The sequence below is a fragment of the Asterias rubens genome, chromosome 8 (genome assembly GCF_902459465.1).
Source record: "Asterias rubens chromosome 8, eAstRub1.3, whole genome shotgun sequence".
Lineage (NCBI taxonomy): Eukaryota > Metazoa > Echinodermata > Asteroidea > Forcipulatida > Asteriidae > Asterias > Asterias rubens.
In genome coordinates, this window is record NC_047069.1 from 12,426,107 (window position 1) to 12,546,294 (window position 120,188).

At 38.4% G+C, this 120,188-nt stretch overlaps 8 protein-coding genes, 1 long non-coding RNA gene and 2 pseudogenes across 11 annotated transcripts; 4 read left to right on the top strand and 7 right to left on the bottom strand.

Annotated features, from left to right (window-relative positions):
• Nucleotides 1-513: 513 nt before the first annotated feature.
• LOC117293591 (monocarboxylate transporter 12-like) lies at nucleotides 514-10,997 on the top strand. The gene is made up of 4 exons (XM_033775950.1): nucleotides 514-613; nucleotides 1,917-2,060; nucleotides 9,811-10,632; nucleotides 10,870-10,997. Exons 1-4 carry the CDS (start codon nucleotides 514-516, stop codon nucleotides 10,995-10,997), a joined length of 1,194 nt encoding a protein of 397 aa, XP_033631841.1.
• Nucleotides 10,998-13,987: 2,990 nt separating this feature from the next.
• On the top strand, nucleotides 13,988-16,221 carry LOC117293592 (monocarboxylate transporter 13-like). Its single transcript, XM_033775952.1, has 4 exons — nucleotides 13,988-14,180; nucleotides 14,409-14,552; nucleotides 14,742-15,563; nucleotides 16,088-16,221. Exons 1-4 carry the CDS (start codon nucleotides 13,988-13,990, stop codon nucleotides 16,219-16,221), a joined length of 1,293 nt encoding a protein of 430 aa, XP_033631843.1.
• Nucleotides 16,222-18,965: 2,744 nt separating this feature from the next.
• On the top strand, nucleotides 18,966-24,035 carry LOC117293216 (monocarboxylate transporter 9-like). The gene is made up of 4 exons (XM_033775439.1): nucleotides 18,966-19,279; nucleotides 20,056-20,199; nucleotides 20,487-21,308; nucleotides 22,818-24,035. Exons 1-4 carry the CDS (start codon nucleotides 19,090-19,092, stop codon nucleotides 22,949-22,951), a joined length of 1,290 nt encoding a protein of 429 aa, XP_033631330.1. The 5' UTR covers nucleotides 18,966-19,089; the 3' UTR covers nucleotides 22,952-24,035.
• Nucleotides 24,036-24,258: 223 nt separating this feature from the next.
• LOC117293593 lies at nucleotides 24,259-25,275 on the top strand (annotated as a pseudogene).
• Nucleotides 25,276-30,599: 5,324 nt separating this feature from the next.
• Nucleotides 30,600-33,358, bottom strand: LOC117293877 (monocarboxylate transporter 12-like). Its single transcript, XM_033776350.1, has 2 exons — nucleotides 32,354-33,358; nucleotides 30,600-31,683 (listed from the first exon to the last, which is right to left on the bottom strand). Exons 1-2 carry the CDS (start codon nucleotides 33,219-33,221, stop codon nucleotides 31,544-31,546), a joined length of 1,008 nt encoding a protein of 335 aa, XP_033632241.1. The 5' UTR covers nucleotides 33,222-33,358; the 3' UTR covers nucleotides 30,600-31,543.
• Nucleotides 33,359-37,915: 4,557 nt separating this feature from the next.
• On the bottom strand, nucleotides 37,916-41,547 carry LOC117293261. Of its 2 annotated transcripts, none has more exons than XR_004519410.1 (7): nucleotides 41,504-41,547; nucleotides 40,739-40,780; nucleotides 40,557-40,583; nucleotides 40,166-40,248; nucleotides 39,764-39,817; nucleotides 39,267-39,296; nucleotides 37,916-38,288 (listed from the first exon to the last, which is right to left on the bottom strand). It is a non-coding gene; the product is annotated as an uncharacterized LOC117293261 (long non-coding RNA). The 2 variants fall into 2 exon arrangements; XR_004519409.1 differs by lacking the exon at nucleotides 37,916-38,288 and adding an exon at nucleotides 38,989-39,058.
• A 695-nt stretch (nucleotides 41,548-42,242) lies between these two features.
• LOC117293594 lies at nucleotides 42,243-47,581 on the bottom strand. The gene is made up of 7 exons (XM_033775953.1): nucleotides 47,290-47,581; nucleotides 45,653-45,740; nucleotides 45,096-45,246; nucleotides 44,148-44,377; nucleotides 43,791-43,862; nucleotides 43,229-43,398; nucleotides 42,243-42,335 (listed from the first exon to the last, which is right to left on the bottom strand). The coding sequence occupies exons 1-7, from the start codon at nucleotides 47,470-47,472 to the stop codon at nucleotides 42,243-42,245; spliced, it is 987 nt and encodes a 328-aa protein (XP_033631844.1). The 5' UTR covers nucleotides 47,473-47,581.
• Nucleotides 47,582-49,710: 2,129 nt separating this feature from the next.
• LOC117293595 (cell surface glycoprotein 1-like) lies at nucleotides 49,711-62,630 on the bottom strand. Its single transcript, XM_033775954.1, has 4 exons — nucleotides 62,218-62,630; nucleotides 60,486-61,031; nucleotides 51,288-51,335; nucleotides 49,711-50,402 (listed from the first exon to the last, which is right to left on the bottom strand). The coding sequence occupies exons 1-4, from the start codon at nucleotides 62,628-62,630 to the stop codon at nucleotides 49,880-49,882; spliced, it is 1,530 nt and encodes a 509-aa protein (XP_033631845.1). The 3' UTR covers nucleotides 49,711-49,879.
• Nucleotides 62,631-63,424: 794 nt separating this feature from the next.
• LOC117293596 lies at nucleotides 63,425-65,752 on the bottom strand (annotated as a pseudogene).
• A 322-nt stretch (nucleotides 65,753-66,074) lies between these two features.
• Nucleotides 66,075-68,840, bottom strand: LOC117293597. Its single transcript, XM_033775955.1, has 3 exons — nucleotides 68,635-68,840; nucleotides 67,285-67,489; nucleotides 66,075-66,271 (listed from the first exon to the last, which is right to left on the bottom strand). Exons 1-3 carry the CDS (start codon nucleotides 68,815-68,817, stop codon nucleotides 66,075-66,077), a joined length of 585 nt encoding a protein of 194 aa, XP_033631846.1. The 5' UTR covers nucleotides 68,818-68,840.
• A 21,080-nt stretch (nucleotides 68,841-89,920) lies between these two features.
• Nucleotides 89,921-113,885, bottom strand: LOC117293433 (E3 ubiquitin-protein ligase SH3RF1-like; the record flags this gene model as incomplete). 2 transcript variants are annotated; one of them, XM_033775763.1, is given in 10 exon segments in its annotated part: nucleotides 89,921-94,432; nucleotides 95,730-96,079; nucleotides 99,331-100,264; nucleotides 100,604-100,771; nucleotides 101,327-101,457; nucleotides 101,988-102,351; nucleotides 104,690-104,832; nucleotides 109,158-109,253; nucleotides 112,591-112,837; nucleotides 113,824-113,885. In XM_033775763.1, coding segments are annotated over 10 exon segments (2,664 nt in total), but the record flags the coding sequence as incomplete, so codon positions are not given.
• Between the last annotated feature and the right edge of the window lie 6,303 nt (nucleotides 113,886-120,188).

The following is a 120,188-nucleotide window of genomic DNA, read 5'->3' on the forward strand; positions in this document are numbered from 1 at the left end:
CGTATTGTAAATGGTGCTACGAAAGCCTGTGAGATCTACCAATAGTTTGGCCGGATAGATCCGTGTTTTAAGCTCAACTTGCCGGCCTATTCCAACCTGGACTCCGATTAGCTGCTGTCTAGACATTAAATTTGGAACAATTTGAATGTTGTAGAGGTGATTTAATTTCAAACAAGTCTTCAGCAGCGGAGCCTGAGCAAGATCTATAACCTTTCCGGACAGTACTGAATTACAAACGTGTTGACATTATTGAACAAACGTCAGCCGAACTTACTCGATTCTCAAGCAATGTGTTGTGTACGTCAGGCATTCAAGTATCACAAAAGTACCACACAAAGTAAAGACAGATATACAGCGAAGGCCTCCTTAAAAGCGAAGTGACTCAGAAGCGAAGCTTTCTCTTCCATCGGCCAAGAAACTACGATGGGCGCACCACCAGGAGGTCCGTGGCGCTGAGCAATTTTCTTAGTAAAGACGGGCATAAGTTTTCTCTCGTACGGCATCTTCAAGTCCATGGGGGTGTTTATAGATGAGTTTGTTGAGTACTTTGAATGCAGCACACGTGCAGCAGGGCTGGTCGCTACCCTTTCATTCACCGTTGGCACCGTAACAGGTAAGTTGTGAATTAGGTCTCACGGTGGAAGTTTGAAACGACAAGAATTCTAGCCCACAGATTCTAGCCAGCAGGAAACAATAAGTTAGAAGATGAAAGTCATTTTTTAATGGTTTAGTCTTTCCGGGATCTCAACGCTGGTTTTCACGGCATCATTTTATGGTATAGACGCCTTTGAATTGTACGGACATCGTTTTTAGAATAGTATTTATGGTAGATTAAGTCCGGTACGATCTCCGTTGCTTTAAGAACTCTTAAAAAAAATCTAAAAAAAAAAACCCGCTTATCAGCAGCATGCAGCATGACAGTCCTGCTTTTTCCAGAAGACAATTTAAGCACACTGATCGATACGTCGAATTTAAACCTACGATACTTTTCAGAAACATCCCAACTCATTTGAAGATTATCATTACACGGTGGTACCGCAAACCTACTACATGTATAACGTCACCACCATGCAAAGTTTCAAATCCTTACTTTAAAAACGTCTTTTCTCTATTTATCTATAAGACCTTTTTAGATAGCTTATTCTCTTGTCACCCCTTCCCTTCTTTGAGTGTCTACACTGGACACATTGGTAATTGTCAAAGACCAGTCTTCCCACCTGCTGTATCCCAACAAATGCATAAAATATGTTAAACAAACCTGTGAAAATTTGAGCTCGATTGGTCGTCGGAGTTGTGAGATACCTATATAAGAAAAAGAAAAACACCTTTGTCACAAGTTGTGTGCTTTCAGATGCTTGATTTCGAGACCTCAAATTCTAAATCCGAGGTCTCGAAATCAAATTTAAATTCAAGTCACTTCAAAAATGGTTTATTTAAACCTGTCTCGCAGTTAAAAACTTAATTGCACATGTCAACATCATAATATTTGTTAAACAAATCTTGGAAAATGGCTTCTTTCTCGGAAACTACGTTACGTCAGAGGGAGCAGTTTCTCACAATGTTTTATACTATCGACAGCTCCCCATTGCTAGTTCCCATGTAAGAGTTTAAGCTAGTAGCGTTTGTATTGTCTGTCTTGCTGTTTCGTCCCTGTCTGAAAGTTCTGTTGTAACTTGAGATCTGTTAAGATCATAGAGCTATGATATTTGCCTCTATTTTCACTGTGTCTCTTTAAATTATTGTTCTAGTAGTTCTTTATTATTATCCCAGTTCAGTAGACATTCCTATAATTACTTGTATCCGTGTAAAATGTAATAATTGTGGTAATACATTTCGAGTTGATTTGAATTGAATTGAATTACCGTAAACTTTGTGCCTATCGCTGTTATTTCCCCAATTGGTTTTGCCTTTTATAGGAATCTTTGTTGGAGTTTTAGTGAATATATTTGGAGCTAGACGGCTGATGATTGTAAGTGGTGCGTTAATTGCTGTGTCTTTCATCATGGCCGCAGTGGTATCGACGTCACTGGTCCACATTAATCTGTGTTTCCTCGTAGGCAGTAAGTATATTTTAATTAAAAGTCTAATTTATATTATCAACACGCATAATTCGTTCCTCTCTTTCAAATGAGTTGAAGAAAAAAAAGGCCTATTTTTGAGATTTTTTTAACACGAGTCTGATTCAATCCATTTAAAATCTCGAGTTGACAATGCCATCCCAATTCAGATATAAATGTTCTTTAAAATTACCTTATAAATGACACATAACTAAAAGAAGTACTTGAACGAGAACAAAGAAGAAGTAAAATTTTTAGTGAATACAGACATACAGTGCACATCAGAATGCGATATAAAACAAAAATCACTTTGACAACACAACGTGTAGCTATTGCTAACACAAATCTGTGTATGGGAAAACTCAATAATAAATAATAATAATAATAAGACTTGTAATGCGCACATATCCACCCTGCTGGGTGTTCAAGGCGCAGTAAAACCAAAAACAAAACAAAAATAATACACAACACAAAGAAAAAACAGACACAACAAAATTAGTCATTGAAAACCTGTGACATAAGATAAGTTTTGAGAAGAGACTTGAATTTTGCAGTACAAAGACAAGATCGAAGATTAAGTGGTAGAGAGTTCCAGATGCGTGGCGCGGCTGAAGAAAAAGACCTGTCACCCCATGAGTGTCGAGACTTGGGTTCAATGAGGAGAAGCATAGAACTTGATCGAAGATTCCTTGATGGAGTGTAAACTTGAAGCAGTTCAGAAATATAGTGGGGAGCCTTGCCATTAAGAGCTTTGTGGACAATGAGCATCAGCTTGAAGATGATTCGTTGAGAGATAGGGAGCCAGTGTAGTTGTTTCAGAATGGGGGTGATAGAACACGATTTTCTAGACAGTGTCACAATGCGGGCAGCAGTATTTTGGAGCCGTTGAAGTCTGGAAATCTTGTTGTTAGGAAGACTGTAGAGAAGAGCATTGCCGTTGTCAAGACGAGAAGTAACAAATGCGTGAATGACCTTTTCAGTGGCACTTTTGTCCAAGTACTTGCGAATCTTATCTATATTCCTGATGTGATATGATGATAAACGAACAATGTTGTTGATGTGTGGCTGAAGTGTCATTGATGAATCAAAAATAACCCCTAAGTTCCGAGCTTTCAGCGAGGGAGCTATCCGAGCATCACCGATGGAGATGTATGGCACTGAAACCTTAGTTAACTGTTGACGTGACCCAAATAGAAGGAACTCTGTCTTATCATCATTTAACTTCAGGAAGTTTTGTTGTGTCCAACGTCGAATCTCTTGGATGCATTTCTCAAGTCTTGCAATTTCTCAAGTCTCTCTCAAATTAATATTCCTTATCCCCGGTGCAAATGTCTCTCGTTGCGGGATACCCGCTGCCAAAACTTGGGATTCGAACTGCCTCTAGCTACCGGGCAACCTCGGTGTAGTCTAAAGTTGGTAAGACATTGCTCTAGAATTGCAAGGGTCGCGGGTTCGAATCCCACCCGAGTAACATGCCTGTGGTATTTGTTCACGGGACTCGGGGAAGTACTGAGAATACATTGCTAACACACATCGGTGTATATGGGTAAAAAAACAAATTAATATTCTTTATCTCCGATGCAAATGTAACATCTCTTAACGTTGCTTTCGTTGAGTTTCGCAAAAAAGCCCCGTGACGACATCCTTTTCGCATGAATACGTGTGACATCATGTTTGGGTTGTGTACATTGCAATGGAAAGAGCTCTGCTGCTCTTATAGCACAGTCGAAAAGAAAAGCTTCTAAAAGTTTAGCAGTAGACGTTGGATGGTTTTGTAGTCTTCAGTTCAAAAACTAGCATTTGCTTTTACTAGTCTTTTACTTAAATCCTTATAAATAAATGTAAGCCTTAATATTGCTAGTAATTAGTCGAACAAGTAGGTAAAATCAATGCTTGAGGGACTCTTCTTATTGAGATGTAAATAAAACCGACATTTTATTATTACCTGATAGTTTCACAAGATACTGGGCCGTGTAAAGGCCAGCATTAACAAAATGTCGATAAGTTTAAGATCACAGGCATGAGAATTTGCCCAAATCTCTATAAATAACCTTTTACTGGAAAAACACCATTTACTTGAACGGATTAGTAAATGGTCAGAGAAAAGCACAATAGCGGTGTATTCAGGAGTATAACAATGAGGCATGGACTCGCTGATAAATAGCGATTAACTAAAATGCAGGCGGGGCAGTTTCCACTTAGTCAAGTTTTTGATGGCGGCAGTAGCTATTATGAGGAAACAGCCAGCCTCTCTACGCCAGCGCTCCAGAGATTGGTTCTTTTAGAGCAATTAAAGTACACAACAAATTTTATAAGTAACATTTATCGTTGGATCATTAGACCAAGGGAGAAATAACCCTTTAATACTGACCCGATACCGAGCCATATATGCAACAATGTTGTTCAAGTAAAATCTCAAGCTCCTCATGCAGTAGCTTGTAAAAAATACAAGTAATTGCTACAGTATGTTAGTAAAATGTCGTTTTGTATTTATATGTCTATAAGTGAAAGGTAATCCAGCGAGCAAAATGTTCATGCCTGATCTTTGACTTTTCAGTCTTCTTGCTAATGCTGAACCTTTAACTTGATAAGTAATTGCTAGTTTTTATTTATCCGGCCCAAATGTCATTGCTCACTTTGGCTATGTCCCTTGTCTTTGTCCAATGTCGTTCGATACACAATATAGTTTGTTTCTATGTCCGGTCATCAAACGAATTCGAATGAATCACACAATATTGTTATACCTCTATAGAAATTGTGAAGTTTGATTGGTCGAGAACCAATCACGTGCCGTGCAACAAAAATACGCATGTATCATAGACCTTATCGCAAATACCAATGCGCAAGCGCAGACTGTTGAATGAGGTGCATTGTGGGATATATATGGATCAAATTTGGATACCAGCTAGACCACAATAGACCTTATCGCAAATACCAATGCGCAAGCGCAGACTGTTGAATGAGGGGCATTGTGGGATAGATATGGATCAAATTTGGATACCAGCAAGACCACAATGCACCTAATTCCAAGCTTTACGCGCGCGCCCCGGTATTTGCGAAAAGGTCTATGGCATAGATATAGAATAGAACAACTAGATCGGCCGCGCGTACATACGCGGGTTCTGACATGGGGGCCGCCATTGCCTATCTTCCGTGTACATTTTTACCACGTACATAGACCTTATTGCAGATAGCGACTTTGAACAACTGCGCATGTGCGCGCAAAGGACTGTGGGAAAAATTTGGCACCTCGCTCAAAAAAGTAAACAACGTTCAACGTTCGTACACGATCGATCGGTTTGCAAAATGGATGTGGCAGGAGTGAACGAGAAAGAGCTGATTGATAGAATAAATAGTTCTGGCATAGACGAAATAAGGTAATCTTTAGCTAAAGTGAATGTGCCAAGACACAGTAGTTAAAGACAAACTCCAAAGGCGACATTTTTTCGCGATAAAATTACTGTTTTTAGGTTTGCCCGTCTACGTCTGTAGGGCGTCGGAAGACTGACATTGACAAGGTCAATGGCGAAAAGTTGCAACACGGATCAGTGACCCTCCCGCAACCATCAGTCACCCTCGAAGGATCGGAAATAACAACCAAAACTTCCCACCAGTGACTCCGATTTGTGCTGATAAATACTTCGACAAAAGCATGGACGACCTCCATGACAAAAGTAAGACATTTTGTTCTGTTACAAAACAGAGAAACATTGCCAAGGTCATGATGATCGAGGACTGTCATGACTGTTTTACAAAAAATAAAAACATTTCTTATTCCTGGTCTAGATAGAGTCTAGATATAGCTGTGGATATTAAAGCCCATCAATGGTTACATTGTCTTGATTCGATTGTATCTGTAATTGTATGCCACTAATCAGCAATGACGTGGACGTAAATAGAATAGCTTGGTAGTTGTACATTTTTAAAACTTTATGTGGCAGATGATACTTTTTCCTTATTTCTCACACCATCAACTTTTTAGGTCTACCACTGATATGGTTCAAAATTAAAGTGACCAAAAGTGACTAAGTAATTGTGGTTTATACTTATATTTATTAATATAAATCTATTTCTACCTCCATGGTTATACCGTAGATCATGACATGACAAGTACGACAAGGTTCTGGTGTAGGTCCTAGCATACTTCTAGTTTCTAGAACTTAGAAGTAGTCCTAGCATAAACATTTTTTATTCAAGGGTTCAGTTTATACAAGTTTGATGTACACGTATTGTACGAACATGATTCTGTGCATAATATAATTACATACTTTGTGCTTTGTTTTGTGCATGTATTACAAAAATGATACTTTTAGTACACTGTACCATAAAGCATCAAGTTGGAAGCTTTATTGTTAGACCCTACTGGTACTGTAATAATGGTATGTTTGTTATGTCTATAATGTTATCATATGATATGAGACTATGAGTTTTTGTAGGTTTGTAATTTGAAAAGCAAGGACTAGGTCACATGAGCGAAACCCTTCTTAAGGTAGGAATTTGAAAAAAGAATATAACTTCTTTTAAATTTTTGTTTTCAAATAAGTTTGATTTATTCAATAAAAAAAAATAGATTCTGCATTGGGCATACTCAAAAAATAAATCCTTTTGGTTTTACTTGGAAATTGTCACCATTTAACTTTATTATTTTGGGGGCAACTATCCCAATTAATACATTTTTGGTTATGATAGACTAATAAAAAGCCATATTGAGAAGACTATTTATACAGTAACTCGCTTTTATATTCTTTATAAATAATCTATATTTGTACATCTGTTAAACCTGATTCTAAACTTATATACTGATAGGTCTCATTTTGTAGTTTAAGTGGGTGAAAAGTCATTTCAAACCTTGCCATCAAAGAAGAAGTATTGTGAGCACTTAAATGTGATTCTCTGCAAACTCTGCATCTTCAAAATTTGGATTTAAATTAACAAGTAAGTAGACTGGCACTGTGGTCAGGTGGTTCAGGGCCCACTAATAATGGGTTCAGTACTGCCAGAGGCAATTTGTTATGTATTAAGCTGTCTCATGACTTCACAAAGCCATTATTAAAACAATTGATATTTATTAAGCTGCAGCCACCTTTGGCAAACATGTCATGCATGTCAGAGTCCTTGTTCACAAAAAGACTCTAGAAGAGGGGTCAGACTATCTGCTATACCCACAGGTTGGAATGGAATCTAAAGATGACTGTGCCATGATAAAACTGCAGCTATGTATAAAACCTATGACAAACTCTAGTTTGTGAATGCTACATCATGCATGTTGTGAATTTAACTCCTGGGGTTGGTGTGAAAACAATTGTTCACAATCTAACCAGCATCTGTAATTATTTGACCCATTTTATGGTGAGAGTTTAAAGGTTTCATTGATAACTGTGGGTACACATAATTTAACTCTTGCTGAAAATAAATCCAAACCTGTCACACTTTTTGTTCCATATATTTGTTTACAAACAATTTTTTATTTACAATTTCCATCCTTTAATTTTTTTTCTTCAAATATTTAAATTGGTAATATTAACTTTATAACACACTTGGTATTTTCATGGCCCCTTAAAAACACTTACATTGCAGTTTACTTTACTCAATTATTATCTACCCTTGTTTGCCTCAGGTATTGTTCATGTTGACTGTACTGAGGCGGTTAACTACAACCCTCTAGATCTTTGCAATTGCAACCCTTGGTATTATTTAAATCTTTGCATTATAAAGTATTATTGTATGATTTAAGTAACCAGAATAAATGAAGCTTTAAACTCTTCAAGACAGTGGAAATGGACGTTTGGACAGTGTTATTGTTTGTATTGTATTGTATTATTCTACTTTCTCTGAGAATTGTAGCCTACAACCGCAGGACGCCACGCACAGGCATATTAAGAAGCACTTGCGATACCTTTAGGTGTTTTCAAAGCCCAACAGCCGACAGAACGCTTGCGTCACAGTTCACTCTGCAATTAACATTTATCTTTTCATCGCCAATTTACGTGTCATCAGTCAAAAATGGCCTCAAGAGCATGAAGACACACATACACACACACAGCCTTTAGTCAATTCAGAAGATGGTCAATGAGCTCTCCTGCAGCAAAAGAAGTAGGATGTGGTTGGTCGAGTCCACAAAACAACAGTACAGATCACATCTTTGGAGTGAACACAGAACTGGGAGAATAACTGCTTCCAATATGAGTGCTGTCACGAAGCATGTTGATGCACAAGTAATTATCTGAAAGATAAAGCAGACAAAAACTAAGGGAATAAATGAGTGGTTACAAGTTCTTAAAAAGGCGTTTAAAACAGGCAGGGTCGTGGTCGTTCAGCCCTTGTTCCTCTTTTACCTATCTTACTTGATGACCTGACATGTGTTGCATTTTAATGACTGAGACAATTTTCGGATGCACTGTGTGGTGTGTGCGTAGTTAGTCTTGGTGCAAGCCTTTCTTGTTTTGCTTTCATACCCAGCGCGGCCAACTCACAAACATCGCCCGTATCGGTGAAACATCTAGCACCAAGACCAGCACATATTATGCATAAACATATCCGAAAACAATCGGTTATAAACAGCTCCAGCTGGTCTTTATCACTCGTTAACTTTAAACACCCTGACCCCACGTGAAGCGCTTTCCACCACAACAGGAATGCAGATAGCGAAACTGATTGAGGCATTTATGAATGATCTTTTGCCTTGTAAATCATAACCAAACACTCTGCCCTGAAAGTCAGTCATGACTAATATGACTATGAGCAAATTAATGAGCAGTATCATTATCAGAATATTGATATTATATAACAAAAATATAATATCAATATCTGTTATCTCTAAAAAATGTTGAGGAATATATAATTGAATAGGCCTATGTTTCTTTTTTAGTTTCTACCACCAATCACACATAAATCTAGCCTATACAATACTCAAGCTTGTTGGGTTTGACATGCTTGATGATTTAATCATGACCCGGTCATGATTAAATCATCAACAAGCTTTATTGATATTTTATTAAACTATTTTGTGTTCATTCAAAGTCAAAAGAACATGCATGGACCTACCTACGTATGTACGTACATGTACACTCCCTCGTTCTTCCGTTGTTGAGTCGCAAAGCACACACACTGGTCCGATGGCATTAATTATTGTCGTAGTTTTTTATATTAATAATACACATCTGACATGGCTAAATAAAGCGTGGAGGTACACCCATTCGTGGGTGAAACTGTCTTCCGCCACAGAAGCATGACCGTCCACCACAAACAATGTCAATGTTTACAAACTTATTGTTTACAAAAAAACTTTGTAGAACACGTTACGTGACGACCGTATAACTGGAGGTGCAAAATATTTCCCACAATCCTTTGCGGGACGTCGGATTTTTGCTATCTGCAATAAGGTCTATGGAGAACAAAAACTTTTTCTACATAGGCAATGACGCGTATGTACGCGCGGCCGATCTAGTTATTTTAATTCTATATCTATGGTCTATGGCTAAAGATGCGCGCTACGCGTAATGCACAGCGCGCCGGGTAACATGAAAAGTCATGTACACCGGTGTACATCACCTTGATCGTTCCCACCGTTGGTCGATTTCCAGCGCTGTATGAAACACGCGCGGGTTCGAGGGAACTGTCAGGAATTGTTTCTTGTTCGTCTGCTAATTAAACAACGAATACTCCGTCGTAAATGTTTAAGATTACAACAGAACTTCGAGAAGAGGTGCAACAATTGTATAGTGTTACCTTTTTGTTTTACACAATTCTGCAGGCTTCGGATACTCCGTAATGCAAACTATGTCATCCGCAGAGCTGTTGCAGTATTTCCCAGATAACTTCGCTTCCGTGAGTGGAATCAGCTCGGTAGGGGGCGCTGTTGGTATAATGATTCTCCCTCCCGTGGTGCAGCAATTAATCAAGCTGTATGATTGGCGAGGTGCTCTGGCTCTTCTCGGTGCTATGTCGGCAAATTACTGCGTCTTCGCTGCTCTGGTAAGACCTCTGCGTACCAGAAACTCCTACACACCTATAGCTGATGGTGAGCCGAGCTCTTCAACTAATCCACCTCCCAGCGAGTCACTCTGTGATAATTGGAGACAAAGGTTAGGAGCAATGGGTGAGAAAATTGACATTAAAATGTTCGTTGATAAACCAGGATTCGTCACCACCCAGGCTGTCAATTTCTTATGTGGGGTTTTATACTGTGGTTGGCATATCTATCTCATCCCGAATGGTATTGCACTAGGGTTCAATGAGACAAAGTCGTCATTCCTGGCTACTTTTGGCGGCTTCGGGGCCGTGTTTGGACGCCTTTCATCCGGCATTTTAATCGACTGCGGACTCCTCCAAACACATAATCTCCTCGCTGGGTCGTCTTTCCTGCTGGCCTTGGTGTGTCTCCTTGATCCCATCGCTGCACCATCATATGAGGCAGTAGCTGCCCTCGCAACTCTTGGCGGGTTGTGTTTGGGAGTAATCTTTCCCTTAACGATCGTCTTGTCAGTTCGTTTTCCTGAAGAGAAAAGAGTGTCTGCCCTATCTTGGATGTTGGTATTTTTCGGTACCGGTATGTCAGCTGGAAGTTTCCTTTTCGGTGAGTATTATAAGAACATTTCCAATACATGGCACATAAGCCTATCTCATCGGTCTTGGATGAGACCGGTGGGGCCGAACGATAAACACTTTTTGAAACTTTGGGCGCTAGGTGGCGGCAGCAGACTTACCTGGTGAGTCTGCTGCCACCTAGCGTCCACAACAAATTCCCCATTTCTTTAGTAATATTCACCAGTGTCACCAGTGTTACTTTTTCTATTAATTGTGCTGCATACAGGTTGGATATATGACGTGACGGGTGATTATGGAGTTGCTTTCTGCATGATGGGAGTCATTTCTGCTGTCATGGGTGTGTTGTCTTTGACGTTAGGGTCTACCTGCTTTCCGTGTAAAGCTCGGGAGTAAATATATAACTTTAGGTTAGGACTATTTTCAAAAACATGTCCCCGTCTTCGCCCAAAATAAACTTAAACACGCAAGTCTAAAAGTGTTTAAATGCAGAGAACCGACAATCAGCCCTTATTTAACTTCCTTTTATCAAGTTTAAATTATATTTTGTTTTGTTAATTTGTTGTGTGTGTAAGGTATGATTGTTTTTCTGAATTAGCTTCTTTGTAAGTTAAACAAGTTCTTCTTAATTGTTTTGATTCATTGTTAGCTGTTAAAAATTACCGGATGCATGCAGTTCAAGCAAAGTTGAACGAATGAATTATTCAATGTCACAAAATGTAAACTGTTCACGTTAAAGGGACTGTACACGTAATCAAAATATATAGGCCTATTAGCAGGAGAGCTGTTGATAGTATAAACGTTGTGATAAACGACTCCTCTGAAGTAACGTAGTTTTATAGAAAGAGGTAATTTCTCACTAAAATAATAAAAGACTTCTGGCCAGAAGCCTTTTATTCCTATCTGAAATGAAACTATTTTGTACAGCAAGGGTGTTTTTTCTGTCATCATTTTCTTGCAACTTCAATGACCAATTGAGTCCAAATTTACACAGGCTTGTAATTTTATGCATATATGTTGGGATACACTAAGTGAGAATACTGCCGTCGATTTCACAAAACTCTTCCTAACTTAAGACTAATCGTAGGACTTAAGACGAGTCCCAACCCTGCACTGTAGCATGCAGACCTTAAGATTAATCCTAAGTAAAGACGAGTTACTCGTCCTAACTCGAGATAAGACGAGTCCTAACTGTTTGTGAAATCGACGGCAGGTCTTTGACAATTACCAAACGTGTTCAGTGCCTCGTTCGTGTATTGCACAACGTATTCCCAATTCACCTGACTTAATTTATCACAGCAACAACCTTGGTTGTGCTTTTGTGTGAATCCCATCTCATGTGTGATGTTTTAGCTTTAATTTTAAAAATAAAAACCGTTGCAAATTCCAACAGACGGGTAGTTATACACTAGCCTACAATATTGGTTGGAGAAAATAAACTACTATACACAATATATTTCCAATAAAGAAAGTGAAACGAATAATATTGGAGTCTCCCCGCTGATTGTTGAGGCAACCTTGAATCCACCCCAGGAATGCTTGACTCAGTTAAACATTAGCACATACAACCATACACATAATTGTCTTACAGCGCACGAAGTCATATCATCCACAAAATATAGTTTACCCATATTCAAACACTGCCGTCAAATCGATCCACAAATAACTCGTAATCACTGACTGCATTGTTTGTACTTGTTTTATGCCTCTGAAGAAGGTCCGGATTGGATCGAAAGCTAAGGCCATCTACCCTATTCATTATTTATACATAATAAGAATATTTAGTTAAATAACAGTAAAATTACTCACATTGCATTTGGTTTCAACAATGCTTGTATCTTCAAGCCCGAGATTCCGTGAAAATTTGCTTGTAGCTGGTCAGGCCTCCAACACCCGCCGGGACCGCTACCCGTATACGGGTAAGTACGAGAGTCTAAGAGCTGTCCTCTCTGGTCTGCTGGTTCCCTCAGCCCGAAAGCAGCACTCTCTGCAAAACCCAAAACGAAAATCTCAACCTCTGAAAAGCATTCTTTTGGTTTAGCTTGTATACAAATCCATTTAGAATCGTCACCATTTAGCCAAAATACATGTGACGTAACAACTGGATTTTCAACTTTTGATCCCCAATGTGTGGCTTTGTTTAAAGCCATTGTACACTTTCAGTAAACAGTATTGTCCTAGGCCCACACTTCGTGTATCACAACTTGTGTATAAAATAACAAACCTTTGAAAATTTAGGCTCAATCGGTCATCGGAGTCGGGAGAAAATAACGGGAAACCCACCCTTGTTTCCGCACGTTTCGCAGTGTCATGACATGTGTTTAAAATAAATCCGTAATTCTCGATATATCGAGAATTGATATTGTTTTAATGTTTTCTCAAAAAGTAAAGTATATCATGGAATAATATTTCAAGATAAGTCTTTCACCATTACCTTCTGTAAACCCTGTAAGTTATTTGAAATCCGTGAACTTTTTGTTTCTGTTCCGAAAGTGTCCAATGGCTTTAACAAAAACACAAAACGGAGTTATTCTCCATAACCTCTGTGTATACAGAGGTTATGGAGAATAACTCCGAGAATAACTCTGTTGTATGTAGTTAGTATTTATATTACTATTCTACTAATTTCGAGCAATTGTAACGGCATTGAATTGAAAAGAGCATGACGGAGGGATTAACGGATTAGCCGCAATGCAGTATTCAATTTAGAACGAACATCGAAATAAGCGAAATTAAAAAGATACCCGCATGCAGAAAACAATTAAAGTTACCATAATAAGTCTAATTACTGTGTATGGGTGAATTATTGTAAAAAAAATTCTAAAATACGCGGGGGGATGACGTTACCCGCATAGTAATGTGAAGAAAGGCAACAACCTGTAAGTTGTTGTCCTAGATTGATCCTTTAGGGGTTCTTACCTTAAACTTCTTCTCCCTTGTCAAAATGACAAAAATGCACACCGCTGAGCCCATGTGTCCCTGCAGTTTGTCAGTCATGATGTGACAAAAGGAGAGAGTCTTGAAAAATTCCAGCTTTACGAATCACGGCTGTAGCTCTGTCACTCCAACGTCATAGATAATCCCAATATTCTTTATCCCGGAAGCAATTATAAAGTTGAACTATAACTTAATCCTCGATAAATTGCATGCGCGCTTCTACCAGTGTTGTGCAGGCAAGCTGTTTTGTGTTAATACGTAATTCGAAATCCCAAATATACAGTGAAAACACGACCGGTACCAACATCCAAGAGGAGAAACAGAGGCCAACAACAGAGAAAGATCACTGATTTGAACAAATTGAACGGGCTGGAGGGGCTCAAGACAGCTTAATACCTCAAGAACGAAGCTTCCAGGCTCTTCCAACGGGGCCCGGAAGGACCTTAGCAATGGGCGCGTCACCAGTAGTAGGTCCATGGCGATGGGTGATTCTCCTAGTAAGGACTGGCGTATGTTTCGTGTCCTTTGGCGTCCTGAAGTCCATGGGGTTGTTTATAAATGAGTTTGTTGAGTACTTTGAATGCAGCACACGTGCAGCTGGTCTTGTCGTTAGCCTCCCATTCACCATTGGTAACGTATCAGGTAAGATTTGTTTTTTTGCCTTCTATGAAAGTTTCAAACAAGAAAACAATCCAACATGTTTAAAAGTATCATCATGAAAAATGTAAACATCCAAATTACGCATATATTTTCATCACGATTATCGATTTTAGAGCACACTTTCTTTGGTCTATATTTTGGTGTTCTTATACAAGCTGCAGTTAACAATGAAGGTGTGACCAATCTTAAACATGAATTGTGCCTTTCCAGGGATCTTCACTGGAGTTCTACTGAAATTATTTGGAACGAGACCATTGATGCTGTTCAGTGGTGCTGTAGCTGCAGGATTTATCATCATAGGTGCAGTGGTATCGACGTCACTGGTCCATATTGCTTTGTGTTTCATCGTATGCAGTAAGTATTTACGGTATAACATGCTAACATCACAGAAGATTTGTGGTTTCGAATCCCCAAAAGCATATGTCTTATGATTATTTCGAAGACATAGTTTCCTTTTCTTGTAGGCATAAATTACTCTTCTTTAAATTACTTGTTTGTGAAGGGAAGAGAAAACATATCTTATATTTTTATTAATCTGTGTAGGTTTTGGAAATGCCATGGTGCGAAATGCTTCAGTCGCAGCTCTGTTGAAATATTTCCCGGATAATTTCGCTTCCATGAACGGGGTGAGTTTGATAGGAGGCCCTGTGGGTATGATGATCGTCCCTCCCGTGGTTCAGCAACTGATCCAGCTTTATGATTGGCGAGGTGCTCTGGCTCTTCTCGGTGCAATGACGGCAAATGTTTGCGTCTTCGCTGCTTTGGTAAGACCTCTGCGTACCAGAAACTCCTACACGCCGATAGCTGATGGTGAGCCGAACTCTACAACTAACCCACCTCCCAACGAATCACTTTGGCACAAATTGAGACAAACGTTTGGAATAATCAGTGAGAAAATTGACCTCCAAATGTTTGCTGGTGAACAAGGATTCGTTACCCTCCTGTTCGTTAGTTTCCTCGAGGGCTTATTGTTCTGTGGTTGGCATATATTTCTTATCCCGAATGCCACTGCTCTGGGTTTCAATGAGACAATGTCGTCATTTCTGGCTACTTTTGCCGGCTTGGGAAGCGTATTTGGGCGTCTTTTGTCCGGTTTTTTAATCGACCAAGGACTGCTGCAAGCACATTCCGTCTTGGCTCTCTCAGCTTTCTTGCTGGCCTTGGTTTTTCTCCTTGATCCCATCGCTGCACCATCATACGAGGCAGTTGCTACCCTTGCCACTATTGGCGGGTTTGCCATCGGAGTCGGCTATCCATTACTAATCGTCTTGTCGGTTAATTTTCATGAAGAGAGAAGAGTGTCTGCCCTGTCTTGGATGTTTTTGTTCACTGGTTTCGGTATGTCAACAGGAGGTTTCGCAATCGGTAAGTGTAGAATCGTGCTTTATGATAATACAGCCCAATTCTTCTGTGATATTGCCGCTCCCTATAGACCGTTGTTTCGGTTGCAAACATTGTTGACCAGGACTAGCGTTTCGAACGGGCGGGCCTGTAGTATCACACCCACAATTTGTTTCGGACAAGTTTGACTCGTACACAAAAAAACACGCCGTAAAATCAACTAAAGTCTTCAATGTTCTTAGTGAGTTTTAAAGCACTTGACTCCACCATTTACTATGACTCCCCCATTAATATTTACTATTCCAATGTTCAATTGACCATACTATGACGAATTGCAACGACCCCATCGATCGCTTATAGTATCGAAAGCATGGGCCGTATGAAAGGTCCTGCCTATTACATGAAACCTATTTCCTAAAAAAATGCGTAAAAAAATGAGCAAGATGATAAATATGCTGCCACTTAGTGACCCTAAAAAAACACGTTCTATTTCTAATCACTTCTTTGCCATCGTGTGTTATTCATTGGTTTGTATATGTTGTATGCAGGTTGGATATATGACGTGACTGGTGATTATGGAGTTGCTTTCTGTACGATGGGAGTAACTTCTGCTGTCATGGGGTTGTTGTCATTGAAGTTGAGACCTACTTGCTTCTCATGTAAAACTCAGGATCGGGAGTAGGATTGAATGAACTCAAGGCAATTTTGTTTAACCTTAACACGATTTTAAGGCTTTTGAACATTTTGAGAGTCTCCTTACAGGCAGTGGACACTATTGGTGATTACCAAATTTCTTGGTGACCAGTAATGGGGAGAGGTTGATGGTGTAAAACATTGTGAGAAACGGCTCCCTCTGAAGTGAGGTAGTTTTCGAGAAAGAAGTAATTTTCCACGAATTTGATTTTGAGACCTCAGATTTAGGACTTGAGGTCTCGAAATCAACCATCTAAACGCACACAACTTCGTGTGACATGGGTGTTTTTTCTTTCATTGTTATCTCGCAACTTCGATGACCGATTGAGCTCAAATTTCCACAGGTTAGTTATTTCTTGTATATATTGAGATACACCAACTGTGAAAGCTAGTCTTTGACAATTACCAATACAATTACGCACGACGTGCTTGATTGTACACAGCTACATGAGTTCACTCTTCACTATTTACCCACAAGTAGGTCGGGCTATATTTAAGTTCAGGTTTGGGCTACATAGGTCGGGCTACATTTGGATACAAATTTGGTGTTTAATGTTGTTTGGGCTACATTTAGGTACAGTTTCGTTCTTGGTCCAGCTAAAACTGGGTTCAAATTTTGAGCTACATTCAGGTGTGGGTACATTTGGGTACAAGTTTGGTGCTACAGCTAGGTAGGGGATACATTTAGGTCGGGGAGACATCAAGGATCAAGCTTGGGCTACATTTAGGTTGAGCCACATATTGAAACAGTTATGTGGCTGCAATAAATAAATAGGTCGGGCTACATAAAGGGCTTGGGCTACTACCGGGTGTCTCAAAAAAAAAACCTATACACTTTTGAAATGGCTGCCGAATAAAAAATAAACGATTCTGGGGAAAAAAGTTTGTTTTTGTTTATAGATAGCTTATGGTCTCAACTTTCATATGACACCAACAATTCCGAAAATTATTCATGGCTGGGTGAGCACTGCTCACTTTTTTTGAAGTGTTTAAAACAAGGCTGCGCAGGAATTAGCCTTCCAATTTGAGAGCTTACAAAAGTGAGGGTGATGTAATAAATTCATGCTCAAATCGATCAGTTTTGGTTTGCTGAGTGAAGTTTATGGTTGATTAAACCATTTTTTTTTTATATTCATAAGTGAACAGGAAATGCATTTTTGTTCTTGTAGCATTGTAACTTTCCCTGGTAGACTCAGTGGTGTCTTCATGTGAGTCGCGATGGCGTGATGGTACATGTAGCAATTTCCATGTTACAAACTGTGTTTGTTTTTTAACATCTGTGACTTTTAATAAAAACCTTCATCCCGCATTTCAGTTATTGTAAGATGAGTTGAACATTTCAATGGTTTTTTCTTAATAATCAGATTGGGATTATGTACAAAGATTGTTCAATAATACGTTTTTTATAAAACAGGAATGTCAAAGATGTTGGCTACTTATTCTTCAGGTTACCCATTGACCTGAAGTAGCCGAAATCTTGGATTGAATTGTGTAAGCTACAAAGGACTTACCTCTCATCCAACAGGAAGGCTAATTCCTGCGTAGCCTTACTTTCAACCCTTCACAAAAGTGAGCATTGCTCACACAATCATAAATTATTTTCAGACTTTATGGTGTCATGTGAAAGTTGAGATAATAAGCTATCCATACACCTAAACCTTTTCCTCCAGAATCATATACTTTTCATTCGGCACCCATTTCAAAAGTGTATAGAAATGTTGAGACACACGGTATAAGGTACTACACACTCTTACATGCCCGTATGGTGCACATGTACGACTCGTTATGAAAACAATTTTGCTTTATATTGTTTTATTTTGTTTTGTTTTTTGTATTATCAATTTACAAGGAGGTAGTGACGTTTTCACGCATATTCAATTAGAGCATACAATTGAAGTTAATTTTGTTGAATCAGAACTGGCATGAAAAACGTCACACACTAAAACTACTTTTAACTGTGTAAAAGTCACCGTAATCTATGATTTTGTTCTACTTGGTGCATAGGTAACCTCATCTAGTTTCAACAATTAAGTTTAGTGAATCGTTTGTGTGGTGTGGTATTCGAATGGTTGACCCTAGTTATTCGGATGGACTGTTGCATACTCTGCAGGGCAGACCAAGGCATCCTCGGTAACATTAATTTTCCGTTTTTTTGTTTCCTCTTTTATTTATTCATAGGCCTCTATTTTAATCATGCGAAACTGTATTTTATTGTAGTGTAGGCCTATATATATTTTATGTGAATTCAGTCAAGTGCAGTTTAATTTATTTCATATTTCATTTGCATTTAAATTTTTATGTATTTTTTCCTCTTTTCAGTAATTAATTAATTTAATTGGTTGTGGCGTACTTTGTTGAATTGTGTGTTACTGTTGACATCTTCTTTTTTATTCATTTTAATTTCATGCAAAACTGTTCTGTTCTGTTGTACCCCTTTTAAATTTTTTTTAATTAATAGTTAATTAAAAAGGAGTATTGAATTGAACAAACTAAACGGGCAAGAGGGAACAGAACAACAGTATACCTCCATAGAGAATCTTCCCCATCCATCGGGGCGCTACTAGAAACTACGATGGGCGCACCAGTTGTAGTTCCATGGCGATGGGTGATTCTCCTAGTAAGGATGGGCGTAGATTTCGTGTCCTTTGGCGTCCTGAAATCCATGGGGTTGTTTATAAATGAGTTTGTTGAGTACTTTGAATGCAGCACACGTGCAGCAGGTCTTGTCGTTAGCCATTGGTAGTTAATTAAAAAGGAGTATTGAATTGAACAAACTAAACGGGCAAGAGGGAACAGAACAACAGTATACCTCCATACAGAATCTTCCCCATCCATCGGGGCGCTACTAGAAACTACGATGGGCGCACCAGCTGTAGTTCCATGGCGATGGGTGATTCTCCTAGTAAGGATGGGCGTAAGTTTCGTGTTCTTTGGCGTCCTGAAATCCATGGGGTTGTTTATAAATGAGTTTGTTGAGTACTTTGAATGCAGCACACGTGCAGCAGGTCTTGTCGTTAGCCTCCCATTCACCATTGGTAGTGGAACAGGTAAGCTTTGTATTTCTGTCACCCTGTGGAAATTTAAACAAGAGAACTTACTATAATATGGAAACATAATGTAGCAATTGAAACATAACACCACAACATGCAGTTTTGATGGAAAAAACACACTTTCTTTAAAGTCACCTGGAAGTGGTATTTTTTTCAAAATAAAGCTTTTGTCACTATATATGTGTTGTGATGAGTGAAATGTGAATAAACAGTTAGCTAAGGTTTAAAAAAATTCTTTATGTTATTTACAAGTTTAAGAGTAGACCCCGACCCGAGAGGGCGCTGTTCGTGACGTCAATCGAGGCAGACTTTGCCTGTAATGCGTAGAGTAAACACAATTGCAAAGTACATGTACGGACCAAATCGTGAGTTTGTACGTTTTGGGGTTTTTTTTTCCCGGCAATGCCGACCAGGTGTATTGCTGTTGAACGCAGAAAAACACTTTTTGAAATGTACCAACTCACGACTTGGACGTACATGTACTTTGCACGTGTGTTTACTATACGCATTGCAGGCAAAGTCTGCCTCGATTGACGTCACAAAAGGGGTAGGTGGAGTCAGCCCCCAAACAACTTTATATATTTTTTAAACATATAAATCGTGACAAACAATTACTAAAAAAATTGTTTAATTGTTCGTAAGCATATACTCTAACGTTTGAAAGAAAACAAATTCTATTTCCAGGTGACTTTAATTACGTTTGCTGTTCCGTCACAAAATGCATGAGATAGTGAATATTTGACCTATATTATGCATTAATTTTGCTTTTCCAGGGATCCTCATTGGAGTTCTACTGAAAATATTTGGAGCTAGACCGCTGATGATTATTAGCGGTGCGGTTTTTGCTGTATCTCTGATCATAGCCGCAGTGGTATCGACATCACTAGTCCACATTGCTCTGTGTTTCATCGTAGGCAGTAAGTATTTATGGTATAACATGCTAACATCACAGAAGATTAGTGATCTTGTAATGATTCTATATAGTCCATGTCATGTCCAATTGGTTCGTAATCGATTCAACATTCCCCAAGTTACGATTTCGAATCCCCGAGCATCTGTCGTATGATTATTCCAAAGACATCGTTTCATTTTCTTGCGGAAATTAATTTTACCATTAGTTTTGTCTGCCATTCACGTTCACAAGAGTATGGCACGTTTGTGAAGGGAAGCCAAAACATATTTTATTTTTCATTAATCTGTGTAGGTTTGGGATATGCCATGATGCGAAATGCTTCAGTCGCAGTTGTGTTGAAACACTTCCCGGATAATTTCGCCTCCATGAATGGGTTGAGTTTGATAGGAGGCCCTTTGGGTATGATGGTCGTCCCTCCCGTGGTTCAGCAACTGATCCAGCTGTATGATTGGCGAGGTGCTCTGGCTCTTCTCGGAGCTATGTCGGCAAATGTTTGCGTCCTCGCTGCTCTGGTAAGACCTCTGCGCACCAGAAACTCCTACACACCAATAGCTGATGGTGAGCCGAACTCTACAACTAACCCACCTCCCAACGAGTCACTTTGGCACAAATTGAGACAAACGTTTGGAATAATAAGTGAGAAAATTCACCTCAAAATGTTCGTTGATGCACCTGGATTCGTCACCATCCAGATTGGTAGTTTCCTTGGGGGAGCCGTGTTCGGTGGTTGGCATATCTATCTCATTCCGAATGGTATTGCTCAGGGTTTCAATGAGACAATGTCATCATTCCTGGCTACTTTTGCCGCCTTTGGAAATGTGTTTGGGCGCGTTTTGTCCGGATTTTTAATCGACCACGGACTGGGAAAAGCACACAATCTACTCGCTGGGTCGGCTTTCCTGCTGGCCTTGGTGTGTCTCCTTGATCCTATCGCTGCACCATCATATGAGGCAGTTGCTACCCTCGCCACTCTTGGCGGGTTTTTCTTTGGAATCAGCTTTCCATTAATGTTCGTCTTGTCGGTTAATATTCATGAAGAAAGAAGAGTGTCTGCCATGGCTTGGATGTTGTTCTTCACTGGTTTCGGTATGTCAACAGGAGGTTTCGCAATAGGTAAGTGTAGAATCGTGCTTTATGATAATACAGTCCAGATGACTTTACGGATTGTTCTTTTGAATGTGATACTGCCGCTCCCTATAGACCGTTATTTTGGTTGCAAATACTCTTGACCAGGACCAGCATTTAGAACGGGCAGGCCTAGAGAATCATACCCACATTTTATTTCAGCAAAATTGACTCGTACATAAAAGAACACGTTTCGTACTCGATAACGTTTTCAATGTTCTCAGTTGGTGGGTACTTGACTTAGTGCACTCGGACTCCACTATTTTACACATATACACAGTCATACAGCCGTCGATTTCACAAAGAGTTAGGACTCGTCTTATATCGAGTTAGGACGGGTAACTCGTCCTAACTTAGGGTTAATCTTAAGGTCTGCATGCTACAGTGCAGGGTTGGGACTCGTCCTAAGTCATAATATCAGTCTTAAGTTAGGAAGAGTTTTGTGAAATCGACGGCAGGTGTATTATAACGCATATCGGTTTAAAATGTGATGTAAGAACAGAAATCTGGAAAAGAAAGGAAGTTTTGTAGTTGCTTTTCACGGTTCAATTCAAGAGAGGGCGCTGGAACCAGGCACTATTTTCAAAGACTAATAGTGCCCGCTCGGATACTATTCTCGCCAAACACCGTCGCGCGCGATCATTAAACTATGTTCATATCTTGTGAGCGTGTTCAGACAACCAGTATACAGAACAAGCAAGAGGTGTGTTTAAATATGGAAATATTGACTGGTTTAAGGGGTACAGTTATAATTATAGGCCCAAGGTGATGTCAAAACCACTTCTATGCCCGCAACGAAGCTGAGGGCATAGCCATGATTTTGACATCACCGAGGGCCTATAATTTTTAACTGTGCCCCGATTATTTAAGTAGTCGATATTTCTTTTAATACCGAATAAAGATTATTCTAATCAACAACACTAATTAATTTTGAAACGTCGTCTGAGAACGGAGAAAGGTCGCCCCGTGACACGGAACCTAATAGTCGTACATGTACGCAATGTACTTATCATACAGTACACACGAACGGCATATTATTTGCGACCGTTATTTTCAGGGCGGGCATAGTCGATTGACTATGTCCTGGGCATAGTCAACTATGACCTTTACTTGATAGAAAAAGGGTGCACAGCTTTTTCCACGACTCCATTTTTAACCAATCAGATTATAGAATTCTATGAGGTATATAACAATATTCATCATCCCAACGTTCAATTGACCATAGCCTCTATACTATGACGAATTGAAACGGCCACCAACCGTTCACTAGTATCGAAATCATGGGCTGTAAAGATGACAGTGTAAGGCCGCCAGGGCTAGGGCTGTAGGTAGGATCTGCGTATGTATGAAACCTATTTCCCATATTAAATGCGTAGAAAATGAGCAAGGTAACAATTGTGCTGCCACCTAGCGACCCTAAAATAAAAAAAACTTTCTATTTCTAATCACTTTTATGCCACCGTGTGTTATTCTTTTGTTTGTATATGTTGTATGCAGGTTGGATATATGACGTGACTGGTGATTATGGAGTTGCTTTCTGCACGATGGGAGTAATTTCTGTTGTCATTGGGTTGTTGTCATTGACGTTGAGACCTACTTGCTTCTCATGTAAAACTCAGGATCGGGAGTAGGATTGAATGAACTCAAAGCAAATAATTTTGTTTAAACCTAAAACGATTTTAAGGCTTTTGAAAATTTTGAGTTCCGGTCTTGAGAGTCTCCTTAATGACAAACCCATCTCTAATGCGTTTATACCATCGAATTTTTGTTTGTCACACTGTGGTCTCAACGCATGACGTGCTTGATTGAACACAGCTACATGATTTCACTCATCACTATTTACCCACAAGTAGGTCGGGCAACATTGAGGTTCAGGTTTGGGCAACATTTAGGTCGGGCTACATTTGGATACAAATTTGGTGTTTAAAGTTGTTCGGGCTACATTTAGGGATAAGTTTTGTTCTTGGTTGAGCTAAAACTGGGTTCAAATTTTAACTACATTCAGGTGTGGGTACATTTGGGTACAAGTTTGGTGCTACAGCTAGGTAGGGATACATTTAGGTCGGGCGACATCAAGGATCAAGCTTGGGCTACATTTAGGTTGAGCTACATATTGGTGCAGATATGTGGCTGCAATAAATAAAAAGGTCTGGCTACATCTAGGGCTTGAGCTACCGTAAGGTACCACACACTCTTATATGCCCGTATGGTGCACATGTACGACTCGTTATGAAAACAATTTTGCTTTATATTGTTTTGTTTTTTGTTGTTTGTTTCATCAATATTTATAAGGTAGTGACGTTTTCACGCATAATAAATTAAAGCAGTTAATAAGGCTCGGCAGTGGTGATTGACATATTTTATTGAAGTTAATTTTTTGAATCAGAACTGGCATGAACATCGTCACACACTTAACCTATTTTTATTTTTTAAAGTCACCGTAATATATGGTTTTGTTCGAATGGTTGGTCCTAGTTCGGATGGACTACTGCATACCCTGCAGGGCAGACCAAGGACGTCATCGGGCAATTTGTTTTGTTTGTGTTTTTTTATTTTATTTTTGTTATTAATAATAACAGTATTTATAAAGCGCCAAATTGCAGTGTAACTTCAGTCAACTGCAGTTTAATGTATCTTATTTTTTCTTTTGCATTTATTTCATGGATTTTTACCCTGTTCAAAACTTAACTGACGTGTTTTATTGTTAATTTGTTTTAGTCCATTAAAAAAAATCGAATCGGTTCACAAGGGCTTATTTTATTGATTTCTTCGTTTCCGTTGAATATTTTATATTTTATTTTATGCAAAACTGTTTTGTTTTATTGCACCGTTTTTTATATTTTAACACGATTATTCTTAAAAAGGGAGTATTGAATTAAACAAAGCAAACGGGCCAGAGGAAACAAAACAACAGCATACCTCCAGAAATAATCTCCCTCTTCCAGCAGCGGGGCGCTAGAAACTACGATGGGTGCAGCAGCAGTAGGTCCATGGCGATGGGTGACTCTCCTAGTAAGGACTGGCGTATGTTTCGTGTCCTTTGGCGTCCTGGAGTCCATGGGGGTGTTTATAGATGAGTTTGTTGAGTACTTTGAATGCAGCACACGTGTTGCAGGTCTTGTCGTTAGCCTCCCATTCACCATTGGTAACGTATCAGGTAAGCATATTTCTGCTGCAGTATTTCCCAGATAAGCTCGCTTCCACGAATGGGATGGGTTTGGCAGGAGGCTCTGTGGGTATGATGATCGTCCCTCTCGTGGTTCAGCAACTGCTCCAGCTTTATGGTTGGCGAGGTGCTCTGGCTCTTCTCGGTGCTGTGTCGGCAAATTATTGCGTCCTCGCTGCTCTGATAAGACCTCTGCGTACCAGAAACTCCTACACACCTATAGCTGATGGCGAGCCGAGCTCTTCAACAAACCCACCTCCCAACGAGTCACTCTGGGACAACTGGAGACAAAGGTTTGGAGCAATGTGTGAGAAAATTGACCTAAAAATGTTTTTCGATGAACCGGGATTCGTCACCATCCAGATAATTAGTTTCATAGAGGCTTTCATATTCTTTGGTTGGCATATCTATCTCATCCCGAATGGTATTTCTCTGGGTTTCAATGAGACAAGGGCATCATTCCTGGCTACTTTTGGCGGCTTTGGGAGCATGTTTGGGCGCCTTTTGTTCGGATTCGTAATCGACCATGGACTTGTGCAAGAACAAAATCTCCTCGCTGGGTCGGCTTTCCTTCTGGCCCTCGTGTGTCTTCTTGATCCCATCGCTGCACCATCGTATGAGGCAGTTGCTGCCCTAGCCACTCTTGGAGGGTTGTGCACTGGAGTAATCTATCCTTTAACGATCGTCTTGTCAATTCGTTTTTCTGAAGAGAGAATAGTGTCTGCCCTGTCTTGGATGCTGGTATTTTCCGGTTCTGGTATGTTAGCAGGTTTCTTTTTTGGTGAGTAATATAGGCACATTTTCATTTTAGGTACATAAGCCCACCTCAGCGGTCTCAGATGCGACCAGTGGGGCTAAACTATTGTCAAGTTTGGAACTTCAAACTTTTGGACACTAGGTGGCAGCATACATTCCTGGTGGTGAGTCTGCTGCCACCCAGCGTCTACGAAAGGTTCCCCCCATATATAAGTAAAAGGGAGCTTTCGATTTTGGGACGGTAGACACACAGGGTGGTAGACAATTCTAATCGTATTTTTCTCCCCACGGAAGATGGGGCAACCTAGTATCAATTGGCGTGTTTTTAATACTTTCTCATGTGGTGCATTTCAAACCAAGGATGCACTCGGTTGTGGTGTGAACGAAGACGGAAGGCGGAATGTATTGTGTACAAGAAGAGCGTACTCTAGACACACTTGGTTGGTTGCGCCCATGTGAGAAATAAAGTAAACAACACGCCCATTTATGCTAAGTGGCCTCATCTTTCCTCTGGGGGAGGGGGAATACGCGATAAGGGATTACTGATTATGATCAGTGTAAAGTAGCGAAATAATAGATTGACGCTTAGGCCAAACTGAAGTAGTTTCCGTCTTGGAGAGATTGAGAACGACATTTGGGTGAAACAACGACATCCGGTCTTTACATACGACTGAGTTAACACGTTGGTATGGTTGTTAAGCGTGAGGGGTGTCAGCGTTAGACTTGACTTAGGGCCCGTTCTCGTGCGAGAGGTCCCTTATCATATCCGACGTCAAAATGTGGCTATCGTGATCCCGAGAATGGCAAGGCACAGGAGGTTTGGGGATGCCAGCCGCACAAAAGTTGTCCGATGTTTAGGCGATGGGACTGGGAATAAAAGGACCCTCACGGGACCCTCTACGTCACCATGTGGTTCACAACATACAGGACGGGAGCATTCGATCGTGAACATCCGGACCACCGTGTTAAGCTATCTTCCGTAGTGTGTGCCTACCGTCCCAAATCGAAAGCTCCTTTACATTCAGTGTCATGGTTATTTTTTATTTTGTGCAGGTTGGATATAATATGACGTGACTGGTGATTATGGAGTTAAGGAGTTTTTACTAGAGGCCTTACCCTTTCATAGCCGGGCCCAATTTTATAGAGCTGCTAAGCACCAAAATTTGCTTAGCATGACATATTTTCCTTGATAAAAACAGGATTACCCAACAAATTTTCACGTGATTTTCAGGATGTGCAAACAACAGCTGAATATACCAGTATTAGCAATATGCAACAATGGGAAGTTTGGTTGGTAATCCTGTTTTTATCATGAAGAAATTTCATGCTGAGCAAATTTTTGTGCTTAGCAGCTCTTCAAAATTGGGCCCTGGAGGGGTGTTTTGTTGAAAGGAATAATAATTGAACAATTATATTGTTTGCGTTTTTTTGTATACTTTTCGACTATTTAAAAAAAATGTTTTGTTTGATCGAAAAGGTATCCACCAAGGGATTAAAAATGTGCCTGGCCGGTATTAAACACTCTGTTTAAAACCGGTTGCAGTCTGATTGCTGATAATTACCCTCGCCTCTGGCTCGGGTTATCGCAACCGGTATTAAACAACAGAGTGATAAAAACGGTCAAGCACATTCCCCTTGTGAAAATATTCAAATGTAAAGAGTTAATCACATCAGTAGCACAGGAGTGTTTGAAATGTTCCTGTCATACAACGCAAACTGTTCACGTAATATACGTCCGTCTAACTGCACAACTATTACTTCCCACTTCTCCCGACTTCATCATCGCAATAATCATGAATGTACTTTTGGGGAAATCATTTGTCTTTGGGTTACACAGTGAAGCTCATGCTTTGGGCATCATTTTCAAAACAAAAACCAGTGCACATTCCAATGTTATCTCAACATACAGGTTCATAGTTATACATGTAGCCTACGATATTGATTTGAGAAAATAAACTAAGTGTTTACACCGTGGATTTAACACATAGAAAGTGATAAAGAAACCGGAGTCTTCTCGTTGATTGTTTGGGGCAACCCTGACCCCTCCCTTGGAACGTTTGACCCAGTTTAAGTAACACTACGGGAACTCATGTAAAAGATGCATCTCTTTACTACACATCTTCACATTAATGTCATATACTTGACAAAACGTACGAAATACTCAAAATACTCAAAGTTGTTAAAAACCCTGCCCTTCCTATTGGTTCACTGAGTGCATAATGATAAATATTTTAACAGTAAGATTACTCACAATGCATTTGGCTTCGTCTAAGCTTATCTTAGGTCCGAGATTCTCTGGAGAATTTGCGCTTACAGCTATATGTGGGCCTCCAACATCCATCGGGAAAGATACCCATCATGCTTACTTCGGGTAGACACCATTGACCCACAAGGCTGTTTTATCTCTGTATGTTGGTTCACACCCTATCCGACAGTACGCTTCACAGAACCCACAACGAAAGTCTCAACATTATCAAAGCATTCCTTCGGTTTATCTTATATAGTGCTATACAAATACATGAAGAATCGTCACCCATTAGCCCAAATACATGTGACGTAACAACTGGGTTTTCAACTATTGATCCCGAATGTTTGGCGTTTGTGCAACAAAAGGACAAAACCGGAGTGATTCTCATAACCTCTTTTTTTTTAACGCGAATTGCCTTGGATCGGTCGCGAGTTGGTATTTTGAAAAGTGTTTGCAACCGTTTGTTACAAAAGCATATGGTTAGAAAGATGTTGTAAAAGTAGAATACAATGATCCACACAAAATTTGCTTCGAAATTGCGTGGTTTTCCTTTTACTTTGCGAACTAACACGGTCGGCCATTCATGGGAGTCGTCGGCCATTTATGGGAGTCAAATTTGACTCACATGAATGGCCGACCGTGTTAGTCGACGAGGTAAAAGGAAAACCACGCAATTTTGAGTAATACTTGTGTGAATCATTATCTAATTTTAAAATATCTCTCTAATCCTAAGCATACAAACGGTTTTAAACGCTTTACAAAGACCAACTCAACTGATCCAAGGCAACGTGTTCCTTTAAAGCCATAATACACTTTCGGAACAGAAAAAAAACCACACAGATAACTTACAGGGTTTGCAGAAGGTAATGGTAAAATATTATTCCATGAAATGCTTTACTTTTTGAGAAAACATTAAAACAATATCAATTCTCGACATCGAGAATTACGGATTACAGTAAACACATGCGTGCGGAAACAAGGGTGGGTTTTCCCGTTATTTTCTCCCAACTCCGATGATCGATTGAGCCTAAATTTTCACAGGTTTGTTATTTTATATATAAAAAGTTGTGATACATGAAGTGTGAGCCTTGGCCAACACTGTTTACTGAAAGTGTCCACTGGCTTTAACTTTTCCGCACAACTCATTTACTAAAATAAACAATTCCCGGGTAATATTTGATAAGGACTAAGGATTCACAGGGGGAGGGGGCTCGTAATGGCCTTACATATTGCTTGTTCAGGTTTCTTTTGCTGTCGCCGAGATCACAACCACAACTTCTGGAGAAAAGATATAATTTTTTTTTGAAATTCTGTATAAAAATAAACAGCTTTGAACAAGATTCCTAAAGTTGCCCCAGTTCTCCATTTAGATGTTGTGCCTTTTAATTGGGGACGTAAGGTTGTATTTATACCTCAGATTACATAGTTATCTCGCAACTCCGACGACCAATCGAGCTCAAATGTTCACAGGTTTGTTATTTTATGCATAATGTTGAGATACACCACGTGAGAAGACTGGTCTTTGACAATTACCATTAGTGTCCATCAGTGTCTTTAAATACGGTAAAATAAACAACTACAATTTTTCACAAACCAAAAAATAGGAAACGGTGTTTAAAGCTTTGCATGGTGTGGAGAATAAGAGTACACATATGAATAGTAAACTTGCGGGTACAACCAACCAACAATCTATAAATAAATTGCAAATGAAACATAGAATAAATTAAACTCCACTTTAACGGGATTTCACTGCGATTAAAATTGCATTGTACAGTTTGGCATCATAAAAAAACAGGCCAATGAATAAATGATTAACCAATCCACGCAAGATAATTCGCCGGAAGATGTCCTTGGGCTGTCCCGCAGGGTCTGCAAGAGACCACCCAAAAATAGGACCAACACATTAAACAACACGAGTGATTCACTATAAAATTATAATGATTAAAACTAGAAAAGTGTATCAATGCACCAATTTGTACAAAACCATTGATCATTGTGACTTTGTATACAGTTTAAAACAGTTTTAAGAGTGAACCACACACAAATTGAACTTCAATTTTTTTTTATTCAATCACCATTGCGGAGGGCCTTCTCTTGATAAAGAATAACAAACGTTACTTTGTATTATAGATCAATTATTAATCAAACAATCTTCTAATTTTCTGTCAACAGGATTTATTCGATTATATTTGACTATTTAATTATAGTATACTTATAATGAGCATTGTCTGTCACCGGTAACACTCTTTGTAGAGGAACCCTTGCAAACGTTTCAGAAAGGCGTTCCAAAGTCGCGCCGAACCAAACTCTGAATTAAAGACAGTGGACACTATTGGTAATTGTCAAAGACTAGTCTTCACAGTTGGTGTATCTCAACATATGCATAAAGTAACACACCTGTGAAAATTTGAGCTCAATCGGTCGTCGAAGTTGCGAGATAATAATGAAAGAAAAAACACACTTGTCGTACGTAGTTGTGTGCTTTCTGATGCTTGATTTCGATCGAGGGCTCAAATTCTAAACTTGAGGTCTCGAAATCAAATTCGTGGAAATTTACATCTTTCTTGAAAACTATGTCACTTCAGAGGGAGCTGTTTCTCACAATGTTTTATACTATCAACCTCTCCCCATTACTCGTAATCAAGAAAGGTTTTATGATGATATGTATTTTGAGTAATTACCAATAGTGTCCACTGCCTTTAAGTTATGAAAGTTCGACGTCTGAAACAGTGAGGAGCGACTGGACGCGCTAGAAACCGAAAGGTCGACGACTGTTGCAGTCGTTCAAAACTACGCTAGAGCGCTTTGGTTTCAGACGTCGAACTTGTCATGAGCCGAGCCAATGCAAAGGTTGTGTTAAAGGCAGTGTACACAGAAACAGCTCCCTCTGAAGTGACGTAGTTTTCGAGAAAGAAGTAATTTTCCACGATTTTGATTTCGAGACCTCAGATTTAGAACTTGAGGTCTCGAAATCGACCATCTAAGCGCACACACCTTCGTGTGACAAGGGTGTTTTTCTTTCATTCATATCTCGCAAGTTCGTTGACCGATTGAGCTCAAATTTTCACAGATTTGTTATTTTATGCATATGTTGAGATACACCAACTATGAAGGCTAGTCTTTGACAATTACCAATAGTGTTCACTGCCTTTAAGTTCGCCTGTCGGGAACACATGTTTTTTTTGGTCAACCTAGAGTCGCCCCTAATCTTTTTGGTTCGGCGCGACTCTTAGCGCGCCTGTCTGAAACGGGTGTAACATCTAGGAATTTACAAAAAAAAATTAACAGAAGGAAAAACAGCTGATTAGAGGAGATGGCTTTTGAAATCATTCTAGGAAATGTGGAAAGAAATATCTTTTCTCAGTTTGATGGGGAGCTCGTGATTTCCATAGGGAAGGACCAGAACGAGGAGATGGCTTTTGAATTCATTCTTGGAAGTGTGGAAGGAAATATCTTTTTTCAGTTTGATGGGGAGCTCGTGATTTCCACAGGGAAGCACCAGAACGACAGATTGGTTTCCCAAGGAGTGATGAGAGAGAGAGGGGCACTCGAAGAAGGTTTGTGTCCAAGGAACGGAGGCGTCGGTGCGGTTCATGGCGTTGTAGCAGCTCTTGTAGGTTGGTTAATGCTGTGCCATGGAGAGTGCGAAAAAAAACCAGAGCCAACACCTTGAATACTATCCGTTGATGTACAGGAAGCCAGTGAGGTTCATTGATGACATGGGATATGTGCGAAGATCTTCTGGTAAGTGTAACTAATCTGGCGGCGGAGTTCTGAAGGCGCTGAAGGCGATGGATTTGATAATATGGTAGAGTACATCAGGCTAGAGTTATCAAAGTCCAGTCGAGAAGATATGAGAGAGTGAACCTATCATTCGGTCGTCTTGCGAGTAAGGTACTTGTGGATGTGTGACAGATTAATATACTGAATCAATGACAGTAGCACCCAGATGAAAACGAAAATACATAATGCTATTAAACGCTTCCGTGATAGGTTTTCAATAGGACACTCAATTTTGACCGGAACTGAAATTTCACCTGGCCTTGGGTTCCTTTAATCCAACGCCCGATTCTGAGTTTTACATGGAAAGCAAGTAGGTCTCAACGTCACAGACAACATCCCCATGACAGCAGAAATGACTCCCATCGTGCAGAAAGCAACTCCATAGTCACCAGTCACGTCATATAACCAACCTGCATGCAGCATATACGAAAATATAAAACGCAGTGCATAAATGTGATTAGAAATAAAAATGGGATATTCTTTTTCGGGTGGCGGGGGGGGGGGGGGGGTCGCTAGGTAGCAGCAGACTTATTAGGTAAAACCACTGTAGACTTATTCGTTTTGCGAAAGTAGGGCCATGCAACTCAGACTTAAGACCTGGTGTGACGTTTTGAATCGCAAAGTCCCAATAAATCAGTCGATGCTTGGCCGAAGTCCGACGGGGCATCGCAAACATCAGGCGGATGCCGGGCCAACAGAAGGTTACAGTTTTACACATAGTTTACCACGTATGCAAGGCCATCGTACGGGTGCCTGATGGACACCAAACGGTAAATTGGCCCAGAATTCAACCCCATTTCCGCCATAGCAGCGTGAGGGACACTTTTTATTGTGACTGTGACCGCCCTGTGGCATGATTTTTCGCCGATCTCTACTGGACGCTCAAGTCCTACCCGCTGCCTGGCCTCCGTTTTAATTGTGACTCGGGCATTAATGAAAACTCTCGTCAACAATGTTTGGAAAACAAATTAAAAGTCTAGAGAGCGGCGGTACCACAACTTGGGTTAGGAGGAAAGAAAACAACTGAATTGGGTGCTTATAATATTTTGTTCAAAAGTTTATATGTACTGGAACACTTACCGATAATGAAACCTCCTACTGACGCTCCGAAACCAGTGAATAAAAACATCCAAGATAGGGCAGACACTATTCTCTTTTCAGGAAAATTAACCGACAAGACTATCAATAATGGAAAGATTACTCCAAAGCAAAACCCACCAAGAGTGGCGAGAGCAGCAACTGCCTCATATGATGGTGCAGCGATAGGATCAAGGAGACACACCAAGGCCAGCAGGAAAGATGACACAGCGAGGAGATTATGTGCTTGCAGCAGTCCTTGGTCGATTAAAAATCCGGACAAAACGCGCCCAAGTATGGTTCCAAAGCCGGCAAAAGTAGCAAGGAATGATGACCTTGTCTCATTGAAACCCAGAGCAATAGCATTCGGGATGAGAAAGATATGCCAACCACCAAACAAGATACCATCGAGGAAACTAACGAACAGGAGGGTAACAAATCCCGGTTCATCAACGAACATTTGGAGGCAAAGTTTATCACTTATTATTCCAAACGTTTGTCTCAATTTGTGCCAAAGTGATTCGTTGGGAAGTGGATTAGTTGAAGAGCTCGGCTCACCATCAGCTATCGGTGTGTAGGAGTTTCTGGTACGCAGAGGTCTTACCAGAGCAGCGAAGACGCAATAATTTGCCGTCATAGCACCAAGAAGAGCAAGAGCACCTCGCCAATCATACAGCTGGATCAGTTGCTGAACCACGGGAGGGACGATCATCATACCCACAGGGCCTCCTATCAAACTCACCCCGTTCATGAAAGCGAAATTATCCGGGAAATATTGCAACAGAACTGCGACTGAAACAGTTTGCATAATGGAGGATCCAAAACCTTGGGACACAAATTGAAAAAATAATGAATATTTGACAAACAACATAACATTGACGGTAAAGCATATCTAGTGTGTTTCAATTTGATTTGATTTGTAAATGGCAGGATGATTTTTATTATTGAAAAATTGATGTCCACATTAATTTGAAACACAATGTCTTCGGAATATTTATGGCACAATAATATGGCAGATACTTTTTCCTTGGGGAGGGGGGGGGGGGCGGGAGGAGGGATCAACACACACACACACACAACATATTTAGAATCAATCATTTGTTGTGGTCGTGAAATGGGTTATATCGGATCGTATATAGATCCCTGGAAATGTCTTTAACGAAATGTCCATGATGTTAGCATTTCATATGTCACTTTAAAGTGTTATAGTTTCTTCTCTTTTCCTTTTTTCCATTTTTGTTCCCAAAAGCAAACATAAGAATATCTAAACTAGATTGCATTCGTGCACAAATGCAGAGCTGTTTCGTTTATAACATTTCCAAGTTACTCAACTGAATTTGAAATTCCTTTTGTATTTCAAGCAGTTGTTATGGGACTACTTTCGTATGATGGCGTAGTAATAATATGAATACTAATTAAGTACGGGGTATAGATACTTAGACCAGGGCGCGGCCTATGATCGCCAGTAGCCGTTAGCCTGGTCTGGGAGGTTGGAGTCTCCGTCTTTAATTTACCTAAGTTTCGTAAGTTAAGTTATTAAATAAAGCTATTGTGTTCTCTAATAAGAAGTCTCACAAGCCTGTTTTATTTGAAGTTTGTGTACTAGTATCCCGGTAGGGTGACAAGTCCATAATATATGGTGGAGAATCCGGGTATTCTCCTCACATTAGTATTTTTCGTTTACGAGACACACCCTACCTAGATCAGTCGGACGGCTACTCACAGCGCATTTTAAGGGTAAGCTATTTATTTATGTTACTCTGTTGGTGTAAATCTAGTAACATTATCTATGTATGCATTGTAGACAATACTTTAAATAGTTCGTTTACTGTGTTGAACCCCCTCTAAAACATTGATGTTATTATACATCAGATTGGTGAAGCATGTTTTTTATTTTGATGTAATCATCAACGATACACATAACGAGTGTATGAATGGTTACCTTTGTGACAAGTTATGAAAACAGAACATAGTAACACTGAAACCATAGAGGAAATAGTCACCATGTCCAAATACGACAGGTCCTGCAAAGGTTTAGAGTGTCAAACCTCAAATTAAAACCTCGAAAGTGTACGTTCGGTCAGAATAGGGTACGTTATAATTATTTTTATATGTATTTTGACAATTACCGTCTCTGCTCTGCTGACATTTAAAGCATGATACTGGCAGACATTTTGTAAATACGTTCTATTTTCCTGTGAAATCCTACCAGCTGTTGGATTTGTATGCAAGAGCTCTTCTTATTCGTGTTGTGGGTTTATTTCTAGCAATCAAACAAAATGTCGCCATCTTGGACTTTGGCTGCCATCTTGGATTTCGGCCATCATCTTTGATTCCATGCTTTTAAATGTATGCTTTTGAGTGTATGCAAAGAGCTCTTCAGTGGGTGCGTTCGATTAGCTTCCCTGGGTCGACCCCGATGTGGCGTAAAATAAATTACGTCGCATCGGGGTCGACCCAGGGAAGATACTCGAACCATCTCGAACGCACCAATTATTCTTTATGGATGGGTGCGTTCGTTTAGCTTCCATGGGTCAACCCCGGTGTGTGGAGTTTTTTTTTTCCAGGACGAACGTGGGTAATTATCTGCACACGTTTGTCCTGAAAAAAAAAAAACCGCGCCACACACCAGGGTCGACCCAGGGGAGCTAACCGAACGCACCAATTGTGGGTTTATTTCTAGCAATCAAACAAAATGCCGCCATCTTGGATTTTGGCTGCCATCTTGGATTTCGGCCGCCATCTTTGATACCTGCTTTTGAACCAATGGGTGCGTTCGTGTAGCTTCCCAGGGTCGACCCCGGTGTGTGGCGTGTTTTTTTTCCAGGACAAACGTGTGCAGATTATGACCCACGTTTGTCCTGGGAAAAAAAAACAACCACACACCGAGATCGACTCAGGGAAGCTAAACGAACGCACCCAACATTTTCAACATCTGTTTTCTTCTTGAAGAGGACACTAGTTTCAACAATTTTATGTTATTAACCTTCCCTTCAACCAAGGCTTTATTAGCATTCTCTCATTTCTAGAGGATGTTTTTCCCTTCTACCAGTGCCCAATTTTTGTTTTATTTTCTTTCCTATTTTTACTCTTTGTTTATTAAATCAAATTTGTTTACTATGGCAAAGAAAGTGGTATTTTGAATTGTTAAATCAAGGTCTCCTCTTTAAAAATTGGGGGGGGGGGAGGGTGGGTAGTGTGACAATTGCAATGCGTTCTAGGAAATCACTAGTTAATAAAAACTTTTACACTCAAAAAACGTTTTTTTCGTAGTTAATCAGTTCAAGTAGGTTAATTTTTTTTATGCTGTCGTCCACATCTGAAGTAAAACAATTGCACACAAGGAGAAGGTAATTTCATATCAAAGAAATTTCAAAGTATTATTTCTTCGTTATTGTAATCAAGTTTTACAGATACTGTACATCAAACTTTTAAGATAAAGTGTACAAAAAGAATAAGAAAAAAAAAAAGGAAAAAAAAAAAAAGTGATGCCCACAATCATTGCATCATTGTATGTTAAACCAACACTATGTAGAGACAAATTATTTGAACTAAATAAAAGTTGAGTATGAAAATTCTCACTAATGGCTTTAAAGCGAGGGAAACTCTTTGGTAATTGTCAAAGACTAGCCTTCACAGTTGATGTATCTCAACATATATATGCATAAAATAACAAACATGTAAAAATTTGAGCTCAATCGGTCATCGAAGTTGCGAGATAAATATGAAAAAATGTCCCTTGTCACACGAAGTTGTGTGCGTCTAGATGGTTGATTTCGAGACCTCAAGTTCTAAATCTGAGGTCTTGAAATCAAATTCGTGGGAAATTACTTTTTTATCGAAAACAGTGGCACTTCAGAGGGAACCGTTTCTCACAATGTTTTTTACCATCAACCTCTCCCCATTTTGTCACCAAGAAAGGTTTTATGGCAATAATTATTTTGAGCAATACTATTAGTGTCCACTGTCTTTAACCTACACGGTGGTTAAACCAACACCATGTAGAGACAAATTATTTGAACTAAATAAAAGTTGAATATGAAAATTCTCACTAATGGCTTTAAAGCGAGGGAAACTCTTTGGTAATTGTCAAAGACTAGCCTTCACAGTTGATGTATCTCAACATATATATGCATAAAATAACAAACATGTGAAAATTTGAGCTCAATCGGTCATCGAAGTTGCGAGATAAATATGAAAAAAATGTCCCTTGTCACACGAAGTTGTGTGCGTTTAGATGGTTGATTTCGAGACCTCAAGTTCTAAATCTGAGGTCTCGAAATCAAATCCGTGGGAAATTACTTTTTTATCGAAAACTGTGGCACTTCAGAGGGAACCGTTTCTCACAATGTTTTTTACCATCAACCTCTCCCCATTTTGTCACCAAGAAAGGTTTTATGGCAATAATTATTTTGAGCAATACTATTAGTGTCCACTGTCTTTAACCTACACGGTGGTTAAACCAACACCATGTAGAGACAAATTATTTGAACTAAATAAAAGTTGAATATGAAAATTCTCACTAATGGCTTTAAAGCGAGGGAAACTCTTGGTAATTGTCAAAGACTAGCCTTCACAGTTGATGTATCTCAACATATATATGCATAAAATAACAAACATGTAAAAATTTGAGCTCAATCGGTCATCGAAGTTGCGAGATAAATATGAAAAAAATGTCCCTTGTCACGTTTAGATGGTTGATTTCGAGACCTCAAGTTCTAAATCTGAGGTCTCGAAATCAAATTCGTGGGAAATTACTTTTTTATCGAAAACTGTGGCACTTCAGAGGGAACCGTTTCTCACAATGTTTTTTACCATCAACCTCTCCCCATTTTGTCACCAAGAAAGGTTTTATGGCAATAATTATTTTGAGCAATACTATTAGTGTCCACTGTCTTTAACCTACACGGTGGTTAAACCAACACCATGTAGAGACAAATTATTTGAACTAAATAAAAGTTGAATATGAAAATTCTCACTAATGGCTTTAAAGCGAGGGAAACTCTTTGGTAATTGTCAAAGACTAGCCTTCACAGTTGATGTATCTCAACATATATATGCATAAAATAACAAACATGTGAAAATTTGAGCTCAATCGGTCATCGAAGTTGCGAGATAAATATGAAAAAAATGTCCCTTGTCACACGAAGTTGTGTGCGTTTAGATGGTTGATTTCGAGACCTCAAGTTCTAAATCTGAGGTCTCGAAATCAAATCCATGGGAAATTACTTTTTTATCGAAAACTGTGGCACTTCAGAGGGAACCGTTTCTCACAATGTTTTTTACCATCAACCTCTCCCCATTTTGTCACCAAGAAAGGTTTTATGGCAATAATTATTTTGAGCAATACTATTAGTGTCCACTGTCTTTAACCTACACGGTGGTTAAACCAACACCATGTAGAGACAAATTATTTGAACTAAATAAAAGTTGAATATGAAAATTCTCACTAATGGCTTTAAAGCGAGGGAAACTCTTGGTAATTGTCAAAGACTAGCCTTCACAGTTGATGTATCTCAACATATATATGCATAAAATTACAAACATGTGAAAATTTGAGCTCAATCGGTCATCAAAGTTGCGAGATAAATATGAAAAAAATGTTTGCGAAAAAACTATGAAACAAAAAACACCCTTGTCTAAAAGTGCATGGTTACATCTGTTTCATGATATGAATCTTTAAGTCATTTTATGGTTTCTTTATGCAATCTTTTTCTATTGTCAAGATCAAACTGAAGGAGGACCATGTGTGAAGATGATAATAATCTAAGTAGGGTTCGTTTGTGTCAGAAAAAGATAACCGCCATGCGCTATTATAGCTACCCTCCATCCACTGGACTTCTATAGGTGTTGACGTCTTCTTAACCATAGCAATGAAGAGTCGCCCTTTCTTCTGCTGGAGATATATAGCTACCAAGTCCCCGACTTGAAGTTCAGCCTATTTATACAAATCATAAACATAAATACAAATAAATATACCAGACAATAAATGCACGTAAACACAACCCAATATGCACCAACCTTTTTTTTTGCTCGGGCCTTTCTCGCACAGCCACAACCCTGCCGGTTATTAACGGCTGTTTAAAGCAATCGCACAACTTCGGTCAACAGTATTGTCCAAAGGCCCCCACTCCGCATTTAAAATAACAAACATGAGAATTTAAGCTCAATCGGTCATCGGAGCGATAGAAAATAATTGAAAAACCCACCCTTGTTTCCACACGTTCGCAGTTTCTTGACATGTGTTTAAAATAAATCTGTTATTCTTAATATTGAGAAGTGATAGTAATGTTTGTATGTTTTCTCAAAAAGTATTACTTTGAATAATATTTCAAGTGTCCAATGGCTTTAAAGGCACATGTTGCCTTGGATTGGAGGATTTGGTCTTTGAAAAGCATTTCTCAGTAAATAATATTTTCAGGGACGCTTTCTACTATTATTAACTTCAAGCTGTGTAAGTCTATTGTAAATCTGTGGACATTGTGTTTTGTGTTTAAAACGAACAAACATCATTTGATCAAAAACTTGTTCTTCAGGATTATCACCCCAAAATAGCACAGATCATCCGTTAAACAAAGTAGCACAGTCTCTCCTATAATACACTGCTCTTAAGTCTCTTACTTTGGATTGACTCAATCTGGCTTCGGGGGGGGGGGGGGGGGGGTGACTGGTGGACATGGGTGATTTCATTGTCGTGGTGCCTTGTTCCTGTAATCAAAGATGTAATAAAAATGGTAACATGCATGTTATTTTGTCTTCTATTTTGAAATGTTGTTTCCATGGACCGATGCAGAGGGCCTACAATTTGTAGGGTGGAATTCCTGTCTCTTTTCATAAGTTTCAAGAGATAAACGAAATTTACTCCATGAACTTATTAAGGCTCTTTATATTGTGATGAAATTAAAAATAATCATACCTTTCCCAACTTGCTGTGTGTTGCTCTCCTCTGAAAAATGCAAAGTGAAAGATAAATTTTAAGAAATGCGTTTGTACTTAGATAATTAATAAACAGTCTTTGTATAGCGCTTTTCACACCCGAAGAGCGTCTCGAAGCACTTCCAATATTATTACCCGTGGTCATTGGGCATCACTTCGTTCCATTAACTAGACATCAGCTCCCTGGGAGTAAATATACAGGCTTGAAACTTTGTTTACATGTACAGCTCGGTTTGTTCGTCTGTTAGACACATTTTGCTCTCCTTGTCTGACATTTCTCACTGGATCAAAATTTAGATTGTCAGGATTACCACACAAACAGCACAAAGAAAAAGAGTAACAATAAATGTAACTATGAATGGTGAACTTTCGGCTACAACCGCAAGTTTACTATTCGTATTTATATTTATAGTTCCACACCATGCAAAGCTTCAAACACCATCTAGCACAAAAACAGTTTGCTTCAAATTCACTTACTTTTGACTGCCCCTTTATTCTTTGAGCACCGCTTGGTTTTGATCTGGCGCGGTCCTGAAAAAAAAAAAAAGTACACAAACAATTTAATTTTATTTTGTATTCAATTTTTACTTGTTTACAGAAAGACTTAACGCAGAAAGAGAGCATACATACAATAGGTTACTGTTTTACCCTAAACAATTCGTTTGTTAAAGTTTGTTGATGCCCCGGAAGCTTGCACATGATAAGTATTATTTGAAGCTTTGCATGGTGTGGAGAAATCAGAAGAAACTATAAATAAATAGTTAGTCCAATTGGATTGCAAAGTTTTTCTTCAGGATTATCACCCCAAAATAGCACAGATCATCTGTTAAACAAAGTAGCACAGTCTCTCCTCGAATACAATGCTCTTAAGTCTCTTACTTTGGATTGACTCAATCTGGCTTCGGGGGGGGGGGGGGGTGACTGGTGGACATGGGTGATTTCATTGTCGTGGTGCCTTGTTCCTGTAATCAAAGATGTAATAAAAATGGTAACATGCATGTTATTTTGTCTTCTATTTTGAAATGTTGTTTTCCATGGACCGATGCAGAGGGCCTACAATTTATCAAGAGATAAACAAAATTTACTCCATGAAGATTAACATTTATCAATAATGACAATAATAATTCACAGTGACATGACGTTTAACTTTTCCTACAATGTACTGTGCATCTTTTATATTATACCTTCCCACCATTTCCATTGTAACCAGAAAATGATGATGATAAACAGATAGAAGTGCAGAAGTATTAATCGTTTTTCTCTTACTTACTCTTTGGGGGAAAAGCCTCCTCTGCGCCTGGAGGGAAAGTTAATTTTAACATAGTGAGTTCAACACATACATTCATAAAATTAAATCTTGTTTTGACCCTAACCTAATGCCGATTGCATGTAGCTTAGAGTAGACTGGGTGAAAGATATATATTTAATTTAGGTACAATCAAGAAAACTTACAGCTCTGTGTGATCCTCCAGAGGTCGAGGCACCAGCATTTATCTTAACAGACAAAAAAGGCAATTGCAATGTTTATTTTATTAGATAACCCTACCATGAGTTTGACCAAAAAATTCCTTTTTTTGCATGAGACTATAGTTTACTGGGCTCAGGAAAATCTGAATTTGCCTTTGTAAATAAAGCTTATTGCACCGAGCCCAATATCTTTTGAAGGGTCTATGTATAAGTTGGGAAAAAAACAATCAGAAAAAAAACATTATTTGCTAATAATCTCGGACTTAACCTCTTTTGCACCAAAAAGTCTGCCTTTTGATGATTGATTTACGCACGCTAATAAAAAACCAAAACCTACAATCAAATAGGGGTTGGGTGGAAACGAATGCTTGGATCAGCCAGGCGTTGCTAAAAGAAGCATTGAAACAATTTCCTTCAAAAACACACCAGCATAAAGTTTAATCTTGGTCCACTGCAGTTTATAGCTTCTTTTTGTACACAAAGCAATGGCACAGCCCTGGCCACCATGTGTGGAATCCATCACTACATGACCACCGGTTTAGCATGGCCATTTAACTTGGGCAGTTTGTTTCACAAGGGATGAAGTTGGATTACACGGAAGCCTGATATTTTTCAATTATTATTATTAATTAAGTTAGGCATCAAAATGCAAGTAAGGGCAGTGAAATAAAGTGGCACTGTCTCGGGGGAGGGTTAAAAAGTATAGCATCACAACACTAATAGCATTGACAGTTTTTTGTATCTACTCACACTTTGACCCTGTAAGTCCATTCCCTGTATGAGATCATATGCAGCAAACTGATGACGACGCAGATGAAGCCGCCTTATAGTAGTGGCTCTCGTTGACATCTCATGCTGCATATGACCTGCAAAGAATCGCCTTGTCGCGATCTCCTAACGATGCCCATGACTGAAAGTATAAATGAAATATTGTGAGGCTTGTACAGTGGATTTTTTAATTTAATTGTTAACTGTGTGTTACAGGCACAATAGAACATATATAGCATCTGCATAATCAAGTAATGGGCAGGCCCTTGTTTTTACATTTATTCATCATAGTCTCGGTATTTCTGAGTAAGGCTCTTTAGGTCTCAGAAATCACTTTTTGAATAACAATCTTTCTGAAAGTTTATGTACTCATCTCCTACGAGTACCTGTTGGTAGACACATGTGCTATATAAATAAGACTCAATAATGATTGTTAGTCTCACGTTTTATTGTGCTGGCTGGGTTTGATGGAATTTTTCAAATCGATAGTGGTAGAGTGTAATTAATTATTGAAGATTGATAAGTATAACACTTTCTTGTATAGATATATTACTTTGTCGCAATTGTCTTTCTAATCACAGTGGGCGTCACTTTCCTCCTGACCCAGTGACAAGAACCAATGCCTGCCCAGATCTTGCGCCACCCGAAACAGGTTTAACCCTTACTGGTGACGAAGAACGGGCAGGCTGGCTTGATGGAGTCAGGAGTAGACGGTCGGATTTTATCTGAATAAAGTTGGAGGTGGCCCAGCATTTTCTGCGTTCACCACAACCGGTGCTGGGCCAGCCACGTCCGCCGTCTTGTGTTGTTTGACCTATTGTAATGTGTAAAGTAAACAAACAATAACTAAAAGATTCGCACACATGCAAGATCTTAAAAAATTAAAGTTTTTTTTTTTTTTATATTTACCACATTCCATAACTTTTTGATGCATTGGGTGACATCTGACTCATTTTGTCTATGCTTACACGTGTGTAAAAAATCTGATGTCCTGCCGAATTATAAACTTAAAACATCTTAACAGACAGACACTTGTATTTTAAAGTAACATTGATTTGTACAACATTACATCAAAAACTTCATGTCATGTTAAAGGCAGTGGACACTATTGGTAATTGTCAAAGACTAGCCTTCACAGTTCGTGTATCTCACCATATGCATAAAATAACAAACCTGTGAAAATTTTAGCTCAATCGGTCATCAAACTTGCGAGATAATAATAAAAGAAAAAAACCACCCTTGTCACCAAAGTTGTGTGCGTTTAGATAGTTGATTTTGAGACCTCAAGTTCTAAACTTGAGGTCTCGAAATCAAATTCGTGGAAAGTTACCTCTTTCTCCAAAACTAGGTCACTTCAGAGGGAGCTGTTTCTCACAATGTTTTATACCACCAACCTCTCCCCATTTCTTGTCACCAAGAAAGGTTTCATGCGAATAATTATTTTGAGTAACTACCAATATTGTCCACTGCCTTTAACAATGACAAGAGAAGACTGAAGCAGAAGAAAACAAAAGAACAAAATTAACAAAAATAAAATAAAATAACAAAAACAAACGGCTATTATATTAGCTTACACCAAATAAACCAAGAACAAAAATTAAAGAACTCAACACATTTAAACCATATGATCGCACAGATAACATATCAAACTGTTCACATGTAGAAAGGCAATGTTCAGCTACATAATAATAAGAGAGATGTACTTACAATGATCACCCACCGATTATTTACGGCCTTGGCTGCTTCGAACTCCTGAAACTCCATGTTGGCAACTACTCCTGCCCTACCTGCGTTGGACAGGAGTAGTGCCAACATTAAGTACGTTCTGAAGTACGTTGAATCTTTTTCAGAAAGCACCTTCCCAGCATTTACTTGGTCTGTAAGAAAAGTAATCAGTACCTTCATTCAACCAAAACATTGAACCACATGCAACTTTCTAATTTAAAAAAAAAAATAGAAAATGGCGCATCACACTTAACTTTTGAACAATGTTTTTAAGTTTTCTATGACAGTGTTTTGAAAAGAAACAGAGTAAGCCAACTGAAACTTAAGATCTTATTGAAAAAGAAGATCAGCAACCAAAAGGACCTGTGGCATAATAAACTAAAACAAATTTAGTTGAATTGAGGAGGCTGGTTTGACAACAAGAAATCGGAAACACATAGATTTTGTTATAATTATTGTGTCACCTCGAACTTCAACTAACTATCAAAGAAATACAAATTTCCACAAAGGAGTTTTGCTCCGTTTGTTAATATATTAACCTTACCTAGAATGTTCTGCAAATTGCCTTTGCAAGCTTCATGATACAAATCCAGGTCTTCGTGGCTGAGAATTTCTTCTACAAAAGAAAGTTAAAAATACGGTTGTTTGTGTCACTTCAATATAATGTTGTATTTTCAGTATACTTACCAGGTCCTACTACTTGCCGTCAACTCGCCGTCAACTCAATTAAGCCATCAACTCGCCGTTAACTCCTCCAATATACATTTAAAATCCACAAAAGAAGCATAGAACTGTAAAATTGTTACACAAACAATGCATTGATGTAATCAGATGATTTAAAAAAAAGACAATTTTTATCAATACTATGATGATAACATTAGTACAAATCGAATCAAATTACCTGTTATTTGGGATCTCACAGTTGATTGCCTGCGTTTTACAAGTTTTTTCAAATGCTTGAGCAGGTATTCAATGCATCTCTTTGCATTGCTTAAATACTTTTCTGAGATGGCCAGAGCCCTCCTCGCAGCCGGGTTTAAGTCAAGGTACACTGTGAGTTTAAGCAAGCTTGACCCATAGTGTTTGATTGTCCCCGGCTGCAGGGATGAGGCGCGTAGCCTATCCATGGTCCTATAGGAGAAGAAAACAATAAATATTAATACTCTTATGATCAAGAAATGTGTCTACAAAATAGTTCTTGGTGAAGCGAGAAAACATTGATTATTGTGCACCCGACATCAAGTCATGAATATTCATAAGGGGACGCCATGTTACGCTGTATAAAACAATGATCTTGTGTGCGTGTACATGGTAAATATAAACATGTATAAAGTATGTATGGATTTATATAAGTAAGATCAATTTTCAATCAAAGTACATGTACTATACATTTTGCGACCTTTGAAAACTTTGCATTTTAGACTTATACAGAAGGTGGGAGTATATACTGAGATGAGACTGTCATAAAAGGGCGCCATTAATAGCCCAACAAGGTGGGCTAAACGAAATGCTGCTTGCTAAAATTATTAAGAAGCATCTGAAATATGGACTTACTGAAAGAGTGGACTGGTGAATTGACAAACTACTGACCACGAAAGTTAATGCTTGTTAAGTCACACAACATATTTAAGAACAGTTTAAAAATCGTTTAAAAACTCATTTTCATAGAGAAGCTTTTTGTCAAGTTTATTTTCTTATTTTGTTAATGCTACTCTCATTGCTTATAGTTGTTCTGTTGTGGAGTAGCGCAATGACGCCGCTTGCGGCGCATACCGGCGCTTTGTTAAGTGTCCATTATTATTGTTTTTATTATTATTATTTAAGTGTATGGTTAATGGAGGTTACTTACTCATTCAGGTTTGGTGGCCTTAGAGCCGATCTAAGGGACATCCCACTCATATCAATCCATGTTTGTATTTCCTTAATCACTTGGTTTGCATTTTTGTGGGATGTCCCTTGGATTCCTGTTAGGTGCTTTTTGAACGCAGCCCATAATGGATCTATGTAAAGATAATCAAAGCGTTGCTTAATTATAAGTTAACCAAAACAATGCAGACACCATTTAAAGTAAACCATTAATAAATTCAAAAGAATACTTAGTGTAATAGTTTTTTCCATTCCATTGAGGTGCATTATTTTGTAGTAAGGAGAGCCATGAAATAAAGACACTGGTAATTTCTTCCCTTAAAAACAACTCTTCACAAAATACTTTGCTTGTGATGACCTGTTCGTTTTAAGTCACTGCAACCAATGACAAATGCAGTATTGCAGCAACTGCTGCACAACTTACAATGAAAACCTCTCTTACTGGATAATTCAGAAATGCTCAACCACAATATTTTGCTTCTTCTTATTTTTGCGCAAAGTTAATGAATGAAGAATATGTTCACCAGAAAATATACTTACCATTGTTGAATCGTCTCTTAGCCTTAGACGGCGACTTTTCAGTTGGAGCGGCTGTGTCTAAAAGACTTCGGTATTTTCTTCCCTCTTTCTGTTGAACAAATTTATTTTGAAAGCTTAGTACAAACATCAGGTCATAACAATTGAACCTATTTGCACAATTTTGTTATGCCAATAAATGTATACAAAAAGTCATCATCAGGCATGAAGCCTTTCTCAGCGTCTTAAATCACACATCACAGGGTTCTTTAGCAACAAGGTGTTTTTCTTCCCTAAATATCTGCAACTTCAATGACCAACATTGTCAAAGTTTCTTTGGAATGCATGTGTTGTGATGATACACCAAGTGAACAAACTGGTCTTTGACAACTACCAAAAACGTATCATGCCTTTTACGTCAATGCCATTAAAAATAATGTCAGGCATGGTCACATAACAAGCTAAGAAGCAGCGCTTAGATTTTGTTTAACATAACTTAATTTTTTTTAACATCAAGCTATGTTTCAATTCAATTCAATTCAATTCAACATTTATTTCCCCCAAGGTTAATCTCTTAAGAAAAAAATTAATAGATACAATTAAACTAACATGTGGCGACATAATGGCCGAGTCACACTGCAGCGTTAACGAAAACGATATTGATCACAACGCAAAGAGAACGCATTCTATTGGTTGAATTGCTCGACGCAGAATACGCAATGCTCATTCAACCAATGGAATGCGATGTCTTTGCGTCCTTATTGTTATTGTTCTCGTTATCGCTGCAGTGTGATCATGATGACCGGGCCTTTTCCCAGAAACCATAGCTTTAATCGGAATGCCTTAAACACACAAAAAAAAAATAAACTTAAGTAAACAAGATTGAACAAGAAGACAAAATACAAACAAAACAATGAAACAAAAACAGACAAACAAACAGAGTGGACATAAACTGTAGTAGACATCAGACGGCCATACCCAATATTAATTAAATGATACATTAAACGACATGTTTAATAAATGAGGTACCAAGCAAACTAAAGCACATTTAAAGCAAACGGTAGAAATGTAGGAAAGAAAAACAAGACAGAATACATATAAACTATGCCATATACTGGAAGATAAGATGTTTATTGAAAGCAGTTATAAATCAGACAGAGGACTTTGATTTCACGGACTGCCTGATGAGTCAATACCATAAACGAGGTCCATGAAAACGAAGAGTGTTCATTCAGATCGATGTGGGGCTATAAGGATATAGTAGTTATTAAGTGATCTAGTATGGTAAAAGTGGAAATTGTAATTGAGGTGAAATATGAGGAGAAAGTGTGAGGAAGAAGGTAATTGGTATATTTGTACGATATGCCACATTGAAGTTTATTTGTGTCAGTGATTGTTAGTGTGTGTAACCTGGCAAACAAGGGTGCTTTGTGATCACAAGGATGGGAAAGTGTGCAAATGCTAATAGCCCTTTTCTGTACGACAATAACGCTTGTTTAAGCCCAGACAATGTTGCAAAAGTTCAGATTGGGGAAACTGAGAGTATTTTAAAGATAAAATAGAGTGTTAGATGGGAGAAAGGAGCGGAGCTTAGAGAGTACACCAGTTTCAATAAAAAACTGTCCTAAATTAAAATTGTTGGTATGGGTGTGTTACTATACCTTCAGCTGATGCACTCTTCTTAAATGATGATCAACCCTAAGAAGTCCCACACTTCCACACCCCTTTACTGGACAATCGCGCCTTGCCCGCGTGGCTTTAGATGATGGCAGGCTGTACAATAAAACAATAAGATAATACTTATGCACATTTAGAGGAGGATGTTTACAATTGTGTAAGATCATGAGGAAAGAAGAACCTATTTAGATAAAATAAACTCTCAATGTAGTTATTGAACACAAGTGACATTGACAAACATTTGTGGCAATTTCTTCAGCAAAAACCAATCCCTAATCTGGCAAAAGTAAAACATTATTTGAGCTTAATGGTTTAAAGACTTTGCGTGAGCGAATTTTTAAAGAAAACAATTGTTCAAGAAATTAATCCAACAAATAGCTCAATATTTTTGACACTGGTAGATATGGATAGCACATTATCATGACCGTGTACTTTGTTTGGGTAAATTTGTCTGTAGACTTTTAAACCAAACAATTTATTAACAATACTGGAAGTGTTGTGGCTGAGCGGTATGTAAGAGCACCGAATTCAAACTATAGTGTTTATGATAAGCAGAGGGTGGGTTCAAATCCCCAGCCATGACAAGACACTGGACGCTATTGGTAATTGTCAAAGACTAGTCTGCTCACTTGCTGTATCTCAACATATGCATAAAATAACAAACCTCTGAAAATTTGAGCTCAATTGGTCATCGAAGTTGAGATAAAAATGAGAAAAAGAAGAAAAAAAACACTGTGACACGAAATTGTATGCTTTCAGATGCTTGATTTCAAGACCTCAAATTCCTAATGTTAGTTCTCAAAATTAAATTTGCGGAAAATTAATTCTTTCTCAAAAACTATGTCACTTCAGAGGGAGCCGTTTCTCACAATGTTTTATACTATCAACCTCTCCCCATTACTCATTACCAAGAAAGGTTTTACACTAATAATCATGATGAGAAATTACCAATAGTGTCCACTGCCTTTAAGCAAGACACTTAACCATTGCTTCATCATTTGACGGCCAATTGGTCCTGTGTTTTGTGTAATGCACGAAAAAGAACCAAGTGCGCTTATCAAAAAGAGAAGGTGTTTGCCCTCGTGTTCCTGCCTGAGTTGGCAGCAGCACCACAGGACACTGTAAAACATCACATGGTGCTATGTTTAAGGAGTAGATCTCATTGTTCAAACACAGTTCGTACATACCTTGAAGAAAATACTGTATGATTAAGTGCTTTGAGTTGCCTTTGGATGTATATACTATTCTTACAGTTTCCACCATAAGTAAAAGTAACATACTCCTTACACTCATAAAACATTTCAATTATTAATGACAAAATGTAAGACTGACTTACTTTAGCAAGGACTGTTTGAGGTGCTGCTTTCGCAGAGATTTGTCTGTAACTTTATGCCTCCTCTGCAAATGCTGGCTCATATACACTGTCCACACCCTGCAGAGGGGACATTTGCGCGTTTTTCTTGGCTGAACATGAAAGAAAAAAAAAACAATAAAAAGACAAATGAATGAACAGACGCTAATCTATTTTTCTCAGAAAAAGAGCATGAAAAAGCTTGAGATCTCATCATTGCTAGAATTCGTAGTATCTTCAAATTGAGTTTTAACTCCTTTTTTAAGAAATGAGCATAACAAATCACAGAAAAAAGGTTGTCTCAGTGAGACTTTATTATTTAAAGGCAGTGGACACTATCGGTAATTACTCAAAATAATTATTGGCATAAAACCTCATTTGGTAACGAGTATTGGGGAGAGGTTGATAGTTTTGAGAAAGAAGTTATTTTCCACGAATTTGATTTCGAGACCTCAAGTTCAGAACTTGAGGTCTCGAAATCAGGCATCTGAAAGCAAACAACTTTGTGTCATATGGGTGTTTTTTACTTTCATTATTATCTCGCAACTTTGACGACCAATTGAGCTCAAATTTTCACAGGTTTGTTATTTAATACATATGTTGAGTCACACCAAGTGAGAAGACTGGTCTTTGACATTTACCAATAGTGTCCACTGTCTTCAAGCATTTTAAGCATGCATTTACGCATACCAGTTATTATCGTGACATGGTTTTATTCATCTTTCAATTAATAATGTTTTTATATGTATTATCTTGTACATTTACGGTGGATTTAACCATTTGTACCATTTTGTCAAGTAATCGTTATTATTTTCATATTATTGTATGTTTGTATATTCTCTAAATATTTTTATATGGAGTTGGTCTACTGTTGTAATTGCCTGTAAGGGATGATTAATTCTTTTTTAATTGAATTGAATTGAATAAGTAAATCACCTCAGCAATTAATATTTTAATTATCATTATCTTCAACCCATTTATGATGGGTTGTGTGTCATCAACCAAATCCTTCAAGAGAGGCTCCAATCTTAGTTCCAGTTTGGGTACCAATTAATGTTTTTAGCTAGAGTTCTCATCAAATGAAAAGACAAATTTTAGACCAAGGAGAAGTCTTTAATGTACAGTAAAAAGGAAGGCGAGGTGATTCACGGATTTTCCAGGCTGCTGAGTTTCACTTATGTCACCACCAAATAAAATACAAAATAAATAAAAGTTCAAAATGATTATGTAATATTTACACTTTTTTTGGATCCATCATCATCTTCTTCATCTCTATCCTCACGTCGATCCTCGTTGTCTCCATCATCTTCAAAGTCCTCGTCGTCTGCATCATCCTTGTCATCTGCATCATCTTCATCGTCCTCGTCTGCATCATCTTCATAGTCCTCGTCTGCATCATCTTCATCGTCCTCGTCTGCATCATCTTCATAGTCCTTGTCGGCATCATCTTCATAGTCCTCGCCTGCATCATCTTCATAGTCCTTGTCACGTCGATCCCTGTCGTCTCCATCATCTTCAAAGTCCTCGTCGTCTGCATCATCTTCATCGTCCCTGTCTGCATCATCTTCATAGTCCTTGTCACGTCGATCCCTGATGTCTGCATCATCTTCATAGTCCTCGTCACGTCGATCCCTGTCGTCTGCATCATCTTCATAGTCCTCGTCACGTTGATCTTTGTCGTCCACATCATCATCAACATCTTCCTCTTCCTTATCTACATGATCGTCATCCCCATCTTTCCTGGCACTGGAGAACAAAGGAGAAACTATAGGGTAAAAACGCCCACCTGACATGTTTCTCCCTTAACTAAAAAATTACAAGATGAATTATTGAATGGGATTTATTTCTATTGAGTAGCCCTTGTATAAAAACTAATAATACAAAGGCTATCTCCAATTCCAAAGGAGTCTCTTACCGAAAAAATCGATTTTGTCCCACTTCGGGTAGATCCGGAAGTGGAGGTCAACTTGAGGTCACGTGTTTTCAAAATTAGTCTATAACTACAGTCTAAAAATCGAGTACTTCTTAAGATATGGTCCCACTTCCGGGTGAAAAATCTTGATGGTAGGTCGGAACAGCTAATAAAAATCTAGACGAAAACAAAACCTGTTTGACGGTAGGTCGGAACATCTTATAATAAAGACACTAACAAATCTGGAAGAAAATAACACCTATTCTTATAGTAGGCCAGAACAGTTAAAAAATACTTATTTCGGTTACAGTATTTCCATCTTGGTTTTTTCCAGTCTCCCTTTTAATAATTTTTTTTTTTTCCAAACTTGATATTTTTTAGCAGGTTTGGGGTTTTAATGTGTGATGTGTGTTTGGGCTGCTCAAATAAAACAGACTGCTATTTCAACTGATCAATACAATGATAACCCATATGAGCTCCAGTTTTTTGTTGGTAAACTAACCAAATTCCATTATTGTCTCCAGAAACTCTTTTTCTTTGATTTTTACATTATCATCAAGAAATATTACACACTGATTTATTAGCGAATCACAAAAACGATTATGACAGGAGGGCAACTAATGAAGCATTCAGAACAAACAAATATTAGATGATATTGGTAGTAAACTAATCTGTTGACCAAAAATAAGGTGAAGAAGATCATTCTAAATCTAAATTACCTTTTCTCCTGCTCGTTGTGATCAGTTGCCTCATCAGCAATAGGGGAGCTTAAACAAAATAATGAAAATGCATGTAAGAATTGCTTCCTTAGTAACTTACTATTGGTTTTTAAAGACTCTTGAGGTTGAGCTTTAAAAGGTCTGGATACTTATTGTAGCACAATACACATTGGCCACAGATTTACCTAAACCTTTTTCGGTTTGCAGATAATTATTATAGAAGCTTCCAATAAAGTATTACTTGCTGTGGTGCTGTAGTTTTTTAGAAATTAAAAATTAATATCTGTGAAAAAATAAATCAAACATTACCAGAACTGGTATTGAATAGCAACACAACACCTTTTTGCATGCCGCTTATTTATTGTTCATCTAGCTTAGACAACAATTATTTTTTGACACTATATTTGGGAAACAATTAATTAAATTATTAAGGCCTCCCCTTTCACTTGAAACGAATTATAACCAGAAAGGCTTGATTTTTTGCATTACACAGAAATGAACCACAGAAATGGCCAAATAACAGTGCACCTTCTCGGTGGAATATACAGCTAGATAGTGCGAAGGTTCGCTGGTCCGAAGATTCGTTAGTCCGAAGGTTCCATAGTCCAAATTGAGCATAAGGTTCGATTGTCGGTTCAGACTATCAGACCTTAATTGTCAATTCGGACTATGGAACCTTCTGACATCGAGCCTTTTGGGACTACTGAACCTTCGGACTAACAGACCTTCGGACGTCTATCGGGTGGACACCTTCTTAGTGAACATTGACCTTGACAACAGTGTCCCACAACTGTTATCTTCCACAAATTGTATATCCGGATCAAAATTATTTGTGGATACTTAATTGAAATTTGTATTTTGCCCATTTTTGGTTGCAAACCTGTGTACATTAGGCCAACTTCAACTGATCTCAATGTGTGGTATACAACATTTAATCTGACAATTGAAACACTTTTACTGTAAAATAATGATTTAATCTGATCTTACCACACAAATAACAGATTAAATAATAATTTTATAATAAAATGCTACAAATCGAAATAAATAGAAATACAAAAGTAAATACAACCTGTAGGCTACATGAAGTACAGGCCTATATTTGGAATACATTGCTATGACAATTGAAAATTTGAAAACGGCCCACATTTCAAGTCATTGATGTTTAATATTTTGTGCCTGGAGCAAAATTTGATGGGGCCCTGCAAAAATTGTATAAAATGATTTTGGTTATTATATATACAACTCTTCGACAGTTCTACCAAAACAAGTATCTCAACATATATATGCATAAAATTACAAACATGTGAAAATTTGAGCTCAATCGGTCATCAAAGTTGCGAGATAAATATGAAAAAAATGTTTGCGAAAAAACTATGAAACAAAAAACACCCTTGTCTAAAAGTGCATGGTTACATCTGTTTCATGATATGAATCTTTAAGTAATTTTATGGTTTCTTTATGCAATCTATTTCTATTGTCAAGATTAAACTGAAGGAGGACCATATGTTGAAGATGATAATAATCTAAGTAAGGTTCGTTTGTGTCAGAAACAGATAACTGCCATGCGCTATTATAGCTTCCCTCCATCCACTGGACTTCTATAGGTGTTGACGTCCTCTTAACCATGGCAATGAAGGGTCGCCCTTTCTTCTGCTGGAGATATATAGCTACCAAGTCCCCGACTTGAAGTTCAGCCTATTTATACAAATCATAAAAATAAATACAAATAAATATACCAGACAATAAATGCACGTAAATTCAACCCAATATGCACCAACCTTTTTTTTTGCTCGGGCCTTTCTCGCACAGCCACAACCCTGCCGGTTATTAACGGCTGTTTAAAGCAATCGCACAACTTCGGTCAACAGTATTGTCCAAAGGCCCCCACTCCGCATTTAAAATAACAAACATGAGAATTTAAGCTCAATCGGTCATCGGAGCGATAGAAAATAATTGAAAAACCCACCCTTGTTTCCGCACGTTCGCAGTTTCTTGACATGTGTTTAAAATAAATCTGTTATTCTTAATATTGAGAAGTGATAGTAATGTTTGTATGTTTTCTCAAAAAGTAAAGCATTTCATTGAATAATATTTCAAGTGTCCAATGGCTTTAAAGGCACATGTTGCCTTGGATTGGGGGATTTGGTCTTTGAAAAGCATTTCTCAGTAAATAATATTTTCAGGGACGCTTTCTACTATTATTAACTTCAAGCTGTGTAAGTCTATTGTAAATCTGTGGACATTGTGTTTTGTGTTTAAAACGAACAAACATCATTTGATCAAAAACTTGTTCTTCAGGATTATCACCCCAAAATAGCACAGATCATCTGTTAAACAAAGTAGCACAGTCTCTCCTATAATACAGTGCTCTTAAGTCTCTTACTTTGGATTGACTCGTTCTGGCTTCGGGGGGGGGGGGGGGGGTGACTGGTGGACATGGGTGATTTCATTGTCTTGGTGCCTTGTTCCTGTAATCAAAGATGTAATAAAAATGGTAACATGCGTGTTATTTTGTCTTCTATTTTTAAATGTTGTTTCCATGGACCGATGCAGAGGGCCTACAATTTGTAGGGTGGAATTCCTGTCTCTTTTCATAAGTTTCAAGAGATAAACGAAATTTACTCCATGAACTTATTAAGGCTCTTTATATTGTGATGAAATTAAAAATAATCATACCTTTCCCACCTTGCTGTCTGTTGCTCTCCTCTGAAAAATGCAAAGTGAAAGATAAATTTTAAGAAATGCGTTTGTACTTAGATAATTAATAAACAGTCTTTGTATAGCGCTTTTCATACATACAATAGGTTACTGTTTTACCCTAAACAATTCGTTTGTTAAAGTTTGTTGATGCCCCGGAAGCTTGCACATGATAAGTATTATTTGAAGCTTTGCATGGTGTGGAGAAATCAGAAGAAACTATAAATAAATAGTTAGTCCAATTGGATTGCAAAATTTTTTCTTCAGGATTATCACCCCAAAATAGCACAGATCATCTGTTAAACAAAGTAGCACAGTCTCTCCTATAATACAATGCTCTTAAGTCTCTTACTTTGGATTGACTCGTTCTGGCTTCGGGGGGGGGGGGGGTGACTGGTGGACATGGGTGATTTCGATGGCGATGATGTTGTGGTGCCTTGTTCCTGTAATAAAAGATGCCAAAAGAATGTAATCAAAATGGTAACACGCGTGTTATTTTGTCTTCTATTTTGATATGTTGTTTCCATGGATTGATGCAGAGGGCCTACAATTTGTAGGGTGGAATTCCTGTCTCTTTTCATAAGTTTCAAGAGATAAACGAAATTGACTCCATGAACTTATTAAGGCTTTTTACATTGTGATGAAATTAAAAATAATCATACCTTTCCCAACTTGCTGTGTGTTGCTCTCTAAACTGATGTAGGTTTTATTAAGAGCTCTGCTTTGTGGTTTATTCCTGTACATATGTAGCAAAGAAGTTGGAATAAATATTGATCATTAGAGAGAATCAGATTTGTTTTGCGGATACTACTTTTGGGATGTTTGTCGTTTGCAATTCAATTTTTTCTCATGGAGGACAATGTTATGGTGTTCAAAGTTCAACCTATTTACAGTATGCCTTCTGTGGTTTTACAAGGCATCCACCCTATTTTATAAGCATTCTAAGACCATTAGGCTCCCCCAAAAAATAAATAAATAAAAGCACATACAAAAATTAAATAAAAAATCTGTTCAAACTTTGATCCCGTGGCAATAACCATGTACAATTAAGATTTATTTCTTCCTTTTTTGGAAGGGGGGTGTCATCTAGAGGGACATTCTCTCCTGCTTTACCTCTACAGTTGCCCCTCTTTGAGGCCTTGGCACAACTTGATGCGACATAAAGCGCATGCATATTGTGCCCAAACTGTGACACCTTTGGGTTTTCACATCCCCCCCCCCCCCCCCGAAAAAAAAAAAAATAAATAAATAAATAAATGGGTCAATTCGGTTTGTATACTCACATGAAGTAGTAGTGCGCAGTTGTTTGTGTTTTCCTCCGTTCGTTTCACAGTTCTTTCCTCCAGTTATGTATCGTGGCTGTGATCAGGCTAAGCAGCAAAAGACATTGTACACAAGGGGATTATCTCGGTCGTAAAACAGGGAAGCACAGTTAGGGCCACTGATTTTCCGTTTCAGAAAAGTGCAAATTCCGTTTGGCAAAAACATGAATTCCGTTTCAGGCACAAAAAATTCCGTTTCATGTTTTTTTAATTAGATAAAAGGTTGTTTAATACCCAGAGACACACTTATAAAAATCAATTTGAGATAAGTTGCACTGTTGACTTCGTAAAATGTTCATTTGAACTGACAAATTTCAAAAAAATACTTTTGTTTATAATTGTGGATTATTTTGTATACTGCTGAGTGCTGTTCTAAAAAGGTTGCACTGTGACTGCAGTATCAATGCACATGATGTGATAGACTTGATTCCAAGTCTAAAACTGCAGTTGATTCTCTGCATCAGCCACTTTGTAGGCTAATGACAGGAGTGTATCCACAAGAGGGCGCTGTTTCAGCATGATCAAAGACTTGGGAACAAGTCTATGGACGTGACCATTCTCCATCCACAAACAAAATGTCAGCCATTTTGTTTTCGCTTTGGCGACAGAATGTTGACAGTTTACGGTTTTATTTTAGACCTTTCCGAGATGAAAAAACATTGTATGTGTTCTTATAGATCATAGGTAAGCTAGTTTGTGTATTATTGTTGGTAAAAGAGAGGGAGAAAATGCAATTTGGGTGAACAAAAAATGTTTAAAACGTGCCGCGAATAATGCCCTTCGCTTAACCATGTTAACAACGTGTGTACATCATGTGTGTAAACATTGAGGATGGTGTGAAGTAGAACAGAATGATCCACGGTTACGATCTCGTACTTTTTAATGGTCTGATTTCTGATGCCTTTTTAGTTTAACAAAAAGAATCTTAATAAAGAATGCAATTTCAATAGTTTTGGCGTCAAGAAAAAAAAAAAAAAAAAAAAAAAAATCAAATTTTCTGAAATCCCGTTTTCCGTTTCAAAGGGCGGATTCCGCGAATTCCGTCCGTTTTCCGCGATCGCGGAAAATCAGTGGCCCTACACAGTGGAGGTGCTAATTGGTTATGAGATAAGAGGCTGGGTGATGTGACTCCTTCTATTTTCTTCCTCCATGATAAGGTGGTCTTTCACACTCAGCTTAGGATGTCGCTTTGTCAAGCCCACAACCTGAGACTTTCCAAAGTCTATAATCAGGGGGCGGTAGTTCAATTCCCTACGAAGGACGACATTGTCATCTGTCGTAACCAAAGAAAGAAAAAGATCCATTTAAACAAATAATAAAGTTTTAACAGATGAAACTATGTGTAATAACACAGTTATTCAAATTGCAGAAAGATTGGTCTATACTGTTTGAATAGGCCTATTGTTTTTAACCTGTGCGCCTGCCGCTAAATTCACAACAGATCGGTGTACACAGTGTGGACATCTTTTGTTTTGGGGTCAACATTTTGTAACTTTAGAAAACACATTTTTGTTTTGTGTCATCTTGCAAAAACCGCAGTTTCTTTTGTTTCACTTGGAGTGCAATTAAGTTTTCAGCACAAGGTCCCATTTAGACAGTGGTTTTCAACACAGGATCCCATTGAGGCAGCGGTGTAGCTGACCGAATGCTTTAAATAAATAAATTATGCTAACAATCAATCTTTAAAACAAAAGCAAAGGGGGGAGGGTGTCGCTATAAACAAATTGCTTTAAGAATACTGACTTACCCTTTAGGTCATTGTGTACCACACGACTTTTGTGAATTGCAGATAGACCCTCCACTACCTGCTTGATAATGTTAACCCAGGGGATACAACCGATTAATCTCTTCTCTCTAACTGGTTGCCAAATGGTTATACTCCCCCAGTACTGGGTAATTAACGCAAAAGGCTGTTTTTGGAGACTTATGCCGATCAAAAGGGGAAGATAGGGGCAAGCTTCCAACATCAGTATAGTGTTTGCTTCCTTTTCAGCAGTTCTACGGAGCTCTCCAACGCTCAGCTGCTCTGGATTTAAAAAACTTTTTACGGCAACCGATATCCCTTTGTAGGTTGACAGTTTGCATGAGCCAAATGTCCCCTTACCTACCAGTCTACCGTCGGGAAGATCGCTAGCTTCCATGTACATACATTTAGGAAATCTATTTGTCGAACTTTCGTTATTAAGAGTCATTATCATCCGCCGGTTCATTTCTCTTTCCTTGAGTAGTTGCTGAATTGTCCCCTTCAGCTCTAGATTATCTTCTTTTGAGGCGGCTCAACTCTGGAGGTGCTGCTTCAGGTTCCTTGATTGGTTCGTCCACTTTGTCTTGTTTTGAACTTTTCGAGTCAAAGCCGCTGGAATTTCCAAAATCATGTGGGCGTCTATTTGAATCGGCAAGCTGTATTCCGTAGTACAACCATACTGGCCGTGGGTTCGCTTTGATGTTCCCTGGCTTTCCTAGTCTGATTTTGTCTCCAAATATTGACTTCAGATATCTTCCTATCTTACATGATGTTAATGACGGATATATTTCGCGCACTTTCTCAATGTCAAGTTGTACTCGAATACTTGCATTTGTCTTTACTTCAAAAATATCAAGGATTGCTTTTTTTTTTTAGACTTCATTTTACCATTGCAGTATAACGAAATGATGAAACAAAATGCTGAACGAATACCGTGTTGTTACTCTCAGCAGTAACGTTAAGTTCTGTATTGGGCAAAGACAAAAGAATGGAACTGGATTGAGTATGGTCTTAACACTTTGCCAACATATATGAAAGTGGTTTATTTAACACAATAAACACAAAATAATAACAATATAAGTTAACCGATAACAAAGCACCAAAATAGTATAGCCAATACTGATAAACTATTGGAGCAACATAACTTTAAAACTCATGGCCAACTACAATGCTCTAATTACACTAAAGGAGAACCATAACTTTATAATCTCATGGCCACAACCACTGTAAGAACACACTCCAGTGCCCAGCTAATTATAGATAAGACTCTTGTTGCAATAAACAACACACTCTCCACTGTAGGACTTAACCCAAGTTTCTACCTCCACCCACAGTGGTATCTCCCAACTCTTGCATGTGATTTCTGCATGCTAGGCACATGCCTACAAACACACAAGCAAGCCCTTTGTTCTAGCTTACCTAATTTCTGTATACCCAACTACAGTGGCAATTTACCTACATACAAGCATATGGCTTTAGTAGTGTACAGAGAAATCAAAGCTAAACAACTTTATAAATCTTAACCAACTTGCATACTTGTTTCTCACTTCTAGGAAACTTTGTAAAACTTGCCATGGATTTTAGAAACAACTATAACTAATAAAAAACCAAATCATCTAAACTAAACATCAGAATATCCTTTCAGAATATAGTTTAACAACACACAGTAAAAAATGTTGTTAAAGGCATTGGACACCTTTTGGCAATGGTCAAAATCAGTCGTCTCACTTGTTGTATCTCAACATGTGCATAAAATAACAAGCACGCAAAAATTTGAACTTAATTTTGTCGTCGAAGTAGCGAGAGGGAATGTGTATCTCCAATGGTGTGTGGTTTACAAAAGAAAAAGTAATCTTTACGCCATTCCAAAACCTGAATTATTGAGGATGCCAAATTCCATATTTTCCTGAGTCTGAGTATGTTTTGTTGATGACTGGGAGTTCAAGTTTGTTGCCACAGGTTTTCCCGCGTGGATATTTGCTATCATCGCGGCGAAGGATATAGACGGTTGAGGCTGGAAGCCTACAGCTGGAACAGCATCACTGCCAGTGGAAAATAGATTAAAGATTAAATGCCTCTTTGGCGTTCCATGAAGCTGCACTGTTGGTGACTGTGCATGCTTTCATTGGCCACACAGGTTTGTGCACGAACCACCATACCATTAGCACGTGCACAAAATACCGTCTGCACGAACCACTGGTACCGATGGTTCCTGCACAAACAGTTAAATGCCACTTTTATCGAGAGTGTCCGACTAATGTAGGCAATTTACAAAAAATAATGTCTTTTTAAAATTCAATTTCCTACGAGCGGACGGAAAACACCAAACCTGACTTTATCTTCATTTCGTCGAACAACAAAGATGCTTCTCGCTTGTGGGGTGAACTATATAACTTAAAATCAGCTACAACATGCTCCAACATTGTAGCACTAAACCCTGAGGCTGGATCTGCAAAGTGGCTGTAGGGATGAAGTGTGGGGGCGGGGCAATCTCAGGAAATTGGACTCACGGAGAATGTTGCAGGCTGATGCAGACTTGGATTGCAGCGCAATACACTATCTGATAATGGCGGGGTGCCATCGCATCTGTTTCCCCTTCTTTAAGGCAACTTTCTGCTGTTCCCACAGGAGCCTGGATGCTGAACCACTAGGGAGAGCATCCGTAATTTAGTCATTGGAGTCCTCCATTGTTTTCTCTAGGAAGGCAGATGTCATTGGAGGTATGCGCGCACTTTCTTCTTTGATCAATGCAGACACCTTGTCTGACAAATTCCCACTATGACCCTTTAGCTTTTGCTGTTCTGCCAGAAAGGAACAGTTGTCGATCAATGTATTGACGCCAAAATGATTTGTGACAGCCATACATGTCATATTTGTATATGAGGTTGCACTTTTTGCACTTTAAGTTAAGCCTTTTACCCGAATTGATACCTTCAAAGGTGAAAATGTTCACTACAACTACATTAACATTTTAACAGGTGGCGCAAAGGCCAAATTCGGTTCAATGTACCATGGAGCAGTGTACAGAGTTAAAAGAAATGGTTTTGCATTAAAGCATTACAAAGTTGCAATTACATAAACACAACACTATTAAACCATTCTTGTACAGCACATTAAAATCACAATCACAGAGAAGTCTCTATGGGCTTTGACATGAAAACAAAATAGTATTAACAAACTGTTCAATTAAGACGACGGCTTTTGCTGGAGTACTTGAGCGACATCAAATATATATTGTTTCACTTCTCCTGTTTTCTGGTTCACTGTGTCGCCTTGTTCCTTCGACACCAGGCTGATTTTTGCAGAAAAATGGCGGGATTGCTAGTGGGCAATGTCGACTATTTTTGTCTTAAGTTGTTGTTCAAGTTTGTTGATTCGTTCGTTTGCGGCAGCAGCAATTCCTTTATTTCTCGAATTAATTGTTCCGACGGGTACAATGGAGGAGTTAGTCGTTTGGATGGCAGGGGTCCATCCTCCTGTGGCGGAGTGGTATACTGTTTGAGTGCGGTTGTCTGATAAGCACTTGGGGTCCATCCTCCTGTGGCGGAGTGGTATACTGTTTGAGTGCGGTTGTCAGATAAGCACTTGGAGTCCATCCTCCTGTGGCGGAGTGGTATACTGTTTGAGTGCGGTTGTCGGATAAGCACTTGGGCGGGGGCAACGGGTGAGGTCTCCTCTGTAGCACACGGTGTCGGAGGGGGTGTCAATATCTTCGTTGATGGAATTGCTATCTGAGAAGGTGGCTCGTCGGGGAGTTCGTCCTGTACAGGGGTGCAACACCCAGACAAGCTGGCAAAGGGTATGATAGGGCGGCTGCATTCTTGTATCTTTAAATCGTCCGTGCTGAAGAACTCCTGGCCTGATTTATGTTGAAGCGCTACTGTTGGGAGGGTGGCGCTGGTGCGCTGGCGGGAAAGCCTAAAGTATACCGTCTGAAGTGGCAACAGTGAAGAGCCCTGAGCCTCAACAAGCTGGACAATCCTGTGTGTTTAATTGTATGTCATTGGTAAAGAGAAAAAAATACATGTTCAACATATTCAAGTATTCAACATAATTCACTACATTAAAAATTTGCTTGTCGCAGCCGGCAGGCTACATGTGAAATAAAAATTAAAATAAAATTCACAAGAAAAATATAGTACAGCAAAATATTAAGGCCTATAGTATCATTAAGGGGCGAATCGGTAACTCGGGGTAAATCTTCATTTTCCCCCGGGGTATTACGAGGCAAAAGGAAGTCGGGCCATAATGAGCTCATTATCTACAGGTCAATGAACATAACTCTTGGGGCCACAGAGAGCCAAGTTTACTTCTTGGATATCGCCGCTGGCCGCGCTGCGGTTTGGCAGAGGCTCGGTTAATCCGTAATTGATACTGTTCAACAATAGACTAGTGGAGTTTGCGGTCCATTGGTTTCTTTAGAAACATTGAGTACCTGAAGGAGGCCAAGACTTGCCCACTGAGAAATTATACAGAAACTGATATTTCACAAAAAATATAAAGTTTTGTATTTCCCCCCCCGCAAAAAAATTAAAATTTACAAGATGTTAAGGTTTACAGCATTTTCAATGAAGAAAAACGAGCCAGGATGAGTCAAATTGCATGCTTATGTTTGTTTGGTTGTTTTATTTTCAAAATGCTAAACCTCCAACACTTAAATACATGTAGTTAACCAAAACATGTTCTGTTACTCATGAACTGTAAATAAATACATCACTATGGTCTGTGTATTACAACTAATAAACTAGTTCTTTAGTTCTTACAAACAGATTGACACTTTTTCATCACTGTTTATTAAACATTTTAAACAATCGGCTCCTTACGATCAGACATCCTTACTTGTTTTGAAAAGTAAACAATTTTGTGTGTTTATAAAAAATAGTTTACAATTGCTTGTTCACGTCCTCTAGTAGTTTGTGATAGTTGGTTTAATTAACGACTATGTTGACACTTGTCATTTACAACGGAACAAATTTTGACAAATGATTTCCCCTTTACCTCTCCTGGAAATTCCCGCTCTACTACATCTAACATTGACATCAATAATCGTCTATCTAATCTGTCTTTAGTAATTTGTCCTTCCTTACTTAAAACAGTGGTACCGTCAAAATTTGACTTTTTCATAATGTTTGCGGAGAAGAAAAAAGGCATCAAACCCCGCACAAACGATGATGCTTTGGTCCACTTCTGACGGAGGGAATCAAATTGATGGGCGTTGATTAAAACTGGATCGTATATTTGGTCCAGGTTAAATTCTTCATGGCGGAATGGAACGACAACGTTGCCGCCAGTCACTACGGCTGGTCCTCGAGGTTGGGCGATTGGTGCTTGCACAGGTAGGCCTAAAGGTGGGAGGATGTTTTCATTGGCGGGTGCGGGGATGGTTGGTTCGGGGGGAATGGGTTGATCGGCAAGTTCAGGGATAGGTTGATCGGCGGGTTCAGGGATAGGTTGTTCGGCGGGTTCCGGGATTGGTTGATCGGCGGGTTCAGGGATAGGTTGTTCGGCGGGTTCCGGGATAGGTGGATCGGCGGGGATAGGTGGATCGGCGGGGATAGGTGGATCGGCAGGTTCCGGCATAACAGAAACGACTAAAACAAATTCGTCCGTCTTAGCATTGTGAATTCAGAGAGTAAAATATCCCAAGTATGGTATATTCAGTTTGGAGGAATCGGAACGTGTTTATGAACCGTCTCTTCAACGACGCAACGATGGTCACGAACACGACGACCTGCAATAAAATATTGTTAGGTATATCGTTTTAAAAGCTAAATTTGCTGTTCAGTGGCCGATTTTGCCCGATCAAAAAATGAATTATAGAATACTTTGGTAGACTTATCCCAAGAAGGAGGGTAAAAAGGAGCGGTTGTGAAAACCCAGACAAGTTTTTGAAAATAGATGATAAATTAACTTGTAACTTGCAAGCTAGACAAATCTACATAAACTTGCACATCTATTTGCGACATATTCTCAAATCAATTCCCAAAAATGCGGCTGTAAGTCTTCATGAATTAATGCTGAATGTTTTTATTCATATTACTTATTTTATGTTTTAGGTTCCTAAAAGCACTGGACACTTTTAGTAATAACTCAAAACAACTATTTGCATAACAATTTACTCGATAACATAAATGGAGAGCTGTCAATGGTATTTGTGTTCATTATTCTCTTGCAAATTTGATGACCAATTTCTGTCCAAATATTTGTTTTTTGTTTTATGCATGTTGGGATACACCAAGTGAGAATAATAGTCTATGACATTTTCCAAGGGTGTCCAGTGCCTTTAATCTGTGTATATGTTTCCAATACATACTCTATACACACAGAAGATGCTATATATCCACTTGAATTCTAATTTGCCTATTATTCTTCATCTTCACTATCGGACTCATCACTGTCATTAGTCGTAGTTTTTTTGACATTTTCACAGTTAGTGCACTGCATAAACTGTGCAAGGAAGCCCTTTGTCCAAGCAACTACACTTGCCTTGACTACATTTGCTTTTTTTGCATGAACAATGTACAAACTCTAAAACACTGTCAGGGGCTGGGGGTAGGTCCATCCAATGGACACTGATGTCACCATCCTCAACTTTCCAACCTCTGTCGTGGGTAGATGGTACTTCCGGGAACTGTTCACAGGCACGCTTGTAGATTGCAGCTTGATAGTTTGCACGCTGAATATGCTTTGAAAGTGCGTCTTTGTTCGGTGGCATCGCCGTCTCATCTAATGTTCCCATTCTGAAGAGGTTATATCTGTAAATTAAAAAGAAGAAAAAAACAACAATGTAAAACACTAGTTGTTTTAAAATTTGTTCAAACTATTATTTTGCCGAAGTTGTGACAGTTGATTGTTTAATCGATTCTGAGTTAGTTTTTCAACTTTTCAATAGTTTTTCAGCTACTTGATAATCGTGCTGTCAAGACTACTAGCCACGACTACCTGCTTGGTGAACCAAATTTTTTGTAAAACTCACAACTTTTCACGACAATATAATTTACTTACAAATCACAATCAGTGACACAATTCTTAACGTCTTTCAGCATGAAAAGGAAATTTATGTGAGCACTGTATACTCAGTACTTACCGTGATCAGAAATTGAGGTAAAAAAAACAAAACTACACATGCAAGAAAAGGAAATTTATGTGAGCACTGTGTACTCAGTACTTGATTCTGTGAAAAGAAGTTACAGGCATGTCTATTCCCAATGCAAATTTAAAATAAGCAACATAACATACTGCACATTTAAATCTGGATTGAATTATTCAATGTACATGTATGCCTACCTTGATGCTTCCGTTTCTTCTCATTCCTTTTCTCAGCCCTTGAAATCTGGGTAATGTCACAAAAACGCTTGTAGCACTCTGAGTGGTAACCATACATCTGTAAATCAAATAAAACCATAGCAATTGAAAAAACTAAAGCTTTGTTTATGAGTATCGGCTAAGTATCCGAGTTGTCTTGCATACATGCAGTCAAGAACTTTTATAAAAATCAGCATTCACTTAGTTATATTGGGCATTTTTAGTTAAGCCACACTATTGGTCGATCATGATATTGGATTACTATCACAAAAAAATGTTGTATCAAACCACATTAAGCCAGGTGACAGCGGCTCTGGCTGCATCTTTCATGAACGGAGACTGAACCCTCAGAAATTTCATGTCTGAAGCGTTTACCAGATGAAATAATTTTACAGGATGCCTTCTATTCCATTTCAATAATTATAATTCCGTAGGCTTCAAATAAAATAAAAAACATAGGGGGTCTAACAAAAAATCCTGAGTTCAAACGAAGTCTCAGGATAAGTTATACACAAACAAGAAAAGTAACAAATAGAACTAAAAAGTTCAACTTACGTAAAAGTATTTACAACATGTTTATTTTTGTCAGATGAAAATGACAGGCCAGTACCAATTGAAAACAACATTTTTCACAATTTTGAAAAGAATATATTAAAATATTGAAAGATGTTTTATAGATGGCTACCATACCACAGGTCACAGTAGAGTAGTTGCTGATGACATGACCAAGACAAAACTGACAAATGTTGTTAACAGTCACCACGAAATAATTGTTGTGATTCATAGGCCTAAATAAATTTTAAAAACTTCCTGTGAAAATTCTCATCTGAAAAATATCACAAGGATCTATTTTTGTATGCATGGCAAGAAGGAGTCAGTGCCATCTGTTTTTTATTTTATGATTCATTTTACAATGTATACACACCAAATTTTCTCTGGGAAAAAAAATTAAAAATATATAGATTGGAAAGCTTGTAATAAATGTAAACAAATCGCCACGTACATGACTTATGATTTATTTAGGAAGCCAAGAAAATTATTCAAGACTAAAAATAAAACTATAATGACTATGTAGGTTCCTATGTTTTAAAAGTTAAGTTAAAAAAGGGTATTGTTGGACATTACCTGACGAGAGAGATCCCGTGAAAGTGTTTCATCTTCGTCACTAGTGTCGACGTCGCTATCCCTGAGCTCGAGCTCAAGACGTGTGGCTGCTTTGATGACCAAGTCACGCTCGACTGTGTCACTAATGTCTAGCTCCATCTTCTGGCACATACACGGAACTTTCTCCAACTCTTTTCCGAGAAAGGTAACACTTTTGTATCGACGCTGGATAAATGTATAATACATTGTTTTTGCGACATTTTTTCCGCAGCCGGGCCCAGAAGGGCAGCCATGATGTATTTTGTTGTGTGTCGTTATGTGCAGAGGTCATGACCTCGTGATGAACGTAACAGCTATAGCTATTGGTTTACCTACTGCAACTGCTGCCGCGCGGTCTTGTAAAGCTAACGTTGATTGGTCATTGATGAGGTCATACTTTTCTCAGTCTCGCACTTTGCTTCGAAAAAATGGCAGTTAAATGTGCCCATTACAAGCAAACTGGCTAAAAGATCGATTGTGGATTTATGATACGTTGATTTCTATATTTTTCTTCCCAATTCAAGATAATAAAAATGCTCATCTTTGATATGCGTCGCGAAACTGCACGATAATGGGCTACGCCCGCTGGTCTATGACCTGCCATGATTCAAGAAATCTACAATACAGTTTGGCGACAGGATTTTTCTGTTTTCTGAACTTTTTTAACAACGCATACGGTACATACCCAGCAACATATCTTAATACTCTCTCTTCCTCTTTATCCATTTTTTCTTCATTACTTGTTATATCCTTGACTTCAGTGGCATTACGAGCTTTAAGTAAAAGTAAGAAAACATCCAGTAGTAATTTCTGAAATACTATTAAAACATGTTTCCCCGTACTATGTATGTCTGACAAGCTCAAGAAAATGTCCCATTCAGTAGTCAACTGCGTTTTCAGTTTGTGATAGTTCATCCACATGCCCTCATACACTTCAGGTTTCAACTTTGAATTATTCTCAACCTCAAAGACTGTCCATAATGCTGTCATACAGGTGCAACAAAACTCCTCAAAATAAGGAGTGTTTATGCACAATAAAATTTGCACAATCAAAGCTAGCACCTGTGCGGATGTTTCATTATCCATGTTGAAGATTGGATTCTGGTGCATGATGCCGACACTTTAGATCAAAGGTCTCTAACCAGAAGTTTTCAATAGCTGTTCCTGGATTCAACGCGCAACTTTGTTGTTTAATCAGAGATGAAACTGGCAAGCACATATACTAATTTGTACAATAGTTTTTAGTTTGATATTATGAGGTTCTGCCCTCTCATAAAATGTTGATGAAAAAAGTAATCAAGGGCAGAAATTATGGGACAAGATTGCCCAAAATGTTTTGTTCATTTATAATTTTTTGTATTTAACTGATTTCTGATTTTTAGTTATTTCTTTTGAGCCACACACCCAAAATTTCGACAAAATATGGAAATTCCTTAACATTGAGTATGACATGCAGTCATTGGGAGGAGTACATGTATATACTCAGACGTTCAATTGTTTAGAATTTCTGTTGAAACGTTTTAGCCACAGCCCGCCATTGTTTTTATTTTGCTTTGAGGCTGATGTAAGAAGAATCGTAAAATCTACCTTTGTAGCAAGCAATCAACAATTCTGACTCTGCGTTTTCATGGTAGATAGGTGTATTAAGGAATTAAAAACATGTTTTAAAAATAGACTTTATATCATGGCCCACTCTCTTTAACTTCTGACAAGAAAAACCTGGTGGCAGATTGACTAGTCATTTGGATTGTCTGTCAAACATCAAAATTGCAACCTATCTACTTACTAACTATGGCCTCAATCGACTTGCCATCAAGCGACTCCTTTGTTTTGGCTGGGTTGTCATCTGTTCCTGATTTGCTGCCAGTCAGAGAGTGGGTGGCAAGATGTTCCTCGTCCCAGAGACAGGTCATTAGGTCGTTGGTAAGTTTTTGAGGGTCTTTTGTGTTAGACCTCAACAACATGTCTCTGGTGATGAGGCCAGTGGGCATCTGTCATTTGAAAATGGATAACCATTAGAATAAATTGTTGAATGCCAATGAAAGAAAGACTTAAAGTGGCAAGTTTGAGGAACATGATGTTCATATGATTCATCAAAGGTTGACGATAGAGTGACGTCACAGAAATAGTTTAAAGCAAGGGGAAGGCAGCCAATGCATTTAGTCAAACTCAAGGAATCATGATCCTCAAAGTCTGTGTGGGCCGAACCCAACAAAACAGTGAGGCTAACGAGAACAGAGATAGTTGGTGTTAAAAGTTGGGCCACATAACTTCTGTAAAGAAGTGTAGGGAAATCCAAATATGCATTCTGCTGACATTTTGTGTTCATTATGTCAATCAAATCCATTCAAATGAAGTATTAATTAAACTTTCAGAAAAGTTGCAAGTAGCGCCCCCTACGTCTCCTTGTTCAGGACGACTTCTTTGCCACCTCTGTGGCAATTAATGAATTAAAAAACGATTCATGGCGGCGACGTTCATGGATAACTTTGGCTGAACTTGTTCCTTGGGCCCTTTCTTTTGCCTTTTGTCTGTCTGTCCACTGCAAGTTGGTGGTTTTCACTTGTGGCATGGGCCTTTACAGAATCAGTCTTAAAGTTATCTGTGCCCTTTAAGAAAACATTTCCTAGTTTTATTTGCCAACGCTGGTAACTGCACTTGATCTATATGTCTTGCAGAACATCAGGCCCTTGGCTGACACAGCCACTTGTATTCGGCTGCCCATTCCTTCTGGTACGATCCCCGTCATTTTACTTTATCGTACGTGTTGTCACCTTCACATTTTGAGGTTGACTTGGCCATCGTCACATTTGGGTCCAAAACGGACGGCAAAAATCGCCATCAAATTATTGAGATATTTTAGGTGAAAGGTTTGCAGCTCATAACCATAAAGAAAAATTTGCCCAAGCCGAAGTGTAAACTTGAATGGGGGGGAAAACAAAATGTAAATAACAAACCCCTTTTGGGGTTTCAAAGGATCTTAGGAATATGTATGACCGTCTTCGGTTGGTTGTGTGTGAAGAAAGGTAATTAGACATTTCAGTTTGTGTGTAGGTTTTTTATTAACAGAGGAAATTCAACACACAAGATGAATAGTGAATGTTTAAAACTAAACTACTGTTATTGATTTGCTTACTTTGCTATTGATGAACTTTTCCCTTGGTGAGTCAACTAACTCGCAAACATCTTGCCTTGTACTCTCGATGGTGCAGTTTGAGTTACTCACATTGTTTGTTCCAACCGAAATGACAACAACTGATGATTCAGGCTTCGTTGTGTTGGATTTGAGTTCCTGCAAAACCAAATTGATTATCAGCATCACGTCATACAACAATAAGTCCATAAAAAGCATTCAACACTTTTGTTATTTTTACAAACCTTATAATCAGAACCTCAAACTTGCTAGTGGAAAAATTTATGATTGAAAAACTATTGCCATTTTTTATAAAGAGTAAAAGTTTGTAAATCTATTGTTCTTTACTAACAAATACAAAGAAGAAAATGTAAACCCCTTTATTTGCATAATTAAACAAATGAAAAACAATCCAACTTGCTTTATGGACGTCTTTCACCACTGCACCTGGCGTACAGTTGACTGCCATTCGGTAGCCTCGACCTTCCAGCTTCACATGGCTCTCTACACCTTAGATCTCCATTGCGAGTCCGCATATACAGTCACAATCTGTGAAAACAAATAATTTGTTGCTAAGAAAAATAAATATACAAATAAAAATATTTTTTAAATTTAAATAAGCGCAACTGTTCTTACAATATTTCATTACATATACAAGACCACTTAAAATCACTCTAGAGTCTTTTCTAATTACATAAGAACGGACCCCCCCCCCCCACTTGGCTCGTTGTGCGCGACATATTTTTCTTATGACAACTAAATTATGTTGTCTCCATGCAATAGCTTTTTCGAACAGTGGACTACAATTGGATCATGTACAAACCAGTAGGGCTGCTGACTACCCCAGTCAGATTAACTGTTCGGCCATGATAATTAATGACCTAAAGTAGTTTAAGATAAACATGTGAGAAGAATGTACATTTTCCGAGTTTTCTTGGCCACAAATTAAAATTCTTTGAATTCAGCTTTCATGTACACTATATTGAAATATTGAAGTCTAAAAGTGCATGAATGCATCTGTTTCATGATATGCCTCCTTTAGTAATTTTATTGTTTCTTTATGCAATCTTCTCATATTGTCAAGATTAAAACGAAGAAGAACCATATGTTCGAGGTGATAATAGTCTAAGTAGGGTTCGTTGGTATCAGAAACAGATAACCGCCAAGCACTATTGTAGCTTCCCTCCATCCACTGGACTTCTATAGGTGTGTCCATCCTCCGAACGATAGCAATGAACGGTCTCCCTTTCTTCTGCTCAAGATAGATTGCTACTAAGTCCCCGACTTCAAGGTCACCCTATTTATACAAATCATTAAAATAAATTCAAATAAATATACCAGACAGTAAATGCACGTAAACACAACCCAATATGCACCAACCTTTTTTTTTTTGCTCGGGCCTTTCTCGCATAATTTGTTGCTAAGAAAAATAAATATACAAATAAAAATATTTTTTAAATTTGAATAAGCGCAATTGTTCTTACAATATTTCATTACATATACAAGACCACTTAAAATCACTCTAGAGTCTTTTCTAATTACATAAGAACGGACCCCCCCCCCCCCCCACTTGGCTCGTTGTGCACGAGTATTCCATGGCTGTCATTTGCTTGGCAATATCGGCATAAATTTGTTTGTTGCTTGTGGGGAATTGAATCTTGTCGTCCTTCATCATTACATGTAGTGCGGATGGAGCTATATGAAGAAGGTCATGGATATAGGGCAGGTTGCAGGCATCCCCAAAAACTCTCCAAACCTCAATCCTACTCAACCAGTGGTTGTGTGCTGCTAATGTACATGTATGATTCTCGAACGAATTGTTGTTAGTCTGTGCCCAAATTGGCCTCTAGGTTGCTCCTAGAATACTTCAGCGCAAATATGTTGGTCATCCAGACTTCTTTTGGTGAATGCCACTTGACCCCATTCAATGCTTGCTCGTTGTTGATACAAGTGATGGCTAAAATTGTTGTGGATCCAGGATAGTCTTACAATGATTTCCTACGAAGCAATGCGGGTGATAAGCTTGCTTCTTGACTTTCAACTTGTTTTCTATAATGTCTCCAAGTTTCTTATCCCCTGGACCCATTTATGCCACGACCTCCTTGTATATCTTGTCTAACTCAGCTTTCGTACTATCTATATTATTATTATTGTAGGTCTATTACCATTTCTTTATGTCTGGTTACAATTGATTCCTGTTGCTGCGCAATGTCTGCAACATTCTGAACTTCGCCTTTACAAACCGGACATTCATATCTTTCATTTGTAAAATCTACACCCTTCATTTCTACACAATCTTTATGGAACCATCCACTATTATCATCCTCACCACCACACACATCACTCTGAACCCATATATTATTGTGACCTATCATAAAAGGCAGTGGACACTATTTGTTCTGCATGGCACTTTCGTTCCTATATATCTCCTCAATCTTATGCTCAAAATATACTTTAAGGGCACATCCTTCTTTTTTCTATTTTACTTTTTTTTCCCAACTACTATACAGTTGTTAGTACACAATGACCAACATCCTGTCTTTCTTATAGTTCCCATAACAATATTTTCATCTAACTCCTCGAGATTCTTTGCAAGAGCATTGAGTTTATGACCTAGCCTTGCCTTCTATTGACTCAGAGCTCAAGTGCTCTCTATTAAGTTGACCTGTCTTGTAATGGTTTCATGGTAATCCATGGTTTTGTCCTCAAGAAAATCTCAAGTAAAATACAAATTAATGATCAGGTGCAGTTACACTCCGCAATATTTATAATAACATCTTCAATCCTGAAGAAAAAAAGTGCAATGGAATATAAAATGTTATGAAAAAAGTAGAATCGTACTTGGCAAAACTGTTGGTATATTTCAGGTTGGATGGCCATGATGTTTGCGAAAGGAATTGCGTGCACTAGAGTGGTTGTTTGACTGTTAAGCAGAGACTGAAAGATTTCAATTTGCAGTTTTATTCAAAACTGTTTGTGTATACTAAACAATGTCCAGTGCATAAAGCAATCCCATTCCCTTATACATGATTCAAATCATGCAATGATGCCATCTCTCATAATGCCAACTCTCATCTCTCTGGTGGCATACACCACCAATACACAGAGAGAGTGGCAGGAGAGGGGGGTAAATGAAACTTTGTTTGGTCGATTGGGAAGTATTAAAATTATGTTAAGTCCTTGCTAGACATACACTGGCTGAAAACAAATCAAAAAGTGTTTTTGTGTATCTGTATGACAGGTAGTACATTACAGTGCATGATAGGCGATGCACAGATGAAACAAAAAGAAAAGACTTGAACAATTAGAAGAAAAGAAAATAACAATGAAATAGAGTGATGTGGAGCAGGTAAACACTGAATTTGTTTATACGGCCCGTTTTTGCACTATTTTTGGCATAAGAATGAACCACTTTAAAAACTTCAATTTGCTGTGAGATTGTAAGATTATAATGAGGACCCAGGGTAATCCAAATAATTCTCTTACTTTTTTCAATCGTTTGAAAATGGGAAGAAAAAATGAAGTAGATTTAAGATTTTTTAAATGTGAGTGCAACAACAAAGAAACAAATGTTATCCTTGCAATCAGAACTAGGAAGAAAACTTTTTGAAAGTTCTGAGTGAACATTGGAAATGCCTAAAGATGAACGAGAAGGAGCAAAGGTTATTCTTTCTGTTAATAACTAGGTAGAAAATTATGAACATCTTTCTCAGCAAAGTTTTGAGATGCAAAGATGAACAAGTAAAAGTAACAAAGGTTATCCTTGCTGTTAATACCGGAAAGAAAACTTTGAAAATCTTGAGTGAACATTAGAAAAGTACAAAAGTGGAAATGACATTCTGCCTTACAGTGACGTGAGTTGCTCTTACTGAATTATCAAATGAGAGTGTTTGATGGATTTGGCTGCAACATAATGGACTGAACAAACTGCTTTTTACAAGCTCTAATATCTCAAATGAGATTGCAGATTAAGTTACCTGAATGCCTCTGGTCCTCCATGATGAGCTACTGCTAGAACACAACAAATCACTGCTTATCAAATCCTAGGATGACCAAATCTTACTGTGAAGAGTATCTGCTTGATACTTGTTGCAGTATAGCTGAGTCATCTGTAACAATTGTCACAAGAAAGACTAAGAGTTAGACATTGAACGATCCGCCAAGCTGAGACACTATGTTCAGATACCGCCAGAACGCCACAAATCACTGCACATCAAATCCTACCATGACCAAATCTTACTGTGAAGAGTATCTACTTGATACTTGTTGCAGTATTAGCTGAGTCATCCAAACCAATTGTCACAGGAAAGACTAAGAGTTAGACATTGAAGGGTCCTCGAGCATCTATCAGCTACCAGCAGGACACCACAAATCACTGCACATCAAATCCTACAATGACCAAATCTTACTGTGAAGAGTATCTGCTTGATACTTGTTGCAGTATAGCTGAGTCATCTGTAACAATTGTCACAGGACATGTCACTATGTCAAGTTACAACCATCAGCTACTGACAGAACACCACAAAATCACTGCATGAGTGTGTAAAACACTTTGGCTGGAGTGTGCAGTTGGAAAGACTAAGAGTTATGATGACACTCACTATATTCAGCTCAGCCAGAACACTACAAATCACTGCACAATAAATCCTACGATGACCAAATCTTACTGTGAAGAAGACCTCATTGATACTTGTTGCAGTAAAAGCAGAGTCATCCAAACCAATTGTCACAGACATTGAACGGTCCTTTAAGCTGAGACACTATGTTCAGCTACCGGCAGAACGCCACAAATCACTGCACATCAAATCCTACCATGACCAAATCTTACTGTGAAGAGTATCTGCTTGATGATACTTGTTGCAGTATAGCTGAGTCATCTGTGCCAGTTGTCACAGGATTGAAAGTGCTGTTGCAGTTTTTCATCCATGGAGTTGCAGTATCAATATGCAGCCTTGCCAACATTGTGCTACGTACACTTCCAACAGCAAAGAAAACTTGGTTAAGATGCTCAGAGATTGAAGCCGAATTCTGGATAATAACACAGCAAGGATAACCCAGTTCTTGATTACTGCTCCCAATTTAGTCCGATGCAATTTACTAAACAAATGCATTTGATCTTAATATAAGATAAAAAAAGTGTAGGTCCCTACCACAAATTTAAAATGAATGTGCTACACATCACATAGCAAAGAAAACCTATTTAAGCTTAACAGAGATTGAAATGCAAATCCTGGATAATAACACAACAAGGATAACTAACCCTGTTCTTGATTGGCAGCCTAATTTAATCTTTACTTTCTTTACTTGGGGGGGGGGGGCAATTATGTATAAGAACCATGCGTTACGTGCAAGGCCATTGGAACACAAACTCTATTAAAATTGCAACTGCAGCAATCAGTTTCAGATGTGGAAATTACCTGCTATATGTTCAGTTACAATACATGTTATGAATATAACATATCAACTACAATAATTAAAACAATGCACCTATCATTAAACAAAATACAAATCAAGAATCTGATAACAACAGCATTAAAGCAATGCAAATAACAACAAAATACAAATCAAGAATCAGAAAACTGCTGAAAATCGAACTTATTTCCTATTCCACGAGCGAATCGCAAATGAAAACAAAATCCCCTATGGATGAGTTGCAGAGTGCCTGGCGGTGTATACTGCTCAAGAGGCTTCCTCTCCGTCATCCAGAATGCAGTTGAAAATTCTCCAATCCCAGCCTTCTCCTAGCAAGCCATTGAAATCTGCAGGTGTTTTCAGTTCGAAGGCAGGACAGTTCCTCGAACAGGGTCTTGGGAATAGGAAGTTCTATGTCAACCTTACTGTCTATTTTGCGTTGTCTGTGAAGGCTTTCTTTGATGGCAGTTTTTAATTGTTCAAAAAACTGTGTTTTCAGTTCATCGGTGAATTGTAAATAGCAATCAGGAATGTTAATTACATCTGTGGCATCCCGCCATGAGTCGTAACATGGGGCGCTCCACTCATCATCCGTATAGTGGACTTTGACCAAAAGTTTGTTGTCTACAAACTTCGAGTCGATGACTTCAAGTTCATAAAGTTTGGTTGTAGACCACGTTTTGGACACTAACTTTTCTGTTGGCGCTGCTGGTCCGCTGTTGAGTTTCCGATAGTCGTGTTGCTTTCGTTTGCGTTGACTCATTCTTAGTAGGTGGTTTGCCTCATCAGCCATCAAAAAAGCCTGTCATGAAAATTACAAATACAAAAAATAATTGTTACTTATACAGTTCATCAATCAGCATTTGTACTCTTGATGGTTAAAGACAAAAATGCATGTCGTGTGTATTGCTAACTCACGCCGACAGGAATGTGCACTGATGATTTCCGAAATGTTGAGGTCAAAATTAAGTTTAATGTCAAATCAGCTATTTAAAAAAAAAAAAAAACAACTATAATTGCACAAACTTCAACTAACAATACAATACATTTAGTCGTTAACGAAACTGTTTTGTATCTTTGTAAAATTGTTTTTCACTGTGCATTTACATCTGCCTACCATGTTAATTTAGACCCTTACAAAAGTATAATCATGCATCAGAAACAAATAATTTAATATTATTTATTACTGATGGCTGATGAGTAAACAATAGTTGTTTTCTTGATGATTGAATGAATGATTGGGTTGGCTTGTCAAAATTGATATTTTATAATATAATAAATAAGCAATTAAAATTTGTAAAACTAAGAGGGAAGACCCATCATGTCATGTTTGTAATCTACTACCTAAAAGTAATGACATGCTAAGCAGAAACTTTTTTATTTTATTTAAGAAACAAACAAATTCTTACCTCTCCACGTGTTGCACATGGAGATGGGGAACAATCACAACAACACTCACAGTCGCCCCTCGAAGAAAAAATGATACGGCCCGACTAGCATGGACGACAAACAAGACTCATTTTGCCGATATCCAGTGATAGTTATGAAAATAACAGAAACCTTATAATATATCATCTATATCTATACTGAGCAATTAAGTTTGGAGCCATTTAATCAGTAAAAAACGAACCATGAAGGGAAAAAACTAACACCGATCCAGCGAGCTTCAGTTTCTGCGAAATGAATGCGTGGTCTGATCTAGTTCCCCATTCAACCTACATTATACGCGGGTTTATAAGAGAATACACGGAGCCAGACTATAGAAGCACTTTGCATATTGTAATCGGGTCATGTCTTAGAAGAGAGACGTTGTATGATTGGAAGCAAAAAAAGCCCCTTTTCCCCCATGTCCAATCAGAATGATTCTTATATGAGTGGAAAGGAAATTTTATGTAGTTTATTCAGAAGTGCAATTTGAATCTGTGGGACAAAAGGAATGACTGTGCCGTTCAATTCAGTGAGGCAACCCACCGGAAAATGGTCAATAATCGTGTTGACCTCCATTGACTTTGCCGATTTTGAGGTTTTACACCCCGTGTTTGATTGAAAAAAAAAACCTCTTTTCCCGAAGATAATAAATATTAAAAAAATAACCATATGAAAGGTAATACTTTGAACTTCGAAATGCGTAGCGAGTTGGTAAGAAACCTAGACGTACTTTCCATTTACTCGCGAAAGTTTTCAGTGAGGGGTCTTTTTGAGTGTCATTTTCCTACGCTGAGCGTGGTGACACGGAGCTCAGTGAGCAGATGCGGGCAAGTTGTTCATATGGATTCAAATCATGCAATGATGCCATCTCTCATAATGCCAACTCTCATATCTCTGGTGGCATACACCACCAATACACAGAGAGAGTGGCAGGAGAGGGGGGTAAATGGAACTTCGATTGGTCGATTGGGAAGTATTAAAATTATGTTAAGTCCTTGCTAGACATACACTGGCTGAAAACAAACCAAAAAGTGTTTTTGTGTATCTGTACAACATATTCATATTTTAAATGACATTACAGTGCACGATAGGCATTGCACAGATGAAACAAAAACAAAAGACTTGAAAAATTAGAAGAAAAGAAAACTAAAGAAAAAAACAATAAAATGGAGTGATGTGGAGTAAGTAAAAACTGAAGTTTTTTATGCGGCCCGTTTTTGCAACTAAAACAGATAGTATTTTTGGCATAAGAATGAACCACTTTGAAAACTTCAATTTGCTGTGAGATTGTTAGTTTTTAATGAGGGCGCAGGGTAAGTGAGTGCAAAAACAAAGAAACAAATGTTATCCTTGCAATCAGAACTAGGAAGAAAACTTTGGAAAGTTCTGAGTGAACGTTGGAAATGCCTAAAGATGAACAAGAGGATCAAAGGTTATTCTTGCTGTTAATAACTAGGTAGAAATTTATCTCTCTCAGCGAACTATTGAGATGCAAAGATGAACAAGAAAATAACTAGGTCGAAAATTATCTCTCTCAGCGAACTATTGAGATGCAAAGATGAACAAGAAAAAGTAACAAAGGTTATCCTTGCTGTTAATAACGGAAAGAACAACTTTGAAAATCTTGAGTGAACATTGGAAAAGTACAAAGATGAAAATGACATTCTGCCTGCAGTGACGTGAGTTGCTCTTACTGAATTATCAAATGTTGTGTTTGATGGAATTGGCTGCGACATAATGGACTGAACAAACTGCTTTTAACAAGCTCTAATATCTCAAATGAGATTGCAGATTAAGTTACCTGAATGCCTCTGGTCCTTCATGATGAGCTACTGCCAGAACACAACAAATGATTTCACATCAAATCCTACCATGACCTCATCTTACTGTGAAGAGTATCTATCTGCTTGATACTTGTTGCAGTATAGCGGAGTCATCTGTAACAATTGTCACAGGACATGCTTAGAGTTAGACATTGAAGGGTCCTCAAACATGTTCAGCTACTGCCAGGCTCTGTACACCAAATCCTATGATGACCAAATCTTACTGTGAAGAGTATCTGCTTGATACTTGTTGCAGTACAGCTGAGTCATCTGTAACAATTGTCACAAGAAAGACTAAGAGTTTGACATTGAACGGTCCGCCAAGCTGAGACACTATGTTCAGCTACCACCAGAACACCACAAATCACTGCACATCAAATCCTAGGATGACCAAATCTTACTGTGAAGAGTATCTACTTGATACTTGTTGCAGTAATAGCTGAGTCATCTGTACCTGTTGTCACAGTTTACTATCCTTGGAGTTGCATTATCAATATGCAGCATTGCCAACATTGTGCTACATACACTTCCAACAGCAAAGAAAACTTATTTAAGATGCTCAGTTCCAACAGCAAAGAAAACTTATTTAAGATGCTCAGTTCCAACAGCAAAGAAAACTTATTTAAGATGCTCAGTTCCAACAGCAAAGAAAACTTATTTAAGATGCTCAGTTCCAACAGCAAAGAAAACTTATTTAAGATGCTCAGTTCCAACAGCAAAGAAAACTTATTTAAGATGCTCAGTTCCAACAGCAAAGACAACTTATTCAAGATGCTCAGTTCCAACAGCAAAGAAAACTTATTTAAGATGCTCAGTTCCAACAGCAAAGAAAACTTATTTAAGATGCTCAGTTCCAACAGCAAAGAAAACTTATTTAAGATGCTCAGTTCCAACAGCAAAGACAACTTATTCAAGATGCTCAGTTCCAACAGCAAAGAAAACTTATTTAAGATGCTCAGTTCCAACAGCAAAGAAAACTTATTTAAGATGCTCAGTTCCAACAGCAAAGAAAACTTATTTCAGATGCTCAGTTCCAACAGCAAAGAAAACTTATTTAAGATGCTCAGAGATTGAAGCCGAATTCTGGATAATAACACAGCAAGGATAACCCAGTTCTTGATTACTGCTCCCAAGATAGTCGGATGCAGTTTACTAAACAAATGCATTTGATCATAACATAAAATTAAAAAATTAAAATGACACTCTTGTTAAATATGCAAGTAGTGACCAAATGCACACTATGTCAGAAAATAGGTCCCTAACAGAAATTTGAAAGAATTGTGCTACACATTACACATTAGCAAAGAAAACCTATTTAAGATTAACAGCGATTGAAAGACAAATTCTGGATAATAACACAGCAAGGATAACCCAGTTTTTGATTGGCAGCCTAAGTTCATCTTTACTTTCTTGACACTCATGTTAACGACCAGAGAATAGTGAAATTCTGGTTGGTGATAGAGCAAGGATAACCTGGTCACTTTGTATCGATTAGCAAGCATGGTTTAAGGCAATAAAACCCACACAAATCATTACTGCAAATAATGGAAATATACAAGAAATTTCTAGGAAAAAAAAATGTCATTTCTTAATTGATTTTTGTTAGATGCAAAATGGGTCAAGAACTTACTTTTATCAAAGCAAATTCCTACACACTTCATAGACATGTAGTTGTACAGCTCCACAAAACATTGTCTGTTTCTCCATGAGTGTGCTTTAACACATTCATAATGAGAACAGCCGCCTTGGCCTACCGTAATTTCATTATTGGTAAGCACAAAAATGTGTTAAGCAGAGGAATATAATTCTCAGCAGAATGTCATGTGAATTCACACCGTTACAATCTGTGTTATAGTTGTTATTATTTTTTTGGCTGAGCAATAGTTTTATTGAAAGAGCTCAATGAAGCATGGTATGAGGAAGCATGATTTGATAATGGGATTGCTTTATAAGGAGGTCTGAGTTAATTTTAAGAAGGGGGTAGGGATGCTATAAAACCCAACAATATCTTCCCCTATCTATAGGAATGTTTAAAACGGGGGCACCAAGGCCGTGAACTAGGGCCATGGAGGCAAAGGGCTCTGTGGTTCAAGGCCTTATTTTATACGAGACCCAGTAATATTTTGAAACGTCTTCAGTCATTGCTTCAGTCATTTAACTTTTTTGTGCAATCAATTCCTCAAGAGGTATTAACCGGTGTTAACTGTTGAGAAAGTCACTTGTGATAAATGTGTAGTTTTCAATTATTTTGTCAAATTTTTCTTGTAACCAATTCATACCCAAGTACCTGTGAAGGAGGTTAATGATGAGGCTCAATATACAAATAGCGTTAATTATAACAGTTAAATACTTCGTTTGTGATTTTAAAAAAATACATTTTCGGCTATGCTCTATATTTGAAATGCAATTCAGCCTCTGGCTGCGACGTTTTAATTTTTTGTATAATCTTTTAAAATAGCCTCAGTTTTAATTCAGTTGTGTATTGAACTATGGAAACAAAGTGAGAAGTGCATTCTTAAATTAGAAATCAACAATTGTGAAGCCGCAATAATAAAGTGTATGTCGCCGTGGATATATAACTCATGATTTGACCACACTATCTGGAGATGGTTGATCAAACCACTGGGCGAGTAACGAAACGGGCCACCCTCATTGATTGATGTCCCGTATTGCCCACTCAACCTTATTCTACTTAATTGCCCCAGGATAAGCAACTTGTGGTAATATCTCTGACCAGAAAATGATGGTTTGTGGTAAAAGTTCTCTGGTGTACGAGGACAGCAATGGATGACTACCATCCAACATGCATTTCTTTGAAACATGGCCGAGGTCATTGAAACCCACATGGATGATGATGGTGTCTGGGTTTGAGTTCTCGCGAGGCTACGTTTGCTGCAGAACATTCCCAAACTGCTCGATGTGGAGTCCACGCCTCCCGAACCACTATATCTTGAAGCCATGTAGGAGTGTAGCATCCCGCACAGCTACCATCAATGCCAGTGTTGAAGTCTTGGAATCTCTCTGTTAGGGGTAGAATAACCGCATATCCACACGTGTTTATTTTGGGAAGCCCTCTTTTCTCAAACTCAATGGTTAATTCATAGAGCAGGCAGCTGCTCTAATCCTGTGAGCTACATGAGAATGTTCGAGAGGGAAATACTCATGGAAATGCCTTCAACTTTGGCCACAGCTTCTACGGCTGAAACATAAAAATACTGAGTACAAAATAGTGTATATTTTAGACGAGGCAAAGCGCGCGCAAAGACAGTGTCTATTGTTCAGTAATTCTGGGTTGGGTATGGTCATGATAGTTGGGGGCATCTGTAGTTATAGGAAGAATTTTCTCACTGTGGTGCGACGATCAACTGCAAGAGTCTGTTGACCCACCTTCACTTTGTTTTTGTTATCGCTGGAATATACCACCACAACCTTGTTGAATTTGGAGGCTAGTTCAAGGGCATAATGGACCCCGGCAGAGTAGAAATGACTATTGTCATTTGCTTTCCTAGTAGAGTTTTCCTTGGCCGGAACTCGAGTGTCAATCAGCCCCTTGTACTCGGACGCCATCTTGAATGATTTATTCCGAGGATTCAACCACCTTGCAATGGTTCTGAGGCCTTACAGCTACCATCGATGCCCAGTGAACAACAAAAAACACCAAATATGGTATAAAAGTTACAAGAATTTTTCACATACATGTCATAACTTTTATCAGCCAGTATGAACAGTTTGAGAGTCCAAGGTGAGAGAAGATGTGAATTTCAAAAAGCAGTCAGACTATTCTAGTTTCTCCAAGATATTGCAGACATAGTTGTATCAGCAGAATACGTGGTATTCAATGAAGGTTTAAGATGTAGTTATTAATCCAAGTTCAGTTTCTTTGGCAGACAAAGTTCCTGTGATAACCAGCACCCCCTCCACTTGATGGACCAAGACGCCCTGATGCTCTTGCACATCTGTAAGATGACGCTACCAAGATGGCTTGAAGACAAGGCTACCAAGATGGCTTGAAGACAAGGCTACCAAGATGGCTTGAACACAAGGCTACAAGATGGCATGAAGACAAGGCTACCAAGATGGCTTGAAGACAAGGCTACCAAGATGGCTTGAACACAAGGCTACATACTTGTAGACAGACTAATCATAAGGTACAGAGTCAGAAGCTGAGACAATTATTTTCCCCCCAGATTTCTATTCCAGTTGTAGTGTGGGTTCCACTCATTCATTCAGTAACATGACTTCAATGCTGTCATACAAAACAAGAATACAATAGTGCACATTTATGTCAAAATTACAAAAGCAATATAGTATGAGGTATGATCAATTAGGTACACGATGGTACACCCTGGTCATGACACTAACTACTTCAAGATGCCTTTCAGCCCAAGTTGAGAGTTGGATAAATTCATAGTCAAATCTACATGACCTGCAAAAAAATAACCAAACCACCACCAAATGCTAACTAGCAGATTCAATGCTAACTAGCAGATTCGTAACTTATGTAATCTCCTGCAAATAAGACGCTCAGCGAATAAGGCACCGGTCTCTAAACCCCCCCCCCCCCCCCCAAAGTATCAAACGGCATCAGATATAAGGCACATGCAGCACAAGACACATGTTTGACCGCGCACAGAAAAACACTGGGCACCGTGGAGCGATCACACTATTCAAAGCATAGGGACTCTCCCTAGTTTGGAGAATTCCAATGTCAAAGATAGGGACAGTCACTAATTCTGAAAATCTTGTAGTGTTAAATGCAACTAACAATTTGATTTGACTTTGGTAACAAAACTGTCCTGCATAATAGCTTATAATCATGATCTTAATTTTCTGGATGTTACAAAATGCAAGAATCCACTAAAATATTTGGTTACATGTCCATTTGTGTCTTTGTGCACATACTCACAGACTGTGGGTGTGTGGGTGCCTAGATCTGCCTAACTTCCCTATTTCTGACTTTGTTATGTTGGCAGGTATGGCGGGCAACCTTCACTGATGTCTGTGGTTGGGTCTTGATGGCAATGGCTGTTGTAATACCTTCAACTATCATCAATAGCTTCAGGAAGGCAAACATCATTCAAGTTCAAGACATCACAGGCAACAGAACTCGATGACGATTTGCTGGCTATTGTTTCAAAGCGCAACGAGGGTGACGACTTTGACGCTTTTCCAGACGTCTAGACAAGATCACAAACAAGACAAAAACAACCGGCTCTTTTCAGAGCCCTGGCTCTTTTCAGAGCCACCACATAATCAAAAAAGAGATTGATACCATATTGTCTGAGAGTCTGAATACAGTAACAAATAAAAAGGGCCAAAAAAAGGTCGTCCAAATCATAAAAAAGTCGGAACAAATCCAGAAACATAAGTCTTATCATATTATCGTAAATAGATAAAACAAAACTTCTTTTACTCATTTGTATGACGTCATTGTTAGACTGAAAGCACCATCATGAAGGAGGATCAACGCCTTTTGGCATTTTTGGAATGAAAGCATGGGCATGGGGGATCATTACATTGCGGCATTGTTGGAACAAAAATACGGTCTCAATATCTGGAGAGTTGAGTCTTGCATGGTTGACCGCATTATTGAGTAAGATTGTAGCTTTGAAAGAATTTTTAAAACCAAGAGCATCACTTTGAATTAAAGTGACAACAGAAAAGGGGCACCTGTAGATAAGACACGATGATGTTTTTGTGGTCTAGAAAGTCAGATAAGACGTGTCTTATCCGCAGGAAATTATGTAATGTGATAATGTCTCCAAAAGGTTTATAGTTTGAACCAAATTCAGTTCTTTACCAGACTAATGTTCCTGTGATAACCAACACCTACACTGAAGGATGGACAAATAGGCTCTGATGCCCTTGCACTTCCTGGGCCCAATTTCATAGAGCTGCATAAAACAAAATTTGCTGACTATGACATTTCTTCCTTGATTAAACAGTATTACCAACCAAATTTGCATTTGTTGCGTATTGCTTGTTACTGGTTTTCAGCTGTTGTTTGCTTATCCTGAGAATCATGTGGAAATTTGGTTGGTTACTCTGTTTTTATCTAGGAAGAAATTTCATGTTAAGCAAATGTTTGTGCTTAGCGGCTCTATGAAATTGGGCCCTGAAGGCATGGCAAGATGTCTTCAAGACAATGCCACCTGATTCTGAAGACGAGGCTTCTTCAGACCTGAGACAAAGTTACAATAAGGTTACAATAAGGTACTGTACCAAAGTTACAATAAGGTACTGTATAATTGTCTTATAACTTCAATTGATTTATTCTGATGCTTTGTAGTGCACCGAGGCTGAATCATCAGGCTCGAGGTTTGATGGTTTAGTATTAAGCTGGTTCGCATTGGACTTTGGGGTCTGTTAACTTAACGGCCGGGTAAGTTAACTTACCAGCCTGTCTGTGGTGGTAACTTACCACTACGGCAAGTTACCAGCTGTTTGCACTTGGACTTAATATTGGTGATTTGACAATTTGTTTGCGGTAAGTTAACCATTTTAAGTCCAATGCGAAAGCGGCATACGAGTGTGGGTTCAAATCGTGGTCACTACTACATTGCCTGTATCTCAAAGTGAAGGGTTGGACGCATTCTCTGTCATGTTGTTCTGGCCCAATTACAATGTGTCTGATTAAGGTTTTTATCTATTTATTTAAGTTCATTTTCTTTGGCAGCGAAGGATTCCTCTGACACCCCGCAACTCCTCCTAAAGTAGACCAAGATGCTCTGATGCCCTTGCACATCTGTAAGATGAGGCTACCACGATCTCTTGAAGACAAGAGTACCAAATGGCTACCAAGATCTGCTCCCACTTAACGCCATCTTCACTCTATTGTCCCTAAAGGTATTCACACATTTTTTAACACATTGTATACAAGATTAGTGCTGGTTCAAACTTTGCTTATTTTTAACAATAATGATTGTCATAATATTTTTCTATTGTTGTGTACATGGCCTGACTGGGTGTGTGTGGATGTGGTTCATTGTTTCTTGTGTATATTAATGTATCTGCCTATTGTGACTTGTTAACTGTTTGATATTTGTGGTGCAAGCAATCTAATTTCTTTTTCTTGGAGAGTAATGAAGTTTCTAATCTCTTATATCTTCAGACAAGGCTGTCAAGATCTGCTCAAGACAAGACTACCTCGATCCCTTGAAGACAAGGCTCTGAAGGTTTCTTGAATACAAGGCTACCTAGATCTGTTGAGAAGACAAGGCAACCCAGATGTCTTGATGACGAAGCTAACCTAAATTCATTGAGGACAAGGCTACCTAGATTTGGAGGCAGACTTATCATAGGGTACAGTACCATTAGCTCAGAGACTGAAAATAGCGTCAGAAGATTTAAACGTTTTCTGTTCAAAGATTCTGAAGCTATTGAGTGTTTCTAGGCTGAGTAGTCTAGCACATCACACTCAAGTTCCGATGCCCAAGTCATCAGAGTTCAAATACTACATGTTTGTAATTTTAACACTTCTGTCTTAGGGCAAGGCACTCCACACTAATTTCTTCTCATCAACAAGGATTAAAATTGCACCTTTGATGTAAAAGATGTTGATGTGAACGTTAAGCAACCTGTGCATCCATTTTGCTGCTAATGCTGTTGATTGTTTCAGTATGGACCTCATGCATTGACGTCATCACATCGCTTAGAGGTATAAATATGAAAAAACACACAGGGTGGAAAAACTTCCAGGCTCCTTTTGAACTCTAAGCAAGGGTGCCTGACTCATATGATGTCATGTGCATAAAGTTTATTCAGTAATGATTAAAGGCAGTATTGGACACTATTGGTAATTACTCAAAATAATTATTATCATAAAACCTTACTTGGTGATGGGGAGAGGTTGATAACAACATTGTGAGAAACGGCCCCCTCTTAAGTATCGTAGTTTTTAAGAAAGAAGTAATCTTCCACGAATTTGATTTCTAGACCTCCGATTTAGAACTTGAGGTCTCGAAATCAAGCATCTGAAACCACACAAGTTTGTGTGACAAGGGTGTTTTTTCTTTCATTATTATCTCGCAGCTTCGACGACCGATTTTGCTCAAATTTTCACAAGTTTGTTATTTTATGTATATGTTGAGACACTCCCTCAATCACTATTTTGCAGTCTTATGATATGTAAGGATTAACATAAGATGGATATGCCAGTCCCAGTGATAAGCGACTTGTTTTTGTCTACAACCCTCAGTCCTCCGCAACCAGAAACTTTCCTACAGAAGATTTACAACAATTTTGGAGCAGTAAGGAAAACTTTGAAATTAAATTTGAGGTAGTGACAAATTTTTCTTTTTAAATTGTTTTTCTTGTCCAGTTTGATTCCAAGATGGAGCCGCGACGATGATTGTTGGTGATAGTGACTACGAAACGCCCACAGCGAATCTGAAAACTAGATGCCCTGCACAACCTACCTACATGAGGGACCCACCTAAACACTGTGAAGACGTAAGTGAGACAGTGCAACACGTGCCATGTACAATCACACACCATTAGGACTGCTAATCTGAATGTGGTAAGCATGATCGAAGATACAGCTATTGCTTAGCAGCTATCAGTGGGCCCTTATTCTTAGTCTGGCTCTGGTGAACACCTCTGTATTTGACATTTAGCATTACGGAGCCCAACCTCACAAGTAAACTATTTAAAACTGTGAAGTTTATATTTTGAGTTTTGGAAAGTAGTTGGAATGATCTGAAAATCCTCTATACGGAAATAATAATCTGGTTCTCAAAGACACAAACAAATCGACACAAAGCCAGTTCTTCTGTTTTCTTTCCGTTTATGGTTAATATTTTCACATTTATTCCTTTACCTAAGTTTTGGATCGTTATGCACAAAGTTCTTGTTGAAAAAAAAAAGTTGAAATGAATACAAAACTGGTTTTTACTTTAGATCAATCAATTGCTGTAACTTTCCTGCCCTTCCCTGCTTTACCTTTGGTTTTTGGCCATCTTTATCAATCATTCATTTGCCCGTAATCTGAAAGTTTGATTTGGGGAGTAACAACTGATTAATACCACCACATTAACATTCTCTTAAACTAGGGATACAAAATAATGCAGTACTTCAACAGAGGTTTTTAGCAAAAACACAGTACTGTTTTAAGGCATTCTTAGACTACAGTAACCCTGTATAGTTTGTATTATTTAAGTTAACACTATTATTACTAGTTAAAGTCGTAAAGAAAGGCTGGAAGGCAAAATCTAAAATTGTGTTTCTAAAGTAATTGGAAACTGTTCAATATATTATTATGTATTACGGTAACCTGGCTTATATTTTTTTTTTCAGCTTGACAAATTCTAATGGGCGTTTACATCAAATATTGTGGACTTAAAGGAAGTGGACACTATTGGTAATTACTCAAAATTATTATTAGCACAGAACCTTACTGGTAACGAGTAATGGGGAGAGGTTGATAGTATAAAACATTGTGAGAAGCGGCTCCCTCTGAAGTGACGTAGTTTTTGAGAGACAAGTAGTTTTCCACGAATTTGATTTCAAGACCTCAGATTAAAAATTTGAGGCCTCAAAATCAAGCATCTAAAAGCACACAACTACGTGTGACAAGGGTGTTTATTTCTTTCATCAATATCTTGCAACATCGACGACCGATTGAGCTCAAATTTTCACAGGTTTGTTATTTTATGCATATGATGAGATACACCAAGTGAGAACACTGGTCTTTAGCAATTACCAGTAGTGTCCAGTGTCTTTAAGCCGAGGACAGGAAAATAGTGCTGTAATGAGACAAGATTGTCAGCCGAAATGACATGATGTATGATGTATTAAGTTTAGCTGTCACTTTATTATTATTCACTAAATGAATTTGATGGACAGTATTCTGTGTTTGCTATATTAAAGGTTTTCTGATCATTAAAGCTGCATGCATGATACAAAAGTATTTAAATGTCACATGACATGTTGGCTCATATTCTGTTTTCTAAATGCAAACATTTTCCTAACCTCGGAAAATGTACGATGTTTGCAACAGTTTTAAATTGGCTCTGATTGTATCAAACAAATGGGAATAAAGTTAAAGTATGCAGAACTAACCCTCCTACTGTTGTGACCATTCTGATGTGTGTGTAACAACCATTTTAAGACTTCAACTTCAACTCAGGTTTTACATGGAGGACACTACTTCAACTTGTACTGTTTTGAAGGCTGGCATAGTAAGGTATTTTAACCAATCACATTATATCATGGACAGATAGTGGCCCCTGTACATGTAGCCTTACGCACTTAGCAATTTATTCCTTAAAACACTGCAACTTTTCTTGTGTACTTACATGGAAATGTGTACTTTGCTGCATGAAAATGTGTACAAGGCTGTATGTACATGTAGCCTTGTGTACTTTGCAATTTGTGCATGAAAACGTTGAAAAGCCTTGCACACTTAGCAATTTTAGCCTGAAAACGTTGACAAGGCTATAGCCTTGTGTACTCGGCAATTTTGCATGAAAATGTGTACAAGGCTTGTGAACTTGCTGCATTATTGCTTGAAAAGGTGTACAAGGCTGGTATACTTTGCAATTTTTGCCTGAAAATGTGTACTTTTTGCATGGAAATGTGTACAAGGCTGGTATACTTAGCAATTTTTGCCTGAAAATATTGACAAGTGTATACTTGTGCAATTTTTGCATGAAAACGTTGACAAGATTATAGCCTTGTGTACTTGCCATTTTTTGCCTGAAAATTTGTACTTTTTGCATGGAAATGTGTACAAGGCTGGTATACTTCGCAATTTTTGCTTAAAATTTGCATGAAACGTTGACAAGACTATAGCCTTGTGTACTTAGCAATTTTTGCATGAAAAAGTGTACAAGGCTATAGCCTTGTATACTTATGAAAATGTGTACAAGGCTATATTTGCAATTTTTGCATGAAAACGTTGACAAGACTATATATAGCCTTGTGTACTTTGCAATTTTTGCATAAAAATATGTACAAGGCTATAGCCTTGTATACTTTGCAATTTTTGCTTAAAATTTGCATGAAAACGTTGTATACTTTGCAATTTTTGCATGAAAACGTTGACAAGACTATAGCCTTGTGTACTTTGCAATTTTTGCCTGAAAATTTGTACTTTTTGCATGGAAATGTGTACAAGGCTGGTATACTTCGCAATTTTTGCTTAAAAATGTGTACACCGCTATAGCCTTGTATACTTTGCAATTTTTGCATGAAAACGTTGACAAGACTATAGCCTTGTATACTTAGCAATTTTTGCACGAAAACGTTGACGTTGTCTTGTGTACTTTGCAATTTTTGCATGAAAATGTGTACAAGGCTATATTTACAATTTTTGCATGAAAACGTTGACAAGACTATAGCCTTGTGTACTTTGCAATTTTTGCATGAAAATGTGTACTTTTTGCATGGAAATGTGTACAAGGCTATAGCCTTGTATACTTTGCAATTTTTGCTTAAAAATGTGTACAAGGCTATAGCCTTGTATACTTTGCAATTTTTGCTTAAAATTTGCATGAAAACGTTGACAAGACTATAGCCTTGTATACTTTGCAATTTTTGCATGAAAACGTTGACAAGACTATAGCCTTGTGTACTTTGCAATTTTTGCATGAAAATGTTGACAAGACTATAGCCTTGTATACTTTGCAATTTTTGCTTAAAAATGTGTACAAGGCTATAGCCTTGTATACTTTGCAATTTTTGCTTAAAATTTGCATGAAAACGTTGACAAGACTATAGCCTTGTATACTTTGCAATTTTTGCATGAAAACGTTGACAAGACTATAGCCTTGTGTACTTTGCAATTTTTGCATGAAAATGTTGACAAGACTATAGCCTTGTATACTTTGCAATTTTTGCATGAAAATGTGTACAAGGCTATAGCCTTGTATACTTTGCAATTTTTGCATGAAAATGTGTACAAAGCTATAGCCTTGTGTACTTGTTTCAATTTTTGCTTGAAAATGTGTACAAGCTGCAATTTTTGCATGAAAATGTGTACAAGACTATAGCCTTGTGTACTTGTTTCAATTTTTGCTTGAAAATGTGTACAAGCTGCAATTTTTGCTTGAAAATGTGTACAAGACTATAGCCTTGTATACTTTGCAATTTTTGTATGAAAATGTGTACAAAGCTATAGCCTTGTGTACTTGTTTCAATTTTTGCTTGAAAATGTGTACAAGCTGCAATTTTTGCATGAAAATGTGTACAAGACTATAGCCTTGTGTACTTGTTTCAATTTTTGCTTGAAAATGTGTACAAGCTGCAATTTTTGCTTGAAAATGTGTACAAGACTATAGCCTTGTATACTTTGCAATTTTTGTATGAAAATGTGTACAAAGCTATAGCCTTGTGTACTTGGCAATTTTTGCTTGAAAATGTGTATACGTTGCAATTTTTGCATGAAAGCGATGACAAGACTATATAGCCTTGCGTACTTAGCAATTTTTGCATGAAATATTTGCATGAAAACGCGTACTTTTTGCATGAAAATGTGTACAAGGCTATATATAGCCTTGTATACTTTGCAATTTTGTACTTTTTGCCTTTAAAACATTCCAAAGTGGAAACTAGTTGAGGTGCATTTTCACTGAGTAGGCTTGGTATACTTCCGTCTATACATTGGATTAAAAAGTATAAAGTCTATATAATATATATTATACATATTATTAGCGACACTTTTCTTGCCAAAAGTAAAGTACAAGAGGTTGGTTTAACTATGATTAACAAAAATGAGCTATTCATTTGCTAAGACACAAAAGTTACAGCCGTGTTGATGACAATATCAAAATGGCCGCACTGTGAAATAGCCTATAAGGACTCTACTTTGTGCCGTTACTTGTCTAACTTCACAGGAAATTAATAAATACATCTGTTGTTGTATGAAAGATTTACCTTCGGGAGTGTTTGTATCCCCCTTCTCATAATATCCAACTGAAAGCAACAAATAAATTCATTATAAAATATTTCAGCCTCTCATTGTGATGAAAAATCATTGTTCAAATTGTAAATTTTTAGCAGTAATAAACCCTCCTGCGAATGTGAATGCGATTTAGGAATTTTTAAGGGGCAAGCCCTGCTTTTTAAAAAATGAAGTACAACAATTTAAACAAAATCAAAAGGGGTGAGCCCAGCATTTTGTTTCAAATTGGGATTCAAATAAAAAAAATTATAAGACACAAGTACTGCTTGTTTAAAAGTTTGGCAGAAAAATAATGTGCAATATTATGGTTTAAAATGATAGCTGTAGTTTAAAAGTTCATTTTCCTTTGCATTTACCTTTGCATTGAGAATAGAGAAGCCCTTAAGCAAATCATTAACAAAGTACAAGACAATATAAAAATAGTTCCCATGTAGTCTGGTAATAGTGTCAAGTAATTGGAAGCAACAGTCTGGTTAAGACTGCAAAGAAAAAGAAGTAACAATAATATGAACACTTCCTATTCTTTCACAAACCAATAGAACCTTCCCATGGAGTATGCTGATTACACTCACGCATGCGTGCAGCAGTCCCTATTGGTTGGCAAACGCCATAGAGATGTACACTCAGCTGACGCGCACTAGCGTCTGCGTAACGCCGTTATTAGCCGCATACAAAACAGCACCATGTTCTCCCTTTTTGCATTTCAAAAATTGAGTGCGCATGCGCTATGTGCAGTTAACATTTCATGGGAAGGGTGTGTTTCTTCATATTCAAAAGCTATTAGCCTTTTTGAGGTATGGTGGACACCACGCACTGTTTGGTTTGGGTGTCTACATAATTGACATACATACATACATACATACATGTATAAGGCATTTTGTAAAGCGCCACTACGCCAGAACGCAGCGCATTAGGTTGGGTTCAGATACAGACAAAACCCCAACCAAATAGTGCCATAGTATTCTGTCCACTATACCTCAAAATGGATTATTAAGAGCACTTTCTATGAACACCATACTTTGGCTAAGCAAAATAGTAAGGCAAAAGTTGATTGCTACACGCATCAACTTAACCTGCTTAGCTTATTGCCACATTCAGTAACTTTCCAAAGCGTAACAAATTAACCACATCTTCTTTTTTAACACACCTCTGTTTAATCCTAGCAGTGTCCTGTGTCAATGTTCTGTCTATTATAAATTGGTTCTATCGTTATTTAGTACACATTTGTATTGGTTACAACAAACTGCGTGACCTTTGTGAAAGTTCTAAGTTGTGACCAAATAAAAATCGGGAAGTGAGCTCTGAGCTTGTGTATGCCTTGACCGCAGTGATTGTCTCTGGACTTGTTATTTGCGATTTCTAAAAAGAGAGTAGTAATTTACCATTTACAGCTCAGGGCACTGCTATGGACCTTGGATTAATAACAAACTTGAAGAACACACTGGTTCTATAAATTCAAATTGGCACTTAATGCTTCCATCTCGCAAGGCTACGACTCTCTGAAAACATGAAAAATAGCAATTTTGAAAATTGGCTCCCGAAGCCTTGGATGACATTGGTGCAAGGGACCAATACAGATACATGTATTGATAGCGTCTTAACGTAATGAATTTTTGACAAATCAGGGGTCGTTACCAACAGGGTTAGACAAGCACTAGAGCAAGGAGAGCAAATTGATATCACTACATAGTCTTTGAAGCGAGGGCTTAAGGTACACACTTTAAAAACAACACCTTGACTTGACATGAATTAACATGAATACATGTAGGTTGTACTTTAGAATAACCTAATAACTTAAATAACTCAAAAAGCTTAGTGAATGAAAGACTAGGTTTGGCTTAACAAACAGAGTTATTGTTCATCTTGGTTTGATTTCCATAAATTAATAAGTACTCAGATTTTAGTTTTGATTTCACAAAGCACTAATGCTGATGACGATTAGCCAATTACATCTTAGCTCTTTGTGTAATCCACTGTCAGATTAATTTTGAAATGGTGACTAGCTAACCCAAAACTTGTCATATTATCACGTATTTAAAGATAAGAGGAGTTGCATTTTGGGAGCCGCCAGAAAAAGAAAGTGTCTTTAACTCAGACTGCCATGACTTTCGTTCTTGAAATGAAGAAAAAAAAAAATGTAAATATGTAGAAGAAAAAAAACGCCTGCAAATAATTGAACAGGTGTGTTGACTTTTGCTGTCCAATGGAAACATGTATCAGACCTGGTTGTGCATTGTATTTTGGTATAACACCGGTACGATAAATCTTCACCATAATAGGTTGTTTTTATCATAGTTTCTGATCACGGTTCAAAATGATGGTCAGGTTGGCGTAGTGGTGTCTTGCCTCACCTTCCACCACTGGGACCTCGGTTCGAATCTCACCAAGGTTCATTCACTATGTGGATTGGGTTTGCAGTCCCTACTCGACTGTGTGGGTTCCCCATTTGCACTTGCAATGTTTGCTTATAATTTCAAATCAATACCAGATCATTATGAAAGGCTGAATAAGAGAAAATTTAAGATAAAAACAAAAGGATTTACTGTTTACAGTATGAATACCTTCCAGCCAAAGCAAAAGTTACTCAACTTTACATTCTGCTAAAAGGGCATCAAATTCGTGGATTATCGTCGATGAAATGTAGATTTTCAAAGCAATTGTTACTTTCGAAGTGATAATTTCAAAAATGACTTGAATTTATAATTAAATCTTATCTTTATATCATCTTACACATCGGATGTACTGTTTTTACTTTAATTACTTTTTGTTCATAAATAGTTCATTTTTTTTTAGCATTTAAAGCTATTAGACAATTTGTATGATGCAATTATAAGAACATACGTACATTATTTATAGTAATAATACTGTTAAATTGTTATTCAGAAATGACCAGCCGTTACAATAAAAAATATATTAGCTGGTGTTACAAATCGCGCTACTATTTCTATATTAGAGTTTGATTTCTTCAACTACATGATTTGTTATAAACTCATAGTAGATGATCGTTGGGTCATCAAATTGTTTTTCCCACCACCATTTTTTTTTTTTTTTTTACAGGGATTTACAAAATTAAATTCACATCAGTTTTGCTTTAAAGAAAGCTTCCTTTGTTTTTCTAGATTTTCGACAAGCTTGTCTAATAAATTTATAATCTCTTTGGATACAGTGCTCTGATCAGATTAAGGGGACTCAATCGTTAAAAGAAATCCCTGAAATCTTCATAAGTTTTTATAAAGTAAGATTCAAGATCAGGTTTTTGATTTGAAGTCGCACTTTTAACAACGAATGCCACAATTTTAACAGAGTTAAAGTGAATACGTCACTACGGTAAATATAACAAATTCTTGAAGGAACTAACAGATCCAAAACTTTCCAAGCATCAAGTTTTGTGTGCAGAGGGGTACAGTTTCAAAGGTCTCAAATGGCAAATTAGTGAGGGAAAGTTGTTCGAGTTTTTAACATGAAAGCCAGCAATTCTGTTCATGCTTTCTGGAAGCAGTTATAATAATGACGAGGGCACGGTTTCATAGAGCTGCTTATGCGCAAACAAGTAGAATAAGCACGACAAATTATGCTTAAATCAGAATAAGGTTACCAGGCAAAATACCACGCCACAAGTAACATTTGTGACTGGTATCCTGCTCATTTCTGCTAAGCAGAAAATTGTAAGCATTAATTTCTGCTCAAGTAGCTCTATGAAATTTGACCAAGTAATAAAAAGGTGAACCATGATGATACATGGCGATACATGGCGATACATGGGGAATAAATAAAAACATATCTTCCCCTTACCGTAATTGTGAGTTTCTTTTGGGGGTGACGCCTAGAAACTCTGCTCGAAGCTGCCAAGTTGATGCCTAGAAACTCTCCCCAAAAGTGGCGGGTCAACGCCTAGAAACTTTTCACGAAACTCCCAGGGTGACACGTAGAAACTCTGCAAGAAGCTGCCAAGTTGACGCCTAGAAACTCTCCATGAAGCTACCAGGGTGACGCCTAGAAAGTTTAAAAAAGCTGCCGGGTTGACGCCTGGAAAGTTTCCTTGAAGCTGCCGGGATGACGCCTAGATGCCTAGAAACTTTCCACAAAGATGCCCGGGAACAGACCAGTTTTACCCGTCCTTTGCTGTGTGCCCTTGAACCATCCATCCTCACGCTTGTTGTGAACAAAGACAGTCTCACCGACCTTGAGTTCCAGCTCGGCTTCGCTGGTGGGAGGGTACGGCACGACGACACGGTACCTGAGATATTATAGAGGTAGATCAGATTACTTACTATTTAATTGGAATACACAATCTAAGACGCTACTGTCAGAAATAGTCAAATCTAAGACGCTACTGTCAGAAATGTTTTTCAGATTCAAATTTTGTTTTGTCCATAACCACTCCACATGCAGTGAAATAATTCTCAAAATGCTGCATACTATCAAAAGCTACTGTACTGCTAACCAAGTAACGTGTTATTAATTGATTTTAAGAGTGATTACCAAAGTGTATACTTTCAAGTTAAGGTAATTACTCAAAATATATATTAGCACAATAGCGTAAAACATTATGTCAAACGACCCCCTCTGAAGTAACCTAGTTTTGGAACAAAGTAATTTCTCACTAACATATTTGAATCTGAGAAAGACTTTATCTCAAAGCACGCAATTGTGTGCAACAAGGTTTTTTTCTTTCATTATTTGTTGATACTTCGATTAACAATTCAGCAAAAGTTTTTTCAGATTTATTTTTCTTTTAGCATTTGTTGGAAAACACTAAGTGAGAATACTGGTATTTGACAATTACCAAATAGATCCAGTGAGTGTTTTTATAGGCATTGGAGAATAATGAAAAAAAAGGCTAAAAAGGCTTCAGCTGAAGTCTTTTAATACTTGAGTGAGAAATTACCTCTTTCTCTTATACTATCATCAGTTCTCCAATGCTCGTAACCAAGTAAGTTTTTATACTATCAATTATTTTGAGTTAAAGGCAGTGGACACTATTGGTAATTACTCAAAATAACTATTAGCATGAAACCTTACTTGGTAACGAGTAATGGGGAGAAGTTGATAGTAAAAAACATCGAGAGAAACGGCTCCCTCTGAAGTGACGTAGTTTTTGAGAAAGAAGTAATTTTCCACGAATTTGATTTCGAGACCTCAAGTTTAGAATTTGAGGTCTTGAAATCAAGCATCTGAAAGCACGCAACTTCGTATTTCATTCATATCTCGCAACCTCGACGACCAATGGGAGACTTTCTGGGACGATAGAGGGCAGCAGACTTACCGGGTAAATCCATTGTTCTCAGAATTATGCGCATGTTCACAACTACGTAAACAATGGAAATTTACCCGGTATGTCTGCTGCCGCCTAGCGTTGGAAAGTCTCCTATTGAGCTCAAATTTTCACAGGTTTGTTATTTTATGCATATGTTTAGATACACCAAGTGAGAAGACTGGTCTTTGACAATTACCAATAGTGTCCACTGCCTTTAATACCAAAAGTGTCCAGTGACTTAAAATGATTGAAACAAGAAATGATACAATGGTTTTACCTTTCTCTGACAAGTGGAGGAGTTGTCTTAGGTGGTTTATCCTTTCTCTCCGTTACTCCGCTAGCACCATCACTAACCCCAGCAGCAACCACTACCGGTGGGGTCTCTTCCCCACTACCCTCACCCTGTGATTGGGTACTGGGTGGTTGGGTACTGGGTGGTTGGGTACCGGGTGGTTGGGTACTGGGTACCGTCAGGCCTGGGCTAGGGCAGTAACGGCCTGGCTCAGCGGGATTCATCACCCCTTGTCCATCAGGGAGGGAACTGCCCCGTGTCAGGGGAATGGGGGCGCCGTCTTCAGGACTACCTTGAGGGCGCTTCTTGGAGACTTTGCGGTCCTTTTTCTCTTTCTGTAGTAAGAAGGGGAGTGGATTTAAGGGGGTGATTGGATGAAGCTGATAAAGCACAATATCTGATTAATTTTACACATCTTTCTTTCATGTGTTGGTAACTTCACCTCTTAGAAGAGTGTCTAAGTTCTTGGAACGCTAGGTGGCAGTTGACTTATCAGGTAAATTTCTATTGTGTATCATGTTCTGAGCATGCGCACATTTCCAAGAACATTGGATTTACATGGTAAGTCTGCTGCCACCCAGTGTCCCTCGGAGGACTGGTTACCAGCTAAAATACCATAGAAACTACATGGGCCCAATTTCATAGAGCTGCTTAAGCACAAAAATTTGCTTAGCATGAAATTTTTGCCTTCATAAAAACAGGATTTCCAACCAAATTTCCACATGACTTTCAGGTAAGCAAACAACAGCTGAATACCAGTAACGAGCAATATGCAAAATCAAATGGAAATTTTGTTGGTAATCCTGTTTGTATCAAGGAAGCTGTTTCTTGGCGAGTAAATTTTTGTGCTTAGCAGGTCTATGAAATTGGGGCCTGCTCGGCAAAAAGATGAATTTTGACTTTAAACTACAACCGTCTGTTCTGTTTTCGCCACAACAAAAATCAGCATTACTAAACTATGACTAGGGGGGTTGGGGTTTGGAGGGACAAAGACAATGTCTAGTCTGTTTACCTTAAAGGTAGTGGACACTATTGGTAATCACTAAAAATAATTATCAGCATAAAACCTTACTTGGTAACGAGTAATGGGGAGAGGTTGATGGTATAAAACATTGTGAGAAACGGCTCCCTTAGAAGTGACGTAGTTTTTGAGAAAGATGTAATTTTCCACTAATTTGTTTTTGAGACCTCAAGTTTAGAATTTGAGGTCACGAAACAAAGCATCTGAAAGCACACAACTTTGTGTGACAAGGGTGTTTTTTTCTTTCATAGTTATCTCGCAACTCTGTCGACCAATCGAGCTCAAATTTTCACAGGTTTGTTATTTTTTGCATTTTACCAAAAGTGTCCAGTGTCTTTAATAGAAATAAGCATTGGGGCTGGATGTCTACATGTAATGCGATCATTGTGTGCACAGGGAACCTGACCGCAAGGCCTGATACTTTGCACTTGTAACAGGGCACCTCAAGGAGGGAAATTGACATTTCATGGGGACACCAAGGCAATGACCAGGTGTAAGGGTTCAACTGCTTGCTTCTATTGCATGAAGAATCAGGCATGGACTTTCATGCAATTTGACACAGATGAAATGCTAAGATCAATTCAGCCAAAATAAAACAGCAGGTTTCATGCAGAAAATAACTTGCCAAAAATCAGAAGAAAAAATTATTTGAAAAAGTGTCTTCTTCTGATGAAACAACTAAATGACTTTCAAACACTCAAGAAAAAAGCATTGATGCAAACAGCCAAGATTTACACTACAGACTACAACTTATACCACGGTATATACTTCCTGCGAATGCGAGGCAAATTTCGACGTCACATGGCTGTTTTTGCTGCTTATGTTTTGCAGAAGTTCAGCACATTTCAACTGATGTGAATTATTAGTGGCAAATTGGTGACATCATTCGCAGGAAGTATGAACCGGGCCTGAATGGTCCTTATGCACATCATGGGTTAAGTTCATGCAAGGACCAATGGATAAATAGTGGTTATAGTCACATGTGCACAGAAGGTTAAAGGCACTTGACACTATTGGTAAATACTCAAAATAATTATTAGCATAAAACCTTACGTGGCAACGAGTAATGGAGATTTGTTGAAAGTATAAAACATTGTGAGAAACGGCTCCCTCTGCAGTAACGTAGTTTTTGAGAAAGAAGTAATTTCTCAATAAAATATTTGAATTCAATTTCGAGACCTCAGAAATTAATTTTGAGGCCTCGAAATCAACAACGGCATTTTTTCTTACATTATTCTCTCGCAACTTTGACGACCAGTTGAGCTCAAATTTTCACAGGTTTGCTATTTTATGCATAAATGTTGAGAAACACCAAGTGGGAAGACTGGTCTTTGACAGTTACCATTAGTGTTCAGTGTCTTTAAGTGCCAATGCGCTAGTCACCCCATGACAACTGGGCAACTCATGCATGCCCAGTAGGCTGGTTCCAAATAGTTGACTAGTGTAGTCTAACTATCGTCGACTAGACAGAGTTCCATGCTACATGTAACTCAATCAAACTATAGTCAACTATAGCCCTCAGCTGGAGGCCAATAGACGCATACATAGATGCCCATTGTTCAACCTCCAAGATGGAGGCATGAGGTCAATGCATACGGTCCATAGGGTGGTCAAAACAAAAACACAATGCTGTGGCGATGAGGTGAAAACCTTTCTGCATTGAAAGATTTTAAATCATAAAGGGTGCATCATTTTCAATCAACAAAAAATATTTAAATGAATTGCAAAAGAAAAGATCTAATAAAGCAATGTTAGGATACAGTACAGCACTGGTTTGGAACATTCCAATTGGATTGGTTAAGTATTCCATGCGGTCGGACACGGACCGGACTGTCGGATCGCAAAAGGGTTCTATTGAAACATTCAAAACGCCAACATGTATGTTCACATGTCAGTTTGGCACACAGTCGCTAACCAGCAGACTAATCTGGTGGTCCACTGGATTGCGGGTGTGCGCTTACAAAAACATTCCTTTGTGCCTAGAAAGTGCCCCGACTTTTGAGACACTCCCTTATGATACCATTTCCTAAGTTTATTTTCTCTATTTCAGTTTATGTGAATATATCTGGAAGCTAAAGGATGGAATGAACCTTTCATAAAACCAATGCTGTACAATGCCCTTCAGCACAAGCTGCAAGCCCCCCTTACCTTGTCAATTTTACCAGGATTGCCAAGCGAGGGCGCACTACAATCAGGAGCAGTGGAATTAGGTGGGGTTGAAAAAGGTGAAAGGTCAAATACTCTGTGCACACTAGGACTATTTGGTTTGGTCTGTTGTTGGCCTGAGGAAGACGGTGTGGTTTGCTTGCCGTTCGGGTGTGGCTGTGCTGTGGTGGAGAGAGCTTTGCCTGACTGCTGCTGGGCAGCGGGGCCAGGAGCAAGAGGGTGCATTTGAGGGTTGCATTGAGGCGGGTGCTGGTGGGAGTTTGTTTTGGCAAGCAGTGTCCTGCGTGATCGCACTGGGTCGTTGTCGCTCTCGCTGTGCCGCCGGGGCTTGGGCGCTTGCTGCAGCCGAGCCTCTGTGGCGGAATAACGTTTTGATTTGGCACTCATGTGATGCTCTACCTGAGGAGGCGTGGACAGCGGCGGGGTAGCACTGGGCGTAGCCACCGCGCCTCTTGGAGACCCTTGTCCCATCACAGGTGATCCCCTGGGTTTCACAACGCGCTCCGCATCACTAGCAACAGCACTATCCTGCTGGGGTGAGCTTGGACTCCGCACTCGTTGCACTACACCATTGTGAGTGGGTGGAGAACCTGATACCACTTGTCCAGCGGGCACTCGTTGTCTAACACTCAAGGGTGGACTTGGTCCTTGTAAATGTCTACTAGGGGGCTGGGACTGCCCAGTGTTTGTCCTTGCTGTCACAGCAGCAGTTTGTGTCCCCACAGTAGGAGGGCTACCCCTTGTTGTTCTCTCGGAGTGTCCGGTAGGTCTGGTCTGCCCCATCGCAGAAACACCTGGGCGTACCGATTGGTTTGGCGGAGGCGGCCGGAACTGCGACTGTTGGGCCGCCCTCTCACTTTGCAACTGCGCAACAGTTTTCTGTCCGTCTGGAATTTGTGAACCGGTTCTCCTGTCCGTCTGTATCGGGGACGGCGACTTGGGTTGAGCAGATTGCCCCGTAGCTCGGGACGCATTTGCACAAGTTCTTGAACTGGATGTTTGAGTTGTTGCCGAGCTCAGGCTCACTGGCGTTGAGCTAGCTGTTGAAAGATCCGCTGCTATCCGTTGAGATGACATGCGGGAGCCAGCGTCACTGAGCACGCGGGGTCTCATCGCCTGGAGGGGCGACGGGCTGGCCGGGGTGTCACTAGGTACCCTGTGGGAGTTGGCACGGGATGCAGCATCGCTAGGTAACCTTGGTCTCATACCCTGACTGCTTGATGAGGTAGGGGCAGACGTAGATTGCCTTGGGGAGTCTGAGGATGTGTTGCTAGTACGACCTTCAGATGTACTGCTGACTGTGGTTGGAGTTTTCCTCGCCGATCTTTCATGCCTATAGCAAAAGAATTGTTTTAACAAAAAGAAATTACTAAACCGCAATAGGTTTAATGTTCTACATGGATTGTAGAGAAACAGATAAGTTTTACAGAGTTTCTTACTTTATTACGCCTTTTAACCAAAAAGGCATTTATAAAATGGGAACAAAAGAGTAGTGACTCGTTCTCAACTGCCGTTTAAAACCTTGCAGGGTTGTTGCAGTGCGATAAAGGCCCTCTCACATGACCCAACCGGTTTTAAACGGCCGTTTAAGAACTCTTAGCTATCCTTTTATTCCCTTATTTTAAAAGTGGACCATTACTAAGGGAGACAGGTTTCTTAGAGGCTACCTTACCTGTATGACTGCATGTAGTTTCCAGGGAACACCCCCATGTCTCCGGTCTTGACTGACATCCCTTTGTACCAGCCATCCTTGCACCTCTCAGTCACCGTGTAGAAGTCACCTTTCTTGAGCTCCAACTCATCTCCCTTGGTGGGCTTGTAGGAATACATGGCCACACAACTGAGAGAGATTACACGGAGCAGAGTATTAAAAGAAAAATATACCCTTTTTTTTTATACCATTTGATTGTTTTCATTACATAGTAAGAGTTGTTCACACACAAAAAGAACTACGGTGTGTTGTATGTAATTAGCGAGCAGTGATTTAAAAAAAAAAAACACAGCAATTTGCCTGCATTTTCGAAACCCAACCAAAACCTAGTAAGGGGCACATCTACGAGGAAAATGCAAATGTAATTTCAAGGCCTGACAACCAGCGGAGCATACGGTTTACACAGCTTGTAGACTAAACAATTTGGTTCTACAACATAGCAGACCGTGTTCTATCATGATATTAAACAATAATAATAAAACCGTATTTATATAGCGCAATATGAATTGGCATTCCTCAAAGCGCTGAACAGCAAAATGAAAAGCACTACAAGAAAACAAAACTTATAGGCCTAAATTCCCCAATTAAATCCCAAAACAAACAATTTCAAGGGATGTTTATGAAATTCATTTCATTTGAACCCCCAGGATTCCAAAGGTTGCCTCAGCGGATCTGTGAACTTACACTTCTACTTTGGGTTTGGGAGAGGCCGGCGCTTCACCACCAAATCTGAATTCCACATTGCCAGCCGGGGTGACCGTTGGTGACGCTGCTAGACTGGGCGAATTAGGACCTCGAGACGTGATCGCTGGGTTCTAAGGAGACAAATATTGAACAGATTTAACACTTTCAAGATAAATGATAAAACAGAATTAGCTGTTGCAAAAACTACTTATTAACCAAAAGGACCTATGGTATAGCACAAATTTTTAAATGGCCTGATGTTTAATTGAACAACACAGGGTCGAACGACAAGCAACTAACTATTTTTTGAATTTTCAAGATTGATCTGAGATATTAGTGGTGAACCAAGCAAGGCCTGTGAGTGGATGCTTAAAAAAAGAGCTGACACACTACATGATGTAAGACTGATCACATAACATCAAGTGAGTACGCGTCACGCATTTAAATAGTCGAATTAGGAAACCCCATTAAACCAGTAACTAGGCTCATCACACACTATTGTAGTTGTTCATTATTGTTGCCAAGCTTATAAAAAAGGAATACAAAAATGGAAATAAAAAATCGTCCTGATCAATAAAAATGAGATTCAAGATTGAACCTTTGTAATTGATCATTTAACACTGTGCACAACTAGTCACAACAAAGCGTTGAAAGCACATACCTGCGTAATACCAGTCAAAGGTGCAGGTTTCTTCTTGTAGTTGACACCCGATGCACCGGCCGTCGCCGTCGTGGTTGACGCAGTGGGCGCTGCACCTCCATTCGTAGAAACTGCTGCAGGACCAGCTGCAGCTTGGGTCGACGATGAAGGCGCTTTACTATCGATGAGATTCGCTGCTGTGGGGTTACTGGAACGCAGCAGGACGGGAGAGCTGATCTCCATGGAATGCCTATTGCTGTTGTTATTGCTGCTGCTGCTGCTGCTGCTGTTGCTGGTGCTAGCTGTCGTGGTGCTGGTTGTGGGCGGGGCATCTTTATTCTTGTTTAGTAGGTACGGGAAAGAATGTCTCTTGGCCTTGTTTTTACTGAAATATGAACATTGTATAAGAATTGTTTAGTTAAAGGATTTTGATACTTTTTCAAAATGTCCATAGATTTACATTAAACTTTAAGTGTTTGAAGATAATGATAGTGGAAAGCTTCCCTTCAAATCTTACTTACTGAGGTGCTGTAGTTTTTGAGAAATGAGTAAAACAATGTCATGACAATTTGTTTGTAAATGATTAAAATAATTTTTGTCTCATGAGACGAAAATTATTTTCATTACATTGTTTTACTTATTTCCCAAAAGCTACAGCACCTCAGCACGTAGTATTTTCAGGGAAGCTTTCTACTGTCATTATCTTCAAACTGAGTAATTTTAGTGTAAATCTGTGGACGTTGTGTTTTTTGTCCTACAAAAATTACATAGACCCTTTAAAGTGACAATCTGCATTTGTGACATTCTTACACAAGTTTGCTTAGCTCTTCAGAGTAAAGAAGTTACCTTTAACAAGCATTCCAAGTCAAGTATTTTTTGTGTGACTGTTAATCTGCTTAATTTGCTAATCAGACAAACTTGCTAAGCTTTATATTCTGATAAACAGTTTCATGAAAATGGATATTGGTACATCGCCATTGGAAAAAAAACTTCCATCTTTTAAAAAAGTTTATTGTATGATTATATATGGCATCAATATAAACCACAAGGGAAACTGACTGGGTAAATTTTGAAATGATTTTTGGGGTTGAACAAAGAATTGACTAGAGTGGGATTCGAACCAACGATCTCCGGATTAACGTGCCGGCGCTCTACCAACTGAGCTATCTAGCCCTATATTGGCGGTGTCCCTATTTTGTCAATATCTTTGTTCGGGGGGTCGTTGGTTCGAATCCCACTCTAGTCAATTCTTTGTTCAACCCCAAAAATCATTATATATGGCCATACAATTTTTAACTTTCTGTCCAAAATCTTGTTATATCAATTTAAAAATTAAAAATAACTAGGGTTGAAAACCTGTGCCCTACAGGCCAGTGCTCTACCAACTGAGCTATTGTATGTATATTACAATGTCAGTCTCCTTAATTTGACAAAGTATTTACAATCTCCTGAACAAATAAGAAACTGTTTTGTTTGATTCTGTTGGTTACAACACAACACCAATTATTGACAACAAATGAAGCTCCTAGTTATCTTCAAGTGATAAATGAAGCTGTCAAAAAAAAAAAACATATTAAACCAAAGAGTTGTATGGTGTTGAGAGTATAAAATTGCATGCCCACATTTTGAGGTTTTTATGAACGGGGACAAAGGCCAAGGACCAAGGCTTGAGGAGGGAATGGCCCCATTAATATTCCTGGCAAATCCAAAAACAGTGAGTCATCAATGAACAAATATAATATAAAAAGAGAAAAAACATTGTGAATCATATGACACATCTGATTCCTATCAATTTATTTTTAACCAGAATAATGTGATTAATCACATGGCCCATTTCCCAAGGATGTTCCTATCCATGATTTGAGGCATTGCATGGTGAAGTATATATTTGGTTTGTGGTAACAGCATGTGTGTATCTACTTCCCAGGTAGAGTTCGTTCTTTAGACAACTATCTTGCTATTTATTCTAAGCGAGTAGAATGTTCTCTTCAGATCAAACTCTACCTAGCGAGTAGATACACACATGGTGTTACCGCAAACCAAATATATTTTGAGTTTCCTATCAACAAGCCGTTTTGAGGTATGGTGGACACAGCACTGTGACACTATTAGGTTTTGGAAAATCTGTCTGTAGACACTCGGGGTTCAAAGGATTTTTGAAGTGGTGGAAAAATGTTTCCCTTGAAACCATTGTTAAATGGATCAGTTATGGTAGATCATATAAAAACGACTCAAATCAAAGAAGTGCTCAAAAATTAATGGCTTATAATACAATTTTTGCGGTTAAATACCCAATTTGACATTTCGTTGAAAATCTTTGAAAGGAAATAGCAAGTGTAATTTAACAATTTTGATAAAATTTGTGGCGTGCCGGAACAGAGGAAATTGTTCTAGAGGTGATTGGGGAATCCTGAGTGCCCAGGCGGGTTTTCAGGCACCGACCACTGTGGGCAGAGCCATGTCGCAGATTTCACAAAACTCTTCCTATCTTTAGGATTAATCTTAGGACTTAGGGCGAGTTAAATTCCGTAACCATAGACGGTAGGACGCATTGAACCCATCCTTAGTAAGGACGAGTTACTTATCCTAACTCAAGATTAATCCTAGGATTTCATGAAATCAGCTGCAGGACACTCAAACTACACAGTGCAATAATATAGCATCCTCCATACCTAAAAAAAGGCTAACAGGCTAATGGAGTTTGCTGTCTGCCCGACACTTACCTACTACCCTCTGGACCTGAGGAACCAGCTTGGTCAGGGCTACCGCTGCTTGCATCTCCACTCCCCTGTGACTGTTGGGATGGTCCGGAGCTTCTATCAATGCCTGCATGGGCATCCACTAGATTCTTGGCTGTACCATTCAGCTGTTGGGTGAAAAAAAACCGTAAAATCAACTATTGAGAATAATGTTGGCTTTCTTATTATTTCCGGTTACTTGTAAACATTTAGCCTTCAATAGAGCCTTCAATAGAGTCCTTTGAGAAGGACTCTGCTAGGGTCCAAATGTCAGTCCATTAACTTTTGTTTTTTGTATATTTGGTTGGTAAGTTGTTTGCAACAGCTGACTCTATTTTCTCACTTACTTGTAAACAACAAAGAATTATGCCCAACTGATGTTCATGTTATCATTAAACCTATGCTATCGTCGCACAAATTTGTGCATGATTGGCAATTGGGGTTTCAAAAAAAAAAAAAGGCATCCTTGTCACAAGCTCTCATTTTGTTTCAATGTCAACTACTTTATTCATATAAAAATTTATGTTGCCTTTAGTTCCTGATGTTGATGGAAGTAGTGTTCCAAAGAAAAGGCGCCAGCTATTAAAAAAGACCTATCGCCGAGGGATTTGGAACTTGAAGAAATTGTAAGAAGAACTTTGTCTGTGGAAGATCTGAGTCCTGCCCTGCCTGGTTAACACAAAGTGAGAAGATCACACAAGACAGTTTACAGACAACAAGAGTTGAAGTTAGCATCTAGACAACACCTGTCCACACCCTGGCTGAAGTCACTTACATAAGTCCTTGTAAACATATGTAAAAATGGAGTTGAATTTAATCAACCAGAAAATTCAATTTCATTTCTGAAAATGAGCAATGACCTTTTGGAAAGGTCATTTGTTGAATTGACAAAGTAGAGCCGGCTCTTACATTCAGTTTAGCAATTAAGTATAATGTGCCTTCATGGTCAGACGCTAAACAGTTTTAAATGTTTAGGAAAACATGTTTTTACTCCTGGAACGAAATTTCCTCCGACCTCAGAAATCTGCAAGTAATTTCTCAATATCAATCTGGCCTTTGTGACCACTACCTCACCAGTGACCTGTAATTTGGGTAAGGTATAAATTTCTTACCATCTTCTTGCACTTTTAAGTGATGTGGTTGTGTAAAAAGATAGAAGTTTTTATGCCCCCAAATCTGGAATATGAGAAGATTGTTTATTCCTTTTAGGAATTATTCTTCCAGAGTGGACATAACCGCTCAGGAATTCCAAAGCAACCTTTGGAAGTGAAATTTTCACATGTTATTTTTATTGTTAACATCTACATTTATGTAGTGCATACTACATGTACTACGTACAATCAAAACAATCACTGTTCCAAAAACCAAAGGCTTATATAGTCCCTTTAAAGACACTGGACACTATTGGTAATTGTCAAAGAACAGTCTTCTCACTTGGTGTATCTCAACATATATGCATAAAATAACAAACCTGTGAAAATTTGAGCTTGATTGGTCGTCGGAGTTGCGAGATATTAATGAAAGAAAAAAAAAACCTTGTCACACGAAGTTGTGTGCTCGCAGATGCTTGATTTCGAGACCTCAAATTCTAAACTTGAGGTCTCGAAATCAAATCGTGGAAAATTACCTCTTTCTCGAAAACCACGTCACTTCAGAGGGAGCTGTTTCTCACAATGTTTTGTACTACCAACCTCTCCCCATTACTCGTTACCAAGTAAGGTTTTATGATAATAATTATTTTGAGTAATTACCAATAGTGTCCACTGCCTTTAAACCAATATTCAAAAGAAATTGTAGCCTTTAGCAAGAAGCATTGTCGTGTGATGATAATGATCTTCACAACCATTGACTGTGTACATGTACATTGACAATGACTCAGTTGTATCATTTTATGAATGGGGGTGTGTGAGTAGGGGGGAGTCCTCCTCTTGATCTATATCAAGGACCTTTGTCTCAGAGGCTCATGTCCATGTTCAGGAACACGCCTTTTTTACATCATCCAATGTTTACAATGACACTCAGGCTGAGCAAAAGTCACGTTCGCTCCCGTCTGAAGGTGAACCACATCAATGGAAAAAAAAAATACATTGCAAAATACAACAGCAGATGCAATCAATCAAGTGGAAATTATTGGCTAACAGAACATCCTTTGTTGTCTGTGGCATGATCTGAAAGTGCAATATTAAACTCTTTTTTTTAAGGGGGGGGGGGGCTTGATTCCACAAGAGTTTCACTGATTGAAAAACAGGCTTTGTGAGTCCATATAATCACTGAGAAGTGTAGTAGAAAAAGTGCACTTCGCGTGGAAATTAACTTCCCTAAACTGCTTCCATTACTTCATAGGTTTTTTTTCTACAGGTAAAACTTTCTGGATGTAAAAGCGAAAACCTGGTTTAATTTTCTTAAAAACTAGCCAGCAGGACTAGTAAGTATCTTAACCTGTCTGTCGGCTTTTTGACTTATTTAAATTTTAAAGCGGCGAATGATTTCGCCAGTATTGCAGTTTGCGATGCAATTTGTGGATGATTTGCTTTGCAAATTTAAAAAAGTGGGTTGCAAATTTGCGATCCAATTTGAGATATTTTGCATCATTTTTTCTTGATACAAACATTTGCCATATTTTAAAAAAACCTTTTGTATCTAATTGATTGTTCTGGGAGAAATTCACCAAATTATTAAGTATAAACATTCCACTGGGCAGCCATCGGCACACTGTCGACGACGAATGCATGCTGGCATTGACAAATCACAGAGCAACGTTTTCAGGGGAGTCACAAATTCTATTGTACATACTTAAGTAATTTTCGTCTCGCTGACAGACTTTATTTGTGAAATTGTTTTTATGTTCTATGTGTAATTTGCTTCTGTATGGTATTTTCAGTCTGTTTTGTATGTTTGATGTAATTTTTACTGATTTTTATTTGCTATAACTTTTCATGGATTTTTGCTGTAATTTATGCATTTTATTGCTTTCGGATGGATTAACTTTCATTATTTTAATTTTCTTACTGGAATTGTGTTTTTGTTGTGCGCTCTCGAGCAGGCTGGTCCTGGAGAGAATGCAATATAAGCTCAATAAATTATTATAAATTATTATGACGCATTTCTCAAAAACTACACCACCTCAGCAAGTTGAATTTGAAGGGAACCTTTCAAACCATGTAAGTTTAATGTAAATCTATGGACGTTTGTGTTGTTTGCCGTACAAAATGTACCAAAACCCTTACAGAAAACCTGGTGCTTCAATCAGGGGAGCTTTTCATGAACTTGTCCCGACAATTTACAAACTGCTAGCTCTAGGCATTTGCCCGTGGTCTCTTCCTCACACTATACCCCGCTTGAATCACTGCTACCGCTCCCACTAGAGCCTGTATTTCCAATACTGCTGCTTTCCTTGAATCCCAAAATAAAAACTGAAGAGCAAGACTTCCAGGTGTTACCACTCAGTAACAATGCCAACCATTATCCAAACATTTTATCGACTCCGCACAAAACCCGATCATAAACTTGTCCTTTCGTTGATTGTTCGGCTGTGTACACGTCTTTTGATCTATACTTGGCTTTTTCATATTAAGTGGACCATCAAAACAAACTACATAAGAGACGAGAAGTGCAGCGACTCGGAACAAAAGAGTCCACAATGAAAGGTAAATAATATAAAAAACCTGCATGCTATCGCTGTGGCCTTGGATGAACATTGTAATAACAAGAAAAAATACTGAATAAAATTGGTGTAAAAATAAATTTTATGTAGTTTTTTTTTTTGTACTGGTACTGGTAGTCAAAACTGTAGGGCCTACAGTCTGGGTTTTTGATCTTACCATAAAAATAATTAGGACATCGTTCATAAAACATGCATGCGTACAGACGCTTATCATGAATATTTAAAGAAAGGGATAGTGTCTGGCTATCAAAGCAAAACCTTGTACTGTGTTTTTCAATTTCCAATGACACAGTTGAGAGACCTGAAATGAGGAAATCAGCGGATCAACTGAAAAGTCTCATGACTGATCCAAGTGCTGAATTATTGACTATGTTGTCTATGTGAACTGAGGTTCGAATGAAAATCTTGGTAAAATGTTAATTTTGTTGTTTTATTTTTAAAACAAGTAAAAAACTAGGTAAATTAAAAATAATTTGGGGTTCAACAAAGTAAAATTTACGAGAGTGGAATTTAACCTACATGTTTGAATTCCAGATAACATGCCAGCGCTGCAGATTACCAACTGAGCTAATAGTCAAATCTGTACAGTCTGGTATATCCACTTGTGTATGATTGTTGACACCTTTTTTGAAGTTGCAGGCTCAAATCAGACTAAAGTCAAATCTGAAAAAGATTATATTCTCTCCTGTAGGTGCATGTAGATAGATAGATGATGCCAATACTGAGTCATAATGAGGTATGGGTAATTGTGTCCAGAAATAGGCAGTAATATTTAAGGGTTTAATTTACCTCGACAAAGGAGAGAGGAAAGATGCCAATCTTGTCTCCTTTCTTGCCCTCCACCCAGTTCTCATCCACTCGTCGGATCACATTCAGCACCTCATCCTAAGGACAAAAGAAAACGGAATCAAAGAAAAATAAATGTCGCTGTAGTTTTAGTTCATTACTTAAAAATTCATTTTTTTGACATCTTGATAATTCTGGTTGTGAAGCCAAGGACTAGTAGAAAAACAAAGAAGAAGACAAAGAAGAAGACAAAGAAGAAGACAAAGAAGAAGACAAAGAAGAAGACAAAGAAGAAGACAAAGAAAGAAGTTTCAGTTTTAGATGCGGGAGGAAAACCCCAGAGAACTATTCCAGGGGGAGGAAACCCAAGCAATCAAGCAGGGACTGAATACCCAATGCATGGAATTCGAGCCAGGGTCAAAGACGTGTAAGTTGAGGAAAGATACCACTACGCTATCGCTAACCCAACCACCTTAATTCATCAAGAGCCATGTGTAATGAGTTGCAATAACTGGTTCACTGAATAAATAATTAATATATCTCCTATTGTCTAATGTCTAATGGCATCGGATCATGGTGAAACCAGCCTACAAAGGTTTCTGCTATTGACCAGACACAATTTCATGGCTCTGATTACCGATTACCACAGAATCGACACTTACTAAAGCAAAAATTTGTCTTGCGATGAATTTTATTGCTTTGTAAAATCGGCCCCAGTAACTGGAGAACGGTGATGGTAAGCATGGAGTTTAGCGGTAAGCAGAGCCATGACATTGCTTGGGCCGTGTTGACGTCAAAAGATGTCATCACTCATGACGGTAGTGCCATTTTGGGAGGAGGATTCCCTGTGCAGTGTGGATTCAGGCAATGCACACCTTATCTTTACATGCAATTTGACAGACAGTAGCTGAGTATGACGTCAAAGCAAGAGCTCTATTATGTTTATGTTGCAACTCTGACCATCTATAGGTAGACTTTTTTAACACACATTTGGAATTCAGAGTGCAGGACAGGTTTTTTTCCCCACGGCTTAGGCTAATTGGCTTAGGCTTTGTCAGTTATTTCGAAAACATGCACTTTCCTTACGGGCTTCAATGTATGCAGTTCACAAGCGTCTGCAAATTTCAATGAATGGTTATCGAATGCACTTACAAAGATACATATATATAGAAAACAGACTGGGCGGTATTCTTTTGTCGGTCACAAAGAAAATTAGATTATTTCCGCTCATAGTGCTTTCAATAAAAATGTTCCCCAATCCACTCACATGGAACATAAATTACGAGCGTTACATGAACATGTAACCACAAAACGGTACACTACCCCAGCCGTGACGGTCCATTAACTGCATTACCAATGGTAATCACATTAAAAGCCGTAGTCCCTAAAGGACTCTCAAATAGTAAACAAGTGTGACAAGGTTTGACAGGCCGTGGAATATTGACTTGTAATTAACTCAACGAAGAACCTGGTTGAGCGCAAGAAGCGTCCGAAATAAAGCACCGTGTTTTGCAGTGCAAGGATAATGAATTAGTGCATGTTTGTAGGTTCATGTGTTTCTATGCTAAGTTCACAACAAGGGCACTCTCATTGACCCTCATTTTAAAGGGCAAAAAAGGTCTCAATTTTTAAATTCACAAGAGGAAATTCCACGCTTCAAATTACACTTCAAGTTCCAATCCAAATTTACATTTTCCTTTGGAAGTGCCCCTTACAAGAGGAAATTGTTTTTGTGTGCCCCTTCCAAGACGAAGTTCAAGGCCTGAAGTTATGATATTTAATTACAAATTCCAGCAAATGTTGCCCTCATACATGAAGATGCGCCCTATAGATCAATCCGACAAAACAAAATTGGTAGCGCCCTCTATTGAAAAATTAACAACTGCGGTGTCTTTTTATGCATAATCTAGGCACTGAAGACACCGCAGCAAATGGTGCGCGGTACTCAACACTTGCGCGCCCGGATTGGTGTATACTATTGAGGAGAAACTGCCATGCTCTGACAAGAACGAACTCAAAAGAACATAGTCTACCTAGCAAGTAGATAGGCATACACACTTGGTGTTACCGCAAACCTAATATCTAAGAACGAACTACCAGGCCTGAAGATAATGACGTGCATTTATCAACATATAAGGAGTGTCGGAATACGAGGTATTTTTAAAATCTTTCAATCATTTACTCATTAGATTAACTGCTGTTACTTCAAGTCCATATCATCGCCAAAAAATGTGGTTGGATGTTGCGGTCTAAAGCAGGCCAAGCGTGACGGACTGAAAAGAGAAGGCCCCTGGTTTCAACCGTCATGGGCGCCAGTCAACCCCGCTGATTCTTATTTCATGGGAGCCAGATGGCGTCCGGATGGCAAGGCCACACGTATCATAGGGATGGGAATCATTGGTAAGCTTGTGTCTGACACTGACAGGAAGATGGGATTGGCTGCCGAGTAGGTGGGGGGGGGGGGGAGATGAGGACAAATCTAGACCAGCTGGGATGTATTTCCATAGCGCCAATGAACTGTTATCATAATCATTACAATGATCACTAATCTCCCATAATATGAGTACGTGTGAACAGGCAGAAACCGCTAGAGAAAAAACTCCATTTATACTGCAGTATTAAAAAAATAATAGTTTGTTCTTATGTAGCGCATAGTAGATAGATCACGACCCTTAAATATTGTTATCCCTGTTCATCGGGCATATTTTTAGACCATTCCTTTAACTTTCTCAACTTCCTCAGATGTAAACAACCCTAATTCAGACAGGCGCTCCAGAGTCGCGCCACACAAAGTTCTAAATTAAGCATAATGAAGAGTTTGACGTCTGAAACAGTTAAGAGCGACTGTACGCGCTAGAAGAAGAAAGATCGATTGTTGCAGACGTTCTAAACCACTCTGGAGCGCCTTGATTTCAGACGTTAATCTTGTCATAAGACCGAGTCAATGTATGTTAAGTTCGCCTGTATGAAACCAAAATTTATTTGAGTCAACCTAGAGTCGCTCCCAACCTATTTGGTTCACCGCAACTCTGGCGCACCTGTCTGAAAGGGGGTTGTAAGCTGCTTAAATCAGCCATTGTAGATTCGTTCCCCAAATTTAAGCCCTGAAATATAACAATATCAAATACTATTCATAGATACCTGGGACAGTTTCTCCATTTTGATTGGTTGAGAGGACATCACGTAGGGGTGTTTAAACGGATGATATAACCACTACCAGAAGCATTTAAACATAGTTAGCCTATGTGTGGCCCCTGAACTAGCATAAGGAATATACATGTTGACGCCATAACCTTATTCATTACTTTGAATTTTAACCAAACAAGCCAAATTTTCAAGAACCAGGCCTCGGCGGGTTTAAACCACTAGTTTAAAAACCTCTTCACCACACACTGATTCCCTTAATTTACGAGGGCTAAGGCTAGTTGAGAATCACCTTTGTAAACGTAAGGCAGTCCTTTTCCTCTCTCTCGTTGACCTCAAAGTCATAGAGGGCCTTGCACTGAGGTGGGTCAGGAGGCAGTGGGGTTAGCACCTGTACATAGCTTGCTGGGAAGAATCCAATCTGCTCTGCGTTACCCATGAGTAACTGCTCAGCTGTACTCATGACTACCCCTTGGTACCAGTTATCATCAATCCGCTTGTGGAGTAGGATGATGTCAGACTTGTTGAAAGACAGGTCCCTGGCAAAGAAAAACGTAATAAAAAAGTGTAAATGACTTGCGCACATTATTTTTGTGAACATTTGTTGAATAACTCTTGATAGCATTAGCATCTGGACCTTATCTATTGATGGCTCTATTTCATTTTCACCAAACAATTGCGGTAACCTGCCTAAAGGGGTTGGGTAATGATGGTAGACATGGTGTGGTGCTGTTATATTTGAAAAATCAGTAAAATAATTCCAATAAAATAATTGTCGCCTCATAGGGACAATTGTCGCCTCATAGGGACAATTGTCGCCTCATAGGGACAATTGTCGCCTCATAGGGACAATTATTACTTTAGCATGTTCGAGACTCTCCATAAAAACATTGTTTTGTGATTTGTTCATTCTTTTCTCAAAAACGTGACGACCAATGAAGCTGAAACATCTAAATGTATATTACATACATCTTCATTCATATTGAGTTCATGTCATGGCTTCCAAATAAATAATCTACAAAAGGTATAATACGATTTAATTGAAAAGAGCAAATAATTTTTTATTGAACAATTGCTGCATTACTCTTGATAGCAAGTGCAGCTGTTTTATTGACATCTCTATTTCTTTTTCGCCAAACAATTCTGGTAAACCAAAGGGTATACCTTTGGCAATTATGTGGTTTTAGAGAGAGAGAGGGATTTGAAACATTTCAATCTAAGAAATGTTTCTGCATGAAACGAATCTCAGATTGTGCTTTCCAATTCAATCACAGATTATTCTTCCTTGTTTAATATTGCAAAAGTTTGTTGTTACAGGTGTATTGTATTGTACAGCACTCTGATCTCATGTAAGAGCACTATTTTTTTTATTATTATTAAATGCTTACAGACAGGAACATTCTTTCGCACTTGGGAGTGGGACATGCCCAACTTTTGCAACGCCCCTTAAAATAATATAAAAATTGCTTTTGTATATTATGTTGATTGACATAAAAAAGAAGTACGCTGTAACAGGTGGACTCACCCATGCTCTTGTGCTTCATATTTATACAGGGCCATAGCACAAGGTTGGTTCTGTATAGAATTCTGCAAGAAAACAAAACAAAAATACCAACATTAAAAACTACTGGAGGGTATAGAAGTAGCCAAATTATTGGACTCTGATTGACGATCCGATAAAAAGCATAATTTGGCCACTGGTGCAGTCCTTTGGTGGGTTGGGTGGGTTGGGTTAAAAGGCAGTGGACACTATTGGAAATTACTAAAAATAATTGTTAGCATAAAAACTTAATTGGTAACTAGCAAATGAGAGCTGTTGATAGTATAAAACATTGTGAGAAACGGCTCCCTCTGAAGAAACATAGTTTTCGAGAAAGAAGTAATTTTCCACTAAAATATTTGAATTTGATTTTAAGACCTCAGAGTTAGATTTTGAGGTCTTGAATTCAAGCATCTGAAAGCACACACTTGGGTGTTTTTTCTTCCATTATTCTCTCGTAACTTCAACAATCAATTGAGTTTAAATTTTCAGTTTGTTATTTTATGTATATGTTGAGATACACCAAGTGAGAAGACTTGTATTTGACAATTACCAAAAGTGTCCAGTGCCTTTAATGAAAATTCATCAAGTACGACCGGCTGATTTTTTTAAAATATTTTTTCGCACAAGTTTCCAGCCAAAATAGTCAGGGAGGAGAAAGTGTTACTTAAAATTTCCAAGACAAGGGATAGTTGTTTCCAACCAACAGTTCTAAACACTTACGATGAACTTTGCAAAAACAAAACACAATTGTAGTTCAATTTTACACACATACACAACAGTGCATTATGACTAAAATTGTAGCTGTATTTTAAATTCAGTCTGCCACTTTAAAGAGAAAACAACTTCACTTGAAGCTGGTCAGTGTCTGTGGCTTACTGCTAGGTAATTTATGGTCCCTGGTATACAACAACTTATTTGTAATTTTGTTTTATTGAATGTAAAACTAGGCCGGACAGAGCAATCAAAATACCCATTTCAGGCATTTAAAAAAGAAAACCACCACAATAACTTTTAAAAAGTCAGGATTATCCGATCCATTTGTTCGAAATCAGAGGGATTTGACCTTCACCCGACTCCATTTCTAACTATTTATGGCTGCTAACAATAGGCCTCCCCCTCGGCTTCATCCAGTCCGCTAAGATATTAACCCCCTAAAAAAAAAAAGGCCCCCTGTCATTTGTAAAAATACCCTGTGGGTGGGTCACAGATTTTAACAAGTACTTATTAAATCGAAAAGTGGTGATCTAGCGATCAAGTCCAGCCAATTTTGGAGGTTATTTATTTTGTTTGGAGGGGGAAAAGTCTGTCTGATTTGGCTTGGAGTTGATGACCAACAGCTGTGCTGCTATCAAATTAATGGTTGGGGGGGGGGGGGTGGCACTTAGGCTTGTACTTGACCTAAAACCAAGTTTGGAGTCAAAAGCATGCAGAGTCCAAGTGAAAATTGTATGACTAAAAGTAGGTTGAAATCCACAGGCACTTTTCAGAGGTCGGGTCTGAGACATTCTTAGATTTCTCAGACTTAATTTACCCTCAGAGTATGCTCAGAGTGATGAGTGTGAATTCAGAAATACTTTGCGACTGGTTACTCCCCATGGACAAGCTAGCCGATATCGGGCGGATATGCATGAACTGCAGGTTGATTTGGATTTAAGATCAAATTCACACAAAATCTGAAAAACCAAGATTGTTTTGTGCAGCACAAGCTTTTCAAACCCAAAATAAAGATCTAGTAAACACTAAACTCCGAGGACATCATATCAATTCAGCATGCTTTGGCCAAGGTTGAAAAGATTTGGGTCAAGAATGCCCCCAAGTTTCTCAAAATCCTGGGAAAGGAGGACCTTGATCGGGATATGAAGATTTATTTATTAGAGTGTTCATCTGACTAATATATTATTATAACTTCAAAAGAAAAGGACCTCAACAAATATTTCATTTCCTCTTCCATAATCTTGAAACTGACTATAAACCCAGGCTACATTTTTTTAAATAGTTTATCATTCTCAAGTACAGCCCCAGATTAGGTTTTGAACTTCCCTCTTGAACGAGCCCAGCAATTTGCCTCTGGTAAGGGGAACTTCTATGGGGAAAAGCTTGTATTGGAACCTTGCAAAGGGCACCACAGAAAAAGTACACCGCACCACCGAGCAACTATTGTAGGTGCCAAGTGTTATTTCGAGGCCAGGGCCAAATTTCATAATTCCTGTAAGCACCAAAGAGTTGCTAAGCAAAGAAAAGTATGGCTTAACAAAACAGGTTAGCAGCCAGAATAACACTAAGCTTACATTGTTGTGACTGGTGCCCCACTCCATTTTTGATTAGCAAAGAAATTTGTCAAGCAGTATTATCTGCTCTAAACAGCTTCATGAAATTTTGCCCCGACAGAGTGTCACACAGAATGTTTGTACATACAAAATGTACATTTGTATACGTATCCCATGATGTACATGGAGTCGTCTATATTTTTGGTCTCATCTCAATTTTCTCTCTTGCCTGGCTTGGAATTTTTTCCCAAGTGCATGAGTGTTTCCAAACAAAAGTGTTCAATTACTGCATATGGGAAACTGTCCTGGCAGGATTCCGTTCCACCTTGACACAGCCAGCCTGCCTGCCCTACATACATGTACCGTACATGAACTATTGACACCGTAGACTACCTGTCTATGACAACACCCAGGTTTTAGTTCACACATCATGTCTACTTTGAAGTTCACTTCACATCTAGTCTAGGAGTCACGACCCACAGAAGCTGACTACTGCATTCTAAATACACACGGCAGTTGGGAAGGGCTGGCATTAAAGTGTGTGTGTCGTGGACTTTGGTGTAATATCAATCATGGAGATGCTTTGACAGCACCAAAATTTGCCCAGTGTAAAACAGTTGTTCTTACCAGAAAAAAAGTTACAAAATTATGTTCTGTGTACTTATTTCAACTGGTATAATTTTTATTTATTTTGCTAAAAAAAAAAACAGAAATTATTTACCACTCCCATATCATGTGAAAATATGTAAGATAATATCGAATAATGTTGGTTTTTCTTTCATTTAAAATAATGTACCAGAACTGCGACTGGAAGGGAAGACTAGTCAGGTTCTCGTTGACAAGAATTTCAGAACTCATTTAATTTGAAATTAGGAACAAAGAATGTTTTGTTAAAGTTCTTGTACAGAGTAAAGGACAATACCAGGTCCAGAACTGGCCAACATTTGCATCTTGCAATCATCGAGATTCTGTACAAAAAATCAGGGAGATATTTAGAGTTTTGCATTTAATAATTAGGGAAACAGTTTAAAGACAGTGGACATTATTGGTAATTGTCAAAGACCAGTCTTCTCACTTGGTGTATCTAAACATATACATAAAATAACAAACCTGTGAAAATTTGAGCTCAATCGGTCGTCGAAGTTGCGAGATAATAATGAAAGAAAAAACACCCTTGTCACACGAAGTTGTGTGCGTTCAGATGCTTGATTTTGAGACCTCAAATTCTAAACTTGAGGTCTCGAAATCAAATTCGTGGAAAATTACTTCTTTCTCGAAAACTACGTCACTTCAGAGGGAGCTGTTTCTCACAATGTATTATTGCCAAGAAAAGTTTTATGCTACTAATTATTTTGAGTAATTACCAATAGTGTCCACTGCCTTTAAATTATCAAGGACATTCTCAAATTTGTTCATTAGAACATGGAAAGATTGGTTTATTTTCTCTCTTCAGTATCAGTAGAGTTGACAGCTCTGCCTTAAGTCTACAGTTCAAGCCATGTTCTAAGCACCTTTCCATTTCCAAGCATGGTGCACTTTCAAGTCCATGAGTCTCCCGACATGAAACATAATAAGCCCGCCTCTGAATATCCCAATGACCACATTTTTATCTGGCTCATTACCTACAAAGAGTATAGCCTTACCAAACCCATGCAAATCTTGGGGTGTTACTTTACATTTTACAGCTGACACAGGCGGAGGAGGGAATGTGACATGCATGTGTGTACGCAAGGCTTTCCAAGGGTTAAAAGCAACATGCCACAAAGTGACCTGTGAAAGTTCAGGCTGCCTGGTTGAGGTCTTTGCACTCCCCCCACTCTACTCCAGTATGTGATGAAACCCTCTGTAATCTGTGTGGTTTGATGAAACCAAATCCAGACCTTGTGCCTGACAAAACGAATCAGCTACACTTCTTGTCGTTATACAGTTACACTGTGTGTCCATCAGTTACACACTTCTTGATTTTACACAACTGCATCTTATCTTTACAGTTTACACTTCTTCTGTTTACAGTTACCCCTTTTGTCTTCACTCACTTTGAAACACATGTTGTCTTTACACAGTAACGCTTATGTATTGTCTTTAAAGGCAGTGGACACTAATGGTAATTACTCAAAATAATTATTATCATAAAACCTTAATTGGTAACGAGTAATGGGGAGAGGTGGATGGTATAAAACATTGTGAGAAACGGGCTCCCTCTGAAGTGAAGTAGTTTTCGAGAAAGAAGTAATTTTACACGAATTCGATTTCGAGACCTCAGATTTAGAATTTGAGGTCACGAAATCAAGCATCTGAAAGCACACAACTTCGTGTGACAAGGGTGTTTTTTCTTTCATTATCATCTCGCGACTTCAATGACAAATTGAGCTCAAATTTCCACAGGTTTGTTATTTTATGCATATGTTGAGATACACCAGGTGAGAAGACTGGTCTTTGACAACTACCAATGATGTCCAGAGTCTTTAAAGGTTACACTTCTTCTGTTTGTCTTCTCACATTTACACATTTTGTCTTTTATCCTTCTTGTCTTCACACAATTACCCTTGTCTTGTCTTTACTTTACACTCACACTTTTTGTCTTCACAGGGACACACATTTTCTTTACACATTAACATTTCTGTTATATACACAGGATAGGCCTATTGCTTGTCTTTGTAGGTACAGTAGTGCAGCACCACATATTGTGAATATGATCTGTGCTTTTTAGATGGAACACTTTGGTAAAAACGCCCATTCAAACAGGCCCAGCCCATTGTATCAGAAATAGAATAAACCAAGAATGCAGTCATACAAATTTGCCAGTTTGGAACGGAAACTTGTGTGATAACAATACAGAGAACACTGAACAATTTCCATTGTATAGCACATATCAAAAACCCACATATCAGTTTCGACTCAACAATCAACAATATGCAACTCAATATTTTAGCATTCGGATTGCACAAAAAAATGCTCAACCCTCGAAACCCTCTTTTGCAAAAAGAAAATGGTCTGATGTTTCAACCCAAGCAGAATCTTTCTGGTAGCTAGCTAAACCTTTTTTTCATAAAAAAAATAACTTGATAAAATGCTTCTCCGGAGAACACCAATAGTTCAAATGCATCAGGAGTTATCCCTGATGACTTAGAATATTTATATTTGGACATCTCTGCGGTGATCACTTTAAACTAAAAATTAAAATATGTGGAGGATTGTTGATGACATTTGCAAGCCAGAATCTCCCCTTCAAGTAAGGCCAGCAAGTGGAAAAAAATGTAACAGACTTATTCAAGCGTTCCTTATTTAATATGGTTCAGGTCATGTAGAAATAATGTTCCAAATTACCACAGTGCGGTTTTCGCGACAACAAACCCTGTTTATGACGTTTGCAAGCCTGAATCTCGAAAAAATATCAGCAAGTGAAAAAAAATGTGACAGACTTATTCAAGCAGTCCTTAAATATGATGTAGAAATAATATTCCAAATTATGATTGTGGTTTCACTACAACAATCCCAGTGGCCGCCTTGAAATTATTTAAAATTCACCCACCGTGAAACCAGAAACAGGATAACATTCCTGATAAACACTTCGGAAATCCTCTTTAGGCAACCAATAATTCCATTATAAATTGGGGGAAATAAGAACCAGGGATGCCGAAAACCACATTTTGAGGAATGCAGGGGTTCTTTTTCTTGGAGGATTTTCTGCATAAAATGGAGGGAGTGTCAACCATCAGGGCTCAATTAAATTGTTCTGGGTTGGCACTTTCCAGGATGGAGGTGACTTGACTGCTGGTAGCTCAGCTTGTGGTAAAGGCAATAGCATCTTAAAGGGAAGGTATACCTTTGGTATTCAATCTTAAAATCAACAACAATGAAAACTTACTTGGTAAGAAGTACAGCGGCTTACGATAGTATAAAGCATTTAGAGAATCATTTCATTTCAAAGAGACGTGTATATGGAAAAATATACAAGTTTGTATCCACCAAAATTTGAATTAGAGAAACAGTACTGTCAGAAACCTTTCTCAGAAACCTTTCTCAGATTGTGTATATAATTCAAATTACAAATTATTCTTCCAGCGTGGATTTAAACCT

What these genes read in the sequence shown, in the direction of transcription:
- LOC117293591 (XM_033775950.1), top strand. Translation starts at nt 514, where the DNA reads ATGGGGGTGTTTATAGATGAGTTTGTTGAGTACTTTGAATGCAGCACA. An exon ending in CACCGTTGGCACCGTAACAG is followed by an intron (nt 614 to 1,916) that starts GTAAGTTGTGAA and finishes TGCCTTTTATAG; the next exon opens with GAATCTTTGTTGGAGTTTTA. An exon ending in AGCTGGAAGTTTCCTTTTCG is followed by an intron (nt 10,633 to 10,869) that starts GTGAGTATTATA and finishes TGCTGCATACAG; the next exon opens with GTTGGATATATGACGTGACG.
- LOC117293592 (XM_033775952.1), top strand. Translation starts at nt 13,988, where the DNA reads ATGGGCGCGTCACCAGTAGTAGGTCCATGGCGATGGGTGATTCTCCTA. An exon ending in CACCATTGGTAACGTATCAG is followed by an intron (nt 14,181 to 14,408) that starts GTAAGATTTGTT and finishes GTGCCTTTCCAG; the next exon opens with GGATCTTCACTGGAGTTCTA. An exon ending in AACAGGAGGTTTCGCAATCG is followed by an intron (nt 15,564 to 16,087) that starts GTAAGTGTAGAA and finishes TGTTGTATGCAG; the next exon opens with GTTGGATATATGACGTGACT.
- LOC117293216 (XM_033775439.1), top strand. Translation starts at nt 19,090, where the DNA reads ATGGGCGCACCAGCTGTAGTTCCATGGCGATGGGTGATTCTCCTAGTA. An exon ending in CACCATTGGTAGTGGAACAG is followed by an intron (nt 19,280 to 20,055) that starts GTAAGCTTTGTA and finishes TTGCTTTTCCAG; the next exon opens with GGATCCTCATTGGAGTTCTA. An exon ending in TCTGTGTTTCATCGTAGGCA is followed by an intron (nt 20,200 to 20,486) that starts GTAAGTATTTAT and finishes TAATCTGTGTAG; the next exon opens with GTTTGGGATATGCCATGATG.
- LOC117293877 (XM_033776350.1), bottom strand. Translation starts at nt 33,221, where the DNA reads ATGTTGTTTGTCAAATATTCATTATTTTTTCAATTTGTGTCCCAAGGT. An exon ending in AGTAGGAGGTTTCATTATCG is followed by an intron (nt 31,684 to 32,353) that starts GTAAGTGTTCCA and finishes TGCTGCATGCAG; the next exon opens with GTTGGTTATATGACGTGACT.
- LOC117293594 (XM_033775953.1), bottom strand. Translation starts at nt 47,472, where the DNA reads ATGATCTTACACAATTGTAAACATCCTCCTCTAAATGTGCATAAGTAT. An exon ending in GAAGAGTGCATCAGCTGAAG is followed by an intron (nt 45,741 to 47,289) that starts GTATAGTAACAC and finishes TTTGTTCAACAG; the next exon opens with AAAGAGGGAAGAAAATACCG. An exon ending in AGGCCACCAAACCTGAATGA is followed by an intron (nt 44,378 to 45,095) that starts GTAAGTAACCTC and finishes CTTCTCCTATAG; the next exon opens with GACCATGGATAGGCTACGCG.
- LOC117293595 (XM_033775954.1), bottom strand. Translation starts at nt 62,630, where the DNA reads ATGCCGGAACCTGCCGATCCACCTATCCCCGCCGATCCACCTATCCCC. An exon ending in AAGTGGACCAAAGCATCATC is followed by an intron (nt 61,032 to 62,217) that starts GTTTGTGCGGGG and finishes TTAAACACACAG; the next exon opens with GATTGTCCAGCTTGTTGAGG. An exon ending in AAACGACTAACTCCTCCATT is followed by an intron (nt 51,336 to 60,485) that starts GTACCCGTCGGA and finishes ATTTTGTTTAAG; the next exon opens with CTCCCCTATTGCTGATGAGG.
- LOC117293597 (XM_033775955.1), bottom strand. Translation starts at nt 68,817, where the DNA reads ATGCTGATAATCAATTTGGTTTTGCAGGAACTCAAATCCAACACAACG. An exon ending in AAAAGTTCATCAATAGCAAA is followed by an intron (nt 67,490 to 68,634) that starts GTAAGCAAATCA and finishes TTCAAATGACAG; the next exon opens with ATGCCCACTGGCCTCATCAC. An exon ending in GTCGATTGAGGCCATAGTTA is followed by an intron (nt 66,272 to 67,284) that starts GTAAGTAGATAG and finishes TTTTACTTAAAG; the next exon opens with CTCGTAATGCCACTGAAGTC.